This window comes from Lynx rufus, unplaced genomic scaffold (assembly GCF_022079265.1).
Source record: "Lynx rufus isolate CCGP_SWC_20201006 ecotype Redwood Valley unplaced genomic scaffold, mLynRuf1.p SCAF_6, whole genome shotgun sequence".
NCBI classification, from domain to species: Eukaryota; Metazoa; Chordata; class Mammalia; order Carnivora; family Felidae; genus Lynx; species Lynx rufus.
Genome location: NW_025814878.1, coordinates 141681599 through 141789041, shown reverse-complemented (window position 1 = coordinate 141789041; position 107443 = coordinate 141681599). Strand labels below are relative to the sequence as shown.

Genomic DNA, 107443 nt, shown 5'->3' with positions numbered 1-107443 from the left:
TCATGGAAATAATCTTGGCATCGGGGGCTGATTTTCCTCCTGCCATGGATAGGCATCTGCCAATTCCAAAAGCCAAAAACCCGAATGCCTTGAAAACCACTCACACTCAAGGGGTGCCGGGAAAGCTGTTCTTGGGGAGGTGGCTTGCAGACTGCACAGACCTACCATAAAGCCACGGTAGACAGTGCCCAGGAAGCTGCCATGCTGCTATTCATCTCACACTTTGTGAGCTCCACAGTAGGGCAACTGAGATGTAAGAGCCAGAACGGAAACCACTGCCTTCATTAGTGCCCCTCCCCCCTCCAGTGCCCTCCTCAAACAAAGCTTAACTTTGAACTAGGTAGCCAGGGGGAAATATTTATTCTCGCGCTGCAGGCAACGAAGAGGAGATTTGGAGCTGAGAGGCAATAAGTTGATAATTAAAACACACACTTGATAACAATTTGTATTGTAATCGCCAGGGTAGCCAGTGAAGGAATAGTAAAAGAAGGTGTAACCACAAAAGTAACACAGGGGAGATGAAATGATTTAAAAATATTAACCTGCGAAAGAAGCCAACAAAAGAGAAAATAATAGAACAGATAGGATGAATAGAAAGTAAACACCCAGATGGGAGAGTATATCAATATTTGCATTAAATATAAATGGACTAAATGCTCTCATTAAAAGAGACAGGAACAGACTGGATTTCAAAAGATGCTTTTTGGGGTGGGAGATGGGCAAAATGGGTGAAGGGGGGTGAGAAGTACAAGCTTTCAGTTATGGAATGACTAATCACAGGGATGAAAGGTATAGCATAGGGAATATAGTCAGTGGTATTGTAACAGTATTGTATGGTGACAGATGGTAGCTATACTTGGGGTGAACATAGCATAATGTGCAAATCTGTCAAATCACTTAAGTTGTACACCTGAGACTAATATTTTGTGTCAGCTATTCTTCAGTTAAAAAAAAAACCTCTTTGGCTGCTTATGAGACACATTTTTATTTTTTTTTCAACGTTTATTTATTTTTGGGACAGAGAGAGACAGAGCATGAACGGGGGAGGGGCAGAGAGAGAGGGAGACACAGCATCGGAAACAGGCTCCAGGCTCCGAGCCATCAGCCCAGAGCCTGACGCGGGGCTCGAACTCACGGACCGCGAGATCGTGACCTGGCTGAAGTCGGACGCTTAACCGACTGCGCCACCCAGGCGCCCCGAGACACATTTTTAAAAGATAAGCATACTGAAAGCATGAAAGAAAAAAAATGGGGGAATATATACTATAAAAACACTAATAAAAGATGGTACAGCTATCTTAATGTCAGATAAAGTGGAACACTCCGTTAACGATAAAAAGGTTTTTTTTTTAATTCCAGTATAATTAAATACAGTGTTATATTGGTTTAAGGTGTACAATATAGTCATTCGATAATTCCATATATCACTCGGTGCTCATCACAAGAAGTATATTCTTAATCCCCATCACCTACTTCACCCATCCCCTGCTCCCCCACCCCTCTGGGAACCATCTGTTTGTTTGCTGTAGGTAAGAGCCTGTTTGTTGATTTGTCTCCTGTTTTCTTTGTTCGTTTGTTTTGTTTCTTATATTCCACATATGAGTGAAATCATATATTTATCTTGTTCTGACTGACTTATTTCACTTAGCATTATACTCTCTAGATCCATCCATGTTGGTGCAAAAGGCAAGGTTTCATCCTTTTTTTATAGCTGAATAACATTACGTGTGTGTGTGTGTGTGTGTGTGTGTGTGTGTGTGTGTGTGTGTATCCATTCATTAGTCAGTGGACACTTAGGCTGGCTCCATACTTTGGTTATTGTAGATAATGCTGCTATAAACATAGGGGTGCATATATCTTTGCAGATTAGTGTTTTTATATTCTTTGAGTAAATACCCAGTAGTGGGATTACTGGATCATAGGGTAATTCTATTTTTAATTTCTTGAGGAACTTCCATATTGTTGTCCACAGTGGCTGCAGTTTGCATTCCCACCAACAGAGCATGAGGTTTCCTTTGGTTCTACATCCTCACCAACACTTGTTTCTTGTGTTTTTGATTTGAGCCGTTGTGACAGGTGGGAGGTGATATCTCACTGTGGTTTTGATTTGCATTTCCCTGATGATGAGTGATGTTGTGCATCTTTTCATGTGTCTGTTGGCCATCTGGACGTCTTCTGCCCATTTTTTAATTGGATTGTTTGGGTTTTTTTGTGTGTCTGTTGAGTTGTGTAGATTCTCTATATGTTTTGGATACTAACCCTTAATCAGCTATGTCATTTAAAAATATCTTCTCCCATTCAGTAGGCTGTTTTTTAATTTTGTTGATTGTTTCCTTTGCTGTGCAGAAGATTTTTATTTTGATGAAGTCCCAATAGTTTATTTTTGATTCCCCACCCCCTTGCCTCAGGAGTCATATCTATGAAAAAGTTGCTATAGCTGATGTCAACGAAATTACTGCCTGTGCTCTCTCCTGGGATTTTTATGGTTTCAGGTCTCACATTTAGGTCTTTAATCCATTTTGAGTTTATTTTTGTGTATGGTTTAAGAAAGTGGTCCAATTGCATTGTTTTGCATGTAGCTGACCAGTTTTCCCAACACCATTTGTTGAAGAGACTGTCTTTTTTCCATTGTATATTCTTGCCTCCTTTGTCAAAGATTAATGGGCCATATAATGATGGGTTTATTTTAGGCTCTCTATCTTGTTTCACTGATCTGTGTGTCTGTTTTTGTGTCAGTACCATGCTGTTTTGATTACTATAGCTTTGTACTATATCTTGAAATCTGGGATTGTGACACTCCTCACTTTGTTTTTCTTTACAAGATTGCTTTGGCTATTTGGGGTCTTTTGTGATTCTATACAAAGTTTAGATTGTTCTAGTTCTATGAAAAATGCTGTTGGTATTTTGATAAGGATTGCATTAAATCTGTAGGCTGCTTTGGGTGGTATAGACATTTTAACAATATTTGTTTTTCCAGTCCATGAGCATGGAATATCTTTCTGTTTATGTTGTCTTCAATTTCTTTCATCAGTGGTTTGTAGCTTTCACCTCCTTGGTTAAGTTGAATCCTAGATATTTTATTATTTTTGGTGCAATTGTAAATGGGACTGTTTTCTTAATTCCTCTTTCTGCTACTTTGTTATTAGTATGTAGAAATGCAATGGATTTCTGTCTATTGACTTTTTATCCTGCAACCTTACTGAATTTATTTATCACTTCTAGTAGCTTCCTGGTGGAGTCTTGGGGGTTTTCTATATATAGTATCATGTCATCTACAAATAGTGAAAGTTTTATTTCTTCCTCACCAGTTTGGATACCTTTTATTCCTTTCCCTTGTCTGGTTGCTGTGGCTAGAATTTCCAATACTATGTTGAATAAAAGTGGGGAGAGTGGACATCCTCATCTTATGCCTGATTTTAGGGGAACAGTTCTCAGTTTTTCACCATTGAGTATGATGTTGTCTGCGGGTTTTTTATATATGGCCTTTATTATGTTGATGTACGTTCCTCTAAACCTAATTTGTTGAGGGTTTTCATCATGAATGGATGTTGTACTTTGTCAAGTGCTTTTTCTGCATCATCTGAAATTTTCATATGGCTTTTATCAATGCCATGCATTGATTTGTGAATGTTGAACCACTCTTGCATCCCAGAAATAAATTCCACTTCATTGTGGTACATGATTTTTTTAATGTATTGTTGGGTGTTGGCCTCATAGAATGAATTTGAAAGCTTTCCTTCCTCTTCTATTTTTTGGAATAGTTTCAGAAGAGTAGGTGTTAACTCTTCTATAAATGCTTGGTGAAATTCACCTGTGAAGCCGTCTGGTCCTGGACTTTTGTTTATTGGCAGCTTTTTGATTACTGACTCAATTTCTTTGCTGGTAATCGACCTGTTCAAATTTCCTCTCTCTTTCTGGTGGTTTTTGGGTGGTTATAGGTTCCAGGAATTTTATTCATTTCTTCTAGGTGGTCCAGTTTGTTGGCATATAAGTTTTCATAATATTCTTTTACAATCCTTTTTTTCCCCTGTAGTGTTGGTTTCTTCTGTTTCATTTCTGATTTTATTTGACTCCTCTCTGTTATTTTGATGAGTCTGGCTAGGGGTTTATCCATTTTGTTGATCTTTTCAAAGAACCAGCTCCTGGTCTTATTGATCTGATCTATTGTTTTTTTTAGTTTCTGTTTTGCTTATTTCTGCTCTAATCTTTATTATTTCCTTCTTTCTACTGGTTTTGGGTTTTGTTTGTTCTTCTTTTCTAGCTCCTTTAGGTGTAAGGTTAGGTTGTTTAATTGAGATTTTTCTTGTTGAGGTAGGCCTGTATTTCTATTAACTTCCCTCTTAAAACAGCTTTTGCTGCATCCCAAAGATTTGGGACCATTGTGTTTTCATTTTCATTTGTCTCCATATATTTTTTATTTCCTCTTTGATTTCCTTAAAATTTTAAAAAAATGTTTATTTATTTTGAGAGGAAAGGGAGGGAGAAAGAAGGGAGGGGGGGCACAGAGAGAGAGAGAGAGAGAGAGAGAGAGAGAGAATCCCAAGCAGGCTCTGTGCAGCCAATGCGGGGCTCCATCTCACGAACTGAGATCATGACCTGAACCAAAGTCAAGAGGTGGACATTTAAACAACTGACCCACCCAGCTGCCCCTCCTCTTTGATTTCTTAACTGACCCATTTCTTGTGTAGTAGCATGTTATTTAACCTCCATGTATTTGTGTTCCTTCCAGATTTTTTGTTGTGGTTGACTTCTAGTTTCATAGTCGGAAAAGACACATGGTATTACTTCAACTTTTTGAGTGTGTTGAGACTTGTTTTGTGGCCTAATATGTGATCTATTCTGGAGAATGTTCCATGTGCACTGAAAAAGAATATTCTGCTGTTTTAGGATGGAATACTTTGAACATATCTGTTAGATCCATCTGGTCCAGTGTATCATTCAAAGCCACTGCTTTCCTTGTTGATTTTTTGTTTGGATGATCTGTCCATTAATGTAAATGGGGTGTTAAAGCCCCCTACTATTATTTTATTCCTATGGATTACTTCCTTTATGTTTGTTACTAGTTGCTTTATGTATTTGGGTGCTCCCATGTTGGGTGAATTAATATTTACCATTATTATATCTTCTTATTGGATTGTTCCCTTTGTAATCATAAAGTGTCTGTCTTTGTCTCTTTGTTATAGTCATTGCTTTAAAGTCTACTTCGTCTGATACAAATATTGCTACTCTGGCTTTCTTTTGATGTCCGTTGGGTTGGTAAATGTTTCTCCATCCCCTGACTTTCAATCTACAGGTAACTTTAGTTCTGAATGAGTCTCTTGTAGGCAGCATAAACATGGATCTTGATTTTTTTTTTTATTCTGTCATCTTATGTCTTTTGATTGGATCATTTAGTCCATTTACATTCAAAGTAATTATTGATAGGTATGTGCTTAATTGCCATTTTGTTACTTATATTATGGTTAATCTTATAGTTCTTCTCTGTCCCTTTCTTCTCTTGCTTTCTTCTCTTGGATGCTAGCTTTCTTTAGTGATTATACTTGGATTCCCTTTTCTCTTTATTTTTTTGTATATCTGTTACCGAATTTTGGTTTTTTATTACCATTAAGTTTATATATAACATCTTCTGCGTATAGCAGTCTGTATTAAGTCGATGGTTGCTCAAGTTTTTACCCATTCTAAAGCACTAAATTTTTACTCTTCTCCCCTCCACGTTTTGGCTATATAGTGTCATACTTTACATCCTTTTAGTTTGTGAACCCCTTGACTAATTTTTATAGATATACTTATTTTTATTGCTTTTGTGCCTCCTACTTTTCTTATTCCCACTTATGGTCTTTCCTTTCCATTCAAAGAGTCCCTTTTAACATTTCTTGTAAGGCTGGCTTAGTGGGGACGACTTCCGTTAACTTGTTTTTCTGAGAAACTCTTTGTCTCCTTGTATTCTCAATAATAGCCTTGCTGGATAGAGAATTCTTGGCTGCAGATTTTTTCTTTCCTTTTAGTATTTTGAATATATCATTCTATTAACTTCTGGCCTGCGAAATTTCTGCTGAAATATCAGCTGATAGCTTTATGGGGTTTCCTTTGTATGTATCTGATTTCTTTTCTCTTGCTGCTTTTTAAAATGTTTCTTTATCACTACTTTTTGTCATTTTAATTACTGTGACTTGGTGTGGACCTCCTAGGGTTGGTTTTGTTAGGGGCTCTCTGTGCCTCCTGGATCTGGATTTCTGTTGCCCTCCCCAGATTTGGAAAGTTTTCAGCTATTATTTCTTCGAATACATCTTCTTCCCCCAGCCCTTTTCTTCCCTCTTCTGCTTCCAAGATCGCTATAATGTGACTGTCATTCTCCCTGCTGATGGTGTTGCATTCCCTTAACCTATTTTCATTTTTTCATGATTTTTCTCTCTCTCCTGTTCAGCTTGATTGCTTTCAGTTACTCTGCCCTCCAGTTCACTGGTCCATTCTTCTGCCCCCCCCCCCCCACTCTACTGTTTATTCTCTCTGATGTATTTTTATTTTAATCATGGAGTTCTCCATCCCTGATTGGTTCTTTTTCATGTGTTCTGTGTCTTTCTTGAAAGTCTCACTGAGTCTCTCCACTCTTTCTTTTTTTTTTTTTAATTTTTTTTTAATGTTTATTTATTTTTGAGACAGAGAGAGACAGAGCATGAACAGGGGAGGGGCAGAGAGAGAGGGAGACACAGAATCGGAAACAGGCTCCAGGCTCCGAGCCATCAGCCCAGAGCCTGACGCGGGGCTCGAACTCACGGACCGCGAGGTCGTGACCTGGCTGAAGTCGGACGCTTAACCGACTGCGCCACCCAGGCGCCCCTCTCCACTCTTTCTCGAGTCCAGTGAGTGTCTTTATGACCGTTACTTAAAATTCTCTGTCAGGCATGTTACTTACCTCCATTTCATTTAGCTCTCTTACTGAGATGTGGGACATATTCCTTTGTCTCCTCGTTTTGTCTCCCTGTCTGTGTCTGTTCGTATCTGTTAGGAAAGTAAGCTACGTCTCCTGCTCCTGAAGGCCGTGGCCTTGTAAATAGCAGGTCCTGTGCGCCCGCCGTGTAACGTCCCCCGTCCTCCAGAACCTGGCGCTTCAGCAATGTCTCCTGTGTGTTGCACGTGCCCTGCTCTTGTGGCCGGGCTGTGTTTGCATTTAGTCCAGTTGGCTGTAATGTCTCCCTCTGCCTGATTGTGGGCAGTGTTTGATCCCTGTGTCGTTAGCGGGCCAGTCTGGGGCCGATTTGGGCTTGAATTGAGTCAGATCAGGCATTTGTCAGAGATGCAGTAGAAGAAAATGTTGGGGGGATTTCCTCTGTGTTGTCCCCGGAGGACCTTTGATTGGTGGGTGGGGCCTGCAGTTAGACCAGATGTCAGCCACAGTGGGGCTGCCGTAGGTGGTTATCTTCCTCCCGCCTTGGGGCTGGGGTCAGTTTGGTGTGACACTGGGCCCTATCAGGGGTGCCCGCACACTGCCGGGTTGTGGCTCTGCTTTGGATGGACTTCTCCTGAGGGTGGGGCCACAGGATAACTGGGGGCCAGGGACGCACTGCCATCAAGGCCAGTGCCAGTCTGCCGTGGGAGGGGATTTGCAATTAACTGGAAGACTCCTGCTGAGACCGAGATGAGTGGGATTTGAGCAGGGGCGGGGAGGGCACACTGTTTGCAAGCTGGGTGGAGACTGTTCCCACTTCCTTGGTTCTCGCAGGTGTCTGTGTATCTTGGCCGGGGGTCAGGGGAGGGAAACCGCACCTGCCAGCTCTTTTGCTCTTGGAGAAGTCTCCCGACAACCCCTGCCCTTCCAGCACCCACTCTGAGATTAGTGAACGAATCCCCTCCCATACACCCCAGGCACTTTTCAAACTGCTGCTTCTGTGCTGCATCTTAGCGGGGCTGTTTTTTGCGCTGTTTCTTTAAGGGCAGGGACTCAGTTTCCCATCCTCCTCTGGCTTACCTGGAGCCGAGCCCACTGATTTTTAAAGTTCCAGGTGTTAAGCCCCGCTGATTGTAAGAACCCACAGAGTTAGGGCTTCTGGTCTTCAAACCCAAACGTTATGGGGATTTGTCTTCCTAATGCAGGTCCCTTGTGTGTTGGGTGCCTGGTGTGGGATCTGCTCCTCTCTCCTCTCCCTCTGCACCTGCAGCATCCCCTCCCAGGATCAGATGACCAGACCCAGGGTTCAGTTTGACTCCTGACCCAGTCTCCACCCTTCCTACCCTTTTCGATGTGGCCTCTTCTTCTCTACACTTACCCATGGAGACTCCGTTCTGCCAGGATTCAGGCCATTTTCTGGGTCATTTGCACGGATGTGGGCGCTATCTAGCCGTACCTGTGAACCGAAGTGAGCGTAGGGTCCTCCTCCTCCTCCGCCATGTTCCCCGGAAGTCTCCACAAGGATAGAAGTTTTAGTTAACCAGGAATACATAAAAATCTAAATTTGTATGTGTATCATGGCATAGCCTCAAAATGTAGAAAGCAAAGAATGACATAACTAAATGAAGAAACAAAGTCAAATCATAGTCCGGTATCTGAAAATGCCTCCAGTAAATGTGAACCGACCAGGCACACACACACAAACTCAGTGAATACACAGACGATTTGAACAATACAATTAAATACAAAGTCCTCGTTGACATCTAGAGAAACGTGCCCCCAACACCTGCACAATACCCATTCTTTTCAAGAAGACACAGGTCTTTTACACAAAATGATGATACCCTAAGCTGTAAGGCAAAGCTCTGAAGATTTCAAAGATTTAAATCGTGTGGTGTGTTCTCATTCGACAGCACGACTGAGATAAAAATCAGCAAGATAATTATGAAGTCACCATGTGTTTTGAAATTAAGAAATAACTTCTAACGTACTGCTCTACGTTGAGTGTTCAAGTAGAAATGGAAATGTGGGAAAACTTTTCCATGCAGGCCGCTCACTGGCAGACCCACGGCGCGTCCCAGCGTCCACCGGCCTAGTAGACTCGCCAAGGACACGTTGAGAAAGGGCCACTCATCCTGTTCCATCGATCGACTTAATCTCGTTCTGCACCAGTGTCTCGCTGTTCTCATTGTTTTCATTTGAAAGCAGGAGGGGTGAATCCTCTCTTACTGCTCTCTTTCATCCACATTATCAACAGGACATCCCCGCACATCTTCTTTTCAGAACTTTAAGTCGGTTTCTCATGCTCTAGCTTGTTTTTGAAAAAAACGTTGTACTGGACAATTTATCATTAGCAACTTTAGTCACATCTGGTGGGGATTAGAGAGATTTGAAGCAGGGAAATGGTGCGGTGAGGCCGGGCCTAATGGAGGGGCAGGCGTAGAAGGAAAGGGACGGGGTGACGCTGAGATGTCCCGATGGAAAGACTTCACAGTTCAAATGCTCAAGGAGTTTTGAGGACCATTAAGTAACTGAAGTTATTTTCTTTGGTGAGCCAACTGCCCAAGGCAGGATACCCCAAGCCTTTTGCGTACTGCCACGGCATAAGTAGCTGACCCAGAAAGGAAGGCAAGACTTAGTATTCCCGAACTATGGTTTTATCTCTCTCTGCGATGTTTTATTTTTTTGGTATCTAAATCATGTTTTTTGTCTGTTAGAGGAAATGAAATCAATCTACTGATTTTCCTTGTATACAAGCAAATGAGTAGGCTCATCATTATACTTCTTGGAGTTATTACCTGACAGATCATTACAGCTTTAAAAAAAAAAACTGTGATTTCAACTGGAACTAGTCATTATTTCCATTAAAATTATTTTACTTATGTAAATAGCCATTGAAAATGTCTTCCCTTATGTAATATAAATTATAACAAGAAGTGTGCAAGATTTAAATAAAGAAAACAATAAAATTTTGCCAAAGAATATATAAGAAGACTAGAATAAATAGGAAAATATATCCTAGACAGAAATATTCTATGTTGTACCAGTCTCTAAATCCAGTGAAATCTCAGTAAATCTAATCTAAAACATCCCCCTGTATTCATAAAAAGCCCCAACAAATCTCTATCTAAAATAGTCATAAAAAGCCTCAACAAATAAAGCAATAAATGTAATCTAATACATCCCTGTATTCATAAAAAGCCCTAACAAATCAACAATAAAGATGTCAGCAATGAAACAAATTTTGGCACAACATATGAATAGGAAATTCTGTAAGGAAATACAGATGGCCAATAAAAAAATGAAAAGAAGCTTAAATTCATTAACAGGGTGTTCCAAGATAAATATACAAGGGGTCATCTGCAGAATTATTATCATTTTAAAAATTAGAAGAAACTGGGGTGCCTGAGCAGTTGGGCATTGGACTTCAGCTCAGGTCACAATCTCACAGTCTGTGAGTTCGAGCCCCGCGTCGGGCTCTGTGCTGACAGCTCAGAGCCTGGAGCCCGCTTCGGATTCTGTGTCTCCCTCTCTCCCTCCCTCCCCTACTCGTGCTCTGTCTCTCTGTCTCAAAACTAAATAAAAACGTTTTTAAAAAATAAAAAATGAGAAGAAACAAGGATCAATTGTGAAATAGTGAAGTGTATTAGAGTATATCACATTAAATAGTGGTTAAAAATGAGATAAATATAATAAAATGATTTCAAAGAAACAAAACTATTTTCTTTAAACAAGTATGTCAGAATCTATATCCAAATAGTTTTTCTCCTGTAATTCCTTTGGCAAATATGAACATTAAAAAAAATTTTTTTTAAGTTTATTTATTTTTGAGATAGAGGGACCACGAGCAGGGGAGGGGCAGAGAGAGAAGAGAGAGCCATAATCTAAAGCAGGCTCTGAACCTTCAGCACAGAGTGCAATGCGGGGCTCGAACTCAGCAACTGTGAGGTCATGGCCTGATCCCAAACGAAGAGTTGGACGCTTAACCGACTGAGCCACCCAGGTGCCCCAGAGAAGCATTTTTTAAAAATGAAACTGAAAAGGGCACCTGGGTGGCTCAGTCGGTTGCGTGGCCCACTTCAGCTCAGATCATGATCTCATGGTTTGAGTTTGAGCCCCACATCCGGCTCTTCTACTGTCAGCACAGAGCCCACTTCGGACCTTCTGTCCCCCCTCTCTCTCTCTGCCCCGCCCCTGCTTGCTCTCTCTCTCTCAAAAATAAATAGGCATTAAAAAACAAACAAACAAACAAAAAAAAACCAGGGGCGCCTGGGTGGCGCAGTCGGTTAAGCGTCCGACTTCAGCCAGGTCACAACCTCGCGGTCCGTGAGTTCGAGCCCCGCGTCAGGCTCTGGGCTGATGGCTCGGAGCCTGGAGCCTGTTTCCGATTCTGTGTCTCCCTCTCTCTCTGCCCCTCCCCCGTTCATGCTCTGTCTCTCTCTGTTCCAAAAATAAATAAACGTTGAAAAAAAAAAACCCCACAATGAGATAGATTTATATTTTATTGATCCAGAAAGACCTAGAGTACATATTGTTAAAAGAACCGAGTTTCAAGAAATACAATATTATCACTTTTATGTTAAAATAATGCCACATATAATGCGCGTCCACGAGCGCGTGCCTCTGAGGAAGAAGACACAGAGAGCTGACACCGTCTGATTCATGGGGAGCAGACAAGCCAGGAGCAGCCACATGGTGGCGTCCTCCACCTGCTACTGTACACGCTTCCGTGTAACTTAAATATGTTAAGACCGGAAAGCTTCCCTGTATCGGTTACGTAATTAGGAAAACAAATGTGAGCATGCGTCACATAACAGCCTCGTTAGAGTCAACTGCCCTCGAACTCAGCTTTCTTTACCGGTTTTCTGCAATCTTCCTGTGTCTATCTCCTAGTCCATATCTTCGTGGGTGTGGGTTTCACATACTGCCACCTGTTAAAATAATCCCCGTGCCTCCGTAATATTCCATATTCTGAATGGATCACGACTTGACCTCTATTCTTCTGCGGAACAGTGACTGGCCTTCGGGAGACTGTCGTCCGCACAACTTTTCTCACGGTTTTGAATTCTTGGGACAGAACTCTTGAGTTGGATCGCTGGAAGGAAGCGGATGAACAGTTGCGCTTTGGGTAGCATGTTCTCCAGGTTCCAGTGAAAGTACAAGTGTGACGGGTGGACAGTCTCCCACGCTCGGCTTGCGCGTGCACACCCCACGGAGCTGCGTAGTGTTGTTGCCTCTGCAGACACTTTGCACTCCTTGCTTGCAAACCGTAGTCCTCTATTATTTCTCTTCTGAAAACTCCTTCAATACCTTCAGGGCAATCATATTTTCTAAAAACCAGCAACGACACAAATCTTAAAAACATGCAATACTTTTATGTATTCCAAAACATTAACCTAACAGAAGAAAGAAGACTGAATTCTGCCTCCCGTTATGCTTATACATTATTTTAGCAGCTGGAAATCAAAGCTAATTCACCCGGTAAAATAGGTGACCTAGATTGCCAGGACACGTCTTTTCCCCTGCGGACTCAGCAAATCTATTTTGATTTGGATGCAGAAAACGTGCCTTGAATAGTTTTCGTTTTTCTGAGTCGGTGCCCATCCTGCCCCGGTGCAGGGAACAGGCGGGCTAAGTGCGTCCGGAAGCCGCAGGGAGCGATGCCGTCGGTAGGTGGCGGAAGAGGACCACATCCCAGCCCGCCACGCGTTTCCCCCACCCCTCCGCCTCGGCCACCTCGTGTGGGCGGGGACCTCCGAGGACCCCGAGCGGCCGCTCTCACGCCTTCGGGAGTCCGCCTCCTCGGGCGTCTCCAGGAACAGAGGGGTCTCATTTGGATCGTCAGTGGTCCCTCGCCGAGGCCGGGCCGGGCTTCCCCTCCCAGGCCTGAGACCCCCTTCTCCCAGCGCCTGGCGCTGCAGGTCTAGCACGCTTCCCCCCTCCCGGCGCTCGGGGAATTTAGGAGACTACCGGGCAGGAGGCTAGAACTTCAAGTTCTGGGCCAGACATGACTTTTCCCTGTTTGGGAGGAAAAACACCTAAAATAGTAAATCCTTTACAAGGAGACTTGTGAAGTGCACACAATTCCTATTCGGTCTTCCTTGCTTTCAAATCAAGAAGAAAACCTAATATATATTAATATAATATATAATATTAAATAATAATAAATATATAAATAAATAATAATATATAATATTAAATTATATATATATTATATGTATATGCACATATAATATATATACATATATATAAAATACATATATAAATACAGAAACACACACACATATATATATATATACACACATATATACATGTACATACATATGTATATGTGGGAGGAAAAGAAAAATTTTAAACCCTCATCCCTGGCTCACCCTCCCTTTAGGGGACCCCTTTCCACCCATAGAAACTGAGCCCAGGACCATGCCTGCTCCCAGGCAGTACATTCCCTTCAGCCTGGAATATTTACTCCAGTAATTCCTCAGGGGTCTCAGGCTATCAGCCCCAGGCTTCACTGCACCAAGACCTACAGACCCCTGGCCGACCCTGGTGGGGGGCGGGTGGGAGGGGTCCTGTCGGCTTTGGCTTCGAGGCCTCCCAGTGCCCGGGCAGGCGTGGGCACTCTTAGGGTGGTTCTGCTGGAGACGAATCGTCCTCCAGGGAAACGTGCCTTAACAGCTGAGTCAGTAAACAAATCTTTACTTTCCGAGAAAACCATCTCAGATTTTAAGAAGGAAGGGAGGTTTTCCTCACTTGCCAGACGGTGGGGTTCAAAGTTCTCTTACTGTTCAGAACAACGTCACCTCTTGCCTTCGACATCATCACCGGGCACCCCCATCCCACCCTTCCTTTTGCAGCGTGCATCTTTGAGCCGACCCAGAGTGAGAACTGTCTTCACATCTGAGGCGTTTCCCTCTCGGCAGCACTCCCTTCAGGAACACAGAAACCAGGCTCCCTTAACTCGGAAATGTCATCTCGTAGGCATTAGATTCTTCGGTTCCTCCCCAGCCTCAGTCTACGGGAGGAGAGAAGGTGGGAGCTTTTTTTCTCCGGTTTCCGTGACAAACCACAATGGGAGGGCTGTGCCGCTCGGTGTAACCACAGACATCACACAACCGAAGGCGTGGTTCGGGTGTGAACACCCATGTGTTACCTAGGAGTCTGATGCTCACAGAACAGGGGCCCCACCCAAGAATCCAGCTACAGAACTAAAGAAGGGGGTCTGTCCTTTTTTGAGGCCCAGATCTACCCAACCTGGACCCACGAAGACTTTGTCTCCATTAAAAGAGCATTTATAGGACTGGTCATTTCAGTGGCTGTAATTGACTCACGCAAATGGGACCCCAGTCACAGCGGTAAAAACTTTCATTTCTCCCTTTTGCATGAAACAACCGTGAGACTAGGGTTAATTTGCCTCCACGAAATAGGTCAGGCAAATTCTTACAAGGCCGGGCAATGAAGCAATGTTTCCGGGGGCCTCAGGCCAATAGTTCTCTGGAAGAAAGTGGAAATATCAGGGGCCTCGACAGGCCAGGAACATTCTAGTGCCCTCTGGGTAGACAGACATTATTAAGCACGCAGTTCAACTAGATATCTGGAACAACCAGACCGTTTCTGACGGTGAGTCTCAGCGGCCCCGACCGCACCAGCTGTCCAGTGCAGCTCTGGGGAACTTGGAGTGGATCCTGAAAATGGCACATGCCTGATAATCATGATTCCTGGTATCGGGTCGTCCCTGTACTCTTTTCACCAAGTGTGGAGGAAGCCAGATAGGCTATTCTTTGGTGACATCACCCAAGGAAAATGGCCCCGTGTTCCTGGCCTAAAAGAGAACCATTTGGAATTTACTCTTCCCATCGGGAGAACGAAATACTAAAATTCATTCTCTTCTCCCATCGGGACCCGGGGCAGAAAAGAACGACTGGATGATTAAGGAGAAAGAGCAGTGCTCCAAAACTGGACGAGTAAACGCAATACTGCTCGGCAATGAGAAGGAATGAAACCCTGCCATTTGCAGCAACGTGGATGGAACAGGAGGGTATTAAGCTGAGTGAAATAAGTCAGAGAAAGACTGATACCGTATGTTCTCGCTCCTACGTGGATCTTGAGAAACTCGACAGAAGCCCATGGGGGAGGGGAAGGGGGAAAATAGTTACAAACAGAGAGGGAGGGAGGCAAACCACAAGAGACTCTTAAATACAGAGAACAGACTGAGGGGTGAAGGGGGGTAGGAGGGAGGGGAAAGTGGGTGATGGGCATCGAGGAGGGCACCTGCTGGGATGAGCACTGGCTGTTGTATGGAAGCGATGAACCGCAGGAATCTACCCCCAAAACCAAGATCACACTTTAGACACTGTATGTTAGCCAATGTGGCAATAAATTATATATCTATATGATATGTATATCATATATATAACAATATATATAACAATAAATTATATATAACTATATACAGAACAATAAATTACAAATATATATATATATATATAAACAAAATATATATAAGAAAACAAAACAAAACAAAACTGGACAAGTAAAGGAAGAAATCCTTCCAGGGATCAAACTTCATCCTAGGCTGACAGTTTGCAAAGCTCATTAAAGACAGCAAGAACTCCTTGGGCATGTAATTGCAGAGCACTCTGAACTCACAGGGCTATACCACAAGGAAGAATTGTCTCTGAGGAGTCATTAGGTAGTTGTAGCGTTTATCCAGACTGAGCCCCCGGTAGAGTCACGGTGGACACGGAGGAGGTAGGAACTGGATAGCTGGAGAGCGGCAGAAACCCACATCAGCAGGGTTCGTTCTCATCACCACACTCAGCCCAAGGCTTTTCATCAGTGTAGATTGGAAACGAATGAGCGTATCCGAAATTCCCAGCACCATTTGCGATTTGTCGTAGGTCATGCTCAAAGTCACTGCGAGAAACCTGTGTCCAGCCCTTGTTCCAGAGCGTGGAGTCGGCCGTTCTCGACTCCCACGCTGGTTTTTAGAGGCTTGTGAGTTGTGAGTCCTTGGGTGGTGGCGGAAGAAAGGGCTCCGTCGGGGGCATCTGTCTCACCCTTGAGAGGGGACCTCTGGATCCCAGCGCCGGGCAGGTCGTGTGTGGGAGCAGCAGCTGGCTTTTCCTGGTTTCCTTCCAGACTGCTCTGCGTCCCTTTCCCCCTATTTCCTCCGCACGCCTCCCTCCAGGCCCCTTCTAGCTTCCGCTGAGCTTTTTCTTTCTCTGAATCTGTCCAGACCCCAACCATCCTCGCGCTGACCCGCTGGGCGCCTCCGGCCTGCACCTGTCTCTCGCCTCGCCTCTGACTCCTCCCCCATCTTCCCCGCGCAACAGAGCACCTGCCGGAGAGCCAGTCATATTACGGCACTTAGTCTGGTCTTCTCCGTCTGCGAGCTCTGCCAGGTTGGGGACTCTATATTTCTATGGTCACACGGCCTCATACGGTGACATTTCAATTCATGCTTATCAGTAACAACAGTCAGCATGCGACTCTACTGTCAGGCGCTCTGTTAGGCACACAACATACATCGCTTCCTAAAAGATACAAGGCAGGTTTCGTTATCCCTGTTTTACCAACGAGGAAGCCAAGGCCCCCAAAGCCAGTTAACTAACTTGCCCAAGGTCACACCATCTGTTTGGATCGAGAAGCCTGAACTTGCCTCTTCCTGCCTACGAAGAGCCCTCACCCCTCGGTGCTGCTTCACTGGTCCACGGACCGGACGCCTGTGGACTCTGTCCGTAGCTGAGCGCTTCTCCTGAACCTTCCACCTCAGCAGCCCTCGGGGGTCGAGGGAGGTGGTTCAAATGACCTAATGGGGCCTCAGGACCTTTGCGAGGTTTGATGGCAGGCGTGTAGAGTGAGCCTGTACCCCCATAAACCTGTCCTTCGCGATGCTAAAGGCTTTTCTGGAGGCAGGTGAGCAGCTGCGTGGGACTGGAGTGATGCCTGGGAATGTGTTCCCACCACGCGAGCCTCCTTCTGGGAGGAACTGGGACGGATGATTGGGCAACTCTTCTCTCTCTCCACATCTGCCTTCTCCCCACAGAGGATACCTTTTGGTTTTCTTTCTTTCTTTCTTTCTTTCTTTCTTTCTTTCTTTCTTTCTCTTCTTCTTCTTCTTCTCTCTCTCTCTCTCTCTTTTGATAACTGTCTGGGTCTAATGATGCATGTAGACATTTCCTTTTCCCAGCTGCAGCAAGAACCGTGTGGATGTTTCAGATTCTTGGGGTTCTCAGAGACGGGTCATGTCAACAATGCCGTCCTCTTAGGGTATCAAGGAGTATTAAAGGTTTTTATTCAGAGGATCGTCCTGCCATATGGTGAGGGGGAAATACGATCCGTATTAGTGCCTTCCAAATTCCAAATGTAAGATAACAATACATTGAATGCCGAATTATCATCATTCAGGACGAACGGTTTATCCAGGGCTTCTGTTGGCTCTCCGTCAATATGCTAAGTTTTTAATAAGTGTTGTCTTATTTAATCACCCAAACCAACCCCCATATGACAAGTATTTATTGATTGCACAAGCTGGAGTAAGTTACGTAGCCTCGTGGGCCTCAGTGCCCCCGGTCTGCAAGATGGACATAATAATAATGCCTGCCCCGTGAGGTTGAGATGCCAGAATTAAGTAATCCACATAAAGGGCTTAGCCCAGTGCCTAAGACAAAGTAAATGCTCGGGCATTCTGTGCTCTGGTCCCCATTTTACAGATCAGGAATCTGAGCCTTGAAGGAACTTGCCCGAGTTCACAGAGCAAGATCCAAACCCAAAGCTCAAAAGGGAACCCTCTAACCACCTTGCCCCGCCGCCGTGCCTGTTGGTGCTTGTTGTCGTTGGCTCGATTCAATAATTAATCATTTACACTGTGTCTTCTGTCCCTCATCTCCACTGTGTCTGGAGATGAACTCAATTGGTTAGAGCCCAGGGCTGCACAGATCAAGGCCGGTTGACGCCTCCCTCGCCGGCCACCCTGCAGTGCTGTGTTTATTTTCGAGAGAGACAGAGGGTGAGCAGTGGGGGGGGCAGAGAGGGAGGCACGGAATCCAAAGCAGGCTCCGGGCTCCAAGCTAGCGGCAAAGAGCCTGATGCGGGGCTCGAGCGCACGAACGGGCGAGGCCGTGACCTGAGCCCCAGTCAGACGCTAACCGCGAACCGACCGAGCCACCCGGGCGCCCCTTCGTGGGTAATTAGCCACAGTGCCCCGTCATTCTCAAACGGTGTTGGTTGAGACGATCGGTTATGTGGTCGCCCTCCCCGGAGTGGCACCATCTTGAGCAAAGAGGAAGCATGCTCTCATAATCTTCTGGCTCCTTGCCCCTGTGCGCAGACCGTCAGCAGCCACGACTTGCACGCCTGGGCGTCTTCCCTACCCCAAATCGCCGATTGCATTTAGGCTTCACCCCTCCCTGCTTCCCCAGTACTTCCGGCTTCGGATTCTTGGTGGCGGCCTGGGGTTTAAGGACGTCGGCTCTGGGGGTCTCTCTCCTGGGTCCACCACGCACTGGCTGGCAAATCACTTCCCCTTTCTCCAAGCCCTTCCTCATCTGCAGAGGAAACAGGAGACCCTCTGGCGAGGTTGTTACGACGTGGGGCTCAGGAGACCTTAGCCGCCTGGCGGTCGCAGTGGTGAAAAAGAGATGACGGGGTAGTCCCGCTCATCAGACGGGAGTCCCTGGTTTTGTCACAGGTGTCCCTGCCAGGCACCAACATACCACACGAAGCATGATGAAGGATCCTGGGATTAGGAGGCAGAAAATCCCGACAGAGTATTTCATTCCTGGTAAACAAGGCTGAAGGCTGAGCTTACAAGGCGAGGGATGCCGGTGGGTATGACTTGTGAGCTGCGGTACCGGCCGCCTGCCCCATACCCATCAAGCTCTCTGGAATCCAACTGCCGCTCTTCACAGGGCCTTGACGTTTGCTCAGCTTCTAAGAAGAGACCACTAGAGTCTGGGAGAATCTGGGTTGCCCCCTAGCGCCTCAGGGAGCCCTCATGCAGGGTCCCCCGCCCCAGCCTGGTTTCCCAGCACGGTGACCCTTGCTCCGGACTTGTCTTTCTATTTCTGCTGTGCCTCATGTTTCAGGGACCTGCTCGCTGCCTGTCATTACGGTGGAGGTATGAAAATCGAGCAGAAGTGAGGCAAAAAGGTTTTAGCTTTATCTTCCCATGACCCATTCTCTCCGCTCTTGGTAAGAGCACTTCCGTTTTCTTTGCTGAACCACTCCTTCCACTCTTTGGGTGGGGCTGACCCCTCAACTCCAGCAATTGGTACGCAACTGAGGTCAGAGCCACGGTGATTGGTTCACGGAGACCACATGACTCCACTTGAGCCAATGAGAAGCAGTCCTGAGATTTTTGCCAGGCTGATGGGGGAGGGGCACTCCCTCCTTTAGGGTTACTAGCACCGTAGGGGGTTACTGGAAGCTGTCTTTGCCACCTAAAAAACAAAGCAAGCACAGACAAAAACCAAAGCTGGCAGAGGTAAGAAGATAGATTTATGATGACATTGTTTGGGCACCTGATCTACCTGTTTTTGAACCCCTTCAAACCTAATTCCTGAGCCAAATAAATTCTCTTTTATGCTCATGCTATTTAAAAAAATTTTAATGTTTGTTTTGAGAGACAGAATGGGAGTGGAGGAGGGGCAGAGAGAGAGACAGAGAGAGGGAGACACAGAATCTGAGGCAGGATCCAGGCTCTGAGCTGCCAACACAGAGCCTGACACAGAGCTCGAACTCACGAACTGTGAGATCATGACCTGAGCCAGAGTCAAACACCCAACCGACTGAGCCCCCTGGGGCGCCCCAATGTGCACGCTATTTTTGAATTAAGTTCTTGTTGCAACCCAGAGAGTCCTGGTTAATATAATAGGGAAATGTGTCCTCTCTCTTGAAAGGCTTGCATTTTTAACATGTCTTCAGCCCCCAAAATGGATGGAGCACGCGGACGTGGGTCTGGGCACGAGAGACTGGCTCAGAGCCCACCCCACCCGTGACAGTCGTGCCTGCCTGGCTCTGAGGCCAGCCCGGCTCCAAGGACTGACCTGTCGGCCCAACAGAGCCCCTTGGCTGTTGAGGCGGGACCCCTCCCTGCGAGCACGTTTCTCGTGGAAGGCCACACGGATGGCCCGCCCTTAAAACTAGCAGCAGCAGCCTCCACAGTAGGGACGGGGAGTGCTCCCACGTGAGCGTCAGCTGGGGTGTCAGCCTGTCTAGAACCACCGTCTCTCACCCTCCCTCCGTCTCCCGGTCCCGGCTTCGGACAGGCAGCCGCACTTGGCAGCAAGAGCCTGTTTTTCTGAAAGTTAAAACTGCTCTTCCAGCTTGGGGGGGTGGTGGGTTGGGTGGGGGGCAACAGACACGATCAGGTCACATACCAGACCAACCTTCTCTTTTCTTTCCTTTTTTTTTTTTTTTAATACGAGTGGCTGTCCTTGTTTTCTTTGAAAGAAGATCACTTTCTGAAGGCAGAGAGATGGGGTTCCCTCTCGGTGGGTGGGACCCAGGGAAGAATTACAAGGATGAGAAACAGAATCCCATCCCAGAGGACTGAAAGAATCTACTTCACATGGACAGCAGTTACATTCATTAACGGCTCACGACTGAGTTCAGGCTCGTTTTTGGATCCGTGGGATTGTCTTACTTTTTTTATTATTATTTTTAAAAAATTTTTAATGTTTCTTTTTGAGAGAGAGAGAGAGAGAGAGAGCATGAGCATGGGAGGGGCAGAGAGAAAGGGAGACACAGAGCCCGAAGCAGGCTCCAGGCTCTGAGCTGTCAGCACAGAGCCCGACGTGGGGCTCGAACTCACAAACCGTGAGATCATGACCTGACCCAAAGTCCAGCGCTTAACAGACTGAGCCACCCAGGGGACTTGTGTCCCCAACCAGGGCAAGGATGCTGGGCTTTCAGACTCTCTTCCCAGCAGTCGGAGTCTCTGGTTGTGGATGGCTCTGCCGGGAAACTCCCAGGCTTTCTGCACTTGTGAGCAGAATGACTGTAGATCAAGGGCAATTGTGAGCCAAAGCACAAAGCGGGGAAAGGAGGGAAACCCACACACAGATGTGGTTAAAGGACACGCCGTATCTGGGATGGGCCCAAGACTGCTCATGAAAGGCTTATCACAAAAGACCACAAAATGCAGGACTGCTGGGCTCACCCCTTTGGGGAAGATTAACCAGCCATAAAGATGCCCCTTCTTTCTACCACCACCGTTTCCACCCTGACTCCCGCGTGCACACAATTCAACCTTCCACAGCTGAGTTCATTTGCCTCCCTGACCGCAGCCCATCAAGAAGCTTCTTTCTGCTTTCTGCTGAGATTGTGGTTTGGAGACTTGAGGGAATCACATTCAGTCCGGCTGTTGGCCTGGATTGGGGTGGTGCGGACTTACCAGTGGGGTCGCCATCGTGGGGTGGCCGAGCTTGGACGCAGGCCCAGTGAAGCAGAGGAAACCGATCCACGGGGAGAAAGAAAAGCGTCTGGTCAGATTAATAGCTAATAAATATTAAGTGCTGGCCGCGCACCAGGTACTGTTTTCACAAGGATGAGCTCATCCGGTCCTCACCGCAACCCGGAGGAGTAGGCGCGAAAGCTGTTCCCATCCAAGGTCGAGGGCGCTCATGTCTCAAGTGGCTTAGCCAGGGTCAGGCAGCTTCCAGGGGTGCAGTCAGGATTCAGTCTTCGGGATTCAGTTCTCCAGAGCCATGGGCTGCCCACAGAGCCAGGAGGGCACCCCAGCACTCAGAAGCCCGGATTAGACTTTGTGGTAAGTCAAGGCCAGGCAGAGTCTGATTCACGGCCATCTGGGTTCTCGGTGGTGGTCCTCTCCCTCACACACCTGCGTGAAACGTTTGTCCTATCATCTTTTTTTTTTTAAGTTTATTTATTTTGAGAGAGAGAGAACACACACATGAGCAGGGGAGAGCCCGAGAGAGAGTAAGAGGGAAGATCCCAAGAATCCCATGCTGTCAGTGCAGAGCCTGGTGTGGGGCTCGACCTCAAACAGTGAGATCATGACCTGAGCCAAAATCACTAGTCAGGCACTTAACCCACTGAGCTACCTAGACAGCCCTGTCCTAGCATCTTATAATAAATACCTTCCCCTTGCTTTAATAGAACCACACTTGGGTTGTGTTTACAGTGCATTGCCATGTTTGCAACAAGGAGACCCTTGGAACGACACCTGCTCTTGATGAAAGGAGAGAGGAACCAAAGTTTGTTTCCAGCTCTTTCCAACTCCAAAAGTTCCCTTTCCTGGCCTCATGCCTCAGATCGGCTGTGCACAGGCGTCTCACCCAGGTTGGACTCTTGGGTGCGATAAAGGAAATTTTTGACTTTTCATGTTGGTGGGTCCTGCTCCTGGGCTCCCAGGGAAGCTATACTTTGACATTTATCAAGGTCAGAATGACTCGGCAAGACCTCAAAGCCAGGGCTCTATTTCTGCCCGGAGCACACTTGTACATCTGCTTCGTCAAAAAAAAAAAATAATAATAACCAAAACGGAGCATTCCAAACATAAAGATAAGAAAACAAACCTCCCTGGTTCCCATAAGATTAGAGCCCTACAGCTTTGCACACACTAAAAACACTAAGATAAAGTCTGTAACTTTCTGGAATGTCTTTCGTCATGATGATTTGTAACTCTTTATGTAAAACAAACAAACATATATAACCCGGCACCAAAAGTTCCTTCCCTACAACAGTCTCTTTTTTTTGTAAAGACTGTGTATCCCGGGCTGTTGTCTTAACTTGGGGTCAAAGAAAAAACTCTTCTCCTTTCTCTTTAAAATTAAAAAAAAAAAAAAAAAAGGTCTGTTCAACTTGCGTCAACACGTGTCAGAACAGGCTGTGCCTGGGCGATGAGACGGTAGTGGCTGGATGGCCACTACAGCCTTAACTTTGTCACCTCTGAGTTGGAAAGTAAAAGTCCCCCTCGGAGAGAAAACCCCCCCGGGGGTGAGCCTTTTCAGGTGGACATGGGACAAGGGAGAGACAATGAGGAACCCCAAACTCTAGGAATTGTCAAAGAAATCATGCTTTGTGTTGTGGATTCAGGCAGAGTGGCTTTATTTTCTTTCTCCACCTGTAAGAGGGGCCAACGGATGCCCTCTCTGTCCAACAAGAGAACCTGAGAGATATATATAGTGGAAGAGAAAATAGCATAAGGCTGCTAACTTCATTTACGGTTTAAGAAGATTCTGTCTCCTATAATAGTCATGTTCTACAGCCAATGCAACAAATGTAATTTCCTATCACCAGCACACATTACAGCCTTTATGGAGGATTCAACAAAATTTTATTTTAAACTATGAATAGTAAAGGGAAGTTGTAAGAAATAGAATACATACATATTTAAACTCGAGCAAGATCTTAATTCCTTCTTTCTAGCCACATTGATTATCCTACCCCTTAAATGTAATACATACCTACTATAATATAGACAGGCATATATAGTGAAAACGTATACTAGAACGTAAATATTCTGAATCTCCTTTATCTTGGTGGAGCAAGAAATTTTCAAGAGAACATTCCCATTCTTCAAGAACTTCCAGCAACAATCATTCAACCCTCGACGTCAGAGACAAACGTAGCTTATACTTCTAAAAACTAAGTGTAAAGAAATATGTCTAAAATTTCGGATTTCCAGAGTTAAGCTTACAACGTCAACACCTTAGCAGAAGACACCTTACGCATGACGGTATGGTTGTAAAACCAAAGAAGAAAGACATGTTTCTGTCAATCGCCTTAACCACAGATGGCGAAAGTCTGGCACAACTGTAATTCTTCTCTCTCTGGGGCCATAACGGTGGCCTCAGTCCAGCAGAGTGGGTGTTCTCACTGAGCCTGGACGAGGCCTCAGAATTCCTTCCAATACAGCGACTCCAGGAGGCCGCTGTGAAGCGGTTGGTAATGGCATCCAAATTACCATCTCTGTCTGTGGTATTTGGGTTGCAAACTACAGAATACTCTGGCTAATTTATGCAAAAGGAGCTTTAGGAATGGTTACCGACAGCTCATAATATCATTGCGAGGACTCAGGGTACACTGTCTGAACTTAAAAGAACAGGCCGCCTAAGACCCCGGAAGCACCATGCCTCTGCCATGATCCGGAAGCTTCTGGGTCGACCCGCTTGCCAGACAGTCCGTTCTCCTGACACAAGGCCAACGACTGCTTTTGCCCATTCGCTCCTTCGAGACTCACATCGGTGCACCTGCCTGATGGATGTAAGTCACCGGAGGAGCTCTAGAGGCAGGTGAGTGTGCCCCACGCTGGCACCTGCCCGCCACCGTAGAGCAGGAAGGCATCTGGAAGAGGGAACGATCGTAGTTCTGCTTCGCCATCTCAAGATGAACCTATGGCAGCAGATGTAGGAAGAAGGCACAGGGTGAGGAGCTAGAACAGTAAGATACAGAAATTGGAGTTTGGCAGTATTCATCCAATGTCGTCCCGGGGAGAAGGGGCCCAGCTGTCCAGTCCTCTCCACGCACAAACCCTAAAAAGAGGAGAGAGAGACTCTGCTCAGTCAGCCATCCCAGTTCACCCAGGACCGGGGGTTCCGCAGACGTGAGGTTTGCGGTGCCGAAACCGGCGAAGCCTCTGACAACCCAGGATGAACCGGTTATCCCAACTCGATGACGCTAACCTTTGCCATCAACCAACTAACCCCTTCGGTGTGGACTTCACTCTCACCCAGCGAATTTCTGGTTATAATCAGGCTCTCCAGGGTTGTAGGAGATAATGCCCCCAAATCGTTTGGCGCGACGTCGGGCACGTACCGAGCCCTCAGTAAATGCTTACATCTTTTAGATTTTCAACGTTGGTTTCACTTTTAAATATGTCGGCCAGGTAACCCAAAGTGTTTCAGCAAGTGTTTCTTCCGCCTTGTACGTTAACGGCTTTCCTTTCTGATTTCTAGTTTTCTGTTGAGGTTTTGCTTGGTATGACACAGTTCCCAGAGACGGTCTTCCCTGGTGCCTTCTCAGCCTCTGGACCTCAACCCCACAGCTTGGGACAAGATGACTCCACGAAGGCCCTTGCCCACCCTCTCTGAGACGCCAAGGGGCAGCTTCTGGGCTCTCGAGACCACCTTATTTGGCATCCCTGCGGGGCCACACCCCGCGGCATCCATGGGCATCTCTGATTGTTCTTTGTCCAGGTAGCGTGGTGAAGAGAGGAGGCGTGAGACCCACGGACTCCTGAGGACAAGGCGAGACACTCCAGTGATGAGGGAGGCCCTGGATGAATAACAAGTCCCCTTCCTTCTGGACTAGGAGGGTCTGTCCTCCCCCTGTCCCCCGTGGGGCCTCCGGCCACCCCATCAGGCTGCTCTCCCTGCCCCGGACCTCCCCTCCTTCCAGGGCTGCCTGGCATTTACCCCCCACTCCCCCCACCCCCCCTCCGCCAGCCTTTGTGCACATGAGTCTTGGGCCTGCGAGGCCTTTTTTTCTCATTCCTCTCCCCGCCTTGACATCCCCCAGTCTTTCAGGGCGTAGCTCGGATGCCACCACCTCCCCAAACCTGCCCGGGATGCCCTCTTCCTGTTGGAATCATTTCTTTATCATCTGGGCTCCCGAATGGCTCCACGGGGCCTGCTCTAACACCCACCGAGTCGGATCCGGTAATGGAGTTATTTGTGAATCGGTCCTCATTCCCCACGGGACTTTAGGTTCTCCGGGGCAAACCCACGTATTGTTCATCTTTATGTGGCCAGTGCCGACAACATCTAAAAAATCTGAATCGGATTAACCTAGTGAAGTCAACACCTCCGGGCTGCTTGGACAACCGCCCTCAAGCAGGCGCCCAGATTCTTGTGGGTCCAGGACCCTCGGCGGAGACATCGAGGAGAGACCATCCCTCACTGCGTTCCTTATCTCCCTCCACTCTCTTCCCTTTCTGTCCTAAAAATGTATAAAAATATACGTGCCCCCAGTCAGATGAGTATCCCTCTGGGAACCACACGCGTGAAACCTTTGGGAAGCTCTGGTTTCATAGCACCATTAAAAAAAATTTTTTTGTTTTTATTTTCTTTTTGAGAGAGAGAGAGAGAGAGAGAGAGAGAGCATGAGCAAGGGAGGGGCAGAGAGAGAGGGAGACGCAGAATCCGAAGCAGGCTCCAGGCTCCGAGGTGTCAGCACAGAGCCCGACGGGGGGCTCGGACCCACGAGCTGTGAGATCATGGCCTGAGCTGAAGTCCCACCCTTAACCGACTGAGCCACCCAGGCGCCCCATCATAGCACCATTTTAAAATGCAGTTCTTGCGATGCTGTTTGCTCACACATAAAACATAATGTTCCAAACGTTGCCGACAATGCATGCATTTCATACGCGAGAAGTCAGGCTTGTGATGGCTTGTGAACGTGGAAAGAACAATGGGGTATTAAGATTGCCTCAGGAACTAACTGGTTTGGTGCCACTGAGGAGACATTTCTGTCTAAGTCTCCGCTTCCCCTCCCGTGACGTGAAGGGGTCGGGCAGTGATCCCCGAGTTCTCTGCAGCTCCGAAGTTCTGGGAGGTTCCGATTCTTCATTTTTACTTTGGGGTAAACAGAAGAGAAGCGGGGCGCCTGGGTGGCTCGATCGGTTGAGCGGCCAACTTCGGCTGAGGTCATGATCTCACGGTTCGGGAGTTCGAGTCCCACATCAGGCTCCGTGCCGACAGCTCAGAGCCTGGAGCCTGCTTCGGATTCCGTGTCTCCCTCACTCTCTCTGCCCCTCCCCACTCATGCTCTGTCTCTCTCTCTCTCTCAAAAATAAATAAACATTAAAAAACTGAGATTATTATAGCTACTTATTAATAAGAACATGGGGGAGATTAAACAAAAGCATATATCTACTCAAAGCATGCAACACAAAGCCTATTTCTTGGTAAGCACTCCGTCAATGTGGGTTGACAGCCAGCCAGAAAGCCACAGCCAGGACCTGGCTCCCACTCCCTTCCCGGTTCCAGGGAATAAGCTGAGCCCTATGTCCTTTTTAATGTGTGTTTGTGGCAGGAGAGAAATAAATACCGTGCTGTGCTGTTCTTTCCTCCTGGTGTTTGATAAGCTTTTATTTAGAAATAATACCAAGTTTTCCTTAGTGGTTGGCTTTAAAAGTAGCACTGTGTGCCTTAGCTCAGTGGTTTCCGTTCTCCACTGAGGCCTTGAAAGTCTGTTTCTCCCCAGGACTGTTTTAAAGCAGAAATAAACCCGCTGGTGGGCTTTCTCCTGAACCTAGCATCTAGTCTCCATCTATTGAAAATGAGTTGAAGGGAGAATGAAGAAAGGATCTCATAATTATGCCCTTTTTTTTTTTCATGTTCTTTTAAACACATTGCTCCTGGCAGAATCTGTTTGGCCATGAAATCCTGCAACTGATGAAAGTTTAATAGCAGCACGAGCCTAGAGGAGAGTCAGAAATTGAGATTCGACCCGTAGCGCAAAGGAGAATGTCCCCTGGGAGGGTGACACTCTCCGCAGACACTTATTCCCACCGTTCACAAGCGTGTGCTCAGTGAAAGAAAAGGGAGAGCTTGAGGAGTCAGAAAGGGGAACCATTCGGTATGAGCCGTGGGCCCACAGCACGGCCAACGTGACCGGAAAGAACTGGCAAGAATGATGGAAATTCCTCTGCTTCTGGCTCCGCCCCCCTCCCACCAGTCTCTCCGTGATTATCAGGAATCAACTGGTATGATTTGTATTTCAGTGCACAAGAGAAGAGGAAATGCAAACTTTTCAACTGCCTCTCATTTTAGACCTAACTGTACTTTCCGCCCCCCTGGCCCGCTGTTCTCCCTCATCTGCTGTTGTAAATTATGTGCATCAGAAAAGCAGTGACTCAGGCAGCACAGGCCTGAGGAAATGTGTGGCCTCAGGAGGAGGAAAGAAGATCTGATACCGACTGCAAAAAAAAAAAAAAAAGAAAAGAAAAGAAAAAAAAGTGCTTCATTTTGTATCACATACTGTAGGTTCAAGTTCATTGAGGGCACAGACTTTGAAGAGCCAATGGTGAACCAAGATGGCGGAAGGGAGCATCCTCTCTGAAGCTTCCTCTCCTCTCTCATTTGCCTGGTTGGCGGCCACCTGATCTGATTTACCGTTAGTGGCAGGAAGAGCAGAGACGCGTTGCAGCGAATGATCGTGGAGGTCAAGGGCAGACAAGACTGTGAGAACGTCCGTTCCTAGGCTTCCTGGTTTTCTCGTCCTGCGTTCGTCATTCTAGGGGATTGTGTCCCCTTGCAACAGCCAATAAAACCTTCTCAGTGGCTACCTTACATAGATTTTTGTGCAAATCTTGTTCTCCACCCTCCACCCTGCTTTGGAAAACGAAGCTCGAGATACAGACCCACCAGGGCCCAGGGGTGATTGCGTAGACCAGCCAAGCCACCCCGAGCCTCGTTAACCAAGTCACTATGTTTGGTGTAAAGGGCCCTGGGGTGGTGGTCCCCCAGGCTCACAGAGACCCCTGGATGTAGATTCGAGGACAACCAGCTGCCCCCAGAGGCCCCTGGAATCAAGGAACAGATCGTCCCCCTAGGGCCCCCAGGAGGAACCCAGCCCCGCGATCGCCTGGTGAGACCCATTCCAGACTTGGACCTCCCCAACTGTAAGATATTGGTGTCCTTTTAAATTTGTGGTGATAAATTAAAGCAGCAATAGGAAACTAATACTCCAGATTCTTGACATAATATACCCCAGCTCCTGCCCCCCCCCCCCCGCCCCATTTTGCAGCTAGGGAAACAAAGGCCCAGGGAATTTTCCCCCTTTTGTGAAATCACATCACTAATTAACAGTAGCTGCTGACAACCAGGAGCAATGCTTTTATGCTGAGCACAATCTAAGTCCTTTGCGTGTATCGACTCATGGCATCAGCATAACCCGAAGGCAGCGGCTGTCATTCTTCTCCCCGCTTTACAGATGAAGAAACCGAGGCACAGTGATGTTCAAGGCACGAAGCTAGCCAGCGGGCTACCAAAGTTTGCACCCAGACGTTTCGGAAGCTACTCTATGCCCCGCCGGGCCCAGAGCCACTGAGCTCCCGGGGAGCGGTCCAATGTGCTGGACCCCTAGAGTTACTTTATCTCACTGGGTCTCTACAACCCTGGGGAGGTCTGTGGGTCATTTCCTTTCTGGGAGTAAGCCGTGCCCACGCCACAGCTCTGGCTGGGGGCTTCTCCAGCCCTCCCGACTCCGATCTCTCCACAGTCACCCGTCCCCCCGGCTTGTGGCCCCGCGAGAGACACCGAAGAGATGCCAGGGACCCTGCCTTCAGCCAGCCGGTGGATTCTCTTGGGCTCAGTCCGGGCACCTGAGTGTCACTTTTCCCGATCCCGGCCTCACGGCAAGGCTGTTCCTAAGGCCTTGACCACTGACGGTAGGCTGTGTGCGGCAGTGTGACAGGGCGTCCGGAAGGGCAATCAGGGAGAGCTTCCCTCCCGGGCGAGGCTCTGCCACGGCTACACGAGGGCGGTTCCAGAAAGCCATCTGCTCGGAGGGGCCGCACCTGCGGGCCCCGCGTGAGGCTGCGTTCTTGTCACCCACACAGTGTATTTACTTACACTGTGTCTTCATTCAGGGTGGTCTGAGGAGGGGCTACGGAGATCGGGGAGGCCGACGGTCCCAGCCACTCCTTCATGCCACCAGTTTCCCATGGGCACCGCGGCACGCGGCAGCTCGGGGAAAGGACTGTACTTCCTGCTACCGAGAAGCCGCCTCCCTTTCGGACACGCGCGTTAAAACAAACCAGCGAACAGAGAAGAGCTCTAACGGACGAGGGCCGTCTGGCCACGGGCCAGAGGACCGTGAGGGGCACAGGTGCACGGGGGCCGGCCCCGTCAATGTGGGTTCAGGAATGCGTCACAGGAAAACAAGATTTCCAGTGGGAGGGAGGCGGGGGGGGGGGGGAAGGTTCGAGCAGGCAGGGAGCCAGCAGCTTAACTGGAGCAGAGGGCTCCTGGGGGCACAAAGAAGTCCTCACGTCGGTTATCACGGGACCGTGCATCCATTCACCAACTATGTGCTGTTCACCGCCCTGTGCCTGGTGCCAGAGACCCAACAGTAAATAGATCAAGTGCCCCAAGGTGTGAGGGCCCCGGCCCCCCGCCAGCTCCGCAATCCCGCCTGCAGAGCGGGAGCCCGTCCTTCCCGCGGACCCGCCACCCGCCCTCCCCCAGCCAGCGCCCGGCTGCTGTGACGCGGGGCGGACACAGGAGCTCCTCTGGAATAAATTACCGCCCCATCATCTTCATGCATAAAACATGGCACAGGAGGCCGGGAGAGGCTCGGCCCCGCGGCCCGGCAGCCGCCTTCGGGCCAGCGGGGAGCGAAGGGAAGGAGAGGAAAAAGCAAGTTAGAAGATAAAGAAGTCGACGGAAGCCTCAGACACAAAAAAGAGCAGACGGTTTGTGTTTGGGGTGCTTTTTTTTTTTCTTTGGTACAAGTGGACTTGGCTTCCGTATCCCCCGGCGCCCTTTTGCTCCCTGCCATGAGAAGGTCGTAGAAGGCTCAGGCCGGGACCATGGTGCTACCTTCACGATTACACTGGGTCAGAAGCAGGCCACGGAGGGACAGGATCCGGAGAAGGCAGCTCAACCGTGAGTGTCCCAAGGGTGTGGCCTGCGCCCCTCCTCTGTGCTGGCCTCCCCTCCGCACCCCTCCCTGCCCCCTCCTCGTCCGGGGCACCCTCAGTCCTCCTCCTCCCCTCCTTCCCCCTTCCTTCCTGTAGCTGCCTCCTAATTAGAGGTAACAAAATATGCCTTGTTTCAAGTAGCAGGTGAGAGAGGGCCTCTCTCTTTATTTCTGCATCTAGATGGAAACTACAAATGAGTATTGACACCAGTCAAGGGGTTGTGTGAATTGGAACTTTCGTTTACGACAGGGGGGCCAGGCGCCAGATGTCCGATCAAACGGGCAGGTAGCTAGAGCGGGTGAGACTCGGGTGAGTCACATTTCCGTTAAAGGACCAGTCGTGTGTTTCCTAAATTATCAGACTCTCACTGAGGTTCCCCTTGAGTTGACAGAAACGCTAACCAAAAGGGAGAGTTCAGTGTTGAAGTAATCTGAGAAAGAAAGAGCGTTCCTAATATATGCCGGGACCATCACCCCCCAGTAAGTACCATACTGGTGTGGGTCTATTACCATACTGGTGTGGGGAGGGTCATTTAACCCCACGTGTCAGCAAGTTCAAATCGAGGGGCTAGGCTGCCGAGGTACGTGAGTGGGTCAAGGGCTGTTTTCACAGCACTCGTCTTTGTCATGAGAAAAACAACAGTAAAGCCATGATGACGAGCGTCAGTGACTTCCGGCCTCGGCCTGAAGAGGCAACAGGGAGCGGTAGAGACTGTGGTAAATGGGGAACACGTGTGCCCCCCATAAGAAGACACCATATTGTCGTCACGTTGTTTTCATGAGGAACGGAGGCCCACGTGGCCAGGTTTCCAGACTTTTCCAGAAAACAAAAACATGCTAGTTTCTCAGTCCAAGCCCTCAAGTCTAAACACGAACAGCTAACTCTTTAAATACTCACCAGCGGACAGTAGGCCGTGACACAGAGTGTGACCACTGTGGACCCCCGGGCCCCGGTTTAAGGGCTGGGTGTTGCTCTCGCTAAAGGCCCATCACACGGTGCTGTTTCAGCCTCATTAGATGTTGGCGAGACTTTCTTACGTGTTAGAAGCCCCCGGTGAAGACGGTTGAATTAAGAGGAATGAGGGGTTTGGGAGGATAAATGGCAAACGGTGACGATGTGTTAGCGTGGGGGGCCCAGCTGGGCTGCTTGGGTTTCAAATAGCACCCCACGTGCAAGAAACTGCACGCAGCAGAATCTTTAATATAATGGAACAGCCGTTAGCAATTTTCTTATCTGTTTCTTTCACCTGAACCTCTCAAGTTCGGACTCTGGCTTTTGCGAGCCTTCGTTCTGTGTCCGTGGGGAAAAGAGCTGTGGTCCCGCCGATTTCGGACAAGACCTCCGGTGTGGGGCATGTCGCTGAGAAAGGGTCGAGTATGATCTGTGTTGTTGCATGGCGGTGGGGTGGGGGTGGGGCAGCCTTCCCTCCACAGGCAAGAACTTGGGAGAAGGACCGGTTTCGTGACAGCGATCGTACTTAAATTATGGGACTAACACCTGGACTTTGGGAGAAGGTTTCTGCATGGTTTTAATACGAAACAATGAGGTGTTAACAAATGCTTAATCCAGGTTTGACATTAAGCAGGCTGGTCCTGACCTCTTTGGCGTAAGCGTCTGAGGAAGGTGGGGGTGGGTTTCTGACATTCCTCCAGAGTGGTCAAGAGGCCCGCCGTGTTAGAGTCAGTGTGAGTCAGAATCAGCAGCGGATCAAGCGACTTTGCCTGGGGTTGACTTTGCCAACTCACGGAACACCTGTGCGTGTTTGAAGGCCGAGGAGTAGAGGCCGTGGAAAGGGGAAAAGAGTGAGGACGCTGAAGCGAGAACAATGGAGAAGTTTCTCACTGCAAACACCAGCCTACAAGGCTGGCCCTAGACATTGTTTTGCAGTTGCTGAACTCTGTCTTTGATAACTTTTTCTGTCCCCTTTCTCTGAGGCTTTTCTCACAGGTCAGCATCCCCTCTGACTCAGAGACCCAAGAGTAACCCTCGGGGTGATTCTGTTACTGAGAAAAAATAAGTTAACCTTTTCCCCAAAATTCACAAAGGGACCTTGAATGGCAATAGGAGATACACATGCCACCACTGTGCACTTCTGTGCCCATGCAGGCGTTGCTAATCAACTCTGCACCCCCTGTGCCCATGCAGGCATTGCTAATCGACCACCATTCTCCTCACCCAGGGAAGCCAGGCCCAGTCTTGGAATCCTTTCCAACCCAGTACTATTTCTCATCAATTAGATCTGCCTCAACAGCAAAAAGCTGTATTTGTATTCTGTTGCTTTGTAGCTAGTTACCACAAGCTTATTGTCTTCAAACAATACACATTTATTACCTCACGGTTTCCATCGGTCAGGAGACTAGGCATGAATCAGCTGGGTCTGCTCAGGGTCAGCCAATGCTGTGGTCAGTGTGTCAGCCATAACTGCTGAACCCTCTGAGGCTCAGAGTCTCCTTCCAAACTCAACGGTTGTTGGCAGAATTTAGTTCCTTGTGGTAGGACTGAGGCCCTCAGCAAGAAAAGGCTACCCACAGGGCCCTCTCTCCACCATGGCAGTTCTGTTTTCTTAAGGTCAACTAGAGAGTACCTGGTACTGCTTGTAATCTCTCCTGCAAAGAGTTCTCCTGATTAGGCCAGGCCCACCCAGGACAATCTCCTTTTGATTAGTTCAAAATCAGGGATCAGGGATCTTAATTACATCTGTAAAATCCTTCTTTGCCCATATAACCTAATCATGGAAGTAAAATCTCATCATATTCCAGGTGTTTCCCACACTGGAGATAAGGGAATCACACAGAGCATGTGTGCCAGGGTCAGGAGTCAGGGGCCATCTTAGAATTATGCTTACCACAGAGCCTGTCATCCTTGCGGTAGAACATGGATTCTGAGCTACTGGAAAGCTTTGTTTTTCCTTAAGCTTTCTTCTTATGAAAATTTTCAACTATACAGAGAAGTAGAGAAAATAATATAACGAATCCCATACACCCATCACCTAAGCTTAACAATCGTTACCATGTTGCCATATTCGCTTTATCTACTTCCTGCCAAAGTATTTTAAAGTAAATTGCAGACATGAGGACAGGCCTATAACTCCGCAAAATGCCCGGCACCTAGAATACTCAGTAAAGGCTTGAGTTCAAGCAAAATTGTCTTCTTATTAAAGCAATGACTCTCGAAGGCCACCTTCCCTTGCTACCCCTGGGTGCTGCTTTTCACTCCCGGTGTCTGTAACGAGATGTTTACGGTCTGTAGTAGGGTGGCATGCCACGTGATGGAACCAAGGTATGAGAGTTACAACGTGTTGCCCTTCGTAGAGATATTTGCATTAAAATTTTTTTTAGATTTTTTTTTTAATCTTTATTTTATTTTTGAGAGAGAGACCGAGTGTGAGCAGGGGAGGGGCAGAGAGAGAGAGAGGGAGACACAGAACCTGAAGCAGGCTCCAGGCTCCGAGCTGTCAGCACAGAGCCCGATGCGGGGCTCGAACCCACAAACCATGAGATCGTGACCTGAGCCGAAGTCAGACGCTCAACCGACTGAGCCACCCAGACGCCCCTAAAAAAATTTTTTTTAATGTTTATTCATTTTTGAGACAGAGCACGAGCTGGGGAAGGGCAGAGGGAGAGGGAGACACAGAATCCGAAGCAGGCTCCAGCCTCTGAGCTGTCAGCACAGAGCCTGACTCCGGGCTCGAACCCACGAACCGCGGGATCGTGACCTGAGCCAAAGCCAGAAACCCACCCGACTGAGCCGCCCAGGTGCCCCTGGGATATTTGCATTTTATGAGGGGCCACCAGAAAAAGGCCCAAATCCACGATGGTGGGCAGGCTGAAGAGGGGCTCCTCTGACACCCCGGAAACCCTGCCAGGCTGCCTACCTGAGACCCCCGGGCAAAGAGGGGTGTGACCAATAGCTCAATGGACGCCTGGACTTTCTGAACAAGGACAGCAGCGTCTGGGCTGGCCATGAGCCTGCCTTTCCTTTACTCTGCCACAGTTAGGGGACACTGAGGGACGGGACCCCTGGCAAGGGTAACGCTCTGACGGCAGGGAGACTTCTTAGCTACTGGCCTGTGGGGGGTCCCTGTACCTCCCTGGTGCCCACCTCCTTGACTGTAACGTGGCTGTTACGATGCCACCAGCCTCACAGTGCTACTGGGGAGGTTAAAAGACATGACTTGTGTCCCCTCCTTGCACCGTGCCTGGTACATGGCCGTGGTGGCTGCTGGCATCTGAGAGGACACAAGTGGTGACAGTGACGTGGGGGACAGTGCAGCGGGGCCACCAGTGCCTTGGGGCGGTTGGGGGGTAAATGCCGCATTGGGGAAGGTGGCCCTTCTTCCTGAGCCTTGACGTCACCCGCCCGCACATCCAGCCCTGGGCAGCACCGCAGGCGGGAGGGTCCAGCCGCGCCCAGGAAAACCACTCTGGCCTCTGGGGGTGCGACAACTCCTTTCTTCTGGAAAACCCGGTGTTTTCCCCAACGGTGGATCCCCAGGCCGTTCTCCGTACCAGTAAAAAACATCCAGATGACACAGCCCGAGGACGTCTTGTCGTGTCCTCCAGAGGTTTGCCTCTCCGTCTGGTGGAGCTTTGACGGACAAGGCCGCCGAATGGCGCCCTCGCGGACCCCAGTGACCGCTCCCTGGGTCCCTGGGAAGACAGCAGTGACAAAGCCGATACACGGCTGAGATTAGGGATGCTGCTCAGAGATACCACTGGCGACTTCCTTCCCAGGGGTAACGTGACTCGGCTGTCAGGTCTGCTCCTCTGCCCGTTCTCCTGGCTCAGTGGGTGGCGTTCTTCTTTGGGACGGGGCGGCTGGGGGCCTGCGGGCAGCGGGGAGACTTCTGGACCGTGTCTGGGAGCGCGGGCCAGACTTCGAAGGAGGGCTCTCCCGTCCGTGGCCGTCCTGGACGTGCAGTTCCGCACAAGGAGGTAAGAACACCTTGCGGTTCCTCCTCACCCCGTGTGGCTTTGTGGAGCCCTCTGGTCCCTGGAAAGCTCTCGGAGTCTCTTCTAAATAACAGGCGGCTCCAATGGAGCTCAGGCCGAGGGCCGAGGCTCCGGGCGGGTCCCGGGGAGCCAGAGAGGCCTACGGAAGGTGCGCGGGGCGCCTTTCCCGACGGCCTCTGTCCCCACGGGGCCACCACTGCGCAGATGGCCCCTGCCCGCCCGAGAGCCAGCGTCGGCTTACAGAGCAGGCCCGCTTACTATCGGCTTTCGGCACTGGCTCCCCGCTCGCTGGCCGGGCCGGGCCTGGACACTCTCACGTTTCCCTGCGCCCCCTCCCCTGGGAGTCTGGCCTGGGGATGCCTCGAGCTGGGTTCTCAGCGCGCAGACACTCGAACATCCCAGAGGAGCAGAAGCCACGTTGCTGCCTCGTACCCGCCAGGCCGCTGCCCTGATGCCATCGGAATCGCCCTGAGTGTCTGTTCCTTCCGGCATTGCTGCCGCTGCGGGCCGGGCCTCTCTGGTCCGTCTCCCCACCCGAGAATCCCTGTGGTGGTGTCTGTTTGCTGTAAAGCCGTAAGCTTAAAGATTTGGGAGCCGGTAAAAGAGGGGGCGCCCCAAGTATAAAAACCGAAGAAAGACGCCTTTTAGAACATTCCCCACAATCCCTAAGTTACACACTCTTCTGGGCTCCATTTTATCCGCCTGCTAAAATTGTCCATCAACAGCCTCAGCTCAGACAGCAGGCAGGCTGCCCCCCACCCCGCTCCCCCCCCAGGCCTGAGTCGCCCCCCAGTCCCACATCGTGTTTACCCCACAGTTCTGCCAGTTCCAGAGGATTCGGCTGTGTCTTGTTTAGAGACCCTCGCATTCCCACTGATGTAAGAGTCCTTTATACACCTTCAGACGTGGCGTTACCTATTTTCTCATGGTCCAGAAGAGTAATTGCTTCTCTAGAAGGCTCACCCTTCTTCTGCCTTAATGACTGAGTCTGGGAGTGCCATTGCCAAGTGCCCCATTCCAGCTCCTACTGTCAAGGAAAAAAAGGACGGGAAACCCGAGAAAGGGAGATACTTTGAATAATTCAAGGGGGTTCTGTTGGTTGAAAAAGCGCTCTCTTTGTATGTACATTGATCTGGACAGATATTTTAGCTGTGTCCAGCCAAGGGCGGACAAAAGAGAGGGTGTGGAGGGAAAAGGGAAGGAGAGGAAGAAGAAACACTACTACAATGAACACAAATTTGAAAGAAAGGAAAGAAAGAAAGAAAGAAAGAAAGAAAGGCAGAAAACTGCAGAGGGGTTAGAGAACTCAGGGCTTGGTGACAGATCCCAAAGCCTTTTATTCTCAGATTGGTTGTTTGTAGACAGATAAAAAGAGCCCAAAAGTTACTCACTAGAATAACAACTTGGTCTCTGCTTAAAAGCAGAAAATTAGCAAAAGAGCACATTTTCTGGGTAACGTGGAGCTAGTGTATTAAGTTGGGGGTGGGGGCAGGGGGAGGAGGGTTCCAGGAGACGAAAAGCATCTTGAAATATGTGAGCCAAACATCACCCACTTTGTGCGTGTCGGGTTTTCCTCCGAAACAGCGAGATCGGAAATTGTTTAAGTCCATATGAATGTGTGTGCGTGTGTGCATGTGTGCACATGTACACACGTACACGCACGTCAGTTGTCAAGGCTGTGAAGACCACGAGCTTGGGCAGTAACGCTAGAAAACAAACACCTTCATTCCGTTTTGAGCTGATACAAAACCATCACGTCTCTGTGGTGCAAGAATCAAGCAATAGACAAACACATAAGGGAGAGGGGGGAAGTCATCTAGAACCCCCCCCCCAGCCCACGACCATACAGCATAGTGTTCTCATTTCTTGGACTAAAACATACTAAACGTATTGTTTTCTCGGATCTGTTCTGCAACTTGCTCGTCTCGTGTAGCCACCTAACTTGAGTACCTTTCTGTGTCCATCAGCAGCCTTGAATTTCTTTAGACGGGGTTCATATGGCCAAATAAATGCACACGAAGGTTTGCAGGGTTCGGGCAGTTTGAGTATATCTAATCTGATTCACTCAAATACACACACACGCGCACACACACAAAGACCATAATTGTAAAAAGGGAGTGTATTGGATGTGGACTGGGGCGTGCACTTAACTATTCACCTCACCTGGAGTCTGGGACTCTGTAGCTTTGCCACACTGCCCCCACTGTCCCCACATGGTAATGTAGGTGGAACTAGTCCCCACATGCTCCCGGAAGAGTGAATCTTTGCAACCCCCCCACCAAAATGAATGCCGACTGGGAAACAAGACCATTCCCTCTCCCCTTGCGGGCTGGTCCCGTGGTGCCCGGTTTCCAAGGCACCAGAGGTGTTCTCGTGCTTGTGAGTGGGTGGTTTGACACTTGTCCCCGTCCCAAAATGGAGAGAGGCATCTAGGGCTGGAGCCCGTGGCCTGCACAGCCGGGCAAGATCCCGAAAAAACAGGCTCTGGGATATTTGCTGACTCTGAATTTCTGCCGCCCAAAGTTTCTTTCCCCGAGGACTTGTTATCCATGGAGTCAAGTTAATCCAATCCTTCAATTTCTGAGCAAGTGACACAAAGCCTAGAGGATTCACTTGCTAACGTTGTGTGAAAGGAAAACAAGTAAACACATGTAAAGGAGCCTGCAAAGAACCTCGAGAGACTCCCCCTCTGGACAAGGGGAAGCTTTACTTCTATCAGCATGGCTTCAAAGGATCAGAAAATATGCTCTTTTGAGCCCATCAGAGGCCACGGCATGGAAGGGATTTTGTGGGCTTGCAAGCACCCCCCTAAGTGGTACCAATCATGAAGGAAATGTGTTAGATGTGTTCTTTAAATGTGTGCCAAGGTTTCATTGGCAACAATGTTCACATACGGAAAAGGTGAAAGAATTGTAGTGGGAGCATCTACACAACTACCCACCCCCTGGATTCTGCCACTGAGTTTCGCTGGACTTGCTTTATCTCCTGTCTGGCCGTCCATCCTTTCCCCTATACATCCATCAACGCATCTTACTTTTTTCACGACTGGCTCTTCACTTCAACATCTGTGTCACCCATTCTTGGTCAATGGTTCTTTAAAAACCTTTCTTTTTGGTCAAATCCATTGAGGTATAATTTGCAGAGTGTCTTCTTCTAGAGAGCACTTTGACTTCTTGGTATATGGTCCCATTGGTGTTGACAACATCTGGGGCTGTACAACCACCTCAACAAGCGAGCTCTAGACGTTCCACCCCCCCCCCAACCTTCCCTCCTGCTCCTTTGTTGTCAAGCCCCTCCCTAGACCTTGTCAGCCGGCGATCTGCTTCCTGCCTTATGGTTTTGCCTTTTCCAGAATAGTTTATAAATGGACTCGTCCAGTCTCTAGTCTTTTGAGTCTGGCTTCTTTCACTTAGCTTAACAGGTTTGAGGTTCCCCCGTGTTGTTGCGCGAATGTTTGTCCTTCATTACAGAGTAGTATCCCATTATTGGGCGTATTTGTATAGGGTAGGATCATTTGCAGGTGACAAGGTCTCTAGGCAAAAAGCAGGGGCACGGGTGCCTGGGTGGCTCCGTCGGTTAAGTGTCTGACTCTTGATTTCAGCTCAGGTCATGATCTCGTGGTTCACGGGTGTGAGCCTGGCATCCGGCTTTGTGCTAACAGCACAGCATGGATTCTTCTTGGGATTCTCTCTCCCTCCTCTCTCTCTGCCCCTCCCTGCACACACATACACTCTCTCTCTAAGAATGAATAAATAAACTTTAAAACACATAGGTAGACAGTCCCCAAGGGCTACATGGTCTACCTGGGTAGACATCAGTGTGGACAACACCCAAGATCTCAATGGTCTTCATATACCTGTTCCCCTCTCAGGGGAAGCTCTAAGCAAACAGGGGCAATGAACCCCTCTGGAGTCCCACGACGCCTCGTCTACACTCTGGGAACATCAGTGGCACCTTCTCGGGTACTGTATTCAATCAGTGGGACATGATTACAGTTCAGAATGTGTCACACAAGTTGTCAACACTATACTCTGTTTTCTTTGACACTGTACGTGGCTGTAGAAGCTGTATATCGCTTTGCCCAGCGTGAGACCCAGAATCAGACCGACATTGGAGAGCAGAGGCCGGGGCACGGCTGTCCTGGCCCCGGAGAGTAAGAGACAGTTACAGGGACCCCAGGAGTCCTACTGGGGTCCAGGAGCTTTCTGGCTGCCCTGTTACCCCTCTCCATTTTTTCTCCTAATTTGAGTTAAAATGCTGTGTTTTGCATCAAGAGCAAATAAATCCTGTGCCCAGAAGGAAAAGAGTGAAGGAATGTCTTGAGTTCTCAAGGAAATCGTGTAGGTTAGCTTTCAGCTTCTCATCCAGCTTTTATTTTTTTTTTAATGTTTGTTTATTTTTGAAAGAGAGAGACGGAGCATGAGCACGAGCACGAGCATGGGAGGGGCAGAGAGAGAGGGAGACACAGAATCGGAAGCAGGCTCCAGGCTCCGAGCTGTCAGCACAGAGCCCGACGCGGGGCTCGAACTCACGGACCGTGAGATCATGACCTGAGCTGTAGTTGGACAGTTAACAGACCGAGCCACCCAGGCGCCCCTAATTCAGCTTTTAAAAGACTAGCCCAGACATAGTTATAATTCCCCCAAAGGACAACAACTCGATTTCCTTCTAAATAGAAGTTAAATCACATTGAATCAAAGTTGAATTTAACCTCACAGTTAAAACAAAGCTGCTTGGTTTTGTAAGATGAGAAACCCAGTCCTCAGGTGAGAATACAGATTCTCTTCGCCTTCAGCGTCATTTCCGTGTCATCTGTGGTGTGGGGGCCCACGACGTCCCCACCACGGCCGCGGGACTCGTTTCCAGGTCTCCCCTCGGGTCGTCTGTGAGAAGGCGCTCAGAGCACGTAGCCTGTCGGTGTTCAGCCATCCTTTCCCGCCCTGGGGCTCTTGGGCACCGGCTTTTCTCAGTGCTCCCTTCCAGTGCCCTGCGCCTCGGGTCACCCCAGTGCCTCCGGCGTTTGCCCCCTCGGCCTGGGATGCAGCCCAGCTCTCAGCGCCTCGCCTGGCCTCCTCCCACGCCAGACCAAACCCACTGCTGTCCTCAGCCTCCTGACGCTGGCGTGGCCCAGGGGACGGGTCCCAGTGTGTCAACCTCGTGGCAATGACTCAAATCTCACACTTCTGTGGGTCCGGGCGCTTCCCCCTGCATCCTCCCGCTGCGGACTCCTAGCTGCCCTGTCAGTTAGAAGGATCTGTATTACGCCCTTTCGCTCACGTGGGCACGAAGGCTCAGAGAGAAGGGAACACGAGGGGACACCGCTCCCTCCTCCGGAAGGGACCCGCGCCAGGCACCACGCCAGCTGCTGCGTGAGTCACTCTTTCACTGACCGCTCAGTCCGGCCCCGTTTCTGCCTGTTCCGGAAATTCGCCTTACCGTGTCTCCCCACGTCTCCAGGTCTGGGCCCAGATGAAATGCACGCAGCTGCGGGTGTCCCCCAGAGGCCGACTCCGGAACCCCACTGTCTGACCGCAGAGGAAGGGACGTGCGGTATCCCCTGCGAACCGCGTCTCCAGAGCTGTGCCAAAGGCTTGGGAATCTGAGAGATACAAGGAAAGCACTAACAGAATGTTCAAATCGTGATGGAACGTCTTCCCCGAGTCCCCGTTTCTTTTCTATGCCAGACAAGGGTGGTGGGGACCACTGAGACCGCAACCGGACCACCCGGCACCCCTGCGTCCCCTCCAGAACTGGGGGAAGTCAGGCCGGCTCCGTTCACCCTCCGCGACCAGGGCTGCCTCCTCCAGGGTGCCAGTCCTGCTTGGCTATCCGTTGACCCCTGAAAGTCGCCTCTCCCTGCTTGTTCAGTCGGTTCCCATCCCGCTGGTGGCTTCGGACACTGTGTTTCCCCACATCTGTGCAGAGGCTGAGCTGAAGGGAGGAATAGGGCAGGTGAGGGCAACTCCCATGGCCCCAGGATGCGGTGGCCCACTCCGGGGGCCCCTTTCCTTCCCAGCACAGAGCCGCAGACTCCCCTGGGGCTCGCCAGAGGATGCCTCCCTCCAGGCCCACCGGGGCCTCCCATCTCCAGCCGCTCGTGGGTCACCGTGTGTAAGAGGCCGTCCCCAAACCGCTGACCCCCTCCCTGGGCCGCGCACACCTCCAGTTCTGTGCCCAGCAGGGCTCGTGCAGCGTCAGCACCCGTAACCCACCACTCCCATCAAGGTCGCCCCCCACACTTTCCCTTCTGACCTTGGGGAGGAGGTCGGGCTTCCCCGAGGAGCTCCTCCGCCTCCCCGGGGGCGGCCGGCCGCTCCCCCGGTGACACTGTGCGCTTCAGCCTCTGCGGGCTCACCTGCCAAGCGGGCGGGCGGCATCCCCCCCTCGCTGGGGTCCCGAGCGCTCGGGACGACGGTGCGTGTGAAAATGTTTCATCAGCTTGCACAACCATACAACCCGCATTAGGGCGTACCTTTACAGTTTTATTCTTTATGGTAAACACAGTGTATTATAAAAATACATATAACTTATCAAGAAGCTCTTAAAGGGCTTCCTCTTGTTTAATATACCTCCCGATGTCCCCCCATTTGCTCTCTTTAAAATTGTCATAGTCTTGCATTGAAGACCACTGTGACCTCTGCTCTACCGCGAAGGTCACCGGTTCAAAGACATCGCAGGGGAATTTGTGTTCTAAAGTCATACCACCGGATTCTTTGGCAAGTACACATTCATTTTGTCCCCCTTTTTAAAATTTTTTTAACGTTTATTCATTCTTTTGATAGACACAGTTTTTTGATAGTGAGTGGGGAGGGGCAGAGAGAGAGGGAGACACAGAATCCGAAACAGGCTCCAGGCTCCGAGCTGTCAGCACAGAGCCCGATGTGGGGCTCGAACCCACGAACCGAGAGATCGTGACCTGAGCCGAAGTCGGACGCTCCACCGACAGAGCCACCCAGGCGCCCCATTTTTTGTTCACTTTTAAAAATGTACAGAAAACAGAAAATAGACGGTAACTCAAAACAGGCTAACGAGGACTGACTTGTAGAAATTCTCAGGCTCTTTACCTTTGAGGAAGAACAAGGACTTAGGACGGTTCGTGTCCCCACTGTTTACGTGCTGACCTCCCAAAGTGTTTTTAGGAGACTGATCTGTTCCTTCTGCCCTTCGGTCTCTCATGTTTCCTCTGTTAGACAAAGATGCTCTTCAGCCTACGTAATGTTGAGCATAAATCTGAATTCGCGAGGCCTCACGTAATAAAACTCGGCTCTCCTTTATGCGTGTGGCAAAATGCACGCTAATATAAACACCTAATAAAACCCACACTATCAGCCAAACACGACAAATGGAGGCAATTTCCCTCTTCTGCACATGAAAGCCCTGATTAATCCCACACCCTCCTGGGTAGCATCTAGAGCCTTTTCGCCTTTCGTTTTACCTGTAAATAGCATTCATGTATAAAACTGTCTTTCTGAACACGATGCTTTCAAAAATGACTCATCTGTGATTCAAAATCCAACAATCTCTGGAGCTTTTAATCTCACGCAATTTTTTTTTCAGTTTTCTCTTGTTCACGAATGTACTTACAATTTGCTTTGAGGTACCAAGGGCTAAATAAAGCATAAGCAAAACATCCCTTAGGGTCATAAAGAAGCTTACGACACATTCCTTTCTTCCACTCAAGCCCTTGTGTTATATTAGTTTCCAGAGTCTTCCCCTCTAGGAACAGTCAGCTTCCGGCTCTCCCTGAACAGTAACTCACTAGAGGGACTCAGGAGAATGATTGCTCCCCAAAGTCCACAGTGTTTCCAAAGCCACGTTGGAACATTCATATTCATCACATCACAGGAAATAGGTTTTGTTTTTAAAGCCTTGAGCACATTATCTTTAGTTAATTTGTATGGTCTTCTCCATTCCAGCATCCCATTTTTATTTCGATCAATTATATTCTCAAAAGAGTTGTTTTTTTTTTAAAGTGCTATCCTCAGAAATTCAGTTTAAATTAAAACAAAAACTGTTTACGTTTCCTTTGTTTTAAGGCACAACCATTGCTGGGGGGTTGGGGGAGGGGTGGAGGGACAGAAGGAACTTCCTCACCTGTTCCTGTCATTTAAAAAAATTGTAAATCCAGTATAGTGAACATACAGTGCTATATTAGTTTCCGGTGTGTAATATACTGATTCGACAATTCCATACATTGTTCAGTGCTCATCATGATCAGTGTACTTAATCCCCATCCCCTATTTCCCCCATCCCCCACCCACCTCCCTTCTGGTAGCCATCAGTGTGTTCTCTATAGTTAAGAGCCTGGTTTTTTTTGGTTGGTCTCTTTCTTTTTTCCTTTGTTCATTTGTTTTCTTTCCTAAACTCCACATACGAATGGGATCACATGGTATTTGTCTTTCTCTGACTTGTCTCACGTAGCATTATGCTCTGTAGATCCCTCCATGTTGTTGCAAATGGCAAGATTTCATTCTTTGTTTTATGGCTAATATTTCTTGTATATATCACTTCTTGATCCATCCATCTATTGATGGACACTTGGGCTGCTTCCCTAATTTGGCTATTATAAATAATGCTGCAAGAAACATAGGGGCGCACATATCCTTTTGAGCTATTGTTTTCCTATTTTTGGGTAAATACTGAGTAGCGCCATTACTGGATCATACGGTAATTCTATTTTTAGTTTTGGTGGAACCTCCATACTGTTTACCACAGTGACTGCACTAGTTTGCATTCCCACCAACAGTGCGTGAGGGCTCCTTTTTCTCCACATCCTCGCCAACACTTGCTCTTTCTTGTGTGTGTGTGTGTGTGTGTGTGTTTTTATTTTAGCCCTTGTGACAGGTGTGAGGTGGTATCTCATTGTGGTTTTGATTTGCATTTCCCTGATGATAAGCGATGTTGAGCATCTTTCCATGTGTCTGTTGGCCATCTCTGTGTCTTCTTTGGAGAATGTTTGTTCATGCCTTCTGCCCACTTTTTAACTGGATTATTTGCTTTTCTGGTGTCGAGTTGTATACGTTCTTTTTATATTTTGGGTACTAACCCTTTATCAGATATGTCCCTTGCAAATATCTTCTCTCACTCAATGGGTTGTCTTTGTTGTTGTTGTTGATTGTTTTCTTTGCTGTGCAGAAGCTTTTTTATTTTGACACTTTTGTCTTCTCTGGTCTCAGGACACATATCTAGTAAAATGCTGCTACATTCAATGTCAGAGAAGTTACATTGACATAAGTGGGGTGTTACGGTCTCCTACTGTTATTGTATCAGTATCGATTACTTCCTTTATGTTTGTTATTAGTTGCTTTATGTATTTGGGGCTTTCGTGTGGGGTGCATTAATATTTACAATCGTTATTTCTTCTTGATGGATTGTCCCCTTTATTAATATATAGTGCCCTTCTTGGTTTCTTGTTATGGTCATCGTTTTAAAGTCCATTTTGTCCCATCTAAGTATTCCTACCCAGCTTTCTTTTCACTTCCGATTGCATGATGAAATCTTTTCCATCCCTTTGCTTTCATATCTGCAAGTGTCTTTAGGTCTGAAATAAGTTTCTTGTAGGCAGCGTATATATGGGTCTTGTGCTTTTTTTTTTTTTTATCCATTAAGTCACCCTATATCTTCGATTGGAGTGTTCAGTCCATTTTCAAAGTAATTATTGATAGGTATATACTTATTACCATTTTGTTACTTGTTTTGGGGTTTTTTAGTTCCGTGTTTCTTGCTTCTCTCATGGGTGATGGGTTTCTTTAGTGATATACCTGGATTCCCTTTTGTCTTTAGTTTTTGCATATCTGTTACTGGCTTTTAATTTTTGGTTACCATTAGGTTTGTATTTAACATCTGACACATCTATCAGTCTGCATTAAGTTGATGGTTGCTTAAGTTTGGACCCATTCTTTACTCCTCTCCCCCACGTTTTTAGGGATATGGTGTCATAATTTACATCCTTTTATGCTGTGTATTATTTGAATGATTTTTAAAGACATACTTAATTTTACTGCCTTTGTGTTTCCTACTGTTTTTACTCCCATTTATGGCCTTTCCTTTCCGCTCAAAGAGTCCCCTTTAACATTTCTTATAAGGCTGGCTTAGTGGCGATGAATTCCTTTAACTTCTGTTCATCTGAGAAACTCTTTATCTCTCCTATTCTGAATGATAACCTTGCTGGATAGAGTTTTCTTGGATGCAGATTTTTTCCTTTCAGCCCCTTAAATATATTACACCACGTCCTCTGGTCTGCAAAGTTATTGATGAAAAATCAGCAGATGGCTTTGTGGGCTTTTCCTTGTAGGTAATGGTTTCCTTTTCTCTTGCTCCTTTTTAGATTCTCTCTTTGTCACTACTTTTTGCCATTTTAATTTCTATGTGTCTTGATGTGGCCCTCCTTGGGCTGATTTTGTTTGGGGCTCCCTGTGCCTCCTGGATCTGGGTTTCTGTTTCCTTCCCCCAGATTAGTGTATTTTTGTCTTCAGTTATTGAGTTTCTTATCCCTGATTGGTTCTTTTTCATGTTTTCTATCTCTTTATTGATGGTCTCACTGAGGCCCTCCCCTCTTTTCTCAAGTACATTGAGTATTTTTATGACTGCTGCTTTCCATTCTCTATTGGGCATATTTCTCCATTTCGTTTAGCCCTCTTGCTGTGATTTCGCCCTGTTCTTTCATATGGAACATATTCCTCTGTCTCCTCATTTTGACTAGCTCTCTGTGTCTGTTCCTATGTGTTAGGAAAGTCAGCTATGTCTCCTGCTCTTGAAGGCAGTGGCCTTGTGAAGAATAGGTCCTGTGTGCCTATGGTACACCGTCCCCTGTTCTCCAGAACCTGGAGCTTCAGCAGTGTCTCCTGTGTGTGTTGTGTGCACCCAACTGTTGTGACTGAGCCACATTTTCCCTCAGTCCAGTTGTCTGCGATAGCTCTCTTTGCCTTCTGTGAACAAGGTTTGGTCCCTGTGTTATTAGCAGGTCGGTCTGAGGCTGCCTTGGCCTTGAGCTAAATCAGAGCAGACAGTTGGCAGAGATGTAGTAACACTGAACTGCAGGCTGCTTTCCCTTTGTTCTCCCCTGAGAATCTTTCATTGGTGGGCAGGGTCAGCAGGCAGAACAGATGTCTACCTCAGTCCCCTACTGGGACCACAGTCAAACTGATGTACGCGCTTATCTTCCCCCCTTCGCGGGGCTAGAGTCACGTTGGAGTGGTGCTGGCCCCCTACTGGGGATGCTTGCACACTACAGGCTTGTGGTATTGCTTTGGATGGGCTCCAGCCAAGGACATATTAGAGAGGGAAGGTCTTCAGGAGAAGTGGGGGAGGGGACATGGTTCTAGCAAAGTTTTGCGTGTCTAATCTGTGAAGGGACCTGGAACCACTTTAGAGGCTGCAGTGGGTGGATTCACAGAAGCAAGGAAGGGCATGCTACTGGAAAGCCAGACAGAGAATGTTTCTGCTGTGCTGGTTCCCTAAGGGGCCCTTGTTTCTCAGGGAGCAGGGGAAAAAATGGTACCCACTGTCTTTTTTGTTCTTGGAGAGGTCTGCCAAAGATCCATGTCCTTTAGGGGTGTCTGGGTGGTTCAGTCAGTTTGGTGCCCGACATCGGTCAGGTCATGATCTCACAGTTTGTGGGTTCGAGTCGTGCATCAGACTCTGTGCTGACAGCTCAGAGCCTGGAGCCTGCTTTGGATTCTGTGTCTCCCTCTCTCTCTGCCTCTCCCCCACTCATGCACTCACTCTCTCTCTCTCTCTCTCTCTCTCTCTCAATAATAAATAAACAATAAAAAAATTTTAATTAAAAAAAAAAGATCCCTGCCCCTTTAGCACATATTCTGAGATTAGTAAATAAATCTCCCTCCCAAATAACCCAAGCATTTTTCAAATCACTGCCTCTATGCTGTATCTCAGTGGTTTGTTTGTCATGTTGTCCCTTTAATGGCAGGGACTCAGTTTCCTTTTGCACGCCTGCCTCTCCCAGAGCCCAGCTTGCTGATTTCTGAAGTTCCAGGTGTTAAGCCCTACTGATGGTAAGAACACCCCAAATTTGGCCTGTCTTTCACAGCCAAATGTTATGGGAACTCATCTTCCCTGTGCAGGTTCCCTGTGCCTGGAGTGCCTGGTGTGAGGGTCTATTTCTCTCCCCTCTCGATGGTCACAGCATCCCTCCCTCTCGTGGACAGTACGTTTAGCTCTCAACCAATCTCCACCCTTCCTACCCTCTTCAGTGTGGTCTCTTCTCTACATTTAGCTGTCGAGGGTCTGTTCTGCCAGTCTTTGGGTTGCTTCTCAATTATTTACACTAATGCGGGTATCATCCATGGGACAAGATAAACCATCTTCCTCAGAAGTCTGTTCCTGTCGTTTTTAAATGCCATGCTGCTTTTACATTTCTAACCCTTAACAAGTCTCGTTGTCATTATACCCAGCGTTTCCCCAGCTCTGGCCTCCCAGAGCGCTGTTGTTCAGTAGATACTCTCTGTATAAATCCAAGGTATTATTTCCAAGTAGCAGAAAATTCAAAAAAATACCAGGCACTTACTTGAATTTCTTTGTCTAGAAGGACCCTAGAGTAATAAGTAGAAGCTTTTAAATTAGCTTTTTCCATCTCTGCCTATACCTTAAATCAGATTAGTTGAGCTCCCACCAGCCACGTGAACACTGGGACCTGTAGGTGGGAATGGGCATGAGGCAGAGAGGGCTTCCCCTTAGAGGAATAGGCAGACATCTCTACTCATCACCTCTGTCCTCCCTACACCCACCCTCCTCCCCGTCTTCTCTGTCTTTCCCATTTTATCATGCCTAACTACTCACCTAACTGGGAGCTTTAACCCAGAGTCACCAACCCGGCCTCCAAGAATGTTGTGAGGCAGAAATAACAGCAACTTCATTTTTCAAAAAAGTAGCTAGAAACATAGAAAACCCCTTTTTGTGCCATCAAAGGATACTGTGGTGGGAAGGATATCAATGGATTATAATGAGCATCGAGAAGAACTGAAGACAAGACGTTGGCAAGATCTAGAAACATCAGCTGTTGCTCATCCCAATGCCCTTTTAACTCTGTGGGGTCCTCCCGCAGGGGAGGTGGCTCTAGAGAATGCTCTGGGGGGCACAGGCAAGGGCCCTCCTTCCTCTCTGCTCAGTCGCCAGCGAGGCTACTCCAGGACACAGGCCTGGAGACCTTCAGCCATTCTCTTTCTCCAACTGCTCTGAAAAGTGAATCTGCTAGATAGTGACATCCGTATTTTTAAAATTAATTTATGCTGTACTTGGATTTTCTCTTTTTCCTGTCCCCAACTGTTTTTGACAATTAGTAAATAAATCTCTGAAACTTAGAAATCTCATTTTGGCGAGTTGAAGGTATAATATTAGTTATATGTGTTATATTAAAAAGAAACGTATTGCCTTTCAGTTGTAGGTGACTGAACACACCATGGTATATCTATGGTTTGTAGATGGTTAAACAAACCATGGCATATATATGGCAACAAAAAAGAATGGAATGGATACGTGCATTTGGATTATGCTCAGATGCATTATTCTAAGTGAAACAAGCCAGCCTCAAAGGGCTACACACTGTGTGATTCAATTCACATGGAGTTCTGGGAAAGACAAAACTGTAAGGATAGAAGACAAATCAGTGTCCACCAAGGGTTGGATAGAGAGGTTGACTACCAAGAGGTCTGAGGGGATCTTTTTTTTGATGGAAGTCTTCTATATCTTGATTGTCATGGGGGTCACACTATTGTCTGCATTTGTCAGAACTCATAGAACAGTACGCTGTAAGGGGGTAATTGTACCCTGTGTAAATTATATCCCCCCCAAGAGAAATGTATCTAATTTCATCAAATTGTGGGTCCATTTCTACACAGGTCCCCTTGCCACAAACCTTCATTATAAACCAATTCTTTGATTCAAGGAATTAAGGAATTAAGGACTCTCATATAATAGAATAGATTTCAATATGGTCCCTTACCAACTCGTATTACAAACAAAATCCTCAGCCATAGTCTTCCCACATTTGCTACCACTTTCCTCCCGTAATTGCCCCCACATGATCCCTCTTACCAGGCAGGACTGGTCTCCCCCTGCCTCAAACACTCAGAGCTCACTCCTCCCTCTGTGCCTTTTCCCTGTTGTTGCCCTGTCCAGAAGGGCTTTCCTTTTCACTCTCTTCTTCCTCTACCTGAGCTCACTTCCAGCATCAGTAAATACCCAGGAAGTGTGTGTCCTATGTGCAAAGGAGACCATAAACTAGATAGGGATTTTTTCCCCAAAGAGCTGATAAGCTAAGTCATATAGATCCAGGAAATAGAATTTATGCCAACATATGAGAAGTGTTTTGACAGAATTATTTGTGAATTGTATATTCTTTCAGCTCATCGGGATTATCTATTTTTTTTTACGTTGAATACTTATTACACTGGTAATAAGAAGGGAAAGCAGAAATTAAGGACTTAATAAGTGGTTTGGACCAGAGATTGTCAGACTTTTGAAAGTGACAACTAGACATTAGGATGTCAAAAATCAGAAATTGTCACTACCAAAAAAGAAATTGGTGGGAGGAGATGGCCTGTGGAATCCATTACAAACGGCAGACACATCTATGTTAATCTGCATTGGTGCTCCTCATTCACAGTAAGAATCAAGCTGAAATATCAGATTGACTCATTGGAGAGCACAGGGAAATTGACTCTCGGAGAAGTAATTAATTGCAATGAGCAGATCCTAGGAGGGAAAATACAACAGACCTCACCACGCCTGTCCTGTGTTTCGTGTAAACTACAGCTCAGTTCTGTTTTCATTCTTTAACCAAGTCACAACCATCTTTTGGTTAAGGGGAAAAAAATGTTTCCCTTCTTGCACAATTTGCACTAGTACAAAAGGAGACATTTACATTGGTTTATCATTCAGAGCATAACAAATCCATTTGACTCAACAAATTTCAATATTAGCTGCTTTTTAATAAGATCTAATGTGATACATATCATTGGAGGTAACTTATAAAATGAAGTACAAAGGATACATAAAAATATTCTATTATACCATCATCTAGGTACAACTATTGTTAACATTTTGAAGTATGCCTTCCTAGTCTTTAGTTTATATACATATTTATATATAACAACTGGGATCATATTATGTATAAGATTTTGGTAGTCTTTCAGTTATTATTATATCATAAAAAATGTACCCCGATAGTAAAAATTTTTCAAAAATTGGATTTTTAATATGGTATCTGTAGTATTTCATCACACAAATGTAACAAAGCCTATTGACATCTCTTTCTAATCGTTCACTAGAATTAATACCTTTGTATAATTTTTGTCCACATCTCTGATTATTTTCATAGAAAAGATTTATTTAAGTGTGATACAAGGGTATAAACATTTTTAAGCCTCCTGGTGCATGTTGTTAAATTGCCCTCCTTGAAAGTAGTAAATTTACACTAACAGTGTAAGAGTTTGCCTGTTTTCTCGACAACTGTACCCCCTGTTACAGTATTTGTGTTAGAAATCTACACAGTGGTCAAAGGTGGGATAATTTGAGCACCAAAAGAAAAATGCCCACTCATGGTTGAAATACATCAAGTATATAACAGTCTGAATTCACAATGAAACACAGAAAATATCATTGTCACCTTATGATCCTCAAAATATACTTTAAAGAAATAAATCACACATCTGCCCTTTCTTCCCTGCACAAACTGTATTTCAGACTAACTAAAAAGATGATGCGGGAATTGTAGCTATAAATGTGAAAGGAAAAGAAAAATTGATAAAATCATCATTCTTTTTTTTAAATTTTTTAAATTTACATCCACATGAGTTAGCATATAGTGCAACGATGATTTCAGGAGTAGATTCCTTAATGCCCCTTACCCGTTTAGCCCACCACCCCCCCACTCCCTCCAGTAACCCTCTGTTCTCCATATTTAAGAGTCTCTCATGTTTTGTCCCCCTCCCTGTTTTTATGTTATTTTTGCTTCCCTTCCCTTATGTTCATCTGGTCTGTGTCTTAAAGACCTCATATGAGTGAAGTCATAGGTTTGTCTTTCTCTGACTAATTTCGCTTAGCATAATACTCTTCAGTTCCATACACATAGTTGCAAATGGCAAGATTTCATTCTTTTTGATTGCCGAGTAATACTCCATTGTTTATATATATACCACATCTTCTTTATCCATTCAGCCATCAATGGACATTTGGGCTCTTTTCATACTTTGGCTATTGATAGTGCTGCCATAAACATTGGGGTGCATGTGCCCCTTCGAAACAGCATACCTATATCCCTTGCATAAATACCTAGTAGTGCAATTGCTGGGTTGTAGGGTAGTTCTACTTTTAGTTTTTTGAGGAACCTCCATACTGCTTTCCAGAGTGGCTGCACCAGCTTGCATTCCCACCAACAATGCAAAAGAGATCCTCTCTCTCCGCATCCTCGCCAATATCTGTTGTTGGCTGAGTTGTTAATGTTAGTCATTCTGACAGGTGTCAGGTGGTATCTCATTGTAGTTTTGATTTGTATTTCCCTCATGATGAGTGATGTTGAGCATTTTTTCATGTGTCAGTTGGCCATCTGGATGTCTTCTTTGGAGAAGTGTCTATTCATGTCTTTTGCCCATTTCTTCACTGGATTATTTGTTTTTCGGGTGTTGAGTTTGATAAGTTCTTTATAGATTTTAGATACTAACCCTTTATCTGATACGTTGTTTGCAAGTATCTTCTCCCATTCCGTCGATTGCCTTTTAGTTTTGCTGATTGTTTCCTTTGTTGTGAAGAAGCTGATGAGATCATCATTCTGTAGTCCTCATGAAATCATGGGTAGAGACAATGATCATTAATAGATGTCCAAACTCTCAATGAGAAATTGTTGTGGACCTTTATAATGGAGGGATCCAAATGACATCACGTGAGCTCATCCATCAGTCTTAACATCACTACGAATGGTACAAGTGACATGTGTACCTCAGGATTTGACAGAGAGGAAGCAGACAGCATCACTTGTGAGCAGTCCTACTGAAAACATTGAACTGGAATCTAATCAAGATTTTATCTAATCTAGATCTTCCTATTAGTTTATAGGAAATATAAGAAATAGAAAAACAAGTTAATCAACCACCTGAAGAATTAATCAGCCCAAATCAGAATGTGGAAAGTTCTATAGGATAAATTTTCAACAAACAAATAGTATTTGTCGATGGAAATACTGGGGGAGAGCAGTGTGATCAACTGATGTTGAAAAGTTCTGTGTAGATGAATATGTGCTTTTAAAAAATGAAGAAATAACAGAGTAAGAAAGTCTTATTTGTTACATCATGGAAAGCCAATATCATACAATGAATATCCTATACAAACTCTCTTTTTTGGTGGTAGATTATTCTGGGTATTACTGGGTTTTCTTTGGCCAGAATTTTAAATGTTTTCCCTATGTTTCTGATTTTCTGAGAATATATATCAGTTTGCAAATTTTATATAAAGCATTAATAAGAAGACTTCTGAGTTAGTCAAGATGACATTACTGTATTTGAAATTGCAAAAGGTCAATTCAAGCATTTTGGGTAGTAACCACCAGGTGGCGCCACTTTCTAGTTTTTGGGTTTTTTTCTGAACCCAACATCAAACATCTCTTCTGACTTCAACAGAAAGAAATAAGGATATAACACATTATTCACTCATGTATCTTTTCTATAAAACCATAGCTCCCAACTGAGTAATTTTGTACAATGATCAAACTTTAACATTTATTGACAAACCTAAATCCACTCACGGGCCCTTGTTACTAAACACAACTGTTTCTAAGGACTGTCCAACCAAACTTTTTTCTCAAGAACATGTAGTTCTTTTCTCACCTTTGGGATTTCCCCAGGATCTATATACATCTGAAAACATTGCTTCATACTATACAATAATGAAATTATGTTTCTTTCTTCCATATGGTGAGCTTCTTGGAGACAAATATGATTTTATTCCTCTATGTAACCTATGGTTGGCAACATTTGGTTCACGGTAGCTCAGCATGCGTACGCAGAAAGACCACAGAATCAGGAAAGGTATGAAGTGCCTCCCCGACTCTACGTGTTGTAAATCTGAGTTCCTCCTGCCATGACTATCTTTCTTGCCAAGATGAGACATTTTTTCCATTTCTGCATATAATAGAGCCTCAGGACAAATCAATTACGGATGTCCTCTATACAATAGTCTGCAGAGGAAAAGCAGACAGTAAACATCACCACATTCTTCTGTCTGTGCGTTGATTTTTTTTCAGCACCAATAAGTCTTTATATATTCATTTCGTTTTTTCAGAGAAAAAAGGAGGGGGGGAGAGAGGTGGCATGTATTCTGAAGTGACAAAAGGGGAAAGGAAGTGGCCAGTAGGGCAAAATTAACCATTTAAGAAACATCCTCCAGTAATGGGGCCTCCACACCCCACATTCAGAAATTAGGGGGAGAGAAAGGGATCAGGGAATAAACAGATATGCTCTCCTGTCCATCCCTCCCCATAAATCCAAGATTTCAGGTAAAGCTTGGGTTTCTAAGAGTAAACATGGTTTCACATTCATTTGCCTTTCCTTGAACAATTTTGTGGCTACTTTGACATAAGTTCCTTGCAACCACTTAAAAGTCCCTGAATGACGTACATTCATCTTCCTTTTCTTCTCGGTCTCCCATCCCCACTTTCTTTTTTTTTTTTTTTTTTTTTAATTTTTTTTTCAACGTTTATTTATTTTTGGGACAGAGAGAGACAGAGCATGAGCGGGGGAGGGTCAGAGAGAGAGGGAGACACAGAATCGGAAACAGGCTCCAGGCTCTGAGCCATCAGCCCAGAGCCTGACGCGGGGCTCGAACTCACGGACCGCGAGATCGTGACCTGGCTGAAGTTGGACGCTTAACCGACTGCGCCACCCAGGCGCCCCATCTCCCATCCCCACTTTCTATGTGGAAAGCCCTGCCACCCCTCTGCCCGGTCTAGCCCGGATCAGAGATTAAATGGGTTTGGCCCACCCAAATAGAGTAGCACGCATGTTTTGTGTGGATGGCCACAAGAAATGGTGCTTAACCAGGAGAATTGGGAATGATGGATGGAGTGGTTCTAGGTTCTACACAAACAGTTCAGGAGTTGTGGAGTCCCAAGAATTAAATGTGTGTGCGTGCGGATTGGGGATGAGAGGTGTACCTTGATTTTTGAAGTTTTAGTTTCTTTCTACTCTTTAGTTTTTCTGGCAGCACTCTTTTAACTCACTGCATCATCCCCTTTCTTTTAAAATGTTCAAAAATGTTCAAAAAAAATGTTCAAAAAAATGTTCAAAACCAGTTGTGTCTCCATCATGGTAGCATTTTGTTAAAGGCTCTTTAATTCTATAAACAATTTTAGAATATCAGTAGATGGAATACAACTGTTTTTTTAGGATTTTTTTTTTTTTAGAGAGCGAGCGAGCAGGGGAGGGGCAGAGAGAGGAAGAGAATCCCAGGCAGGCTCCACACTCAGCACAAAGCCCGACATGGGGCTCCAACTAACAAACCGGGAGATCGTGACCTGAGCCAAAATCCAGAGTCAGATGCTTAACCCACCAAGCCACCCCGGCGCCCCTATGTGAAACCAGAATTATAGGGTAGCTTTCTCACCTAGTCCAGGAAAACCAGTCATTTTCTTGGGTGTTCACTTATTACGTGCTTCTCATGGCCGCAGTCAGAAGAATGCCCCCCGAAGAGGTCTGCTCTGGTCCCTGGAACTGTAAGTTAGGTTCCATGGCAAAGGGGAATTAAGGCCACAGAGGGAATTAATGACGCTTATCAACTAATCTCAACATACGGAAATTATGGGGCCCCTGGCTGGCTCAACCCGTGGGGTGTGCGTGTGACTCCTGATCTTGGTTGGGGTCCTCCTGGATTCAGGCCCTATGTTGGGCGTGGAGCCTACTTAGAAAAAAAAAAAAAAATAGGCAAACTATTCTGGATTATCTGCTTGTGCCCAGTGTAATCGTGAGGGTCCTTATAAAAGGGAGGCTGGATAATCAAAGAGAAAAGTTCAAGATGCTGCTTGGCTGGCTTTGAAGATGGAGGATGGGGCCACAAGCCCAGGAATGCAAGTGGCCTCTCGAAACTAAAAAGTCAGGGGAAAAGAGCTCCCTTTAGAGCTTCCGGAAGGAAGGTGGCCCTGCTGACTCCTTGATTTGAGGATTTCTGACCTTCACAACAAACGTGTTCTTGTTTAAGCCACTAAATTTGTGGTAATTTGTTACAGCAGCCACAGGAAACCGATACAGTCACCAAAGACTTCTATCCATTCCCATGGCTTCTCTGGGTGACATTATGCAATTACTTATAGGGGTCTGTGCATCCCACTCCTGACAACCCTAATTATTTATGGGTTTTAAGCAGAAATGTGTAGTTTAAGTATTCTAATAACCAAAAGAGGAATCTCAACTCCCAAAAGAACCACCCCCCTCACGAGGAGCTCTGACCACTCCCCAGTCATTTCCCTTCTTCTTCGGAAGCGAGTCCAGATGAGATTGTGCCAATGCGCATGCTCTCTCTGTCTTGGCTCCCACATTTCCATCCATCCCTAGCCCGGGGTCGTTTTCCTGGGCTCCCACACCGCAGCCACCGCTCTCCGGGGTTAGGACACGAGAGCGGCAAATCACAGCCCCCAGGACTTTACCATCTGGTTCCTGTTCAGCGTCAGGACCCCAGCAGAGAACAAGTGAGAAGTAAACGCGAGGACCCTGGCATAGGGTGGTAGGCGTGGCCAGGGGAGACCAGCAGACCGGAAGAGGAGTACCTGACGTAATTCTTAAAGAAGGGACTTCGTCGTCTGAACGCCTACCAAAAAGAAGAGAAGCAGAAAAGCATGAGCAAATGTGTGCAAGACCGTGAACCCCAAGCCTTCGAGCAGGCAGCTTAAGCGAATGGGCAGTCTGGGCGGGGAGGCATTGGAGAATTGGGGGGGGGGGGCGCTGTAGCAAACTGCAGAACAAAAGCCTAAGAGGCACTTAAAAAAAATCTTTTTAATGTCTATTATGTATTTTTAAGAGAGAGACAGACAGAACATGAGCAGAGGAAGGCAGAGAGAGAGGGAGACACAGAATCCGAAGCGGGCTCCAGGCTCCGAGCTGTCAGCACCGAGCCCCACGCGGGGCTCGAACTCACGAACAATGAGATCGCGACCTGAGCCGAAACTGGACACTTAACCGACTGAGCCACCCGGGTGCCCCAAGCCTAGTAGGCATTTATGTCATTTCTTTTAACACTGTGTCAGCCCCTCCATCCCTCCTCCCTCCCCAAAATGTTTGCCACCTGACTGGACACCAGTGTGAAATCTCTGGGGGAGAAAAGCTAATTTCTTTAAGCTTCTTTAGCCTCTAGCCTGTTGATCGACCGTGTCTAAGCGCAATACCTAGCAGGGATTATAATCCCCTCCGTGCAGGGAAGGGATCCTTACCCTAGGTTTTTTTTTTTCCGGGGATTGTTTTTCAAAGACGACCCAGAATAAAAATCGGAATCGGTAAAAAATTTTTTTCTAAGTTCCAAGGTAAAAAAAGCAAAACTAAAAGGAGACAGTTTGACATTTTAAAGTCAGCGCTTACTTGATGAATGTTCATAATTACAGGAAGGAAAGGAGTCATGAAACAGTTGAGGAAACTTCATCACCGTCAGGCCTGGAACTTTTGTGAGCCGTGGGTTGTTGTTTGTGAGGTACACTCCGTCACCGGGTTGTTAAATGTTCCTGGATTCGTGACTATTTGTCCTTCAACGGATCAAACCCTCTCTTTTCCTTTTCTTCTCCTTTCCTGTTAGGTGTCTCAGCCACAATTAAGTCATGCTGTGGAATGCTTACTGCCATAAATGTCATGCAAATTGAACATAAAGCTAATTTTACTTCTCATGAATAGAGCTCCGGTGGGTTTCCTTCGAGACGAATGGGGGGGGGGGGTACATTTCATCCTTGTTCTCCACTTGAAATCACTGAAGCTTACCTTCAAGGATCCAGCTTCCCCTCGGTCTAAATTTTCCATCCCTCTGGGCTTAATTCCTATAGCTCCAGTGCATCGTTGAAGCCCTCGCCTCAGGAAGTATTGAGTGAATAGCTATTTATTATTTTTAGAACTCCATTTCCAAGAGAAGGCTTTCAAGCCACGATTCACCTCTCTTTCCGTAGGCCTGTGAAAGGCCACCCCCTGCCTCAGTGCATAAGAGCGCCCCACACAACCTCCATGGAAAGCTAGGGAAATTTCTTTCCAGGAGGACTAAGCGAAGGAGGCCCTTCCTTCTCCTCCCCAGTTACTATCATACTGTTTGCCATCAATTAGTAACCAGGCTTCGAAAAGGAAAGGAGGGTTTGGTAAACGTGACTGACGTCCTGCAGTCTACACAGAGCGAGGGTGAGATCTGCGAATGTTCCCCTGGGTCACATCTAGGCCATAAAGAGGGCCGCGTGCCCGCCCGAGCCCCTTGGAAGGACGGAAAACACCACGTGATTAGGCTGCACGGAGGACGCATCCCTTCATTCCACATGCCCTCATGTGGGGAAGGTTTCCTTACTTTGTGCTCATCGCAGAAGCTGACGCGTCAATGATGTGTATGTCTGTTGCCATGACGACCCAGCAGCAGCCGGCCTGGGCTTTTTCACCCCGTACAAATGTGCTCTTGAAGAGATGCTTGTCAGAATCTGCCAGACTGTTTTCCCTCCTGGACTCGCACAAAAGGTTTAGAAGGTTCCTGACCGCACTTAGCGCAGACGCAGGCTGAAATTTCACATTTGGCTAAGGCGCGCGCACGATGTATCTCAAAAGCTCCGATCCCCCGCTGAAGTAATGGTGTCCCTGCCCGTCACTGCGAGAGCCTGCGGGGGCAACTCTGTATAATTAAAGAGAAGGGCCGAGCACAAATGCAGGAAAAGGGAATCTCGATGATTACCGGAACGGAGGCTTCTGGTGACTTTTAATGGGACTCATAACTATCTCTGCATTTAATAAGGGGTCATTGTTGCTGCCTGTGTTTTTATTCCTAGTTTGGCTTGTCAAATCCGTATGTAGGTGCTGTACCAAGGGGGAGGGGGGGGGACCCCACAGTGCGAGCCAAGGGCATGGTCACGCAGGCCCTTCTCCACCCACTTGCTGGGCCCCGTTTCTCCTCATGCCTAGTGACCAAAAGAATTCAACTCCGAGAGTTCTGTGCCAAATGACACAGTTTTCAATTATCTAGGGATGCATTGACTAAGTTCGGGGGCTCTTGGAGTCGTTCCTTTCTCCTCCTCGGCCTTCCCGCTATCTGCCAAGTCTCATGGAGACGGCAAATAAAGGCAGCCAAACACAAGTGAATTCAAAACATAGCGGCAGCTCGGGAGAGGGTTTTATCGGGAAGACGGGGAACCGGTAAAATGAGTCGTGGGGATCGCTGTGGTTTGTGCCAACCCTGTCTTCAGAATCCTGAGTAATCTCTAGTGGGCTCTACGTATAGATAACATTGTGAGTTATCGCACGATTCCATTAAGGTAGCTCGGAAAGTGAACCAAATAGCAGGGGGTGGGGGTTATTGTTTGTTGGAGGTTTTTGTGTATGGGTTTTTTTTGTTGTTGTTTTTTTTTTTTGGTAAATCTTTTTATCTCTAAAGACATAGGGATGCCTGGGTGGCTCGGTCGGTTAAACGTCCGACTTCGGCTCAGGTCATGATCTCATTCATGGTTTGTGAGTTCAAGCCCTGCATTGGGCCATCAGCCGTCAGGATAGAGAGCCTTTGTCCCTCTCTCTCTCTGCCCCTCCCTGGCCTGGGCTCTGCTCTCTGTCTCGCTTTCACTCACTCTCGCTCTCTCTCAAAAATAATAAACATGTGGGGCGCCTGGGTGGCGCAGTCGGTTAAGCGTCCGACTTCAGCCAGGTCACGATCTCGCGGTCCGTGAGTTCGAGCCCCGCGTCGGGCTCTGGGCTGATGGCTCAGAGCCTGGAGCCTGTTTCCCATTCTGTGTCTCCCTCTCTCTCTGCCCCTGCCCCGTTCATGCTCTGTCTCTCTCTGTCCCAAAAATAAATAAACGTTGAAAAAAAAAATTAAAAAAAAAAAAAATAATAATAATAAACATGTAAAAAAATAAAAATAAGGGGCACCTGGGTGGCGCAGTCGGCTAAGCGTCCGACTTCAGCCAGGTCACGATCTCGCGGTCCGTGAGTTCGAGCCCCGCGTCGGGCTCTGGGCTGATGGCTCGGAGCCTGGAGCCTGTTTCCGATTCTGTGTCTCCCTCTCTCTCTGCCCCTCCCCCGTTCATGCTCTGTCTCTCTCTGTCCCAAAAATAAATAAACGTTGAAAAAAATTTAAAAAAAAAATAATAAAAATAAAAATAAAAATAAAAATAAGAACACGAGTGCTCTTGAGTCCCTTACAAAAGGCTACAGGAAATTTCAAAGCACCACACTTACGTCTGGATCCTGGTTATGAGTTACAAGTTGTAGTGCGCGTGCAGTCTGTACACTACACTACTGCACTGTACGTGCAGTCAGAGTTGGTCGCCGATGTCTGACAGTCTTCGAGCAAACAGTTCAAGCCTCAGGATCTCAGTTCTGTTAGGTGTAAAATGAGGGAGTCAGACCGCAGTAGTTCGGAGGGCCACTCCAGGTCGAAAATTCTGTTTCCCTCTGGGAATTCTGGGAAAACGAAGCCCCAAACATGCTGATACGCTTTAATGAATTAGAGTTTAAAAGAAAATGCTAGGGCTGGTCATGAGAGAGAAGCATGCAAACAAAATCAACATTGAAGCCCCTTCCAGCCCCCTATGTTAGTCCTGCCCCCCTCGAGGCAGCTGTAGCTCCGTCTTCCCATCTAACCCATGCCCCCCCCAGTTTTGTTTTTTTATTAAGAAGCTAACAAAAAAAATCTGCATGTTTTATGGCTTGAATTATTAACTGACTTAAATGCAGGGTGGCCATCTGGTGTAGGAGGGATCGTCACCTGGGGTAGGCGGTCAAACCACATGAACTCCCAGGCCATTTCAACGCACCCTTGCTGACTTCACAGCTTGATGTCCATTGTACAAACGAGCCAGTGCAGGGCCTGGAACCTAGGTCACACATTTGTGGCCCCTGGTGGGAACTCAGCCCACAAATGCTCTGCTTAAAAAAGGCACTTTAAAAAGGAAGACTTTACATTTAAAACATCCAGATTTCCAGCTTCTGTTATCCCAGGTCACAGTCCCCCTGGTGCTGCTGTGGCTGCTGGGTGTACGGAGGGCTCCCCTGCCCCCACCCGGTGCATCCTGTTCCCCTCCCCGCCCTGCCTTGCCACGCCACCAAGTGAGTTGATTTGCTGGCCAGTCAGGGACCACCCACCTTCTCCGGACCACCATTGAAGTATCAGTGTTCCAGGAAAAACTCACTGAGCTATCAGAGAAGATGACCCAGAAGATCCACATCAAAGACCAAATCAAAGGCTAGAGCTTTCTGTTGGGGATCCGCATGCATTTAATGATTTTTTAAAGGGAGAGAGAGGGGAAAAGCCATCTGAACAGAGATGACAGATATTCAGTAGGTGGGATGCTATTCTTGTGTGTTCTCACGAACTCCTCACTCTGCCAGATCGAGATCAGCAGACGCTTACCTCTGAAACAAACCGGAGAGGGGGCAGGGAATGGAAGGTCTCTAGTGATTGTAGTGGGGTGGTACTTAATCAGCTCACCCTCTGCTGACAACAGAGTAAGTGGTGCTCCGGGGTCTCCTCCTCCATGGAAGCAGGGATCTTGTGAGTTCTGGTTGTTTTTTTCTTTTAAGTTACCTGAGGCATAATTCACATCCCATCGCATTTGCCCTTTTAAAGCAGACAATTCCACAATTTTTAGCATGTTCAGAAAGTTGTTCAGCCATCACTACTACCTAACTGCAGAATATTTGCATCACCCCCAGAAGAAGCCCCTTTCCCCATCAGCAAACACCCCCCATTTCTGCCTCTTCCTTCCCGAGCTCTGGGCAACCACTACTCTGCTTTGTATCTCTATGGATGTGCATATTCCGAGCAGTTCGTATCAGTGGAATCACATAATGTACAACCTTCGATGTCTGACTTCTTTCACTTAGCATAACGTTTTCAAGGTTCATTCATGTAGCAAGTATCATTACCTCCTTTTTATGGCCAAGTAATGGTCCACGGTATGGATATATTACATTATGTTTATCCATTTTTTAGTTTGTGGACATCGGAGTTGTTTCTGTATTTTGACCATTATGGAGGATCCTTCTGATGAACATTCATGTTCAAGTACTTATGTGGGCATCTGTTTTCATTTATTTTGGGTATATACCTCGGAGAAGAATTACTGGATCATCTGGTAATTCTGTATTTGACTTTTTGAGGAACTGCGAAATCATTTTCCCCAGTGGCTGCACCAGTTTACATCCCCACCAGCAACGTAGGAGGGTTCCAACTTCACATCCTCACCTCCACTCCTCATTGTCCCTTTCAGCTTAGCCATCGGAGTGGGTGCAAACTAGTATCCCCTTGTGGTTTTGATTTGCATTTCCCTAACAACAAATGACTCTGAGCATCTTTTCATGTCTGTGTTAGCCATCTGGATATCTTCTTTGGAGAAATGTCTATTCAAACTTATACCCCATTTTTAAAAATTGGGTTACGTATCTTGTTATTGTAAGTTGTAAGAGATCTCTTTATATTCTGGACACAAATCCTGTGTCAAACATACAATTTGCAAATATCCGTTCTCATTTTGTAGGGTCATGTCCTTTTCTTAACAACGTCCTTTGAAGCCCAAAAGGTTTTCACTCTGATGAAGCTCAATTTATCTACTTTTTCTCTTGTCATTTTGTGACTTCAGCGTCTTATCTAAGAAACCAGTACCTGACCACTATCCCAGATCACAAAGAATTACTCCCATGTTTTCTTCTAGGAGTTTTATACTTTTCATTTTAACATTTAGGTCAATGGTCCATGTTGAGTTGATTTGTGTATATGGTGTGAGGCAGAGACATGCAGTCCGGTTCTCATAGTTAAGAACTTGTTTCATGTGACTTGTGCTCCAGCGTGAGCTTTATGAAGGAACACAAAACATGCAGATCCTATCCTGGGGAAGAAAGCTTTGCTTGGATTCTCCGTGCGATACAGAATAAGACTGTGCAGCTTACCTCATGCATCATAGTGTAACACAGAGTTCTTTGATAAACATTTATCTTGCAGAGGAGCAGATTAAAATGTGGCTCTGTGGGTATGTAATACATACATTCAAGGGCTCAGATAAAAGATCCAAAGTAATGGCGGCATCAATGTGTGGAGTCTGGGCCATCCTTGTCTCATCCCCAGTGTCTCACCCAGAGACTCAAAGACTGAATCCTGGGAAATGGAAACTGCTCCTCTCCAAGAGATCCTTTGACCCCTAAATCGGTGTGTGTGTAAACATGTACATGTGTGTATACATGTGTACATGTGTGTATATGTGGGAGGATTGTATGTATACATATATACAGGTATGTGTCTACACTCAATTTGTAACACAAAAAATTGTGTGGCCACATTTCCACTGGCATTTCCATCCAACTTCGGATGGCCAAAGGCCATGCTCCCTTAGCTTGTCAATACCTTAGAGACAATTGAAAGGGCTCCTTAGGAATGATAGTTCTTCCTTTATTCTGCTTTTCTTTTTTTTTCTTTAAAAAAAAAATTTTTTTTAATGTTTGCTTATTTTTGAGAGAGACAGAGACAGAATGTGAGTGGGTTAGGGACAGAGAGAGGGGGAGACACAGAATCTGAAGCAGGATCCAGGCTCTGAGCTGTCAGCACAGAGCCCGACGCGGGGCTCGAACTCACGGGCTGTGAGATCATGACCTGAGCCGAAGTCTGACGCTCAACCAACTGACCCACCCAGGCGTCCCTCTTTATTCTGCTTTTCTCCCACAAAACAATCATGGAGAATTTCTGGATTCTCCCTAATCTTTCAATATTCCTTGTTCTCTCCTAAGTTAGACAAACTTTATGGGGGAGATTGAGAACTTCACCACCATTTAAAACACGGTTTCTTTGGGCAACTCTATCATGCATTCTGAACAACTGATTTACAAACTTTGGAATTCAAGCTATTCATAACCTAGAAGCTGCCTAGGTGGTAACTACGTTGATGGTTTCTTACTCTCCCTTTAATTTCATAGTTTTGAACAAATTTCAATCAAAGTTAAAATTGGGGAACTATTTCGTGGGCCTTGGAATCTGGCAGAAGTGAATGTTCCTGGGACAATCTGGCCTTCAGAGTCTTCAGATGACTCCCAAGAGATTCCTTCTGTTTAACCAACCAGATGAGCACCTCAGGCTGGAGGATCAAGGACTGAGTCACTGGGAGAGGGCAAGTGAATTCAGAGAAACCATGAATCACAGTCAAAGCGCTCAGGCAAAGAGGCCGGCGGGAGGGCACGCTGCATTGTGTCTGACCCGTCTCGCGGAAGCGGGTCTGGTCTTGTTTTCGACACTGGCCCCAGGAAGCCACGCTTCCTGCGGTGAATGGCGAGCCTTCTCCTGGCGGCCAGCTCCGCGGGGGCTTTCCAAGGAAGGGCAGGGCGCCCGGCAGGACCCCGGACACTCATCAGAGCCCCATCCACTGCCTTCCCGGAGGTGAGGCGGCAGGAAGCGTGGGCCAGAGCCGTCCTGATCCACCCTCCGGGAGCCACACGAGCTCTAGCGCGTTATTGAACCACGTTGTCCACATCACGCGGAGGTCACAACTGCCCCACGGCCAAGAGCGGCGCCCCTCCATCCTGGCCGTGGGGCCATGCACCGAAAGGCTGGGTTTCTTACATGCAGACGCCTGAGTGGTTGCAGCCGTGTGTCTGGGGCTGGGACCTGGGAAACAGCATTTTTGGAAAGGACCTGAACTTGAGAGCCACGGCGGTGGAGGAGAGCATCAGATGCGCTCTGACGCCTCGAAGTCACCGCACAACTTAAAAGCGGAGTTGTGAAAGGTGTAAACAGCCCCTCGTGGGGGGTCTACTGTGTGGAAGGGTCTCCCGGAGGAGGCCCCGGGGGAGGAGAACGTGATCCTGGCCCTGGCGGGGTCCTGGACCAGCGGCTCACTACATAGTGAGGGATGTGTGTCCTCCGCATCCCCTAACCGTGTATTATAACTGCAGCCTGAGTCACACTGGGCTTGACCCGCACTCCTGTCACTGCCACGGTGCTGATGCCTCTATGCTTGTCAGCTCTCCGTACACCCGGTGTCCCAAAGGTCCTGGGGACAAGGCCACGTCTCACCGACCCCGGTATCCCACTTGGAACACAGCACCCTTTGCTGGACGTGAAAAAAGTGCAGGTGCATCGTCAGGAGGAAGGGAGGGAGGCTGGGCTCTGCCCAGGAGCAGTGGCCGTGGCTCGGTGAGGAGTGACCTGCCACTACAGAGGATGACATAAGACTTCCACAAAGAAGGACGTGTGAGGGGGCAGGGGAGAGGGTGACTCCGGAAGAGTATGCGCAAAGGTCCTGGGGCTCTGATAGCGGAAGCAGTCCCAGTGGTGGGGCCAGGGCACACGGGGTGAGGGAGGGAGGTGGAGGAGGCCCTGAAAGACACACAGAGCGGCAGGACACATGCTGTCCTGCTGGCGGGCAGGGAGGTCCCGGCTGTCTGGGGGTGGGGCTGTTGCAGCAGCGGCTGGGCGTGTGGGTGGCCTGGGGAGACGGAGGCAGGGAGGCCGAGGGGGCACAGGCGCGGCAGAGGTGGGACCTGGGCCAGGAGTGCGGAGGGGCCTCCGCGGGGGCGGCAGGCAGCCCGGCTACCACGCAGGCGCAGGCGGTGGCGCGGGGGGCACAATGCAGCCTTGGTGTCCCCCCCAGGGCCCCCTCCACACCGCTGCCGCCGGGAGGCGCCCTTTGTTTCTGGGGAAGAGCGGCGGCCTCTGCAAGGCTTTCCTGGTCACCCTCAGACTTGGCATCTGGCTGCTTTCAGTCACGAAATCGGCCCCATGCAGCGATTCCAGGGTCCAGGCCCCTGGACTAGAACCGCGGAGGAGAAGGGGCGGCGGCGGGCGGATCCCTCTCCCGGCCGCGCTCAGGGTCCCCGCCTCCCTCGCGGCACCTGCCGCTCCCTCCCCCCACCCCGCCTCCCCCCAGCTCCACTGCCGGTCCCCGGCCACGTTTCCACTCCGCCGGGCCCTCCAGGTGACCCGAGGGACACAGGACCCCCACCCTCCCCCCTGTCCTGAGGGACCCACTTGGATCCGAGGGGACCCCTGATGCCTTGGCCTCCGGATCCCTTCTCGAGTCTTCTCTCGTCCCTGGATTTCGGGACCCCGGGGGCCTCTCCCTTTCCCAGTGGGGTGGGACTCGGTCCTCAGCCAGCCCCAGCCTCTGCAGGGCCAGGCCAAGCACTAGTGGCCCACGTGTCCCCACAGCGGGAAGCACGTTGCCACCCTCCCCAGCCGTGCTCTTGAAGCCCCTCGGCCAGGCTTGTGGGAGAGGAGACCCACAAACGCCGCCGGCTCCCCCGGAGCCGCCACCTTGCAGGTCTCCTCGCCCGACCCCTCTGCTCCTGGACCCATTCCCATCATCTGGATCCTTGAAACCAACATCAGAGGCCACCTTCTGTGGCAGCCTGTCTCCCACTCGCCTTGGTATTGGAAATCTCCGTGCTCATCTCCTCTGGCCCTCGTAACAGATCACCACAAACTCAGAGGCTCAGAATGACATAACTGTATTCTCTTGCACCGCTGGAGGTCGGAAGTCCGAAGTGGATCTCACGGGGCTAAAATCAAAGGCTCCATCCTTCTGGGGGCGGAGGGGAGGGGGTAGGTAGGGACCCTGCGTCCCTGTCTCCAGCTTGTAGAGCCTCCTGGGTTCATGGCTTCATCAGTCCAAACTCTGCTTCTGCCCTCGCTCGTCCTTCCCCGATTGACGTCTCTGACAAAGGCCCCTGGGACGGCGTTGGGCCCACCAGGAGAACCCAGAGTGGTCTCCCGTCCCAGAATCCTCGGTCACACCTACAGAGTCCTTTTCTCCGTGTGAGTCAACATCTCCATAGATTCTGGGGATTAGGACACGGCCGCGGTTGGTCGGGAGGGGCCCGTTATTCAGCCTGTCACGCGTGTCCCGGCAGCTGGACAGAAAACGAGGCGGAAACAGTCCAGTTTGACGTTCCTAAGGAGCTGTTTCCAACGTTTCCAGCTTCGGCTGCCTGAAGCGACGGCACCAAAGGCGACAGGAAACAGAGGTGGCGGGCAGATTGGGGGTGGGGACAGGCAGTGACATAATGAGCCCCCGTGCTGCCATGTGGTGTCTGAGGCCCCTCCCAAAGACCCAACCGTGTGGAAAGGTCTCCAAGGCAGCGGGAGGAAGGGATCTAGAGCCCTGGAGAAGAGCTTGGGCCTAGATGTACATTTGCGGAGTCATGGAGACACAGGTCGTAGTTGAAGGAGATGGGAGTGGGCAGGGAGGGGCGATGGATACAAGTGTGTGGGGAAGAGAAATAAGGTAACAAAGCGGAGGGTGTTTGGGGAAGCAAAAAGAGAAGGAAATAACGAGTATACAAATAATTGCTCTGGAGATACAGTGCAATTTTATTGGACCATTATCTTGTTTCTTATGTGTCCGCAGGGACCCGCTCACTCCGTGCTGGCATTTGTAAGTGTGTCCTCTGCCCAGTCTGTCACATCAGGATTTGTTGTGGTATCGAGTACCCACGATGCACCAGGCGCTGTGTCAGCACTGAGCTCGCAAGAACAAATCGGCCGGTCCTCTGGGCTCAGTGGTGCCACCGGTGGGGAAGACAGGTGTCAAGAAATAAGCGAGGTCCTCTGGGGTACAGATTGTGACTCGGGTAGACCCTGAGGTCCAGGTTTCCATCCGCATGGGGCATCCTCTGTTCACGGTGCTTTGCAGTTAATAGCCTCTTATCTACTGAACATTTTAAGGGACGCCCTGGTGGTGACTGACTCTTCATTTTGGCTCAGGTCATGATCTTGTAGTTTGTGAGATCGAGTCCCGTGTCGGGCTCCGTGCTGACAGTGTGGAGTCTGTGTGGGATTCTCACTCTCCCCCTCTCTCTGCCCCTCCTGTGCCCGCTCTCTCTTTCTCTTTCTCAAAAATAAGTAAAACAAACTTTAAAAAGCTAAAAAAAAAAAAAAGGAAACTTCAAGATACTGGCCACTTTCCTCAGCGTTAGGAAGATATTTTTTTCCAAAAGGGTTCATGTCTCCATAGCCAACACAGAGTCGACAATTGGGTGGAAGGAAGCAGATGATGGCCCCAGGCCTTTGGCTCTGAAGAACTCTACCCAGCTTCTGGATGACAAGGGGGCTGGCATGGAGAGCCACGCAGTTTCTGTTCCAGGGCCGCTGGACTCAGGGCAGCGGTCCTCCCAGAATCTGAGTTCCAGACCCTCCAGGCTCTCAAAACAAAATTTGTTTGTTTTCCCCAAAGCAAAATGCTGTGTAGCGGCCAAAACGAGGAGCTACTTCCTCTTTCTCAGCCCAGCTCTCAGATGGCTGTGTTGGATGCAGTCACTCTATCTGACTTCCTGCTCCAAAGCCTCCCTTCTTGTTACTGTGCTTCTCAGAAATCTCGAAGCTCTCCTAGGTGTTATCAGAAACTGTTGCAAGGCCACTCAGGGTACAGTCTGTCCTCTACAGAGCTACCTCCCAGCTCAGTGACTCACCTGCCCTTGGAAACCATGGGGTGAGATGTGCAAGCGGGAACAGAGAGTCCCAGGGCATCTGTCACTGGATTTGTGATGCCGGGGATTAAATGAACAAGAAGTAGACAGAAATTAGAATGTGTGGGGGCGAGACAGTGGGAGAGGTTTGAAAGGGAGATGAAACGTTAAGGCCAACAGACAAATACAATTTGTTCCTCAGAGAAAAATTAGTAATTATTTGTTGAAGATCCACCTTCTCCCTTGGGCCACAAGCATCATGAGAACCATGAGGGGTTATTGCACCCCTGCACATTGTTTTAACCCCAATGAAGTGCTGGCAGGTGCTCAGTAAATGTTTATTGAATGAACGAATGAAGGGAGAACAGACATAAGAGCATCAGGAAATAATCCATTTAAAAGTATATATTGGTAGGGGTGCCTGGGTGGCTCAGTCAGTTGAGCGTCCAGCTTCAGCTCAGGTCATGATCTTGCAGTTCATGAGTTTGAGCCCTACATCGGGCTCTGTACTGATGGCTCAGAGCCTGGAGCCTGCTTCTGATTCTCCCTCTCTCTCTGCCCCTCCACTGGTGTCTCTCTCTCTCTGTCTCTCTCAAAAAAATAAATAAAAACATTTTTTAAAAAGTATATATTGCAAGGGGTGCCTGGGTGGCTCAGTCAGTTGAGCGTCCAGCTTCAGCTCAGGTCACGATCTTGCAGTTCATGAGTTTGAGCCCTGCATCGGGCTCTGTACTGATGGCTCAGAGCCTGGAGCCTGCTTCTGATTCTCCCTCTCTCTCTCTGCCCCTCCACTGGTGTCTCTCTCTGTCTCTCTCAAAAAAATAAATAAAAACATTTTTTAAAAAGTATATATTGGAAGGGGTGCCTGGGTGGCTCAGTCAGTTGAACGTCCAGCTTCAGCTCAGGTCACGATCTTGCAGTTCATGAGTTCGAGCCCTGCATCGGGCTCTGTACTGATGGCTCAGAGCCTGGAGCCTGCTTCTGATTCTTCCTCTCTCTCTGCCCCTCCACTGGTCTCTCTCTCTCTCTCCCTCTCTCTCTCTCTCTCTCTCTCTCAAAAATAAATAAAAACATTTTTTAAAAAGTATATATTGATAGGGGCACCTGGGTGGCTCAGTCAGTTCAGCATCCAACTCTTGATTTCAGCTCAGGTCATGATCCCAGGGTCTTGGAATCGAGCCTTGTATCAGGCTCCACGCTGGGCATGGAGCCTGCTTGGGATTCTCCCTCTCTCCCTCTCCCTCTCCCCCTCCCCCTCTCCCCCTCCCCCTCCCCTCATTCGCACACATGCTCTCTCTTCTCTCTCCCTCAAAAAAGTATATATTGGTATATGAAAGAATAAATAAAAACAGGATTTATGTATGTTAACTGTGTTTATCTCTGGTTACAGAGATTAGAGATTACTCGTACTCCACTTGTCCCTTTTATGATTTTCTGTGATATTCTCATTTTTCCATAATTAGCTCGCATTCTTGTTTAATATAAATACCCTCAACTAAAGATTCAAAAATTTAAAATCCAGAAGGCAGCATATAAAACTTACAGCAGTTTTGCATTGGGCGTGGAATTGCAGAGTTTCATTTTGTTCATTTTCTAAATGTTCTATTGCTTTTATCAACTGAAAACTGTTTTAATGAGCAACAAGTATCTTAGTCTGTTCACGTTGCTCTCTCAAAATACCACAGACTGGGTGGTTTATAAGCAACAGACATTCCTTTCTGACAATTCTGGGAAGTTCACGATCAAGGCGCCGTTGTCTGCTGAAGACCCACTTCCTCGCTTATAGGTGGTATCTTCTTGCTGTGTCTTCACGTGGAAAAATGGATGGGGGATCCCCCTTGAGGTCTTTTTTGCAAAGCCACTAATCTCCCAAGCACCTCCCAAAGGCCCCCCTCCAAATAAATACCATCACTTTGTGGGGGAGGAGGGTTCGGATTTCAGCATATGAATTTAGGGAGACACAGATTTTTAGCACCAAGTTAGTGAGTCGCCATGATAGGAGACCTACACTCTCTAGGGGCTGAGTTTGCAGAGTTCATGAACCATAAAGAAAAGATCACACTGAAGAGGAGAAGCAGGTGACATGCTCAGTAATGGCATATTTTTCATTTGGTGAAAAAAACATGTCCATAGAGATTTTTTTTTTTAATTTTTTTTACCGTTTATTTTTGAGACAGAGACAGAGCATGAACGGGGGAGGGTCAGAGAGAGAAGGAGGGAGACACAGAATCTGAAACAGGCTCCAGGCTCTGAGCTGTCAGCACAGAGCCTGACGTGGGTCTCGAACTCACGGACTGTGAGATCATGACCTGAGCTGAAGTCAGACGCGTAACTGACTGAGCCACCCATGTGCTCCAGAGGTTTTATTTTTCAAATCCCTCTTATGAGAGGCTATGTTTTCTGATTCTCTGTTCATGGTTAAGAATACTTTTTTCATTGACTAAGGGACATCTAGATTTCTTGTGCTTGTTTTAAGTGACAAATTAGAAACCCTAGTCATTTGGGGGATATTTTGCAAATGAACGTGTAGGAAAAAGAGCACAAAATAACGTATAAATTCTTTGGAGACCTGTGCAAGTGGGTGGCCTGTGACACAAAGATAAAGGGGAAGGGGAGCTTTGTCTAATAAGTTGCTGTGTAATCTGGTACAGGAATGCCTTGAGCTACATCTGGTGTGATGGCAGGAGAACCTGGCCCGAGTCTAGGGGTGACCCAGACAGCTTTCGCCTTCATAGATGAGAATCCAGGGCTTTTATCAACCTCTGGTGACCAGACAGTGTGACAGAGCTCCTACAGGTGTAGATGTTCTGGTCCTGTTGGCTCCACCAAATGGGGAAATAAACAGAGGAATTCTCTTGGTGCAAAGCTATCGGCAATGGCTTACAGGTGTAAGAGTACACGAAGGGATACCATGATGTTGGGTTTAATGGAGTGGGTGATACAGGTGTGTTTGTGTGTGTGTGCGCGCATGTGCATGCATGCGTGTAGGCTGTTTGAATATATTTGGGGGAATGAGCTTATTTTTGGAGATTTGAATGGCAGTTAAGCCAACCCGAAGGGGGAAATTAAAATGTGAGAAATCTAAAGCACGTAAGGAAAAAAAACTGGAAAAGTTTTTGTCTCCCTTTGAAGGTAGAAGATTAACACACACACACACACACACACACACACACACACACACACACACACACCCCAGGTGCCAGCCAAACACAAAATTGGCATGGCTTCTCTCCAAAAACAACCCATGCAAAGTCTAAAACAGCATCCCTCGGTTTTCTGCCTCCACTCGCCCCAGGGTGGGTAATAGGCCCTCGGGGGGCCCCTGGCATAATGGGATCTGTGGTCATCCTGCTGCTCAGGGACCAGGCACTTTCCCTCATCCTGATGGGACCACTGTCAAACCAGCACCGCCTGCCGTCACTCATCTTCCTTCTTGGCGGGAGAAAACCTGGAGGAGGGCGGGTGGAGACAAGCCCAGCGTGCGTGGTCGGCCACAGAAGATCTGCTGCTGTCCCCTCCAGCCCGAACAGAACAGCAGGGGACACGCTGGCTGGGGGTGCAGGCAGATACGATGAAATAGAAGGGTGCTGTGCTCGCCTCCGATTGGCTGGTGCTTGGTCGCTCGGCTTTGTCTACACCCTGCCTGTGCTCACCAGCTAGTCGATGCTTTTTCGCCTCCTTTGTTCAACAACCAGACCCTGCCAGAGCTTCCTTTTTAATTTCCAGCTTTCCTTTCTTTCTTTTGGGACTGGATATCACTGTGGCTTTACCTGGCGCATTGGTTGCTCTTTTGTGATATTCAGAAACTGTGCCGCTGAGACAGCAAACACATCACTGCTCCGGCTTCTGTTAACGTGCTGCTCCGCAGCTACTCCTTTTCAGTGGGTGCTGCTCCCGGTCCCGAGAAGGGCGCTATTTTGTGCCTGGGGCTTACAAAATACAACTACAGCTGTGTCTCTTTGTTCGCTATCCTCACAGACGAAAGAACACGCAACTGCACTGAGGTCAGATCGATCAGAATATTTGTAGCATGTGAACTCAGAAGTGAATTCTGAACTTGGACTCGCTTCTTATTTGAGCACATAAGCACCTGCACTTCACGCTTACCTGTTGGAAACACCTGCGGCTGGAGAAAGACCGCTTTTGACTGCAGGTGTAAAAAAGTCAGACTCAGAATAACCAGTAACATTACCTTTAAAGGCGATGAGCGTAACTGGGGTGTGTTGATTCTGAGACAGAGAGTTTTGTCAACCAACGTGGAGGAAGAGTTAAATAAAAACAAACCTCGAGGGGCACCTGGGTGGCTCAGTCAGTTAAGCGACCGACTTCAGCTCAGGTCATGATCTCGCAGTTTGTGGGTTCGAGCCCCACGTCGGACTCTGTGCTGACAGCTCAGAGCCTGGAGCCTGCTTTGGGTTCTGTGTCTCCTTCTCTTTCTGCCTTTCCCCGGCTTGTGCTGTCTCTCTCTCTCAAAAATAAATAAACATAAAAAAAAATTAAACAAACCTTGAAACCCCTCTTACCCAAAGATACTCTTAAAGTCTGAAATCAAAATACATTCCCTGGATTTCCTTCAGTTGCTGGATGATAGGTATTGTATTTTACAAATACATGTTCTGGGAAAAATTCTTAAGCCACTTTTTTTTCTTTAAAAAATTTTTAAATGTTTATTTATTTTTGAGAGACAGAGAGACAGAGCGCAAGCAGGGGAGGGGCAGAGAGAGGGGGGACACAGAATCCGAAGCAGGTTCCAGGCTCTGAGCCGTCAGCCCAGAGCCCGACATGGGGCTCGAACTCACAAACCGTGAGATCATGACCTGAGCTGAAGTCGGACGTTAAGCCACTGTTGTAATTGAATTTTTTTGAGCCAAAGGTGGTCTGGCTGAGAGGGCGATAAGCCACATATCTGATTTCAGGGTGAATGGGATTAATGAATTAGCTAATTCGGGATTACTCCTTCTCGGCTTTGATGATGCTCAGTCATTTCTCTCCGTGACATCGCCTGCCTCAGGCAGCCGGGTGTGGTTCCCGCGACCGCCGTCACTTCCACACGAGCTGTACCCGATTGCTCTTGTGCTGGGCACAGTCAGGTGTCACTCTGGCCAAGGGGTTGTGTGCCCAAAACTGAATGTGATCCAGAAAGGAGCAAACTGCCATCCGTCTAAAAGATTTGATTCTCCTTAAAGGGTGCTGTTGCTTCAGCAGTTTCTTCCAGTACTTGTAAGGGGAAAGCGTGAAATATGGGTTGTGTTTCCTACGGAGAAGGGCAGGAAATCACAAAGCTTCCATTCTCTGAGAGCTCCCTGAACGGATGAGGAGATACGGGTGACTGCAAGCCCATCTTACACCGAGAGCGCTTTAACGGCCCAGTACCTGCCAACGTTATTACAACTATTCAAGACGTGGGGCGCCTGGGTGGCTCAGTAGGTTGAGCGTCTGACTTCGGCTCGGGTTGTGATCTCATGGTGCATGAGTTCGAGCCCCGCATGGGGCTCTGTGCTGACAGCTCAGAGCCTGGAGCCTGCTTCGGATTCTGTGTCTCCCTCTCTCTCTGCCCCTCCCCCGATCTCTCTTTGTCTCTCAAACACAAATAAACACCAAAACAATTTCAAAAAACTGAGGTCGGCAGCCCCTTCCCCCAACATATCCTATTGGTTCTCCCCCTCCCCCAGAAATGGCGAGTCGTGCCTGATGGAGATCTAGAAAGTGTGCTCTTTGTGTCTTTAACTTACGGGTCTGTGTCTGGAGAAAGCACTTCCGTGAGGGTGTTCGAGGGCTTGGCCACTGGTGTGGGAGGGCCGCCGTGCAGGAGGGGGAAACAAAGTCAGCAGGGGATTTGAGCACAGGCACGCAGTTCCCTGGTGATGCCCTGCCATGCACTCTCCCGCGGGGGGACTCAGACGACCTCCCAGAGTGGATGAGAAAAGACCTCACGGAGAGACAGACGTTGGGGGCACTTAAATCACACACAGTGCAGGCCGGCACGGCTGTCATTTAGTTTCAGGGAAGAAGTGTGGTGTTCATCGTAGCTTACAAGCCCCTCCTGTTCGAGCCAGGTATTCCTTTGCTCATTTATCCATTTAGTAAAGGGCTAACCGAGCACTGACTCGGTGCCAGGTGCCGGGCTCGGCTCGGGGTGAGGGGGGGCTCCACGAGCATCCAAGGGGCAGTCCAGGAGGGGGAGAGAGAGGCGAGTGGGCGAGATTAGAGGGCACACCCCTCCGAGGAGCTGGGAGTGAGTCACACGTGGGCTGCGCAAACAGGAGGGACAGCTGGCCGCGTCCTGGAGCCTTGGGGGCCAGGGAAGGGTTTCTGGAGGAAGCGACGGCTGATCGAGAGCGAAGTGGAAGCACAAGTTGGCCAGGCTGAAGGACTGCGGCAAGGACGTCTCGGAGGCAGAAGCCAGCGGTGCAAGGCCTGGAGGGGAGCCAGACCACAAGGACAGGGACGCACACGGGGCCAAGGATGGCCAGAGCCGAGGGGGGGCGGGGCGGGGGAGGCACCCCTGGAGCTGGCCAAATCTCCGTCCCCGTCGCCCGCGTCGCTGTCCCCCAGCTCCCCTGCTCGGCCCCCTCTGGATCTCTGGGACGGCACAGGAGAGTGGGACACCCCAAGTCACAACCACAACCACGCGCGGTTGCACTGGAGCCCGAGGCAAAAGGAAACCTGTCACCCGTGTGTACCTTTCCCCAGAAGTGTCCTCCCAAGTCCAACCGAGTGGAAGAAGGGACTACAGCCTTTTACAGTCAAAACACCGGAGTAGCTATCAAGTCCTTCCCTGCCCCATCTGTCTACACAGCCGTCAACGCCCATAACACCGCGGGGCAGGGCCCAACCTGGGCTGATGAGGGCTCTCATCACATAATAACACCGGGCCATAAAATAAAATAGCCACGGACAGCCCGTTTCTATCTTGTTCATCGGCGGGGAGGGGGGTTGTTTTATTTTTTCTTTTTTGTTTTTTTTTGCCCGTGATTTAATCTATAGATGAACCCAGAAAGAGAAGTAGGAGTCAGGTAGCACAACGTATTCTGAAAAATGCTAAGGACTTTGGACGTTGTCCTTGGGGCCGTGGGAAAACAACGAAAGGCTTTAAGGGAGTGAAAGGATTCGATTTTTTGGCGTAGAAAATCTCACTCCAGCTGCAGGATAGATCTTGGATGTTCCATCTGCCGTAAAAACATCTGGACTGATACAAACACGTCAACTTGATTCACAAAAACCATGCAAATGAGAAACACATTTGTAAATATGTGTTGACTGGTACGTACGTCCGACAGTGAACACACGCTTGTGCACAACTTTTCAAAAACACACTCCTGTGTTTGTGTACGTGAGCGCGTGTTTTGTTGAGATTCCCAGAGAATTACTGGAGCAGGGAACGTACTACAGAATATAAATTGCAGAGAAAATAGTTTTCTATCCAAAATATAAGAGAGCAAAGAGGGGCGCCTGGGTGGCTCGGTCGGTTAAGCGTCCGACTTTGGCTCAGGTCGTGATCTCACAGCTTGTGAGTTCGAGCCCCGCGTCGGGCTCTGTGCTGACAGCTCGGAGCCTGGGGCCTGCTTTGGATTCTGTGTCTCCCCCTCTCTCTGCTCCTCCCCCACTCATACTCTGTCTCTCGGTAATAAATAAACGTTAAAAAAAATAATTAACAAAAAGAAAGCAACAGAGGAAGTTATAACAGAAAAATTAAGGGAGAGAAATTAAGGCTACTTTCTACCTGGCAATCTTGGTCTCCCACCACCTCCTTCACCTGAAATACTTCCGCTCTCCTAAGAATTTCGCCAAAGGGTCCACTCTTTCTTTCCTCTCCAGACGTGTTGGGAGCCCTGAAAACTGTCCGTGAAACTCACCCGGAGGACCTAAAACTGAGTTTGGGATGCAGTAGGTCTGGGACGGGTCCCCAGAATAGAGATTTCCATCAAGCTCCCAAGTGACATGATGCTGCTGGGGACCCGGGGACTCACTTTGAGAACCACTACTCGAGACTGGTGCTTCTTCTCAAGCTTTATTGTGCACACGGATCCCCTACGTGTCTTAGCCAAAGGCAGCACCTAAATCAAAATCAGCGTTTCTCACCAGGGGCTGATTTTACTCCCAGGGGCCTTCGGATTCCCTCTGGAAATAGCTTTTGGTTGTTATAAATGGTGGTGATGGGGTGTTGACATCTAGAGGGTACAGGGCGGAGATGCTTCTAAATATCCTGCAGGGCCCCCCACGAAGAATTGTCTAACCCAAAATGCCACTGTTGTGAAACCTTGATCTACACCATACAATTTAGACACCCTCTTAGACCTCACAATTGTGACGACAGCCGTCTCTTCGGGCAAGTGCGATGTCTGATAGAGAAATTCTGGGGCTCCCCTCCCTGGGAAGCAGGCACCACCTCCCGCCACACCCCACCCTGCCTCCAAATGCTGGCCACATAGCACACTGGAAAAGCTTTTTTAAATTAACGTCTCAAATGGTGTAAAGGAGTCGTTCTCAGCTCAAAGCTGGACAGTAGAATCACCTGGGGAGTCTTGAAATCACACAAGCCTGTGTCCCACCAGCAGAGGTTCTGATTTACCTGCTCTGTGTGCTGGTGTGCTTGGTGGGAGTTTTATAAGCTCCGAGAGTTGTTGGTTCATGGTTTTTTGTTGTTGTTGTCATTTTAAAATTCGAGTAGTTAGCCTACAGTGTAGTCTGGCTTCAGGAGGAGAACCCAGTGTTCATCCCAGCAAGTGTCCTCCTTAATGCCCATCACCCATCTAGCCCATCCCCCCCGCCCATCCCCCTCCAGCAGCCCTCAGTTTGTTCTCTGTATTTAAGAGTCTCTTATGGTCTGTCTCCCTCTCTATTTTTATCTTATTTTTCCTTCCCTTCCCCTACGATCATGTTTTGTATTTTAAATTCCACGTATGCGTGAAGTCATATGATATTTATCTTTCTCTGGCTGACTTATTTTGCCTAGCATAATACCCTCCAGTTCTATCCACATTGTTGCAAATGACAAGATTTCATTCTTTTTCATTACTGAGTAGTGTTCCATTGTGTATATAAACCACATTTTCTTTATCCATTCATCAGTTGGTGGACATTCAGGCTCTTTCCATACTTTAGCTATTGTCAATAGTGCTGCTATAAATATTGGGGTACATGTGCCCCTTCAAAACAGCACACCTGCATCCTTTGGATAAATCCCTAGTAGTGCAATTGCTGGGTCGTAGAGTAGTTCTATTTTTAATTTTTCGAGGAACCCCTGCACTGTTTCCCAGAGTGGCTGCACCAGTTTGCGTTCCCACCAGCAGTGCAAAAGAGTTCCCCTTTCTCCACATCCTCACCAACATCTGTTGTTTCCTGAGTTGTTAATTTTAGCCACTCTGGCAGGTGTGAGGTGATATCTCATCATGGTTTTGACTTGCATTTCCCTGATGATGAGAGATGTCGATAAGCTCCAAAAGTCAATCCGGGTGTAGCCAGGGTCGAGAACCACTGGCATCCCACCTTGCTGGGGACCCAGCAATTGACAGTACGGGAATGGGAAGAGACATGTGTAGCCTCTTGACCATGTATATGGTTGCAGCTGAAGAGAGCCTTCCATCCGGAGACGAGTTAGGCCCGTGAGATATCCCTCACGTAGCAAGCATTCATTGGGTAGTATATGTGAGTTGTGTATTATGTGATGGGCTAAGAACAGAAAGTTGAAGAAGTGTGAGGGCTCTGCCTTGCAGGGACCACCCAGTGCATGCAGACATCCCCAGTGTACAAGACGATAGGGCTGGAGCAGAAGGACAGGCAAAGTGTCAGGGTCGCACCGGGGAAGTATCACAAGGAAAGAAGTGGTTTGCTCTCCCCAGAGGGGGCCCTGGGGGAGTTGGGGCAAGGGTTCCCAGAGAAGGCAACTTCTGAGCTGGGTGTGGAAAGTGAACGGTGCTGTTTGGAAATGTCAGGCATATGGGCACGGTTGGGCCATCTGGTATTAAAGGAAGCAGATACACTGGTGGCAAAGAGAGGAGAGTAGCCCAGAGCTGGGGAGTCAGCGCGGCCAGTTCACAAAAGGCCTTGCACTCTGGGGTTTGGGCTGTACAGGCAAGAGGGAGCCAGTGATGGTTTTTAGGCCAAGATGTGAGGTGAGGTTGGCTCACCGTGATCACGCACGACCTCGTCACACAGTCCACGAGCGGACTGAGCAGGGGAGCCTTGGGTGTCGTGCTACATGTGGCCAGAGCCCCTGGTTTTTGCAATATCGTAGCTCCCAGACTCTCGGCCCCAGGCTCGCTTAGTGCAGAGTCTAGTGGATGATGAGCTTGACAAAGGGCCAAATTGGCCCTTCGGGACTGGTGGTTTCCTGGACCGGGCCAGGCTGGCTCAAGCCCCGCCCCCCATGGCCACCTGCCTACTCCCCGCCCACCCCGATGCCGTCACTCCAGATGGGCTCTCGGGGGGGGCCGTTCTCCTCTTTCCTCAGGGACCCACTCAGAGAATTCATTCCCTCTTCAGCAGACTGTTCCTGGGGCCTCCGGTCTCCTCCGCGGCCACGGTCAACATCAGGGAAGGTCTCTGTGGACTCACAGGCATCCCCGTTACAGGGCAGACCCACAGCAGAGTCCAGGGGCCTACTAAGCCTGGGGTCCTGCTCTCCAGCACAGACCCTCCTAATAAACAGAAGGTGATGCACAGAGGGGAGCAAACACCCTGCATATGCACGGACAGCCTTGGCCTAGTTCCCAGGCCTTCCACACAAATCACCAATCTCTTCCTGTTAAAACTGAGACATTAACTAAAACAAGCTTGGAGTAGCATCTTATCTATACAAAGCAGGCCAAAGAATAATGGTAGTCCTCACTGCTGACGAAATTATGGTGAAATGAATGTATTCATATACTGTTGGAGGCACGGTACATTTATATAATCCTTTAGAAAAGCAGTTTTGCAAAACAATTTAAGAGCCATCAAGATATTCACAGCCTTTAACACAGTACTGATAAAAAAAAATCAAGGCTAAATGCACAAAAGGTGCTTGTTGAAGCATTAGCTGTGATATCAAATGACTAAAAACAACCTAAATCCTCAGTAATAAAATAGCTTAAATTACGACACATCAACTAAACTGAACATGGTGACCTGTGACAGAATAATTAAGAAATTAAGTATACACAGAATGCTTTGATCAATGAGGATTATATTCAGCTGCAAGTAACAGACGAGCTTAACACAATGGCTCAAATAGCATTCACTTTTCTTAGAAATCAAGAAATCCAGTTTTATCGTTGGTTCAAGGCCAACATCTCTGTGAGTCTCCAGAGCTTTCCTCTTAGTGATAAGATGGCTGCCAAAGTTCCAGCCATCATGTCTATGATCAATTCAGGAAGAAGGGATGAGAGAATGCCCTTTAATGAGGAAAATGAGAATGTTCCCAGAAGCACCCCGTAGCAGGCATTCCTTATGTCTTTTTGGCCAAAACTGGCTCACAGATCACCCCGTCTGTGATGCTGTAGGGGAAAATGGAGAACAGGATGGCCACAACTGGTTTACCACCGTCTGGGACTGAGCCACACAGGAGGCAAGATAAGAGTTCTATTAACAAGAGGGGCGCCTGGGTGGCGCAGTCGGTTAAGCGTCCGACTTCAGCCAGGTCACGATCTCGCAGTCCGTGAGTTCGAGCCCCGCGTCGGGCTCTGGGCTGATGGCTCAGAGCCTGGAGCCTGCTTCCGATTCTGTGTCTCCCTCTCTCTGCCCCTCCCCTGTTCATGCTCTGTCTCTCTCTGTCCCAAAAATAAATAAACGTTGAAAAAAAAAAATTAAAAAAAAAAAAAAGAGTTCTATTAACAAGAAAGAAGGGGGAAACGGGCATTTAGGGGGAAAGTGACAGTCGTCCTCAAAATCAAATGATGTGAACCCTTTGATGACAACTGTGTGAAACTATGTGTGCATTCAAGCAAGGGTTGGCCAAAAAGAAAGATGCAAAAGAAAAAGTATATTCGTGTATAGGATTACGCGTGTTTTTCCTAAACGTTCTATAATACCGTTCATGTAATTTCTAAAGGAAGCAATGTCTTTCAGCATCAAAGACACAGAGAAAATTACTCCAAAAGAGCAGTGGCTTTCTTGGTTCGTGGCCACCTTTACCATAAACTGGGTTTAGCTCTCAAAACTCGTGAAGGATTCCTTACCAGCTGGTTTATTCTCTTCAAACTGAAAACAGCGATAAGTTCTGATCACATCTGCCCTCCAGATCCCCCTTTTGCTACTGTGCCACATTAACGTCAAAGCCTCCATATTCGCAAACTTTCTCTTCTCGTTGAGCACGATGGCGGTCACGCCCTTGGCTGAGCATCTGTCTTGTTCCTGCATGTCAGAAGCGTGTGAGAGAGGACGCCAGTCAGATTTGCTAAAGATGAAGCAAGTCCCTGAAAGTGGTGTGGGCAGGAGCTGGCTGGTCTCAGGCCAGGAGTTTTGCAGGGAAATTCTTGCTTTGGTTGAGGTACTGACTAAGTGGCTGCTAGGATTTCTTCCAATGCGTCGTCCTCATCTGTACAAGCTAAAGTTGCTGTTACTTGTCTAAATAGAAATTCCAGGTGGTTCATCTCCCTCCAATATCTAAGAATTGTTATAAAAATCAATCTGACAACTTCTAGTCCCATTAACCAGTTTGAGTAGGAGTTTGCCAAGTCTGTGGGCACCTGCAGGGCCCTGGTGCCTGCAGCCCTCCCATCACCCCAGCAACAGCCGGGTATACTCTGTGCCTTCAATTCCCACCCAGCAAAACTTCCCTACTTCTATCTTTGAGAGTCCTGCCTTCTCGCTACTGTGATAACAACGAACATGTGCTTCATTGCCTCCCCCATTTTGGGCGCCCTGCCCAACCTGTGTGAGTTCAAACAGCCCCCTGTCTTCCAGGGACGCAACGGTGGGAAGCTCAGGTTTACTGTGTGAGGAAGCGAGCAGGAGCTTTATTGCTTCTTAATCATCTGACTTCTCCCCCGTCCAAACTGTCCTTCTTCTGAAATTGTGACATTGCGTGCATAAATCCAGATCTCAGGCATCTCCTGAGGAATTAGAAGATCTGCCCACCTTGGCCGGCATTTCTCCCGGCGACCTCTGCAGGGTGGGGTAGAGGCTGGCCTCGTTAGCCAGGATAAAGCTTCCTTTCCAGAAAGGGCACGGTTTCCACCTTTATCCACGAAAGCCAAGGAGTTCATTGCCATACATCGCCTTCTGTCTTCCTGCTTCTCTCATTTACCTTCCTCTCCCGGCTCCTGAAGGTGGGTATTTGAGTTTGCAATCCTGCTTTAAAGATTGCAGACAAGGCGCACTTTGCATGGTTGTCCAGGACCCTGGAAACGACCCAGCGAGCAGAAACCGTGCAACGTGGTCGTCATGATCAATGGGAAAATGATGATTGTTCCATAAACTTTAAAAATGTTTATCAAAACATGAAAAACTTTTCCAGCACCAGTTATAAATATACAAGGAAGTGGCGGGAAATGTAACACTAATGTTTATTCAGTACACTGGAGTTTAAACATCCGAAACGTCGAGGAGGAAAGTGTTTGATTTCTCTGTAAAAACTTCTCAGAAGTAGTTTAAACTGTGCCGACCCTCATAATTGACCATGTGCGGTAAGCATCTTTTCTTTTTAACTTTTTTAATGTTTATTTTTGAGAGAGAGAGAGAGACAGAGCGCAAGCGGGGGAGGGGCAGAGAGAGAGAAGGAGACAGAATCCGAAGCTGAGCCCGACGCGGGGCTTGAACCCACGAACCGTGAGATCGTGTCCTGAGCCGAAGTCGGCCGCTTAATCGACTGAGCCACCCAGGCACCCCCATCTTTTCTACGACCTGGCGAAGTGTCATGATCCTTTCTAAGGGTGGGTCAGCTTCCAAAATTTTATCCTTTGTGCCTTCCGTATCGTGAAACGTATCCGAGAGGTTTTGTAACGGGAAGTTTTGACAGGTCGGTGAGTCTTCCTTCGTGTAGTTCCTCTGGCTACGACTCCCTTAGTTAGACCGTCACCCCCACGGGCAGTTAGGACTCCTGTAACTCACCCTGCGCTCAGCTGGATGCCACATTCCCTCTACCCGCTTTCTGTTTCTTCACTGCATTTTCATCTTTGCGGACCAGTTCTCTCTTTCAGTGGCCCACTTTTGTAAAACGTCACGTGGTTTGTCACCAGGAGATAAAGAAGGCCACAAAGCCACACGCTTTGCTGTCTGTGCTCCGGTGGTCTGACATCACTGGTCACTGATCCTAAATGCACATCAGTCATTTCCGTAAGTGATTTGTGGGTGGAGCTAGAAATGAAGTTTGTTTGTACTTAACACGATCACTTACAGTTAACATACCCCAGCAACCGGGTCGTTGAGGGACTGGTGTTTCTTAACTAGATCATGAAAACTGAAGTCACTGTGAATCAGAACCGTGCAAAGCGAGAACAACCTGTAACCTGTCTTTTGTGTGACAAGACAAAGTATGAAAGCTCCTTAAGACCTAATATTTCGAATGGACTTTAAAAGTCACCCAGGGCCTTCCGGCCTCCGAAGGAGCGTCCCTTTGTAGAGCATCTGATCTCATGACCGTTCGCAGAGCCCTTGAGAAAACAAAAAATTATCACAGATTCTTTGCAAAAACCTGCTGTGGCATTAGTACACCACTCTGACCACCAGGTGGAGTGCTAGGCTCCCAGTCTTGCCCCCCACAGCCTTGAACTTTCGAATAGTTATGGTAGACACAAAAAGGACTCAGCCCATATGGTGAACTCTGTCTATGGAATCCTCTCTTATCCCAGAAATCAGGCACAGGAAGAGGGTCACGGCTTCCCTGGGGCAGCCTGGAGCGAGCAGATTACGCTCTTACCCTTTGACCTGCCGTCTCCAGGATGCTATTTTTTTTTCCTTGACCCTTTGAGCTGAAGTTTGGTTATGGGCCTGGGGGATGAGGACAACACTTAGTCAGTTTGGATGGACACCCAGCCTGAGCAGAAGGACCTCTCATGGCTCCAAATGGCCCAGCACACCGGGAGCCCAGAGTAAGCCCTCATGGTGAATTTCATGGGCCCAAATTCACAGGCGGGATTCCATGGATGGCCCTTAAACATGTATATAGATTTCCCTTGGGAGCGTAACACGGGACTTGATCATAACAGTTAGCTGGCCAAGGTTTCCAGAATCCTGGATCTCATCTATCTGGTAGGAAATCACCTTGGTGCAGTATATACCTCCTAGTGCACAACCAGGCAACCGTCCCAGAGGTCACACAATACAAAGGCTCACAGATTGAATTAAAATGCTTACATCACACAGGCTATCAAGTCAATTTAAAATACAGAGCATGGGGCGCCTGGGTGGATCAGTCAGTTGAGCATCCGACTCTTGATTTTGGCTCAGGTCATGGTCCCAGTGTTGTGGGATCAAGCCCCACGTCAGGTTCCACACTTAGCATGGGGCCTGCTTAAGGTTCTCTCCCTCCCTCCCTCCCTCCCTCCCTTCTTCCCTCCCTGTCCCTCTCCCTCTCCCTCTCCCTCTCTCTCCCCCCCCCTTTACGCCTGTCTCCTGCTTGTGTGTTCTCTCTCTTAAATAAGATAAAATAAAATAAAATAAAATGAAATGAAATGAAATAAAATGAAATAGAATGCAAGAAGTAAGTGGGAGGTGATCTCATAAGGTAACACAAAACAAGGTGCGGATGGGGTAAAAGAACCATAGCACTTGAATCCTAAAGTTTAAAACTCCCCTGTCCTGTCTTTCTCTCTGTTTCTGCCACATTAGCCTTCACCACTGATGCTCTGATTGGTCACAACAGCAACTGAGCTTTGCACAGGGCGGTCCACAGGCAGAAGTTTCCCAGATGTGATGATACGTACTTTTCCGACAGATAGAGGCATAAGGACAAGTATGCCCGGCCACAGCTGTAGCTCGTTGATTAGCCCATCAGCCTATTGAACAACCGTGGGCTTTATTTCTATTTCTTGGAGAGAGAATGTGATAGGCCACGAGGGGTGATAGATACCAACCCACGAGGGGTTGGCCAAATTAAGGCCTTCTGGACACGGAGGGTTCCTGCATATTTTGTATACCCTGAGTACTTGGGTTCTCTTGTACAGTTAGCATTTCATAATGTCTGGCGTATAGTATTTCATGAACACTAGGGTGGCGTGTTCATTCTTTTCTGTCTACGTGTAACATACACGTGCTCTGCTTCCCGACTGCTTAGGTTTACTTAGCACGTGTTATGAGTTTCATCCATCCCATATGGTGTTTTCTTTCTCCAGAATGACAACGTTCTCAACAATGCAACAATTACACACTACCCGTCACCCCCAGAACACTCAGTTCTCTCCCTCTAACACGCCAGACAGAGAAGGTAAAACTATAAACCATCATTATCATAGTAAACAATACGGAAACAGCAAACAACGCACCCGTGTGAACGTGAGCCCGCTCAGCCCAGTCTTTTCCGAAGCCCCAGACAGGGCTGTGACTTGTGTCAGCTTCCCTAGACCATGAGGCCACCCGAAGCGCCAGGCATCCAGGTCGCATCGCTTTGCCACCTGCTCTACTGTCTTTGCAACGTCCACGCTCCTATTTTGGTCTTGACTTCTCTTTTGTGCATCCTCATCAGAAGCGCTATTCGTGATGTTTTTCCAATATCTATCTACTGCAGCTGATTAGCTCTTGTCTTCTGACAGGTCCAGGAGCTAAGACTTTTATCTTTTGAGTGCACTGAAACATAGTCTAGAAACATGTCACAATACAACCGTATGCATCATTTACTTTTACATAAGCCAGCCCTCTCACTGTGAGAAAATGCCCAAAAACTAGGACTGCGGGACTGAACACTTTATTTCTGATGTTGTATTTGGCCTGTTTTATTTACACCGGTACAATAAGAGATATTGAGTAATGAACCCTGTGCAAATAGCTGCATCACAACAAAAAGAAACTTAGTAAATACAATTGCAGAGTATTTATTTATTTTTAATTTTGTTAATGTTTATTTTTGAGAGAGAGAGAGTGAGAGTACAAACAGGGGAGGGGCAGAGAGAGAGGGAGACACAGAATCCGAAACAGGCTCCAGGCTTTGAGCTGTCAGCGCAGAGCCTGATGTGTGGCTCGAACTCACGAATCATGAGATCATGACCTGAGCCGAAGTCGGATGCTTAACCGACGGAGCCACCCAGGCGCCCCTGCAGAGTATTTACATGTGATTCTGACTAGTATGACTAATCAATAGATGACATCTTTTCTGCAAAATCACTGTTCTTTGAGGTTTTTTGGAAAATGTACCAGAAGAGTTTTTATAGAATAAGTTTTTGAAATCTGAGGGGAAATTTGAAACAAGATACTGATTGAAAGTGTGTTCAGTGTTCAACAGAGAGATGAAGTGAGATTAAGAGGCAATTCACAAGGCAACATGATCCACGATCAAATCTGTTTTTTCAGTCCCAGCTAATTCATTCTTGTTTTGTTGGTCTCGGGTTAAGCTCTGTTCCGTGGGGCCTGCCTCTGGACGGAAAGAGTCCTGAAAATCCCGACCCAGCCCTCGGGTAGAACCTGATGGGCGTTAGGTACCATCTGTTATTGAGTCTTTGATGGTTCTTCAAAAACATTCAACTTCAGAGCTGTGGTTTGTAGCAAGGGGCTTTAGACGAGCGTGAGGAGGAAGACAGGAGCCATCTGTTGATGACAAGACAGTTTAGGCCTGGTTATTTTATTATATTTATTACTCAACATGATCGGTATGGGTCAGGTACTGTGAATAGGGAGGCCAGTGACAAACGTCCAGTGGCCTTCTGATTCTCCCTGGAAGGTTCGTGCTGTGCCTACCCCCGGTGACCAGGGGATCTGCGCCTGGGGACAAAGTCAGTTTGGTGCCAGTCCTTACGTCGTGAACATTGCACACCCCGAGACCGTAACTAGACTATGCCTGTGACCCTCCATAAGGATTTCAGTGCACTCCATCTTGTTCCCCATGCGTCTCGTCGTGCTCTCTACATGATTCAATCCAGTATGTGATTTGTGCTTCTGAACTTGGCCTGTGAGCCTCTCTGCTCCATGACCCGTGGGATCATTTGTCCTGTCTATCCCGGGAACTCTCCTCTGTGCCGAGGTGATCTCCCACATGACACCACCCATTAGTCGCTTTGCCATTAAACCTCTTTCTACCCTGGCCTCAGCTGACAGGATGCCACGCACTCCACGTCACGCGTCTGTTGGCCCGCTGAGGACGCTGAGGCCAGCTGGCAGGTCAGTCCCGTAGCTGGTGGAGCAGGGTAGGACCTGGTCCTCTGACGTCAGTGTCTCCACCACTGCCACCCTGGCCGGGCCCGCAGCCTGTCTCCTGCTCAGCCATCCCGGAGAGTCAGGTATTCAACGCTTAAGGCTCGTCCTAGTCTAGAAAATTCTCCTGTATTCCGAGTGGAAAGTTGGTTCTTTGTGGCTTTTATCTGCTGATCCTGCTTCCGTGCTGTGAACGAACTCAAAGAAGTGTTCGCACGGCTAAAGAAATTAATCGTCCCTCCTCCCCTCCAGACCGCACACGCCTAGCAGTATCCGCTGGTCCTCATAGGACAGTGCTGTTCAGACTCTCGGCCATCTTGGGTTGATGATGAAACGCAATGCCCAGCGCTGAGCAGAGTGGTCCAGATGAGGTCAGACAAGCACAGAGCACACAGTAGGACAGCTGCGTCTCGCGAGCAGAATACTTCTATTGCCACACGGCGTTATTTCAGTTTTCTGGCAGCTGTAACATATTGTTGGCCTTCACCGGGGTCAGCTGACTTTAGCACTATTTCCCAAATGGTTGTGTCACGAAACACTGGTCTACCAGACATACTCGGGGTGCCTTAAAAAAAAGCGTTCGGTGCTCAAGCAGGTATGTGAGATTCTAATTGAAAGTTCAACCCGTTTCTTCACTGATGAGTCCGCCAAGAGGCGCTACGACGTAGTGATGAAGAACATGGGCACCGGCTCAGGTCACAGTTCTGACAGCTGTGCGACTTTGGGCAGGTTACTTAACGACTCTGTGCATCAGTGTCTCCATCCGCAGACTGGGACAATAAAACAGCACTGGCTACACAGGGTCGTCAGGAGGGCTAAAGAGCAAATATACAGGAAGGTCTCACCACGATGCCCAGTATGTAATAAGTCCTTGGAAAACATGAATTAATATCATGCAATGCACCATGTGAACCTCCTGAAAGAGAATCCTGTAGAGGAGGGTTTGTTTGGACTCGGTTTCCCATCATCTTTATCACGTCGAACTATTAAGACTTTTTCCAGCCTCTGTCCACGCTTGATATCTGGGACTTGAATGCAGGACTTCATAATCTGTGGCTGATGTATGTTGCCCTGTTTTTAGTACATTATTCCAGCCTCTCTGCAGCCCCCGAGTGTGGGCTCTGTCAGTGATTCCGTGAACTACCATTGCAAACGATGCAAAATACAATAGAAGTTTCCCAGGGTGACTTCCCACTATGAGCAAGACTAGTTTGCAGACAGTTATCTGCAGTTACCCTCTGCGTCAGCCCAGACATCGCTTTATCCGGGACCTATGGATGCTTATAGGATTTGTGTGGGGTTTTTTTTTTTTTTTAGATTACAACTTTTTTTGAAATTTGATTTAAATCCAAGTTAATTAACATATAGCGTACTAATGGTTTCAGGAGTAGAACCTAGTGATTCATCACTTTCGTAGAACACACAGCGCTCCTTCCAAAGAGCGCCCGCCTTAGTGCCCATCACCCATTAAACCCATCCCCCCGCCCACGTCCCCTCCGGCAACGCTCAGTTCTCTGCATTTAAGAGTCTCTTATGGTTTGCCTCCCTCTCTGTTTTTATCTGATTTTTCCTTCCCTTTCCCTATGTTCATCTGTTTTGTTTCTTAAATTCCACATAGGAGTGAAATCATATGATATTTGTCTTTCTCTGACTGACTCATTTCTCTTACCGTAATTTCTAGTTCAAAGCACATTGTTGCAAATGGCACGATTTCATTCTTTTTGACCAGTAAGTAATAGTCCATTGTATATATAAACCACATCTTCTTTATCCATTCGTCACTCGATGGACATTTGGGCTCTCGCTGTACTTTGACTACTGTAGACGGCGCTGCTATAAACATTCGGGTATAGGATCCACGCCGACCAGCCGCTGGTCCCAGAATTCCCTATTTCTTATTCCTAACTCATCTGGAATGGGAAGTGTGAGCGGCAGAGGTGGGGGTGGAAGGGATACAGAGTCATCTGGTCACCTCATGCGATGAAGAAGTGGCAGGAGGTACAAGGACCGGCTTGGCTGTCCTGAGTGACTGCCTACATTCTCAGGCTTACCATCCAGTCTGGTTGGATTTCCTGGGACAATGTGCTCCTGCTGAGAGATTCGGGGCCAGTCAGCAACTTGTTATTGTCAAGTGATTCTGCTCACTTACAGCCTTCTCTTTCATTTTAGTGGGTTTTTGTTGTTGGTTTTCTTGGTTCGTCTGTTGTTGTTGTTGTTGTTGTTGTTGTTGTTTTTCCATCACTTGGCTCTACCTCTTGCCTTTCACGACCCAGGTTACCTCCAACTGCTGTGTTGGTCATTTGCTGGCAATGTTGGGAGAGAGGAAGCTTTTGAATTGCAAGCAGTGACTGACCCCTTTGCTCCCAGCAAAGTTTGCCTTCTTTCCTCTTAAACCAGCACAGCCAAGTTTACTGAAACAAAGACGGGTGCGTCCCCAGGATGGAGGTCCCTGCAGAAGATACAGAGGGAATGATAACGGTCCCCAGAGTGCAGTTTCCTTGTGGTTTTCAGTCAATGTGCCACTTTCAACTGGGAAAAGTGAAGGGCCCTCCCAGCATGGAATTGTTCACAGCAGAGAGGATGGGTGTCATCCCGTGTGCTGTGCACGGGGAGCGTTTTCGGGGGGGGGGGAGAATGCTGATTGCATTCACTGCACTTGGAGTTGTGCTCGTTGAGTTGATGGGATTGGCTGGCAGAGCGGCTGCGGGGGTCCCCACCCCCGGTCCCCAGTGCCAGCGTCCACAGCTGCCGTGGGATGTGTGTGCACACTACCAGTGCGACTCCCACTGGGTGCCAGGACCCAGGGGATGCCCAGACACCTGTTACTGCCAATCAGTGTCTGAGCTAAGACCTTAGGGCGGATTTCATTTCCTAAATCATGGGTGAGTTCATGTAAGTAATAACAGTAACTGAAGCTTGTATTTGATGGAGCGTTCGCGAAAGGCCGAGTGCTTTAAACCTATTCTCTCTCTCATAATAACTCTTAAAGACGGAGACTATTATAAAAGCATTCAAGTTTTATACGTTAGAAAATTATGGGGCATCTGGGTGGCTCAGTCGGTTAAGCGGCCGGCTTCGGCTCAGGTCATGATCTCGCGGTCCGTGAGTTCAAGCCCTGCGTCTGTGCTGACACCTCAGAGCCTGGAGCCTGTTTCAGATTCTGTGTCTCCCTCTCTCTGACCCTCCCCCGTTCATGCTCTGTCTCTCTCTGTCTCAAAAATAAATAAATGTTAAAAAAAAAAATTTTTTAAGAGAAAAAAAAAAAGAAAAAGAAAATTGTAAGTAATTTGTCCAATATGTAGGATTAGGCCCAGCTGTACGCGTTAGAAAACAGGGAGACTTAAAGAAAATGTGTACAAGTGGATTTCTTTTTTCTCTTTCCTGTATTTATAGGCCAGAAATAAATAATGCAGGGCTGCTGTGGTGCTCCAAGGCGTCAAGATGTGGGACTCTGTCCATGTGGTCACCCGTTTTTGTTCCCATGTGGTTTTTTCCTCAGGGTCCATGAGGGCCACTCACACTCCAGCCTTCACATCCTCATTCCAGCCAGCAGAAAGGGGGAAGGCCAGAGAAGTGTGTGTCCCACCCTTTAAAGACACTTCTCCAAAGTCACACATAATGTTTCTGCTTGTATTCCATTGGCTAGAACTTAATCATGGCCACACCTGCCTGCAAAAAGGGTCAGAAAAATATATCTGTTCCAGACAGCCATGTGCTCAGCTAAGACTCAGGGATTCTAACATTAAGGAATAAGGGGGGGAATGAGTGTTAGGGAACAGCTAGCTGTCTTGGCTGTAATGAGAACCCAAGTCAGCCGGCTTCCAAAGCTTATATGCGTATTTTAGCATTCCTGACAATCTGGCCTCCAAGCAGAAAAATTAGGGAGAAATTTCACGAGGTCACCAGACCCCAAGAAGGAACAGTACGGTGGAACTGCGAAGCTGTATTTCCAGAACCACATCATCCTTTCAAACCACTTTACTGAAGTCTAATCGACTAACTGATGTACAATAAGCCGTGCATATTCGAGATGTACAATTTGACAAGTTTGACATACGCACGTGCCCATGCGAACATTACTGTGATCGAGAGAATGAACATTTCCTTCCTCCTCAACACTTTCCATGTGCCCCTTGAAATGCATTCCTCCTGCCTCTCTTTGACCCCCTCCCCCAGGGATCATTGATCTGTTTTCTATGGCTATCGATTATTTGTGTTTTCTAGAGTTCCACATAAACGCGATAAAACATACCGTGTTTTGATGTGGCTTCCGTCACTCAGCATAATTATTTCGAGATGAATCCATGTTGTTTTAGGTAAGGACCCATAGACTGTAATTTTTACCACTCTCTCTCTTAATCTGTAGCACGTCTTTTCCTTCTCTTAACAGAGTCTCTCAAAAAGCACAAGTTTTAGGGGCACCCGGGTAGCTCAGTCGGTTCTCAGTTCAGGTCATGATCTCACGGTTCGTGAGTTCGAGCCCCGCATCCGGCTCTGTGCCGACAGCTTGCGGAGCCCGGAGCCTGCTTGGGATGCTGTGTCTCCCTCTCTCTCTGCCCCTCCCCCGCTCACGCTCTGTCCTCTGTCTCTCAAAAATGAAGAAACGTTAAAAAATTAAAAACAAAAAGAGAAGTTTTTCATTTTGATGAAGTGCAATTGAACAATTTTCAGCAATGCAGTAACTACTTTCAAATGGACGTATTTCACACGTAAGCCCTTATCATGACCATCTGACAAACTAATACATTACGCCCATTTTATATGCAGAGAAAACACAGGAACACCAGCCAAGTACTTTATGTGCTTCCCAGGAAATGACACAGTGAGCAAGTCACTGAGATCAAATGTTCTCCTTTAATGTCTGAAAGCATTTAGATACTAAGAGACTTTTTTGAGTCTAGAAATAAATATTTAGTGCCTGAAGAAGTGATAATCCCACCTGGCCTAGGAAAGGGGGGTTAGCAAAGCACAGCACTAGTTGAGAATGAATCTTACCAGGGCAAGCGGAACAAGGCAAACTGAGTCACTTCGAACTAAAACAGAAAACTTCACTGAATTAGTATGGTTCGAATGGGCACTGTTAGTCACAGAACTACTGAATAATTCATTCTGCATGAAGAGACAGCGAAACTAAAAAAATCTGGATCTTGGAATAGGAACAATCGTTATTACCCATTTTATTTCATTTCATTTCACTTTATTTATTTATTTCTGTCCAAAGCCGATAATTACTAACAGTCTTTGGAAAACGGGTTTTGTGGAGAAATGCTTTTGGTTTTCGTTTCCTATACTTTAGAATTATATGGATTTTTTTTTTTTTACCACAGATATGTTTTCCTTTTGTTCCTAAAAGAAAGGAAGAGAGAAATCTTTTGAAAAAGTCAAAGATTTTGCTAAGACATTATTAACCTTTGAGAGGTTGATACTGAGGCAAACACTCTGAACTGGGTTTTTTTTTAATCAGTTCCTTCCTCAGAAGTCAAATAGTGTGGAGGGATGCCTGGGTGGCTCAGTCGGTTGAGCGTCCGACTTCAGCTCAGGTCACGATCTCACGGTTCGTGAGTTCGAGCCCCGTGTTAGGCTCTGTGCTGACAGCTCGGACCCTGAAGCCTGCTTTGGATTCTGTGGCTCTCTCTTCCTGCTCCTCCCCCACTTGTGCTCTCCCTCTCTCCCAAAAATAAATATTTTGTTAAAAAAAAAAATAGTGGAGGCCCAGCCTCAGGGGCCATGTCTAGAGCAAACTCAGTTTCGGTAATGCCAAGGGCCGGAGTAAGCCCTGTCTCCTCTGTGCTACTTTGGGCTTAGAGAATAATAATTAGCATTCATGGAGCACTTAGCAAGTGCTAGAAGGCCTTCTGAGCATTTCACAAGTATCACCTCACTGGATCCTCTCCACAACCCCGGGAGGTGGTGCTGCTGTAACCTGTGTTTTACAGATGGCAAAGCTGTGGCACAGAGAGGTTAAGTGACTTGCCCAAGGTCACACAGTAGGCAAGCGGTGGAAGCAGGGCGGAGACTCCAGGCAATATGGCTGCGCGAGGCACTCCGGCATCATCCCCTTAGGCCAGACATCCGGGCTGCAGGTGACACGAGACGAGAGACGCAGCGAGCGCTGGGGGCTGGCCGGGAGGACGCGGGCCTACTCAGCACAGATCCATGCGCCACGGCTGCAGCCAGACGAAGCGAGGGAGGGCCCGGTTGCTGGCAAAGTGCCAGGACATGTTCCCCAGAGGGAGAGAGAGAGAGAGAGAGAGAGAGAGAGAAAGCCCTTCCTTCCATCATGTTTCATCCTCCGTCTTTGAATCTCATCCCCTTCCTTCCGAAATTCACAATTCCTTCTGCTTTGGCGGAGGAAAAAGTTGCAGGGCAAGCAAGAATTTATGCCGTTTTCACCGTAGAGCCCGGTGCGGCTCCACGGGGGAGGGGAACCCGGGGAAATATTTGTTGGGGTTGATAAGAGCTTTCCACTGACTCGTGAGGCAACCCTGGTCTCACAGGATGCAGAAAGCAGCCGTTGAAAGTCTTCTCCAAAGATAAAAGTCTTTATGACCCTGTTGGTTTTCATCCAAACCCTACACCCTTTTGTTCAAACGGAGGAGAGCAAAAGCAGTGGCGCATAGAAAAGAATTTCAAGTATCCGAGACCCACCCCTGTTTTTGTATCTCACGCAGAGGTGCAGAAAGTTATCCCACAGAGAAGCAAAGCGGAGGAATTCGAGAGAGAAGCCTGGGACAATGAATGAATGTGCTCATTCAGGGACCAGAGAAAGGATGCTTTCCCTCTCTGCGGGCCCTGTCCAGCTTCGCTCTGCTTCTCCCGATCCAGACTGAGGTGCCTTCTCCCCCCAGAGCCCAGCCTCAGCAGGGTAGGGGGGGGAGGGCAGAGAGCCTGGCTGAAGGGCTGCAGCGAGGCTCAGCGCCTCCCTCCTTGACCCCACGGCACTCCTGCCCGTATCCCACTCGCACCTGTGAATCGACAGGTGCTCCTGTCCACTTGGAGAGCTACGCGCCCCCGTCTCTCTTCACTCGCCCTTCACCTTCCGGGCGTGAGGGGACAACTGCCTCCTAACTCTCAAGCCATTGTTGCTCCTGTGACCCTGACAAGAAAGGAAGGAAACCCACGGCGTAGCCGTTGTCCTCACAGGGGGGAAAAGTACACGACTCTATTTTTCAAAATCCATTTGGGTAAAAATGCACATCTTTGTAAAATGTTACGTTGTTGGGTCACATTTACGACGACCAGGCATCCTGATTTTGCTCGCTGTCGGTGGCACGTAAAAGGCGTGCGGATGTCCGGCCACCTCGGGCACACACATCCCCGCTATAAGGGCCTCAACCCAAATGGTTCCAGTAGATAAATGAGGAAATGCTCTCCTCGCTTCGTGAATTTCTGAATCTGGGCCAAGCTGCCGAGAGAGTAATTCACAGTAGTTCCTGGTGTCTGTCGAGATCCCAGCAGCTTCTCAGCAGCTCCAGGATTAACAAGGCTGAGACTGCGGAAAAGCGAGAGATTCGGACTGCATTAAACATTCAAGGCCACGGAGCCTGTCTGGCATGGACCTCCCTGATGCATCCTGGCAGGAAGGCTCTACCTGGGCACATGGCTGCTCACAGGCTCTCTCTTGCCCACCTGCACTGCTCCCTCCAGGATTTGGTGGTCGGAAATGTCACTGGCCAACCAGCAGCCGTCATAAAATTGACTGCCACTTATACGGTTCTTACCATGTGCCAGACGTCTAACCTCATTTAATTTCTACGAGGGACGTAATTCTGTTCCCACCTTGCGAACGGAGTGTGGCCAAGACACCTGTGAGTGGCTGAGCAGAAGTTTGAACCCAGATCTGCCGGTTTTAAAACCCGTGCTTTTAATCACCACGATACACTACCAACTTGCTTTCAGTACTCAGCCCAGGCTTGTAACTTTCCAAATCAAAACTAGTCACATGGAGGACAGATGTCGTATGGAGGACAGATGGGTCATCCCTTTGCCTCTGGTCCCAATACGATGCGGAGGAAGTCTTGAGAACTGGCTTTTCCCTTCCCCAGAAAAGCGGAACTTAGAGGGTTTGCATCAACCTACAAATGTCGTTGTTGTTGTTGTTTTAAACACCAGATAGTGGGTTATGCAAGGAAGAGTAAGATCCCACTCACATGAATCTCATCAGGATCTTTTTCAAATGGGAAGCTCCCTGTGCCCAGAGAGAAAACACATTTCTACCTGGGTACGCGCAAGGTAGTGTGACTTAGACGGCGTATGGTCCTCCCAGGGACAGGAGATTTACCGTAGGACTTTTATTTTTTTATTTTAAATTTTTTTTTAACGTTTATTTATTTTTGAGACAGAGAGAGACAGAGCATGAACGGGGGAGGGGCAGAGAGAGAGGGAGACACAGAATCGGAAGCAGGCTCCAGGCTCTGAGCCATCAGCCCAGAGCCCGACGAGGACTTTTAAAAACAGGGAGAAGAATGTCATGTTAGGGCTAAGAAACCAGAAAAGTAAATAAGTAAATAGAATCTACAGCTTTGCAAATAACTCGCCCGTCATTGAAGGTTCCTCCCATGGTTTTGGGGTCACCCAGATATAGACCCAGGGGGAATGGGCAGAGTGGAGTTCTCTGTGACCATAATTGAGATACACCCCTCTGCAAGAGGAAAACCAAGCCCATTGTTTCTAATTGTTCCCTAAAGAGCAACAGAAAGTGTTGAGAGGTGAATTATAGAAGGGAATTGGGGATGGGAAGAATTCGTTCGCAAAGTAGAGGAAACCGTCTTCCTGCTTTATCCAAAAATGTGTGAATCTCAATAGGGTGCATCTAGAAGGTGAGGCTTGTGTCAGCTACATTCTGTCAATGTCCATCCTGGGCCCTTTTCTCATCTGCCCCGAGCTCTCACATTGCTGTGAAATTCTCCCACCAAAAGAAATAGTGTTGAACATTTCTTGGAAATGTGACGCGTCACCTTATTTAATTCTCTCTTGCCACAACCCTATGAGGAAGGTACCGATGTTTGCCCTGTTTGTGAGTGACAACACTGAGGGACAGAGTGATTACCTAGCCGGCCCAACTCCTGGAGCTCCGTGGAATTTAGGATTTGAGCCCAGACTCTTTGACCATAGAGTACATGCCTCCAGCCATCATTCACCGCACAGCATTAGTGACAAAACATAGATCAAACTTACTCCTGAATAAAAAAATCTCTGAACGTGGGATTTCAGATCCTGCCTTCCGGTATGAGATGACACCAGAGGCTGAGGAGGGAAGGAGGATTTTTTCGGGGGCATTTTGGTTGAACCAATTGGCTTTTTCTATGAGTATAGTTGACACACAATGTCACATTAGTTTTAGGTGTACAACTCAGGGGTTTGACAAGTTTATCCATTATGCTGTGTTCACCGCACTTGCGGCTACTACCCTGTCACCTCACTGTCATGCTCTGCTTTTTATTCCCGCGACTTACCCATTCCATTACTGGACACCTGTGTCTCCCGCTCCCCTTCTCCCAATTTGTCCATCCCTCCTTTCCCTCCTCTCTGGCAACCATCTGTTCTCTGTATTTATAGTTCTGATTCTGCTTTGTTTATTGATATTTTTTTTAGATTCCATTTATAAGTGGAATTATATGGTATTTCTCTTTCTCAGACTGACTTATTTCACTTAGCATAATACCTGCTGGGTCCATCCATATTGTCTCATATGGCACAGTCTCATCCATTTTTATGGCTGTGTAATACTCTGTGTGTGTGTGTGTGTGTGTGTGTGTGTGTGTGTGTGTGTGTGATATTTTCCTTATCCATTTATCTCTTGATGGATACATAGGTTGCTTTGATATCTTGGCTATTGTAAATAGTGCTGCAATAAACATAGGAATGCATATATCTTTTTGAATTATTATATTCATTTTCTTTGCATAAATTTTACCCAATAGTGGAATTATTGGATCATAGGGCATTTCTATGTTTAATTTTTTGAGGAAACTTCATAGTGTTTTCAACAGTGGTTGCACCAATTTATATTCCTACCAACAGTGCGCAAGAGTTCCTTTTTTGTTTAAAGTTTATTTCTTTTGAGGGAGAGAACCAGGGAGGGGCCGAGAGAGAGGGAGAGAGAGAAATTCCAAGCAGTCTCTGCACTCCACGCTGAGCCCGTGCAGGGTTTGATCTCCCGAACCATGAAATCATGACCTGAGCTGAAACCAAGAGTCAGCTGCTTAACCAACTGAGTCACTCAGACACCCAACACAGGTCCCTTTCTGTCCACATCCTCACCAACACTTGTTATGTCTTATCATTTTGATTTTAGCCATTCTGACAAGTGTAAGGTGATATCTCGTTGTGGTTTTGATTTGTATTTCCCTGATGATTAGTGATGTTGAGCATCTTTTCATGTGTCTGTTAGCCATCTAGATATCTTCTTTGGAAAAATGTCTATTCAGGTCCTCTGCTCATTTCTTAATTGGATTATTTTTTTGATGTGGAATTGTGTAAGTTCTTTATACATTTTGGATATTAACTCCCTTTTGGATATATCATTTGCAAATATCTTCTCCATTCGACAAGTTGTCTTTTTGTTTTGTTGGTGGTGTCCTTTGCCATACAAAAGCTTCTTATGTTGGTGTAGCCCCGATAATTTATTTTTGCCTTTGATTCCCTTACCTTAGGAGACATGTCTTAAAAAATGTTGCTATGGCTGATATCAGAGAAATTACTGCCAGTGCCCTCTTCTCGGATTCTTATGGTTTCAGGTCTCACATTTAGTTCTTTAATCCATTTGGAGTTTATTTTTGTCTCTGGTGTTAGAAAGTGACCCAGCTTCATTCTTTTACATGTAGCTGTCCTGTTTTCCCAACACCATTTGTTCAAGAGACCATCTTTTCCCCATTGTATATTCTTGCCTTCTTTGTCATAGACTAATTGACCATATAGTTGTGAGTTCACTTTGAGGGTCTCTATTCTGACCCTTTTTGTCTGTCTCTTTTTGTGCCAGTACCCTGCTCTTTTAATTACTACACCTTTGCTGTGTATCTTGTAATCTGGGATTGTGATAATCCCAGCTTCGTTCTTTCGCAAGATTGCTTTGGCTATCCGGGCTCCATACCAATTTTAGTATTATGCTAGTTTTCTGAAAAGTGTTGTTGGTGTTTTAATATGCATTGCATTGGGACTGTAGATGGCGTTGGGTAATAAGGACATTTCAACAAAACTTTTTTTCCATCCCATGAACATGAAATACCTTTCCATTTGTGTCATCTTCAATTTCTTCCATCAGTGTTTTCTAGTTTTCAGAGTCTTTCAGAGTCTTTCACGTCTTTGGTTAAGTTTATTCCTAGGACTCTTTTTGGTGTAATCGTAAATGGTGTTCTTTTAAAAATTTCTCTTTCTGCTACTTCATTATTCGCGTATAAAAATGCTACTTATCTCCGGGTATTATTAATTTTGTATTCTGTCACTTTACTGAATTTATTTATTACTTCTTGTAGGTTTTTTGGTGGATTTTCTAGGATTTTCTATGTATAGTATCACGTTGTCTACAAACAGTGACAGCTTACTTCTCTTTACCAATACGGATGCCTCTTAACTTCTTTTTCTTCTCTGATTGCTATGGCCGGGACTTCCAGTACTATGTTGAATAAAAGTTGTGAGAGTGGACATCCTTGTCTTATTCCTGACCTTAGAGGGAGAGCTCTGAGCTTTTCCTCGTTGAGGCTGATGTTAGCTGTGGGTTTTTCATATATCAATTGGCTTTTATCTTCAGAGATCTCTGGTATAAGACTATGTTTCCAAACCAGTCATTTAAAATGTTGCATATTTATATATTCTTATGATGTATGTGCATGTGTGTATGAATAAAAGTGGTGGTTTCAGTGAATTGTGTAAGTTTAAAATCTGAAATTACCTCCTTTTGAAAATGAAGAAAATTGGGCTCAGAGAAGTTATGGGATGTGCCCAAAACCAGCCAGGTGGCAACTTTTAGTTTAACAAAATAGTTTTAAAACTGCAGTATACTGGCCTGGAAAATGGAGCTATATAGAAGGGGAAAGACTCATTCACACTAGAGTCATATTTGAGCAATACAGTTGTTTTGAACACTTTTTTTCCCCTTAAAAGCGTTTTCATACTTATCCTGAGATATCAGATCCTCACTCTTGGAGTTGCAGAGAAGCTCCAGTTCTCAAGCTTGCCAAGCTGAGCCCTGATTTTCCTTCCCAGGTTCATTCCAGAATAAGCAGGCAGCCCTGATCACCCTTAGCTTACCCACTTGTCTGCCGAGTTTTGACCCTTAGGCTGGTTACCCAAAACCCACTGTTGATTAAACAGCTTTAGATTATAAATTGGGGTGAGCAGGAAAGCTTTGTATGCAGTTGAAGAAACCATTCTAACGTTTTTTGAGACTTTAGTCTCAAGACATTTACACGCTGATTAATTAGGCTTTCTAGATGTTTCTAGAATCCACCAAAAAATCGGGTCAGCCTTTCAGCAGGAGCAATAGTTACTCTCCCACTGCTAACGTGCCAGAGGCTGGACCTCACTATTATCTCCCATCATGAAGTTTTTTGTCAAAACGAGAAGATATTTGTTAATATGATTCACCCTGAGTTTTCTTATATTTGAACAATAAAATGTGAAACTACTGGGGTGCCTGGGTGGCTCAGTCGATGGAGCATCCAACTTCAGCTCAGGTTAGGATCTCGCGGACCGTGAGTTCGAGCCCTGCGTCGGGCTCTGTGCTGACAGCTCAGAGCCTGGAGCCCGCTTCACTCCCTCTGCCTCCCTCTCTCTCTGCCCCTCCCCCACTCACGCACGAGCACGCGTGCACGTGCGCTCTGTCTCTCAAAAATAAACATTTTTTAAATATGAAAGTACTATGCTTTTGGGGGGAGGCATAAATATTTGGTCTCAATTTCCTCTAACATTCTAGATAGACCTTGCTCTTAAAAAGGATTAGTGGTTTGCTTCATGTTCTAAATGTCTTTGTTTAAATTAACATTTATCTTTATTATGATTAAAAAGAAATATAAAAAAAGTGGAATCCATGTTCATTGTAGACTGTAGACCTTTTAGAATGTTCAGAGTAGTTTCAAGCAAAAAATAGAAACCATTGGTAATCCTATCAGGCTTTGGTGTATTTTTTCCCATATGTATGGGTTATTAACCAGAAAATTTGTTTCATACTATATATGCAGTGGGTTTTTTTCTTCTTTCTTTATATTATAAGCATTTTCTATATAATTTAGTCTTCTTCAAAAACACAATTTAAATGGTTACACAGTATTTTAAAGTATGGATATGTCATAACATCTGTAACCATTTCCTTATTGTTAGACATTCAATCTTTTAACGTATTATCAATTCTCCCTCCAAAAAGTCTGGACCAACCACCCTTCCACTGGTGTCTTTAGTTGTTAATGAGTTTGATGCATTTCTCAGTTTATTCTTCACCTACACTTCTTTTGCACCCTGTGTTTTTAGCCCATTTTTTAACTGTTTTATTCATCTTTTTCTTTTTAATTTATATTTATTCATTTTACGTGAAAGAGTTCTTTGTTAAAGGTTGTTTCCCATTCTCTTTGACACATGCCATAAATATTTCTAAATTCTTTATGTTTAGTTGGACTATTACGGGTGTAGGGGAGGACTTTTTCTTCTCTTTCAGGTTCCTTGGCCTAATCATTAAATTGAATAAGATAGGTTCGCGAGAGAAAAACAAACTTAATCTCATACCTGTGTACAGGAGCTGATAGAAATAGGAGACTCAAGAAGTGACCAAAGCGGGCAGCTTTTATGCCTCTTAAACAAAGGGACGATAAATTTGTAAAGAACTGACCAGATACAGAAGTTTGAGTGTGGGGTAGTAAGTTAGTAAGCAACAAGATTTGTTTATACAGCCTTTTTGGCCCCGAATTCCCCATGTCTGGTGACAAGACTGTCTCTCTACCTCCTGGTCCAGGGAGGGTGCCTTTCACATGGGACATTTATTTCCTGCTCTCAGAGGGACGAAGAGGGTCAGAGTGTCCTTCCTGTGCCAGCTATTTCTGAAGCGACTTGAACTTAAAATAATCAACATGCCAAATGAGTATCTTTTGGGCTGGTGTATTCTCCCCCTCACAGTCAGAAGTTAATATTTTGGTAGAATTTTCAAGGGAGTGTGTGTGTGTGTGTGTGTGTGTGTGTGTGTGTGTATACATATATTGGGGGGGGGGATATATACAACAGCTTTATTGAGCTATAATTCATACACCACATAATTCCTCAATTTAAAGTATACAATTCAGATCTCATGGTTTCGTGGGTTCAAGCCCCACACTGGGCTCTGTGCTGACAACGCGGAGCCTGCTTGGGATTCTCTCCCTCCCTCTCTCTCTGCCCCTCCCCCACTCACACTATCTCTGTCTCTCTCAAAATAAATAAACATAAAAAAATTAAAGGGTACAATTTGATGGCTTTTAGTATATTCAGAGTCGTACGACCATTTTAGCACAATCAAGGTTAGAATATTTTCATCATTCCCCAAAAACACCTCATACCCGTTAACAGTCACTATGTATTTTACCCTTCTCTCCAGCCCCTGGCAACCCTTTTTCTACTTAATGTCTCTATAGGTTGGATTATGTCTGGACATTTCATATTGATAGAATCCTGTAATATGTAGTCTTTTGTGCCTGGCTTCCTTCACTTCGCATACTGTTGTGAAGGCTTTAGTATGTGCCCTGCCTTATTTTTCAAGTTTTATTTCAGTTCCAGATAGTTAACATACCGTATTATATTAGTTTCAGGTATACAATATAGTAGTTTAACACTTCTGTACATCACCCTGTGCTCGCTTGTGTTTTTATTTATCTTGAGTATGTACCTAGGAATCGAATTGGTGGATCAGATGGGAACTTTCGAGGGGTGCCAAGCTGTTTTTTGCAAAGCTCGTGCAGCATTTCACATTCCCACCAGCAGCGGATGCAGGTTCCAATTTCTTCACATCCTACCCAACACTTGTCATTTTCTGTGTGTGTGATGTGGCCATCCTAGTCGGTATGGAGTGGTATCTCATTGTAGTTTTGATTTCCATTTCCCGGATGAATGATGATGTTGAGCATCCTTTCATGTGCTAATTGGCTATTTAAATATCTTATTTGAGGAAATGTCTACTCAGATCAAATGACTGTATTTTGACAGATGCCTCCTTCTCTCCTCCTTCTTTCCTCCCTCCCTTCTTATCTTCCTTCCTCTCCTTCCATTACTTATTCACAAATTTGTGCCTTCAGACAGTCAAAGAGCTGAAATGTGCCTGTGTCCCCCAGCAGATGAACAAGCCTGCATCCAGCTTGGGTACTGGCCCAGGATTCACATCAACATATGTTTTCTATAAAGAGATTTTATCCCTGTCTCCACCCACAAAATAAAGTCGTTACTCAGCATTTCATAACTTAATTAGGAAAACATAGTTTTCAAGGTTGAAGGGGCATTTAAAACTCACCCAGCTTAAGTACCCATGAGTTCTTCCTATCATCTACCCTGCCAAATCATGCCCACATCCAATGACAGGGAAATTTATTACTTCCTGAGGCAGTTCATTGTACTGCTGGACAAAGAACTTTGTTCCTGGAGCGTTCTTTGTTAGCCTGAGCTTAAATCTACTTCATTGAAGCTTCCACATCCCAGTTCCACCCCCTGAGTTATTACAAAATCCCGGAGGCCCACCCACGTATGTGAAATCCTCTATCCTACGTCTTTGAGATTTCTCTTCTTTGAGGTAAACATCATGATTTATCCAACTGTCCCTCAAGAATTGTGGATCCTGAATGGGGGCTTCACCAACCTTCTGTGAACGGTCTGACTCTCTTATTTCCCTGACCCAGCACAACTCCCAGGCTGGCCAGGAGCAAGTCCGATGGACATTTTCTAAACTATGTAGTTTGTGATTGCATTTGTGCCCTTTGGCTATTGTTGCTCACTATCCTGTGGGTTGCCTGTCACTCGGAGTTTCCTCGTCAACTAAAATGCCTACTTTTTCTTTCATACCTGAACTGCTAATGAACCCCATCTCTGCATTTCTGCATGTCTTGGTAGGATTCAAATATAGAATTTTTATCTTTACCCTGATACATGCCATCTTGCTGAATTGGGTTCCATCAAAGATAATAATGATAATAATAATAATAATAATAATAATAATAATAATAATAATATTAAGAATAATATGTCAAAAGCTCTACGTTCATTATTATTTCATTTTGAATCTTACAAACACTCCGTGAGGTAGGTACCATTACCATCCTCATTTTAGAATGGAAGGACTGAGGGGGCGCCTGGGTGGCTCAGTTGGTTAAGTGCCCAACTTCGGCTCAGGTCATGATCTCCCCATTTGTGGGTTCGAGCCCCGTGTCGGGCTCTGTGCTGACAGCTCAGAGCCTGGCGCCTGCTTCGGATTCTGTGCCTCCCTCTCTCTCTCTCTGTTCCTCCCCTGCTCATCCTCTGTCTGTCTCTCTCTCGAAAATAAATAAACATTAAAAAAATTTTAAAGGACTGGAAGGACTGAGATGGCACAGTTAATTAACTTTCTCTGAGTCACACCCACGTTTGCTGACTTCAAAGGCATAGTTCTCAGGAAGTCCACCATATTACTCCCCATGACTTTGGAGCCCAGTGCCCCGGGCCAGCGGGGCTGCTGCCTTCCTGCCTTCTGATCAGCAAATCTGCAAGAGTGGACTCCGTGATTCCACTCTAGCTCAGGGGATGCAAGCTTCTGTAGCTGCTTCGGGACATGAAGGGTACCCTCTCCGGTGTCCCCCGAGCCTTCAGTCAGGGCAGCACTGGTTTCCGCTTTTGTACGCTGGGCTCTCTCTTCACAATGCATAGGGAGCAAAATAATGCTCCCAACAATAAATTTGCAAAATATGCATTCTGAACTAGGGGTTACAAATTTTGGAAGGGCCAGTGATAGAAGAGAGCCACAGCCACCTGCCACTTCCTGCCAGGGAGGCGTTCAGGTGGTCACAGCAGCTCAGTCATCCCTGTGTCGGCACGGGTGTCTCCATCTCGTCCATGGGGAGACCCCGAAAGTGCGTGTCAATGACCCAGATGCCACCTGTCCCCCCGATCTCCCTGGTCTGGGTCTCCCTGGCAAATAAAGCAGTGATGTCAGCCTGGCCTCCGCGTGAGCCCATGTCATGGCGATGGCCGGTGTCCCCTCCAAATGGAAGGAGTCTGTGCTGAACCTGTTTTCAAATGTGGCGAGTGCCCCCCTCACTAATGGTCTTTGTTTCCTCCTCTAAGTCTCTACGGGTCATCCCTTTAACAGCCCGTTTTCGTATTTTGTTCGACAACTGCCAAACCGATAGCACCAGCCCTGCCAGAGCTGGCCCTGACCGTGCTCCAGGCACCGTTCCGGCACTTTGCAAGGACAGCCCATCTAGGGTGGCCACACTAGCACAATGAGGCGAATACTGTTATCGCCCCCATTCTCAGATGGGGAAACCGAGGCTTTGAGAAGCTCAGCAATGTGCCCAAGATCACAGTTAGTTGACAGCAATGCCAGGACTCAAACCCGGGCCATCTGACCCCAAAGGACAAGCTCCTAGCCACTCCACAGCAACGCCATAAACTCCATTAGTACAGTACAGTACTTCCTGCCTTCAGAATCACCTCCCTGCCCCTCTGTTCCTTAAATAGGCACCCGCAGTGTCTCACCAGCCTCTCTTCCAGTCTCAGGACACTGGGATGTCACTCCTCTGGACCACGGAGAGCGTCTCCAGACATTGCCAAGTGCCCCTGCTGTTTGCTCCAGCTGAGAACCGCTCTCGGCACAGCGGAAAGCACGGGGCTTTGTTCCAGACTGAGCTTCCAATCCACGGGACCTCTGGCTGGGCTGGGTGTGGATGGTGCTTGCCCTCATCAGAGACCCACACCATCAGGAGCAGATGCTAAAAATGCCCCAGAGATGCCCCGCCAGGCGGAAGGGGTCTCAAAATCCTTGTCAGATACACGCGAGGCACTTGAAGCCTGCCCTTGATGTCGAGGGATCACGGTGCGACGGCAGAAGCTCACACACACGGCCGGATTGGGGTCTTGCACCTGGGGTGAGCGGCCCAGGGTCTAGGGACCTGGGCTCTCCTCATGCCCACTTAATCCCTAAATCCCACAACTTCTCTGAAGCCGCAGCCTCCTCACTCATAAAAAGAAAACCGTGAAAATACCTACCACACGGGGCTACCTGTCCAGAGGATTAAACTAAGTCGTGCATTACCTCACAGGAAAACAGCTACTATTTTCTTTATATTCATCCAGTCACTTCGGCCCTAACGGAAGCCTTACGGCAGTTAGCAGCGTGCCCAGTTGTACGTTGTGAACGGACTGGTAAGAGGTGGGCGCACGGGACGCCGCGGGAAGCCAGCGACCCTGGGACCGGGGGACTCCCTGCCCTGTCCCCAGCCGAGGGATCCCGGTCACCCTCCCCAGGTCCCGGTTCCTCGTCAGCAGAATGACGAGGCTGGAGCTGATGGTCTCCAAAGTCCTCCTTCCTTCTACCAGGTTCTGTGCATGGAGGCCGCGGACAGTGGGTCTTTGTCCTCTGTTCTGCGCTTGGACGCTAGCTCACCCCACCTTCTCCCCCCGCATCCTTCTCGCTTCTTGTTGGCCACTTCCACACTCCCCCACGCTGCCTCCTTCCTTCCACTTCACCATCCCGAAGTCTGTGAAGAGGAGCCGGTGTTCCTGCGGCCTGCCCCTTCCCGAGCCAGAGCTCTCAGACTCCATGATGATGAGCCTGGTGTAGACTCTACGGGCTCCCGTCAAAGCCTCCCCCAAAGACCGACTAGCTCCCCTAGTTAAGCACAGCTTCCCAACGGGGAGACACTCCTTTGTCTGGCCAGCAACTTGAATCAGTCTGTAGACCCAGGAGGGAGGAAGGCGTTCCTGCTCCCCTCCAGTCCAGCTCCAGGAGGGAGAGTTGGGGGGTTTAGAGTAAGGGGTGGCTAGAAAGGAAGAGCCTCCCACCATTGCACACCTCTCTGCGTCCCCTTGATGATGTCACGGGGAAACTAATATCTATGGAGTTCCTATCGTGTGCCTATCGTCTGCCTGTTTGATCCTCTTGCGGGATAATGACATAGTATATATTTAATTAGATGCAACTTCTCTTCCATGGCCAAGTCCGGGGAAACCAGGTACAGCGCAGTGACTGCATTAAGCTCATTACTCGACCCCGTCTTTCCCTGGCCGCGTAATGTGGGTTCACCCGCCACGGCTGTACCCTGGATCGTGCCTGGATCTCTCTTCGTCCTTCTTCCCATTTAGACAGAAATAAACACAGGGATGAGCTTCCCACATAACGTGACTTCATCGTGTGTAATTGTTGGAATGAAAACTTCCCGGTTGCATATCTCACAATGCCAGTGATTACAGTGATTAAATCAATCGAGACCAATTTCATAATCGTCGACTGTATAATTTCCCAACTCGGCAGGGCCCCAGCACGTGGCATCCCAGCTGTCTGGCCAGGGGTCAAAACCACAGTGTTAAAGCATTTGGGGCTAGGATTAGGTAATTTTGTAAACTTAATACCATATTAATAAGGATGATGCGTCTGTCGCAGTAAAACTCCATGCAAATCTGGTTTGTGATTTCCCCAGTGCTGACTTACTTCAGCAGCTCAGGTATGAGAAATACTCTCGTTGCCCCCAAGAAATTGCCCCGCTGAATATTTTATTCTCAGAAAGAATCGGTCAAGTACATGTATACTTTAATTATATCGTTATTAGTATTGTTATTGTTGTATAAAGAGCGTCACAGGATGCATTAGCTCAGAGCCTGCAGAGAGCTTCGTGGCAGTCTGTCCAAATGATTTTATGGGCTGACTGAGGCCCCCGGGGCCCCAGGTTGAGACCTTGACATCACATTTAAAGTCAAAGAAAGCCTCAGGTGGAAAGCATGGTTTCATAGCTTCTGCTGCTTCTCTGTAGCTAAAGAGAAGAAACTGGACCAGAGCCAAAGGAACAAAGAGTAAGATTGCACAACCCCTCGGGTGCTTTCCACTGAATCCCTCTGTTTCTCTACGGGAGGCAAACTGTTTCCTGCCAGTTCATTTTGCACACAGTTCGAGGGACCCTGTTCGTTCCATTGTCATAATCAGAGACCCTACGGATTCTAGGGTTTGAAGCCCTTGTGAGACGCAGGAAGATTAATCTATGCAGAGTTGTGTCTACCACGTGATACATAATTTTTGGAAGATCCGATTGGGACGGGGACAGGGCACGTGGAGGTGCTTCTGCAGGGAGCTGTCAAAGTTTCCCTTCTAGAAAGTTACAGTAGCATTTGCCTTGTAAAAAGTCACGAGCTGCAAATTTGTTTTTGCGTGTTTTGCTTTCTTTTTTAAAAAGCATGGATCTGCAGGTGATTTGCAGAAGCGCCCACCATCTTAATTGGACCAAGTGACCGAAAAGCTCCTCCCGCTATGTTAGGCAGAATCGCGGCCCCCAAAGATGGTCCTGTCCTAACCCACCAAACCTGTGAATGTGTTTCGTTGTATGGTCAGGGGGGATTAAAATTGCAGATAGAATTAAGGATGTCAATCAGCTGACCTTGAGATGGGGAGATTATCCTGGAATATCCTATTAGACACACTGCTGGCTCGGAGGACAGAAGAAGCCCGTAAGCCAAGGGACATAGGCGGCCTCTAGAAGCTGGAGGAGGCAAGAGAACTGATTGTCCCCTAGAGCCCCCCCAAGGGATGTGGCCCTGCTGACAGCTCGCTCTGAGCCTGGTGAGATTCAGTTCAGACTTCTGACCTCCGGAACTGTAAGCTTATAAATTGGTGTTGTTTTCAGCTACTAAATTTGTGACAATTTGTTACAGCAGCCACAGGAAACTAATACACACTTTCCCTCGATAGGAAGCTCACCGGTGTGGCAGCTGCCCTCCCTCCTCTGTAAGACCGCCCTCTCTTCCCCTTCCTCTACACAAGGGCTTCGGGCTTTCCGGGCTCTTTAATAGAAACATTTACCAAAAGAAGATTTCTTATTCCCTAGAACTGTTTAGCACTGTCCTACTGATAGCTGTTTCCTAAATAGTAAACTTAAATATACCTAGTTGGATAAGTAACTATCGTTCTCTCATTAATGTTACCACCTTTCAAAAAAAAAAT

At 47.5% G+C, this 107443-nt stretch overlaps 2 long non-coding RNA genes across 2 annotated transcripts; both read left to right on the top strand.

Annotated features, from left to right (window-relative positions):
• Positions 1-30385: 30385 nt before the first annotated feature.
• Positions 30386-105727, top strand: LOC124529282 (uncharacterized). Its single transcript, XR_006966303.1, has 2 exons — positions 30386-30465; positions 104008-105727. It is a non-coding gene; the product is annotated as an uncharacterized LOC124529282 (long non-coding RNA).
• On the top strand, positions 40001-41104 carry LOC124529283 (uncharacterized). Its single transcript, XR_006966304.1, has 2 exons — positions 40001-40821; positions 40910-41104. It is a non-coding gene; the product is annotated as an uncharacterized LOC124529283 (long non-coding RNA).
• Positions 105728-107443: the final 1716 nt, after the last annotated feature.